This window comes from Excalfactoria chinensis, chromosome 7, assembly GCF_039878825.1.
Source record: "Excalfactoria chinensis isolate bCotChi1 chromosome 7, bCotChi1.hap2, whole genome shotgun sequence".
Taxonomy (NCBI): Eukaryota; Metazoa; Chordata; class Aves; order Galliformes; family Phasianidae; genus Excalfactoria; species Excalfactoria chinensis.
Genome location: NC_092831.1, coordinates 25,930,857 through 26,067,173, shown reverse-complemented (window position 1 = coordinate 26,067,173; position 136,317 = coordinate 25,930,857). Strand labels below are relative to the sequence as shown.

General features: G+C 44.8%; 3 protein-coding genes and 2 long non-coding RNA genes across 8 annotated transcripts; 4 read left to right on the top strand and 1 right to left on the bottom strand.

Moving 5' to 3' along the window:
* The first annotated feature begins 17,186 nt into the window (after positions 1-17,186).
* On the top strand, positions 17,187-73,941 carry LOC140255118 (uncharacterized). The gene is made up of 3 exons (XR_011904391.1): positions 17,187-17,239; positions 17,693-17,805; positions 73,836-73,941. It is a non-coding gene; the product is annotated as an uncharacterized lncRNA (long non-coding RNA).
* A 17,261-nt stretch (positions 73,942-91,202) lies between these two features.
* LOC140255139 (uncharacterized) lies at positions 91,203-92,075 on the top strand. The gene is made up of 3 exons (XR_011904411.1): positions 91,203-91,346; positions 91,466-91,505; positions 91,771-92,075. It is a non-coding gene; the product is annotated as an uncharacterized lncRNA (long non-coding RNA).
* A 20,517-nt stretch (positions 92,076-112,592) lies between these two features.
* Positions 112,593-120,240, bottom strand: MREG (melanoregulin). Its single transcript, XM_072342292.1, has 5 exons — positions 119,935-120,240; positions 117,359-117,518; positions 114,809-114,899; positions 113,886-114,049; positions 112,593-113,743 (listed from the first exon to the last, which is right to left on the bottom strand). Exons 1-5 carry the CDS (start codon positions 120,024-120,026, stop codon positions 113,624-113,626), a joined length of 627 nt encoding a protein of 208 aa, XP_072198393.1. The 5' UTR covers positions 120,027-120,240; the 3' UTR covers positions 112,593-113,623.
* On the top strand, positions 119,655-124,183 carry LOC140255027 (putative methyltransferase DDB_G0268948). Of its 4 annotated transcripts, none has more exons than XM_072342289.1 (7): positions 119,655-119,816; positions 122,281-122,412; positions 122,573-122,733; positions 122,838-123,051; positions 123,149-123,249; positions 123,444-123,581; positions 123,827-124,183. In XM_072342289.1, the coding sequence occupies exons 2-7, from the start codon at positions 122,302-122,304 to the stop codon at positions 123,915-123,917; spliced, it is 816 nt and encodes a 271-aa protein (XP_072198390.1). In that variant the 5' UTR covers positions 119,655-119,816; positions 122,281-122,301; the 3' UTR covers positions 123,918-124,183. The 4 variants fall into 4 exon arrangements, with proteins under 4 accessions (XP_072198390.1, XP_072198391.1, XP_072198388.1 ...); XM_072342290.1 differs by lacking the exon at positions 119,655-119,816 and adding an exon at positions 121,358-121,386; XM_072342287.1 differs by lacking the exon at positions 119,655-119,816 and adding an exon at positions 121,620-121,915.
* Positions 124,184-127,315: 3,132 nt separating this feature from the next.
* LOC140255106 (interferon lambda-3) lies at positions 127,316-128,781 on the top strand. Its single transcript, XM_072342429.1, has 5 exons — positions 127,316-127,477; positions 127,817-127,894; positions 128,000-128,143; positions 128,243-128,323; positions 128,686-128,781. Exons 1-5 carry the CDS (start codon positions 127,316-127,318, stop codon positions 128,779-128,781), a joined length of 561 nt encoding a protein of 186 aa, XP_072198530.1.
* Positions 128,782-136,317: the final 7,536 nt, after the last annotated feature.

Below are 136,317 nucleotides of genomic sequence, written 5' to 3'. Positions count from 1 at the left end.
GCATGCTGTTAGACTTTCTGAGATGTCTCTTAAGTTATTTTGGGAAGTGGATGTGACTCCTTTGTCTGTCCTTCTGCTTGCTGAGCTAACAGGAATGAAAGATTCACCTGAAGTCTTTCTTAGGATGAGATCACTCTGAATTTATAACAACCTTTCCATGGTTTTTGCATCCCAGTAAGGAGTAAGGATGTTCTAAACCCTCTGCTTTAGCCATGGATATTCTGATTCAGTTCTGATTCATGTTCTTGGTCTTTTTTTTCCTTCCCATACTGAAATCCTAACTTTTCACTCTTGGCTAGAAAAGGTATATGTCCTTATAAGGTCCTCCTGACTTCTCTTGTTCCGTGCATTGCCCTGCAGATAAGCCTCTCCAGTGGGCTGGCTTAATTTCATCTACTGCACACACTGCTTGGAGGCTGTGGATATGCCTGGGAGGATGGTCTGGCCCTGAAAGCATTCTCCTGCAAGTCCTGATAGCACAGAAAGCACCAAGCCAGGTCACTTCTTATTCTTTTTGCAACCTTAGAAGAATAACCACATGGGCTTAATTATCTCCTTCTAAAATTATCACTCATAAGAACAGGAATCATAAAGACAACAGGTCAGGATTCCTTTCTTTCACATAGGGAGACCATTAAACGCTTCCTGCAGTTTCCAAATATTTTGCAAGAACTCCTGGTGTGAGCTGAAAATTTCTGAATCATCAGAATTTCAAGTCTGTGGTTTGCATTAGGTCAGAGCAGAATTCATTTCAAGGCTTGCTGAGGTTCTGCTGCACAGTGCTTCATTCACTCCTGAGCGCAGCCATCCTGAGAGTCTCATCCAGGAATCTGGAACATCACTCCTTAAATGAAATTCATTCCTTCTGCTTCTTACCAGCAAATTCAGCAGTATGTAACTTTATGCCGGCTCTCAGCGTAGGAATGAATTTCATCGTGTATAAATGGTCCCTAACATGGCATTCATTACATCTTGGCACTCTTGATGGAAATTCCCTGCTCTTCTCCCTCCTCCCCAGTCTTTCATAACTAAACATTCGGTGTCATCAACACAAAAAACGCAGTTCCTTTCTGTAGCTGTCTTCAGATTATGTTACTCTGCTTGGTCACCTGAACTACTGTAGTTTACCAGTAGTGAGAAGTCCATAGCTGCAGCTCTTGCTTTGCAGTTGGCTCTGCAGAACAGTCAGTCCCAGGCATTTAACCATTCATGAATCTGTCCCTGGAAAATCAGGTGAGGAGCCTGGGGGCAGGATTAGAGATTTTCATTCTCTTCCAGGTACAAGGCTTCTTTTGGAGTTTCATTTTGTTTTTTTCTGACTCTGCAAAGAGGATTTACATCACATATGAAGCAATACAAGTATGGTAGCCGGGACTCTGATGTGCTTCCCACATTTAGATACTGAAAGGCCGCTCTCAGGTCTCCATGAGCAGCTCCAGCTCTCAGCCTGTCCTTGTAGGGAAGGTGTATCACCCCTAGCATCATCTTAATGGCCCTCCTCTGGACACTATCCAACAGGTCCTTGTCTCTCCTGAGGACTCCATATCTAGACACAGCACTCCAGTAAGGTTCTTGATAACACTTTCAGATGGTAAGATGTTCTCAAAGATACTAAAATCCTATTCAAGCTGCCTAAATCTTTGAAAATCCCTGTGTCATGACCTGCTGAGGATTTTCTGGGGAACTTCTCAGAGCATCTCAGGAAATATGACTGCACTTTCAGGATGAGCCATGAGTACTGCTGAATGTGGCTTGAGGCAGCAAGTGTGGTATTGCCAGCTCTTGAAAGAGGTTTTATTTTAGGCAGCGTTGGAACTGTCTTGTTTTAATGAGGGATGTTCCATCTCCCCAGCTGATGTCTTCTCCACTTAAAGGAAATCCTCCTCTAACTGGTTGCTTGTGACACTTATTTTCCTGCTTTTAGAGGGTAAGAAGCCCCTAAAGACTGCTGTAGGGTATGAACAACACTCCTCTTATCTTCCTCCGACTTGTCATGCTCCTCACACGGGAGGAAGTGGGATGTTGCAGCTTCTCCCCAAAGCAAAGATGAGAGAACTTGAAAAGACTTAGAAGTGGGGCTACTGGGACAAAATGCACCAAAGAGAGGACTGCTGAGAGACCATGATCTTATGCAAACCTGTACATGTGAGGCATGGATGAAGGAGGGAAAGAAGTTACAACAGCTGGAAAAGCATAGTTTCTTATGGCTGTTATTTTCTCTGTAACTTTTGTGTTTTGGCCCAAATCCCACTTGGTGCTGGCAGTGGGGGAAGGCTCCTAATTACGGTGTCTGCCTTTATTTTGTCATTACAGAATTCTAACAACAATTTCACTTTTGAATAACAGAGGTTTTTCTCTGTTAATGAAAGGACAACGTTATTGGAATAACTTGAAAGTCTCCCTTAAAGCCCAGCAGAAGAATTGAAACCCTTCCTTTTTCCACAGCAGTCTTAAAAGTCCTAAAATAAAGTTAAGTAATGGTGATATCACCACCAACAGCATGAGGTGAACTTAGCCACAAATCCTGGGGTTTGAGTGCAATTGCTTTTATTCTTTCCCAACAAATATGGCAAATCACACCGCTTGTTTGGTTTTAGGCAAGCCTGGTCAAAACACAAAGAAATGCTGGTGCTGGCTTGAGCTTGGCCTGATGCAAGGAAGTTGAACACACTGAGCAAGCAAACAGCTATTTATTATGATGATTATGGGGGAGTGTGTAACGGGTTGAATTTGAGAGTCACAAAGGGCTGGGCTGAGCCAGCAGCATCCAGAAGGAAAATATTTTGGCTCCAAGCTGCACTTTGTCTCCTGTTTCCTTCTTACCCCTTCCACCCAGCCATACACGGAGCCAAGGAGCATGGATAGATCTCTGCTGCCAATTTTGAAGGGTTTTTTTTCTTTTTAAAATTTCTTCTCTTACTGTTGGTAACCTGTTTTTTTGGCTGCAGTCTAGGATGAGAAAAGCTCTCACATTCGTTTGTTTTTCAGCCCTAACCAGGAGTTCTTGTTGGCTGTTTTTTCTACTTTCCAGCTTCTGGGGAAGAACTTGGGTCTGTTCCCTGCCTTCATTGTCATTTTCTTTTTCCCTGCTCTTCCACCCTCTCCCTTCTGCTATTCCAGGTCTCCTGGGCAGCAAGATGCTCCCTGGTTCTGGTTTATTTGTTTTAACTTGGTTGTTTCTTGTGGCTCAGCAACAGTGTCACTTCTCCTGTGGGACTACCCAACTATTTCTCTTCTGTGGGTGGGAATCCAGCCCAGAGAGAGGCCCAGAATAAGGAAGAAGGGCTGTTTCTGAATTACTCAAACCCTTTTGGGAAGACAAAGCTGCATTATCTTGCTTCTAGCAAGAAATTAGTGAGGCAGGACTGGAGTGTCATTCTATGTCAGTCAGTTCCATTCACTCGCAGTGGATTGGTGTGTGGCTACCTCCAGGTCAGTGCAAGGAATTCAGAGCTCACTCAGAGCCAAGGAGTTTGAAAAATCTGCATCATTCAGTATCATAACTACATTCTTATTCAACATATCGTTTCTCTTACAGGTATGGTTCTTAAAATGGGAGGTCTGCTGGTGACAAGTGGTGGTCCTATATAGACATAGGCATTGTGAAGATTTTTTTTTCCTCCCAAGTCCCTTCCATTGATATTCTTTAGCTGCGTTGTCTGGCTGAGAATCAGCTGCCCCAGTCCTACATCTCACTGCTTAGCTGTTTCTGGTGCAGCTCTGTGTTAACATCTAAATGCGCTTGGATTATTTCTTATTTTACAACTGCCGATTTACTTGCACATAAAGTAAGGGAGCAGCCAGAAGGCTGTTCCTGCTCAATTTGATGTGACTTTTGCCTCATTAACCTATATATTCTGTTAGAGGCATGCTAACCTAAGCTTAACCTACCTTGTCTCAGAGGCTTTGCAAAACAAGTCTCCAAGCCAAGCTACTTCTCTGGCTTTCTTGAACATACACAGTGTCTTATGGTACTGAATCCAGTTTGTTTCTCCATTTTCTCTGCTTGAACGCTGGATCTCATGCATAGAACTTTCTGTACTGACTCACACAATTTCTGCTCTGTCATTAATCCTTTGAGTAACTCCTTACTTTCAAATGTTGATTATAGTGAGATGGACATTTTTTAAATTTTTTTTTATTTTTTTTATTTTTTTTATTTTTTTTATTTTTTTTCTGGCAATCAAAACCGTTAATGGTCTGCATATGTTTTTTGATTATAGTCCTTGTTCTGGTTTTGGGGTTGCTTTGCCTCTTTCACTGCCTTGGAATTCATTGGAATTCATATTTTTAGACTCTACTGAACTGTGTATCCATGAAGTCATACAGATTTGGAGCTGATGCTTTCCAACAGTCATCACTTACTTCTTTTACCTTTCTAACACTATGTGTGGAATTTAAAGTGTTCCTCATTCTTGAAATGATGAGTTATTGCAGTAACGGTAAGTAGATAATGAGCCATTTTACATAATATTTCTGCCATCTACATTGAGCCAAGCCACAAGTGTTTCTATATGCAAGCAAAAGTTTTGCTGCTGATAGCATTTAGCCACTGATATGTATACAGCTGGTTTAGCAGATGCATTACAAGAGGATTTCTGCTAGGATGTCACAAGTGAAAATGAATTGCTTTGCCCAGAACAAGGAGTGACACCCATTGCTCCAGAAACTCCTCTCACCTCCTTCAAGTGCTTAGATACCACTTCAAAGCTTCAGTGTGTGTTCCAGGTTGTCCATCGCAGCTCAGAAAGCCAGCAATTCTGACATATCCTTTGTCTTGCAGAAGTCTTTCCCAAGGCCAGCAAGCACCTCTGACTGGTGTGTTGAGATGTGATGGCCTCATAATTTAACCCACACATTCCTGCCTCCACAGCTCCTGGGCAGGCACAGGAGCAGTCACTGTGTAGGCACTTAGACAGGTAGTGGATGGAACACTATATCCCTGATGTGATTACATGGAGGTGGTTTTAGTCCAGCCTTTTGAACTGGACAGTATAATTCCTGCTTTCCTTAAAAGGAGTAGAATCTGGGTGTGTTAGCATGTTGATCTAAGGATGTTCCAAATGGGATAATTTTTAACAGAAACTGAAGGAAAAGGGGGGTTTCAAAGGAAAGAAAACCTGAAGTAGCTTGATACAAGTCTGGGGAGGAAAGTTTCCCATTATGCTGTTCAGAATGGCTTCTTTCAACACTAAAAGAGCTGAGCATAATTGTTGAGTGAAATAGGAAGTTTTGCTAAGATGCATCACATCTTGTGGTCATATGCTAAAAACAAATATCCCAAAGCTCTTGATGATGCATCTGGCATTTGTTCTCACTGAATATGTCCCAAGCCAGCCATACTTATTGAAGGCACATTCTTCCATAGCCAGATCATGCAGAAATTAAAACAAACATCACCTAAATATGCATCATCTAATTGGGGTATTAATCTGGCTAAATTAGTTTAAGCCCACTTACTGTCTGTAGCTGAACTGAGAGATTTGTAGAAGCAGGTAGAAGCTTCAGAGTCTGGAGATATACGTTACTTCTGCACTTGATTATACTCCCTAAATTTACTCACAATTTGGAGAGAGATCATAACTTACTTTCCAGGAACAGCATTCATATTTTCCATACAGTGCATTAGTATAAAATGCAGATTATATCCACATTAAATAAAGGGCAAGTTTTTGACAAAATGCCTCTTTAGTTAGTTTATAATCAGAAATGTCACGTGTAACACTGAAAGTAAATCCTACATGGAGTACTTCTCTCCTGACTGACACTTCCGTTTCTCTCTTTTCATGTTGTTTCATAGGTGTTTAGGGATGTGGAAATGTGAGACTGTAAAGGATGTATATACGTCTGCTGTCCTTGGATAATGTTTTAGACAGTCTCTTCTGGAATGTAGCTTCTAAAAATTACTCTTTTTTCCTCTGGCAAATATATCAGCCTGAGACATTTCTCATATGGAAAGAGCTGAAGGAGAAAACAAGAAGGTAAAGAGGGGAACATAATTTTGATAGGATATTTTTTTCAGAAGATGGAGCATCTGTGCACGGCAAGGAAATATTTAAGACAAAGAAATTCTAATCCTGATCCTTCAAAGACCGATTAAAGCCTCTTGCTTTACTCATTGCCATAATTCCACCAGTTGATGAATCTTAGCTGTCACCCATATAGAGCTAGGACTGTGCATTGTCCCTCCAGAGCCCATTCCCCACAGTGCTGCTGTGAGCAGCACTTCAGTATGTCGGTATCCTCAGCCTGGCCACTGGGAAAGTGTGGATGAATAAGCTGCACGACAGGGTCATAAATAACATGGAGAGCAGAACAAATCTTGGCAGCAGATCACAGCTGCTGGGGAGACGAGAGCTATGGTAGACACATGAGAAGAAAAGGAAAGGAAGAGTAATATTTAAGAGGAAAGTAGAAATTTTACTGCTAGACTCTGTTCCATTGAAATTAGACCATTTCTGACCTTGGTTTCTTTGTTAGCAGGCTTGGTTTCTTGAATTCTTAAATGCTTTTCTTTTTATCTAACCTCTCAGGGCGGGACTGATGCTTTAAAACCATTAGGAAATCTGCTTTCCTTATGGAAAGTCAAATTCGAAACTATAAAAGGCTGTCAGCTTTTAAGGAGATCACATCAATCCCCCAAAAAACATGTATACTGTACATGCATATCTATAAATGCATGGAGTGCATTTCTATCCTTATGTCTGTGTGACCTTTCATGGAATGCAGGCCTAAGTAATTTTTCAATCTCCTGTGTCCATCACGAAGTCCAATCACCATTATTGCACAACATTCTTTTTTTTTTTTTTTTCTCTTTTAAATTTCATAACCAAAATCTCTTCAAACTGTGTTTTAAAACTGTAGCGAGACTTTAAGACACGTTTGGAAAACCTTCAAACAATTACAAATATGCACACACAAAAATATGTGCTCAGATGAGGTAATCCACAAGAGGGTTTCCAAGTGGCCTTTTGAAAACCAACTATTTTATATATAAATGTCAGAAATAATTAAAAATCAACAAAAAACAAGAAGTGAAAGCCACATTGCTGTATTCATTGTGAATATACTGATTAAGCTCTCTCCTTTTAGTAAGAGTTTATCACTGTCCTTGCAGTCAATGAAGCCTTTTGAAAGAAAGGAACAGATATGGACCCACTGGAGGATGCAGCCCATCCGATGTTTTCATATAGAAACCAACACCAAGAGGACAGTTTTCAAGGACACTGTGGGTCCTTCTGTGATGCCTGATTAATGATGAAAATGGTCTTAAAGCTTTTGGCAGCTATGGAAATCACTCCCATGATCTAAACATGTTGTCCAAAGTCCCATCTCTGGAGAGCTACAGTTGTCTGCGTGGGTTTATACCAAGAATCAGTGAGACATCATGAGTTAATATTTGTTTGTTTATGCTCAGAGCTGGTTTTTACAAGTGTTGCTAAATGGCTTTTTTAGATCTGGTTCTTGAGTACCAAAAATGTGCCTGCCAACACTGCTGTGTGTATCCAAGCTGGTGGAGAGAATGGCCTGAGCTTAATCATCCTCACTATGATCTTAAGTGATTAATTTGCAGTTTTCCGTGAGTGCCACGCAGCAGGTTTCAATACTAATTTGTTTTTCCAGGATTCTACTTACTTATTACTGCTTTGTGCATTACTGCATTTTTTAAGGATGGAAGTATATGCCAGTGCATTCATGACACACTTTGGTGCCTCGCTAATGTTGTTTGCACTTGATAAAGTTCCCAAATAAGAACTTTTGAAACCAGAAAGTATACGAAGATAAAATGAATGTCCCATACTTACTGAGGGAGAACTCAATTCCCTCATCCAAATCATCAATAAGGATACTGAATGAGACAGGTGCCAATACTGACCTCTGCGGAGAACCATTCACGACTGGTAGCCAGCAGGATGTAACTCCATTCACCACCGTTCTCTGGGCATGGCCCTCAGCCAGTTCTTTACCCAGCAATGAGTGTACCTGTCCAAACCATAAGCTGGCAGCTTCTCCGAGAGAATACTATGGGAGATAGTGGCAAAGGCTTTGGTGAAGTCTAGGTAGACTGTGTCAACAGTCTTTCTCTGTTAAGATAACACCTTCACATCCTACTGAGCACACTTGTTTGACACCAGCTGATCTGACTCTAACTCTTCTCCTATGTGACCAACTTTGTCACCCGTGCAAACACTGTCACTATGACTGCCACCAGGTACTTCTTAGATAAGCATATTCTTGTTTACATATATAATTCCAGCCAGGTCTTCTTTATTAAGAAGAATATAATCTAGGTGCTTAAAGAAAAGATTCATCTCTGGGGTGGTGACGCTTTTTGACATTCAGATGCCACAGATGACTTCAGACATTGGCTTGAAAGAGACACAACTTTGTTAAAGTGCTGGTAGAGCCAACAAGAGTGACAGCTTCACAAGCATGCAAGTGAAAGCTTCCCAAAAGAAAGATTTTTCTAGAGAGAAGGCTTCACTGATTCCCATAACTGCATGGGAATGACTAGAAATCAGTCTTCAAGTCTCTCGTGCTGAGAGGGAATCTGAGCGAGGCTGCAAACAAATACTCGATCCCACAAAGAAGAAAGGAAGCTTTTCACCTGTCACCATTTGCAAGTTTCCAGAGGCAATGAAAATATAAATACAATAACTCACTGCGGTAGCAATAGCTTTGCAGTGAACTGCAGAGTCACCCTAAGCCCCCTTGCTATATTAGAAGGGTGTGCTGAGCATGATGAATGCTTCTGGTTTGAAATATTCCAAAGAGAGCATTTTTTATCTCTCTTCTACCAACTGTGCTTGCATGTAATAAAATCCAGATGCCTCTCCAAATAAAATTGCTGCTATATTGGATTGCAAAACTTAGAATTAAGGCTGTGACATTTTTAGCAAATGCTCCCTTTTGCTGTAGCAGACACTGAATGGGAAGCAGTGGATTTAATGGCAGCAAAATACAGAAAGAAGGTGTTTGTTCTTATCTGCTAACACAGGTATTATTGTTCCATGTTGCTTTTGTGGGCAGTTTCTAACAGAGCTTGTGTTTAATATTTGTAGACAGTTTGATCTTGGGAAAACTGTTACCTGAGAACAAGTCTGATTTCTTCTAACAGAGAGTGTGCTTACCTATGTGCAGGTATGTGGCATCTGAAAAATGCTATCTGGGGAATTAAAAAGAGAAATATAAGCAATTTGAAAACGTACTTCCATAGCAAGGCATTTTTTGATATTGGGTCAAGGAGGACTTTGAAACTTATGATTGTTTGCAACATATTATGGCATAAGACCAAGCTGGAGGAAAAAGTGCATTTGAATAGCTCTGTCATAATGCAGTAACAGCCATTTTTTAATGCTGATATCACAGTCTATTTCCATTTTGTTTAGAAGAGCAAAGATGCAAGCTTTGTCTTGCACCTCTTTGTATTCAATTGTCTCCACTGCTGCTGCAGTAAAATATTTCAACTCCTCGTCTCGTGTATTTTGCTTTGTCTGGGATCCCTGTGCACAAATACTCACCTCTTGCAGGATCCTCAGGCTGAGCATCTCCCTTAGCCATTTCTCTGAGAGGCACAGAGCATAAATCAATGTGATATCCACAAATGTTTCTATTATCCCAATACTGACTTGAAAAACAATATTGAGGGAACTTGAGAAGGAAATCTGTTAATGCGAAGATAATTTCCTGCAAGGTCTATTAAGGAACCATCAAAACAGCTGTCTGCTTTGGATGTTGTAAGTGGGAATGACATAAGGTACAATAAATGAAAGAAAAGATGGAGGAGATGTCAGCTCTGCAGATCTTTAAGTCAGCTGCTTAGTCTGCTAATGTGACAGTATGCAAATACATGCTAGTTTGCTTTTAATAGATTACTGTATGGGAATTGTCCTGAGTGTTGCCGACAATATAATAAGCGTTTCCATACTAATATAGCTTAAAATGAGACTTTTTTTTTTGTTTGTTTGTTTGTTTTCAACAGCAGTTGATTGTTTTTAATCTGAATTTTCCATTACCCCTTAGTTCTTTGCTAGAGTTACTGCTGCCAAACCACACAGGCTCCCTTTATCCTGGGGCAACTACTGCTTGTCTCTATCAGGTTTCAGATCTAACGTCAAAGTTACTGTAGATTCTGACACCGCCCTTGAAATTCTTGGAAGTTTTTGTGACTTTTGGCCAGAAACATTTTCTAATTAGGTTCATCTTATTCTTGACATCTGTACTTGGGAACCATGTTTTAATTGGAATAATTTGAATACTCAGCCTAAAGTCAGTCCCTGAAAAAGGAACATTTAGGATTGGAGAAATTCTGAATGTACTCTTGTTTAAAACAATCCTTACCTACCTTATCTATTCCTTCTCTTGAATTTCGAAAGAGATTAGAGAAGTGATTTGTTTACAGCCTTTGTAAATGAAGAAGGGCATTTATGTTGGACGTACTGATAATGTGCAGTGGCTTAAGAGAAGTGGAAACTAGATTATGTGGCAAGCGCTGCTTTTTTTTTTCCATACATTCTGATTACTGTGGATGTAACATCTCCGTAAATATGCAAAGTTTACATACAGAGTAACAGATGGAACAACATCCAACAAGAATTCCTTTCTTTCTGGAGTTTTGTACAAAAGAAGCAATTCTGCTTCTAGTGCAAGCTGCCCTTTAAGTGCCTTGTGTACATGTGTTTGTGTATATACGCGCTTTGAAAACAAACTGCAGTGAATCATGTTGGAAGAGCTTCACAGACACATGTTGGCAGCCCCTAGAACCACAGCCTCATGGAAAAATCCATTGCCGTCAGGCAGGTAGAGAAGGCAATTGTTTTCTCACTTGTGTAAATCAGGTTTTTTCATTCACTCTATGTTCCTAACCTGTTGTGTCTGTTTCTGCCTTCCTGTCAGTATACTGAGGGCTGATGTTGTTCTTCCATCAACAGCCTTTAAAGCATAGATCCAGAAGCGCTGCTGGTTTGGCTGCACTCCATATTGCAGCCATGAAGAGAAAGGGACTGGTTGGCAGATCCACCGTGGGATGACAGCTTTCACTAGCAAGAACACTCAGGTTGGATATGAGGAAAATGTTCTTCTCCAAAAGAGTGGTGAGGTATAGGAACAGGATGTCCAGGGTGGTGGTGGAATCACCAACCCTGGAAGTGTTCAGGAAAAGGGCAGATGTTGTATTGACATGGTTAGAAGGTGTGGTGGGGATGGTTGGGCTTGGTGATCTTAGTGGTCTTTTCCTGCCTGAAGGATTCTGTGATTCTATGAACTTCTGCTAGTGTTCTCCACTGTAGAGACCAGAATTCCAGAATTAGACTAGGAATCCTGTGGGGTTGTTTTGTACCAAGATATCTGTGGGGATAAATCCTCCATCGTCTGTCTCACCCCAGCCACCCCTGGCCATGAGATCATGCTTTGTTCAATCTCTAGAGCCACACTCTAGAGCCTGTAGCATCATTCCCTGCTCCCTTTGAATTGTGTACCCTAACTTTCAGTTTTGGAGGATGTACCAGAGGTTATACTGGGCTGTGAGGGACAGAGTGAGCATGTCTCAGTCCTACAGCTGGCTGAAGGACTTGCAAAAGTTTAAAGTGACAGACAGCATTTTGAGCCGTGCAGAGGTGCCAGTGGAAGAGTCACAGCAAGCAGAGTGATGCAACATTAAACCCCTAGGTATTTAGTGGATTTATTGTCCTTTACAGTTATTTGTTTGTTTGTAATTGCTCGGGGGGAGTGAAGCAGTGTATCTGCACAACATCCAGACACACAGCACTTACGGGAACAAGAAGGAAACAGCAGCTTTCCTGGTTGAAACCACAAGTGCAATTATAAGTAGGTGAAATCCCGTTTGAAACTGAGCCAGGGCTGTGGGCTATCACTCCTACCCTTGTGGCACGTGTGATGGGGTTTTTAATGGTGCGATACAGTCAATGGTTTGGAATGATGCCTTCTGCAAGAAGGAATGGGATTCCTTTTCATCGGCATGCACTACATCACCAGTAGATTTCATTCTGTGTCGCTGTCATTAGGTGACAGTCATCAAAGGTGCTGTGCAATGGCTTGGATGCCTTCTAAGAATATGTTTGTCTCTCTTTTCAGATACTGATGTGAAAGACAGACTGTAGGACTATTAGCTCAAGCACAGGTCTGTACTATGCCCCAAACTTCATCTCTCTGCACAGCTATATCCCTGATGCCTGTTAATTGCTTCTTCTGTGTCTTGGGGGAGAACACCAGGTGAAAACAAACACCAATCCTTTTTTTTTTTTTTTCCAGGGTCTTTGGTTCTCTGTAATTCCACAGTATATTAGACACGAGTTTTAACATGCAGGATAGGGCTGCTTCCCTCTGAACTTCTGACTGTAAATACCTGCATGGGGTATATCAGCTCCTGTTGCATTTTGTGCGTGGTCAGATGCCTGGCCAGGTTACTTGCTAAACCTGCTGTATTCCCTGCTCCGGGAAGCAGCTGGCAGGTCAAATCAGTGGGCTGATTTGAAAAATAAGGGTGGAATGTGCTGTGAGCTGGGGTGGTGGTAATGTTGGTTTGGATTGGAGGGAGAAAAAATTTAACTTCTTAATCATCCCATACTTGCTTAATTATCCCAAAGTATGTCTTTCATTCCCCTGCCCCCTTTGAGAATGTGACACAGGCTTGTTTTAAATATTAGGAAGTATGAAAGGTGAATATCTCCTTAATGTCACTTATTTCCAAGTTGTGCACTCTCCCCCCAGAACACAGCTGCTTTGACTGCTGTTTTTTTGTTTGCTTTTCTTCCAGCAGTCTTGCCTTTATTTGACCTGTTTTTCCATCTTCTCCTCCTCCTCTTCTGAGTCATGTGTTGACACAACCCTGGATTGGCCATAGTTGTTATACTGGAGGATTGTTGTTGCGTATAGGTACAAAGAAGGATTTCTTTCATGCTAGACATATGAACACCAAAACTCCCTACAATTCTTTTTCTTTGAAACCAGGTATTTAGTGTCAAGATGTTCAGCTGGTGTGAGTTTGCTTGCACAGAGCTGATTCAGTGTGCACACATTGGTCTTGACGGAGATGATGGCCATGGAATTAATTCATTTTCCTTGTTTTCAGCTGGGACATCTCTTCTCTGTAGTGATCTTTGTTCACCCCCCAGACTGGACTGGTGCAAATTAGCATCCTAGCTGTGAAAGGTTCCTTTTACAGAGGTGTCTGATTGCCCAGTACAACAGTATGACGCAGTGCTGTGGCCACTGATTATTTTTAACTTCTGGTTGGTGTTGCGGGAAGAGGACCATTTGTGTATCCTATGTTGGGGCACATACAGTGCCCTGGAGCAATGTGCCCTGGAGCAACCTGAAGTTTGATTTATTCTTTTCCAAAATGTCCTCACTCTACTCTGTAGCCCTTTATTTTCTTCTTATTCTTGGACTTGATCATCTAGTATGACTTTAATCCCTTTGAGCTCAGGAATACAACTAGATCAGGCCACTCCTTTGTATCAGGATATCCTCTCCTTACCTCCTTCCTGCTGCCTAATTGATAAGAAGGTATTACTAGCAAGAAACTGGGCTGATGGGTTTACAAAACAGCCCTTAAGACTTCACAGTTACCAACAGTTCTTCAGTGACACAGAGATATTATGCACCAGGAAAATAAGAGATGGGGGAGCTGTTGCACCTGTACCTTTTGCAACAACTCTTTGGTGCTTCTGTGCCTTCCTGTGTTGAAGCAGTAAATACTTCAAGGCAAAGGCTTTCGTGTGGCTTGTTATGAATTACTCTACATTACAGCTCTCATCCACCATTTCAAGCCTTGTGATGCTACAAAAAGACCAAAGTGATCACTGCTGCCTCTGATATTAGATAATGTATATTTAATAGAATGTTTTTCTCATTTTGTTTTGCTTTGTTTTCCCTTTAGTGATGTCCTTTGCTTTTAGGAAGCTTTCTGGGCTTTCTGTTCTAGTGCTTTTCTCTGTAATCTCCCTTCCCTCGCTGCCAGTTTGCTGTTGCACAGCTATGCTGGCCTTCACTCTGCTCAAAAGACAGCGTGCAACAAATACTGTTTGTAACTCTCTGATAAAGATTGATGAATCTCTGTTTATTCTCTAAAGGAAATCGTGAACCACTTCTCCAGCTCAAAGCAGGGCTGATTTTGTTTCAATGGGTTTTATGACCATTTTTCTTTGTTTTCTGCAAACATCTGTCCGGCCACATTTTTTAAAAATATATTCATGGAAAAGAGCAGGTGTCAAATATAGAAAGGAAAAAGTGTGGCACTCTCTGAAAGCATTTACTTGGCTGTTTTGGAAGTTTTTTTGTGGGTGTTGGAGTGTTTTAATCATTCAGTAAAAACAATGCCATGTAATTTAGCAGGTCCGAATCTGTTTACACAGCCTACTCGCTATTCTGTGGCTGGAATCCATTCATTTACTTTGAAACACCAAGTCCTACTAAATGGCTTTATGAAGTTGGGTACTTTCATTAACAAGATTTCTAAGTGGAGCCTTTGCAGAATAGCAGAAGCTCATTTAGAAATAGAATCATAGAATCATAGAATCATAGAATCATAGAATCATAGAATCATAGAATCATAGAATCATAGAATCATAGAATCATAGAATCATAGAATCATAGATAGTCACAATACCTTTTTTAGATAGACATAGATAGTCACAAAACCTTTTTTTTCCCCTGCTATGGGTCTTCTTGATCACATGTTTTAAAATGTTTTACCATCACTTCTCACAAAGACTAAAAAAAAAAGAGTTTCTTACAGAGGAAGTGATTCAATAACAGCAAATATCATCCCAAAGAAATGTACCCACACCAATGAAATAGCAATCCTCCAACAGCATGAATGAGGGAGAGAAGTACCAATGAGAGTAATCAGATGAGTCTCTGGGGGACTAAGTTAATATGAGATCAGAGCAGTAGGATGAGATGAACACTCTAGAGAACACTAAAATCCAGGGAGGAACTCTTAATGGGATTAAATGCTGGATGAATATTTAAGAGTATAAAACCAGTCAATGCGTCAGAAAATAAGAGAGTTGTGCTCCCATTTCTTGCAGCATGGGATCACTCTGTTCATGGATCTGGGATTGTCACAAGTTTCTGAAAGCAGGGATTTGAGAACTTGCTACGAAGCAAGGTAAAGGTAAGGTCAAATGCTAAACACTTTCAGATGGACAGAATTGCTGGAAGGAAAAAGAATAATCAATAGCCAATCCCAGGTAACAATGCCTTACTTTCCAACCACAGGAGATTAAATAGAGAGCTTAATTGGCTGGTGCTCAACAGAAGCAAGTAGGGTCTTATCCAAAAAAGAGTAAGGTGAACAGAGGAAAGACTGGCTATGTCACTCCTCGGACTGAGACATCATTCAGACACAAAGGGCAGTAGCAGCAGAGAGAAAAGAGGAGCGTTTCTGCTGAGACAAATAGATGGTGAGCCCAGTGGAGCTGCAAAAAGTCTTGTTTTAAAACGTGACACAGCAGCTAGACTGAGATAGCTGCTTACGAAATGCTACTTCCTTGGAAAGCTGGGGACAAGAATCTCTTTAGCAACAGGAAACCATTGTATAAATCGCCATAATATTTATTTTTTAATTCAGTAGTCCATGGAAAAGTCTGCTTTTATGGCATGTCTGTACTTAGTATATTAAATAAGTAGTCATGCTCTCAGCAGCTGTTTTCTGTGTCTTCCACTTTGTAGTGCAGAACTTGACATTATCTCTGTATATATACAGGCCATAATGTTAAACTGTAATATATTTCATGTTTGACACTCTGTGTGATAAAATTTGCTCGCAGTTTTAGCCTTGCAACCTCACAAGGACAGATACTTAGAAGTCAGGACTCTGGGACCAATGAGCATAGTTTACAAATGGTAAAGTCATTTTAGCTGCGTTGCCTAAAATTTGTTCCCTTACATGACCGTACTCCTCTCCCCTCAACTTCTGAACCCACTGACTAATGCCAACCAACTTCACCAGCAGGGGAGAAATGTCAGAGATAATTATGTTCCTGTAAGCATCTTGGCAATAAGTTGTTGAGTAGGAGAGAGAGATCTTGTGACTGAAAGGAAAGATTGAAGTGTGAGTTCAGGCGTGAGTGGGTCTGAATGTGCCCAGGAGAGATGTTATGAAAGCTTTGCTAATGGGGAAATGATTGAGAATCCACACATCCGATGTGGCTCGGTAGAAGACAGATTTCACTGCATGTCGAAAGGGTAAAATTAATGGGGGGTGCTCTTGACTCGTGGCCTTTGAATTTGTAAGGGTCTCTGTTCTGCTCTTCTGTACAGTCTAGCAGAGCTTTTTTACTGCAAAAGTCGACATTGTCTTACAGCTCTGTGTCTCTAGAAGCCGAGCTGTTAAGAAAACTGCCAAATACATTGAGATGAATGGTGAAATTAGAAGTGTTGATAGCACAGAAAAGATCTTTGGAGATTCTCACATTATATAAGTGTGGGGACCCAGAGCTGACGTGCCACAGGAACTCCACAAATCTATGAACTGTCAAAAAACTATTTCATGACCATTATGCTGGGTAGGAGTGATAGAATAAGATTTGCCTTCATATATATTCTTCATTTCCCTCTGCCTTCCCATCAACCAATTTAATCTGCTGATTTCCTAGATTAACTCGGAGGTTTCTTTGTGTTTCTTGGAATAACACAAGAGGCTTCGGATACATTCATAACTCGCCCAGACAAGGCTGTGAACAGCCTGACCAAAGCTGGCTGCTGTCAGAAGAGGGGACAGGCTGCACCAGATGACCTCCCGAAATCCCCTCCTACACATTTTGATCTGTGAGTGTGATGCTACAACTCCTCAGCCTAAATCTGTCTGCTGATTTAATGTGATATTACTGGATCATCATGGAACACACTTTCAAGACATTTGCATACTATGCAGTTATCAAGAAGAAAGTCAGCTACTTCTGGCAAAGCAGTCCAATGCTGAAAATTCTGATTTTTATGCTTTATATCACTCTGTTCCAAAGCAGGTGTAGGGAAACTGTTAGCTCAGGGCTTGAAGTGCTGATGGAGCACCTGGTGAAGGGCTGTGGCTGCCCAGGGGGGCACAGGCAAAGTGTCTGCACCTGTGCTCCCCAGCTGGCCAGAAGGGGTGGACCCAGGGGGCAGCCACCCTCATATAAGGGCCAGCCATGGAAGGAAGAGTGTTTTTTGGGTGTTTGTTGCTTCTTGTGAAGAAGCTTCTTGTTCTTAACCAGGAGGCCCTTTTTCCAGTTGGGTGAGTTAAGCTCTTCCTTCTGAGATGGTATACAGCAGCTGGAGTTTTAAGGAAAATGAAATGTTATAAGATACATTAAGAATGATAAGTGTTAGTCACTTCCTTTTTTTAGAGGCTTTTTTTTATTTTCCTGGTCTATAAGATGTGTGACAAAGGGGGTTCTGAAATGTTTTTTTTGTGTGTGTGTGGGTTTTTTTTGTTTTTTTTTTTTTTTTTTTTTTTTGTTTTGTTTTTTTTTGTTTTTTTTGTTTTTTTCTTTTCTGACCAGGGCCTGTGATGGTTTAATTATAATAGAGAGGAAATGTGTATTTCTACCATAAATTTAAAGTCTCTTCCTTGGGATAATGGGAGTGTTGTTAAAATAGACCCTTCCATGGGGTGTGGAGGAGCAGGCAGGCTCTTGGTGGCCTTCAGGGGAGTTAATAGATTTTTCTGTGCTCTCTTGTTAGACAGAATGCACCAGCTTCTGCAAGGCTCCACTGCATATTGCACCAGATGAGTCACTGGCTTCAATTCTCTTGCTGTGTGGTATCCTATGGTTATCCTGGAAACAACTATTGTAGCAGGTATGTGGATTAATTTTTCTTTCAGTGCCCTTCCATAAGTGCTGTCTTCCTTTGACTGTTCTTGCAACAAACTCTGTCTGTAGGTATCATTCTTGTCTGAAGAGTAAAGGCAAACAAACTTTCACAATTTCCATGATCCACAGACCTTGGGGATTCTACAAATACTTAAGACTTCCGTTCTCCCTTTCCTTGTAGCAGTCAGGTACTGTAGTGGCACTTGACCCATGCCTGAATACATGTATGTAAGTGATAGGATGCTCCTGGGCTGGTAACTTAGAGGAGCTGACTGTTTTGCTGTTTTCTTTCATAAATGAGGGGTGTTGGTTCCAAAATTACAACTTGGTTTGGCAATGTGCTTCCTGTAACTGAGCAGTAATTGAAATCAGATTAAAAATGTGTTGAGATAGTAATAGGAGAAAACGTGTTTATAATCTAGCTCTTTGGAAAGATAAATAATCTGGATGGAAAACAAATAGGTTGGTTTGTTAAACATAACTGTTGAATATGATGAGGTGAAATGGAAAGCTTCTTCACATTATGATCATTTAAATGTAAAAAGTGTGGGATAATGGAGAGGTGGCTGGAGATTTCTGGCCAAAGCAGTATTTTAATGAAAAATGCCAAATTTCTTCGAGCCAAGCCCACGTTGTTTTACAGGGTAGGTGTCTATCTTGGTGCTGGTGTACAAACAAGTTGCAAGATGTAGCAGTAGGAATTCAGGCTTTCTGAAAGAGCTCTCCATGTTGTGATATGGAGAAAAAGAAGGCCATTAATAGCATAGATACCCCATGGCAGCATCTTCACAGTGGTGGGAAATGAGGTAATGGATGGTAAACAATCTTGGGGAAGAGATGCTGATACAAATGCTGATAGGTCTGGGATATGGCCCATAATAGCCTTGTTAAACAGCACCACAAATGCTGTTTTTTCTCTCTTTTTGCATGGCTGGAAGAGTATATCTTTCTGTGCTCATTAGACAGGTATACAGTGTTGGAAATCTTCCTATTAGAAACAAAGGGGAAAAGAATCTACTTTCATGTAAAAGATGACTTTGTTTCAGTTTCACAGCCCTTAGGAGAAGGAGGCAAACTCCAGTTAAGAAAACATGTAGGCAGTGAGTAAGTGGTTTATTCTGCCAGTTACCCTAATTTCTGTGCTCTTTTTAAATAGTTTCTTCATTCTTATATGGGGGGGGGGGGAAGGGTATGACTTGTTTTCTTACTTGGAGAAGTGCAAATATTCCTGTAGAGAATACTGAAGGCCTTTTGTAAGGGGGTCTAGACAGTGATACTTCCCTTCTCGTTGAATGTTGCATGGCAATGCAGCCAGAGACAAAGCCTGGCTTGTTTATGGTGTACAGTACAGATAGCAGCTGCAAGCAGTTAAGTGTTAAAGAAATCCCTTTCCTAGCTGCTCTCTTCCCCATACAGGCCCACCTTCTTCTTACATTCCTTATCCCCAGGAGACAGGCAGGGGAAGGTGTTCTCAAACACCATTTCTTATTTCTTTTATTATGAACCAGAGTCTGTTTCAGGAGCAGTGTATGCTAAACTGAAATAGATAATGGTTTGGGAGAACAGTACTCCTGGAGGATTTCCTCACAATGTGGGAGATGCTGGTACTGCTAATTCCATCCCCCTCTTCCCAGAAGACCTTAAAATTTAAGTTATTTTGGTGTCCTATAACCAACCTGAGTGGGGGGGCTTTCTGGTCTGGTGCTCTTGGTTGTGTCTGTTACAAAGTGTGTTCTTTCATGTATGCTAGTTCCTAAAAGCCAGGTACTGCTTTGATGCTGGGAGCTCCTGGTTATGTCAACCAGGTTCTTTGCTGCTTCCGCTGATAACTTGGGGCAAGTCTGTTCTTTAGCCTTCTGCTGATGCTTCAGCAACAAATGATTCTCACTCAATTGTCAGAGCCATTCTTTAAGAGTAGGAGAAAAGGATGCTGTCAAGAGCTCAAGCAGTGATGAATGTAACAAATGAACCCTGCTGGGTTTCACCTATTTAAGCTGAAATATCAAGGGCTGTTACTTTTATTACATGCAAATCCAAACGCTTGCCTTTAAGTCAACTGTGACTGTGAGTGCCTTAGGGCTTCAGCCTGTTCTCTGCTGTGCTGAAAGGAACCCGCTGTCAGGATGGTGGTGGAGGATTATCAGGTTTATGCTATCCAAACAACCTCTTGGCCCACGATTTAGGGAGATTGTAGCTTGATAGGAGCAGATATTAGTAACTATTAACTAGCTGAGAGCTTGGTCTGATTTGAGAGACTGCGTAGAGGTTCTTCAGCACAGATGGAAGCTGGTTGGATTATCATCCAATTGATTTGGAGCTTGCACAATTTCTGTACTGATGGAAAGTTGTAAGAGCATGATACGAAGTCAGGAAGAGTGGGGTGCATGTATGTAAATAGGGGAAGCCCACCTGTGACTTTACAGTGGAGGAAAGCAAAGCATCATTTTCTAAATATATTCTCATTAGAACGCAGAATAGGACACAGTAGGAAAGACAAGGAACTTTGTCATGTGTATTTAAAGCCTTCAGTTTGTTTAGCTATTTTTAATTAGTTTCTTAGGAAATTATTTGAGCCTTCTCCCAGGGTGTGGGTTTTGTATGTCTCATAGATTGTTCCTTCTTACCTGGTTGAAACACATTATGGGAAATGCTCATGGTTTCAGTGGATGTTGGCCAGATAATTAACATCCCAGAGTATGAGTGTTAGAAACTGGGATTTCCACTTTAGAAATGGCATGTTATAGATTTAAGTTTTGGGAGTTTTTTTGTTTTTTTTTTTGTTTGTTTGTTTGGTTTTTTTTTGTTGCCTGTGCATGTGAAAATATGATGAGGTGGGGTAGCTGCCCAGAAATGGGGTTAAGTGAAAGTCAAGGAAGAGAAGCTGGGATGACTTTCAAGGGATATAAAGCTGAAAACTTGCAGGTGTAAGCAATGCACTCTTAGCAATGCTGAGATGCCCACTGCTAGTAGAAAAGTCTGTAATCAGACTCCTCCTCAGCACAGGCTTTCAGTAACAACTGGATCTTGAGGACAGATGCGGTAGGATGTCTGCTGACAGATTTCACACAAAGAGAATGCTTTAATAAACTTAACCTTTCTTGGCAAAATGCTGACATCACCATAGATTTGTCACTCTAAGCAACTGGAAACAAAGGATTTTCTTTCAGTAGAACCTTTTCACTGGTAATGTTTTTAGTTATAGTATTGTGTATGTGTATTTGAAAACACGGTTTGAAAAGCCTTCTCTTTTGTTAAAGGAGAATTATGTTTTTACTCCAATAAACTTGGAGAGGATAATTTAATTGTTGAAACAAAACTTTTCTAATTCAGGATCAGAACTGACTTGAAGGCTTTCAGTAGTTTTGAAGTGTCCATCTGTATGTCTTAAATTGGGAATTGTGTGTCCAACACATACAAGGCAACTCTGAATGACGGAGTGAAGGAGATGGTAAATCTTCCTACAAATATGTACCTCCAAGAATGACCTTCACAAAAGCATTCCTGTGTGGCTGGTGACTGTAGACCATAATGCTAGGGAAAATTCACAGGAACCCATTAGAAGTTGGTGATGGAAGAGAAGCTGTAGATTGCTTCTCTTGGTAGTCTTCTCCAGTAGCATCTGGTGGAGTCCAGTTTTATCTTGGTGTTATACCTGGCTGCAGGATGAAGGCTCTGGCTGTCACATCATCCCAGAGCAGCTGCTTCTGTTCTGAGGCATCATGGTGGGGCAAGAGAGAGCAAACATTTCAGCTGTGTTGAATGGGAAATCTTGAGTGCTGGCACTTCTGGTAAGTATGGAGGAGACAGGATCCTGACTTTGCAAAACAGACTCCTGGCGTCATACAGCCATTGTGAGTCACTGCTGAGGATGTGATTTTTTTTGTTGGCTTAAAATATTCTGTAGGGTGTATCTGTCTCTTTGGCCAAGAAATGTGCTGTTTTCTGCTTGGCATTAGTGGAAAGGTTTCTCCCACTGTGGATAGCTTTCTCTAAGGGTTGCATGTAGAGTTTGATAAAGTAAATGCCTCTGCTGGCTCCCAAATGACTTGATCCCAAAAGTGATTTGATTGGAAGAAATAAATAAGAGATCACTGTGTTCCTCCTTGTGTTTGAGGCATTAGTGCATGAGGTAGCCTTGTTACTAACACAAATAGGAGCAGTTTGGGGCTGGTCTTGTTTTCCCTTGCAGTCCCCAGAAAGCCAAGTTAAGATCCCAGTTCTGGACTGGGAACAGCCTATTGAGGAGGATTCTTAACCAGGGAAGTTTATCACCTAAAGCAATATTCATCACCTGTTTTCTTGCTGATGCCAAGCTTTTCAAACAACTGAAAAACAGCTCTAATGCATCTCACGGATGTCTTGTTGGTCAGTGTGTGAGGGTAAATCCTCTAGCTCTGGGTCACATGAATAAATCATGAGATGTATTCCCCCCTCCCCTGCCCCTGGCTTTTCCAAGGGAGCTTGAAATAGATAAGAGATACTGAAGCAGGGGGAGAAGTTTCTTTTCTTCTTAATTAACAATGTGAGTTGCAAACTCAGAGCTAGGCTCAAAATCTTGCTTTACAAGCCAGTGTCCTGTGTCTGCTATAGAATCTTGCCTTATGAAAATAAGGTTTGAGTGCCCTCTAATATTCAACACCCCTAATGATACTTGTATAGAATCATAGTATCCTTCATCTGTGTTTGCCCTGAACTGAATATTGGATGGTAACTCAGGGTGGGATAACTAATGATAATCTTAAGTACTTCCCCATGTTCAAGGGACTGGCAGTTGCCTGGCTTGAATGGGTTCCAGAAATGGCACCAAGTCTTATAGGGACTGGACTTGCAAGAGTGGATGCAAGTGTGTGAGTGTATGGAATGGAGTCATAAATGGCCAAAACCTGTTTAGATCAAACCCTAAATGGTCACATCACCCACAGTCTGCTCCATGCCAGGCTAGTTCCTCATTCATCAGCTCTTGGTAAGAGCAAAACTCTCACACAAATTCTTTGTAGATAAAGATGTGTATTTAAGCATTTTGACTCTATAATTTAGTACCTTTTCAAACTGTTCAGAACGAGTGACTTTGCAGCAGACAGAACTTCAGTAGATAAATATTATTTCTAAGTGGTGTAATGGTGGTTTGTTATCTTAACATTCATGCAATGCATGCTGGTCTACTCATCTGACAAGCCACTTCTTCCCACTGTAAGTCTTTGAAACTTAAGACTGTTTTCTCAAGCATATGTGTAGCCAGTTACTTGAAGCGTGAAGTAATTCTTTGGGCAAAATACAATTGGACTCATGATTGTGAATGTACCCATTTCAGAAGGCAGGTTGGTTCTGCTTGTATAAGAGCTGATGCTGAACTGGTTTGGCAGCCTCTTCACAATCTTATTGTGTTCTGGAAATGTTGTTTTGTTATTGTTTTTTTGTTTTTTTTTTATATGAAGATTTTTTTTTTCTTCTATTTCTTTCTTTTTCTTGGAAAGACTTTGAAATTCTGTTTTCAAGCTAAAACAAGTCTTGCCCCATTCCAAACAAGGAAATGAGGGGATGTTCAGTTTCAGTGTCTCTGAACCTCCAAAAAGTTTGACTCCGTTCTGCTCTAGAAATTGATGATACCTGAGGTGAAGAAGCTCATCTGAGAGTTCAGATGGTTATATTTATGTAACTGGTATAAGTGTGTTCTTGTTGTCACTGCTATATGCAACCTAAAGTGACTTGTCTTTACCACTTCTGGGGAAAGCGTTGTAGCTGTAAATTAATCATCATTGTGAAAGCACAGTTAGCTGTGTAACCCACAGTGGGCTCAGCGGTGGAAATAAATGGTAGGTACATCAGCAGGCAGGAGTGCTCCGAAGGGGTTAAACAGCACTGGAGAATGTCCAATAGGATGAGTATGAAAAGTTTCAGTGCATCTTACCTGGAGCTTCTGGAAGTGAAAATCAGAACACTTATTTCTTTGGTGAGGATGCTGCTTAGAATTGAGTACCATGTTGCACGCTGCTCAGATTTTGTCTTGTAGATATTAGACTTGAACATAATCTGATGCTGGATTTGATACTCAGGCTTGAAACCATAACAAAATGTCTGATCCAAATGAATGAGAGACTTCCTATTAGGGTGGAGTGCTTACTTTTGGTCTGTGAATTCTTTTTATAGGGCTTTCTTTCCTTTGAATCTCCATGCAATCACTTAAAGAAACCAAAATGTTGTCAGCCTTGTCAAATGTAAGTCCTGGAAGCATTTTTCAAACAACTTCTGATTCATCCGGCTGGTTCTCTTTCAGCAATCTAATTGAGATATGTAAACAGTTTATTTTTAAAACTTTGTGTTCTCTTCTTAAAAGGCTGTTCCTACACATACTAACAGCTCACATTTTATGATAAAGAGGCTTAATCAACACCAGAGAGAGTGTGTGTGTGTGTGTGTGTATATATATATATATAGGTGTTTTCTGTCTGTCCAAACATAATACTTTCTGTTGAACTTTCCCTTAAAATGCTTTTGGCTTTGCTGTGCAAGGACCTCAGGCTATGTAACTAAAGGATTGAATTAGCTATATTCTGGTTGACACCAAGATTTGTACATTTAGTCCTATGGCAGGCAGAGCCTTAATTGGCAGGAGCCTTGCCCCCATGAGGCTCCTTTGTATGGCTTTCCATGATAACCCAAGGTGATTCTTTCACAGAGCATCTAGGTGCTGTACTGGGTATTAGGTGCTAGCACAGCTGCCCATAGAGCTGTGGATGCCTTGTCCCTGGAGGTATTTAAGACTAGGTTGTATGGGGCCCTGTGCTGCCTGATTCAGTGGCTGGCAGTCCTTCCCACAGCAGGTTGCTGGTTTCTGAGGTCCCTTTCCATTACCAAATCCCTCAGCCTGAACTCAAAGACTGGCTGTAGAGTACAGAGCTTGTTTTTGTGCTGCCTGTTCTTTGCCTCCCTGTCTCAAATTCTTCCCTGACCAGGTCACTTGCAGGATGCATTAGAAGGGATGAGGTATAGCTGCTTACCAGACTGACCATACCCAGCTGTTGCAGCTGCTTTGAGGAAGTGTAACATGGGGATGGGCATGTTTGGAGGGAGCTTATCTTTCTATGAACCTGACTTCAACCTTAACTTTTTTACATTCCCCCAGTGAATGTATGCTTCAGTGTTCTGGGTAGGCTGTTCTGTCTGCTTGTGTCCACTTGTTCTTGTCAAGTGGCATTGATGCTGGGCTCACGTATACATAGGTCAGGCCTACTAGAGGTGGTTTGAACTGGCGAGGCTTGGTTTCAAAGTCACTTGGTTGTGACAAGACCTAAAGAGAATGTGGTTGTTCTATATGTTCAAAGCGATGCCAGCCTTTCAGTGCCTGCTGGTTCCCATAAGTATGTACAGTTCAAATCAACAAAGTTGTATTGTGGATTTGAGCCCATTGAGCTCCCAGAATCTCTGGGTCAGATTATCAGTTATCCATTGAGTGTTAGCTATGTGGACAAAGCCAGTGTGTGGTACAATACACAGATACTTAAACACATCTGAGTGCTAAGCCTGGGGCAGCACAGAGGCACCTGCTTATCTCAGCAGGGCTTTATGAAGGCAGAGAGGTTACGTGTCTTAAAATACCAGCAAACTGGTCTCACGCAGCTCAATACAAAGTGTACACATTGATACCTGATGTTACACAAAGATGGGAAGGGCTATCCTGACAGTCAGCAGAATCACTTAGCATATGGTCAGATCTGTTAGAGCCTTGCTGACCTTCCAAAAAGTTGCAGTAAATAAAATCTGCATTCCCCATCTCGTTTTAAGATCATAATCTCATGCCTTTTTTTGTTCCCGGAGCTGCAGGGGAGCTTGGATCTTACTTGTGGGCAATATTCAAGTTAAGATTAGCATACAGATGGTGGAGGGAAGAAAATTGGAGGGAGGCTTAAGCAGTGCTGAGCTCTTACTCTGACCCTTGACATGCTCCACCTGATAAGAGCCAGCTTCCCCCTCCCACAGAAAACTCAAACAGCAGCTAGTTATACAGTAATGGAGATTAAGGAGAAGGAATTTGAAGAGCTCAGTGCTCTGAGAAGCCTCTTGTTTGTTTCCCACCTTGCTATAAGAGTTCACTGAAGTCACCCCCAAACCAATGAAGGTGCACTGCCAGCTCACACACCTGACTTCCCTATTGTGCTGAGAAGTGTGAAGTTGCTCGTATTTTCTTAATTCTTCACTATTAATGAGTATGATTGGTATATTTGAGATCAGGGCTGCTCGTTGGCCTTGAGCAGCTGGTGACTGCTGATTGCACCAGTCTGTTGTGAGGTACTCAGAGGACCTGGAGGCTGCATGAGATGCATTTGACAGGCCATAAATCAGATTCACCTTTGTAGTGTAAGACTGAGGCTTTTTCCTCCAGCTGTAAGGTAATATCTCATCTTCAGTAAACACTTGCCCCCTCCAGGTTATTCAGTACCACTTCTTATTCAGAGGTGATGTCTTTATTTATTCTTTTTCAGTGGGGAAGAGTTGCCAACCTTTATCTCGTCTTCATTTTAGCAGTATATAGGAAATCTTTTTAACACAGGCTCACTTCTGCAAGTAAGTGACTAATTTAAAATAAATGAATAATCTCACTGAGTTGGGAATATTTCTATGAGCAACAATCCCCGGGAGTGTCTTGGGGTTTGAATCTGCTCCATGTGTAAAGCTTTTTAGGAGGAAAGTTTCTATAGAAATCACAACTCTGGATGCTTGTTTGTGTTCACACAACTACATTCTTTCAAAGATATGCCTTCAGTTTTTAGCTCAATGCAAATGATTTGTTTGGGGTACTTTCAGATATTCTACTCTCTAATCCAGTTTTGATTGTACGGTTGCATTTGCCTATAGTTAAAAAGCACTATGTGTTTTGTTTTGTTTTTCCTCTTGTTGCTAAGAGAGAAACATACAAACAGCAAAGCAAACTAAATGCCATTAGGCAAACTATTAAGCAGAAAGCAGCACTGCATGTCAAGCTAAATTGAAGCCTGTCTCAATTCTCCCTCTGTGCTATGCTTAGATATTTCAGAAAGCCATTGTAGGTAAGGTTTTTTGGATGGGAGAGAAATTAAAGCAATGCACTTAAAGGCAATGATAGATGGGGTTTGTATAGCTGTGCATAATGCATGCCTCAAAATATTGTGACTGGAGGGCTGAGCAGCTTTAAGTCGTCTCTCAAGAGACTTCTTCCACTTGATCTTAGATACTCTTCCTGTGATAAGTGTTGTCCAAACAGTGTAGTTCTCATGAGTTTCATAAGCAAACATGGACAGAAATTTTATATCTGGAATGCATGATCCACCCCAGTGTCTGTGGTTACACTTCAAGCTGCAGTTTTGCAAGGGGCAGTTCTAAAGGCTCAGGGAATCCTGTGTTAACCTGCACGGTGACTTTTATCTGATGTGTGGCCTACAGTGTTCGATCTTAGTAGGCAGTAGTGAGTTCTTCACATTTGGGATGTCCTGGTGTTTTGAAATTCTTTTCTAATTAAAGACTTACTAATAGAAAACCTTGGAAACTGCAAGTCTCGAGAGAATTGCATAAAAGGGAAATTGTTACTTTAGTAAAAGGGAACTCAGATGAAAGACTGTGTGTACATGTGTGGACTTGTTTGTGCAAGCAGCACTAGGAGTGCTTTCAAAAAGGGTGTCATGCATTGGGTTGGGATGAGTTTAGAAGCAGTGTGTGAGCATGCTGCTGCACAGTGCCCAGATATCCTCAGGAGGAAGAAGAAATCTCCCTCTGGAGACAGAGAGCCTGTATATTGAAATCTTATTAATAGGATGCTTGGAGAAGTGAAAACAGTTTCTTCTTGAGTATTTCTGAAACCAAACTATGTGATACTGCAGTGTATGTTCATGTAACAAAATTTATCAAGATGAGCTAAATGCAGAATTGTGAAGTGTTTATGACTGCCAGAGACTGGAGGGTGCAGAAGTATTCTCCCTTTAGCCTAACTACGCTTCATGCCTCCAGAGCTGCTGTTGGCCGTGGTCAGATGGCAGACTGTTAGACCTAGCATGATATTTTACTCAATGCATCTAAGTGGCAACAAATATGAATTACCTCAGAAGCTTATCGAATATGTATCGGTGTGTGATTGACGATGTGGAATGCTAATGTACAGGAGTTGTGGAACAGCTGTAAATCAAACAGAAGGAAATGAGGAGGGAGGCCTACTTACACTTAATGTCTTCAGCTCAGAAAGCATGTGGTCCTCACTGGGGTGGGAATAGTTGCACAGTGACCCCAAATGTGGGGATGATACTTTAGAGAATGTATGCAGTTTCTTCTAAATGAAGCAAATACACACAAGCAAAATCATATACATTCACAATATTATTTCCCCATGTATCCCATGATGGACTCATGCATCTCTGACTCTACATTGCAAAGTAGAATTTCTGTTTCACTGGGATTTTGTTACAGTCTTCAGTATTGTTTTATGTTGATTACAATGAAGAATTTGAGTTTCCTAGATATTCTCAAGAAATGGTTCATCTCACACTCTGTGTGGAAATGAGTTTCCTGCAGGAAAAGAATGCTTTGGCTTTTTTGAAGTACTGTTTCCAAGATAACCCCTGAAATTCCTGATGAGGAAACACAGTGTACCCTAAGGTACAGCAAGAGTAACTGTACAGTTATCAATTCTTCTTACTGCCCCAAAGTAGAGGTAAAATTTTAATATGGGGGGGAAAAGTAGGTATTTGGATTTGTATGATTGGGCGGTCATCTGATTTCTACAGATGAGAATTCATGCTCTGCACTTAAGTTCTTTTGCTCCTTGGTGACCATCAGTGTTGATTTAATCCTTTAATTCCTTCTGTCCTGCTTGACCAGCCTTTGAGTCACCCTTGCCTAAGATCTTGTGTTGTAGCTGCATATCACCTGAATGTCTTTCTCCTGTTTTATATTGATATTCGTTCTCAAGTCAGTCATTAAATACTGAGTTTAGAGTCTTTCTATGGCTCTGGGTGTTTCAGAGAACAATCCATGCTTTCAATAAGTAGTCCAGAGATGATGTTCTTTTTAAGGTGAACTTATGGATGAGTGAAATAGGAAAGTAGCAAAAGCTAAGTTGTCTTGCTTTTTTTTTTTTTTAATAACTTTTTTTAGAGTGTGTTCCTTAAGATTTTCATTTATATGCAGCTGTGGTCAAGTAATTCCTTGTCCCAGTGGATGAACAGTGTATTTCCAGTAGGGATGCTGTTGGGAGATGGTTAATCCAAGTTTAATCTCTCCTAGTCGCTTCTCTTTGCTCTCTCCCAACCACTGCTTCTCTTGTTTTTACATTTGCTCTATAAATCCCTTCTTGTCCTATTTCAGAGTTTCTTGCTTTTCTTCCCCAATCTCCAAATATTCTTCCTCATTAACCTATGTGTAAATTACACTTTTTTAATCAGGTCTTTAATGACTGCAGAATCTCAGTTCTAAAATCCTTTATAATCAATGTACGTAGTGTGTGCTAGTACTTTAAAGCTTTGACTATTACTCAATATACATGGAGCAACTGAGCTGTAACTGTAACATCTTACTCAGAATATTTGGGAGTTCCCACCAAGAATTTCCCTGCAAGTGGTCTAAGATGAGCAAAAGCTGAAGTTTGCACTTTCCCTTTTAGATTCCAAAGCTAATCAGGCATGAGGATGCTCCCACTCTCATGTGGGGATAGTAGGTAAAACTGTACTTTATCTAAGAGTATTCAAAAAACAGTGAAGCCAAAATCCAGCTCTGTAGTGATATATCCCTATTTGACACTCAACTCTTAATTAAGAAAAAAAATAGCATGTTCTTTCAGTAAGTGCTGTCAGAGTTGCTGCCTTGATATACTACTTGCAAAGCAAACTCTGGCAGCGGGTGGGCTAAATAGCTGTGTATGGCTTTTCCACACATCCAGTTTTCTGCTGCCTGGGCTGTTTAAAAGGAGCTGTGCTGCTTAGTTTGCTGCAGGGCAGCATTCTGTGCCAGCATGGTCCTACAGCAAGCTGCATTAGATCTTGATGAAACAAGGTGAGCATGGCAGTGATTGCTGTACCATTCTGACAGCTGGGCCATGAGTGCTGCTGAATGCACTGGCAAATGCCTTTTTTTTTCTGACTGGTGGATTAAGCCATCTGCCACAGCTCCAAAATGTTTGGATTTCCAGTGATGCCATCCAGCTGTTACATCCCTCTTGCAGGGCAGTGTCTCCCCTCACCACGTCCTTTTCTAGCAGGATATCAGCAGTCTATGTGCAAGGGCAGCATAAACTTTCCATATCTCCATGTTTTTGAGAAGTACTGTTGTGGCAGTACACTTGTATACTATGAGTACATCTGGAATCTAGAAGTTGTTATCTGTCAGCTGTTTTCTAATTGCTGCGTCTGAGAGGATGAGAGCTCGCAGGTGACATAGGGTGCTGTCATTGCTCTCTAACATGTTGGTTTGCAAATCCTTTGGATGAGGATTATTTTAAGTAAACAAACAAACCTTGAGGTGTGGTCAGGCTTTGCATGTGAGATACAGTTAAAAGTCATTGGATGATACAATGCTGGAGCCTCAAATCACTTGAGTTTTGTTGTGGCAGACTTCCAGATTAGCATCAGCTTAACTGATTTTGATTTCAGTTGTGATAAGATGTGGCTGTAAAGTCAGAGTTCAGCTTGACAGTTTTTAGTGTGCTCAAATGCCATTGTCAAATGGGCATACCCACTGAACGCAGTATCAGATTAAAGATAAGCCTTGACTTCAGCCTCTGTTACTTTTCACTCCTTAAGCTGAATTTCTGATGTGGGGAGCAAACAGAAGAGCTGCTGAAACCTTGTTTAGCTAGGCTTGGAAGACCTGAGTGAAATGGCTCTGCAGGAAAGCCTTGTAATTGTTTCACTTTGTAGGAGGTTTTTCAAAATAGAAAATTCTTCTGTCTAGGAGAACAGGGAGTGAATTAACTTGTTCAGTGTTCAGTTCTACTGTCCTCTTAGATTGAGGGCAGCTCTATGAGAGTCATAGAATGGCCTGGGTTGGGAAGGACCACAATGATCATCTAGTTTTAACCCCCTCCCTCCACCCCCCGCTGTTTGCAGGGTCATCAACCACCAGACCAGGCTGTCCAGAGCCACAATATGGTATAGCAGAAAGCAATCTACCCATGTGATTGAGGTTACAGGAGAGGTTTTGAATCTGGCCAAATACGTAACTTCATCAGAAGAGCTTTACTCTGAACTGAGAAATGCATCTCATCTTGCTTAGCCTCTGTTCAACTACATGAAACTGTTCCCAGCTTTGAGGTGGTGAAGATGAGGTTAGATGCACTGCAGAGGGGTAGGTATTGTAGGCTGAAAGACCTGATATCTGGGCTGATGTGAAGCAAAAGAAGCTTTTGGGAAGTGATGTCTTAGCATGAATTTGACTTTGTAGTGCTGGAAATTCACTGCTTGCTGGAAGAAGGAAACTTGGTTTGTCTACCAGAATGTGGATGAAAACATATAGCAGTTAGAGTCTTAATGCTTGGTTTATCTTCCCTCATCTCAAATATGGAGAACTACTTTTTGTTCTCAATTCCAGCAGATTAGCTTGCCCTTCCTGCACATCACAATTATCTCTTGAAAAATGATACTGAGTTTCTACTGACATAGAAGTTATTTAATTCATTTTATGGTGATGTTCTACTTCCAGTTACATCTTTGTAGCCTCTTCCTTGTGAAAGACAGTGCAGATTCAAGGAACAAACTGTCATAATCCATAGGTCTTTACTGAATCCTTGAGGCTACAGGGCTGTGGATGGCTACAGCCTGAATCTATTCTGCATTTGAACTGAGGTCTCAGGATGAATCAGTCCTCACATATGTTTTTTGCTGGAATACTTATTGGTTCTCACCTGGCAAGTTGACTTTTAGATGCTATGAATGGTCTCTCCTGCGGCCTGGAATGAGACTTGAATAGTTCAGAGGCGGGGGGATTCTACCTGAATATCATGCAATTTAATTGCAGAAGGGTTGATTAACTACAATGTTGTGTTATCAGTCATTCAATGCCTGGCTCATACCTTGAAAATAATTGTTAGAACTGGGAATATCCTGTTCTGTCTGGAAATGACACAGTTCTCTGCTGGAGCCAGGGAGGTGAATTCAGCTCACACCATTTCATTTCTTACCAGGGACCAGCAGAACTGACTTGATCAGTTGTTGAGCTTTGACTAAGAGGGCATTGTGTGCTAATTGGCAGCGCTAATTTTAAAGCCATTTTGTTTCTCGCAATTATCTGGTCATGCCAATTTGGTTGTTTTAGCAATTTCTTAATGGAACATCACTGTTAAAAATCCTTTTATCTGGTGCCTCATTTGCTTAAGCTGAGTGAAACAATGATCACTTTGTTCTCCTAAAAAATATTAGCTTTGAGGAAAGCAAACTTTCCCCCTTAAGAGCACCTCCCATCCCTTTCTGTTTCTTTTTCTCTTTCTTAGTTCTCTAAAGTTCAGAGATTGAAATGCTGATCATTTGGCAAAGCTCTCTCTCTTTCTCCCTATATATGAGAACTAGGTGGCTGAAGGTTATTCTCTGACCAGATAACCCCTTCTAATTAGTTGTTAATCAGAATGTTTTTCTTTTTCCCCTCTGGAAGAGACTTCTGAGCAGTCATGCTCTAGGAATGTGTGGCTGCAGTATCTTCTGGGCTCTGGCCCCAGTGGAGTGGGGCCAGCAGAGATACTTTGGCCCCCTGTTTCTCAGAAATGCTTTCTTGAGTAGATTCTCATTGTTTCCCAGAAGAAGGCAACTCCACTTGAAGTATTAACCAAGGAGCGTTCTTAAATACAAGAACTACATTGCAAAGTATATATGTAATTGAAGGCTACCTCTCATGCCTAGTTGCCTTGATGTGTTTTATAGTGCATGAAACAGCGAATAGCATTCCTAAATTCACCCAGCTACAAGAAACTGTTGGTTACTACCTGGACCTGATTATACCTCTTTACCCCCATTGACTTTTAAGTATGTAAAACAACTTGTGTTTCACAACACCAAATTGAGAGGTCAGAGGGCTTCCTGCTTTGGTACTGAGAGGACATGCAAAGGAAAAAACGGGTTCTCATTGTGCAGTAGTTTACTTCAGCTTAGCTGTTGTATACTAAATCTATTACAAGGGTCATGTCATGTCAGGTAGGGTCAACTTTAGAATTCACAGGCTTGTCCTTTTGTCTGATGCCTATTATGTTAATGTAAGTGATTTCGGAGGTGGTGTGTTGGAGAAGTATCCTTTTTTCTATTGTCAGTTTAAGACCTCTTTAAGGGTGAGGGGCTTGCCTGATGGTGTGGCAGCTGCTTGCAAAGCAGGGGAGCCTTGTCATGCTTGTAGTTTTAATCCACAATATATCTGTGATATAAACGTTTGTGGGTCTCTATTGTAAATTGTACTTGTGATTTACCAAGCTGGGAGCATTTAGCCAAGTCTGAAGAGCCAACCTGTGAAGCCAAGCCCATGTACTGGACTTGAACCAATGTTCCTTCTTGGGGAAACTTCTGTGGCTTCTTCCAGGGAGCTTTTCAGTGATGTCCCTCTTGAACTGAACTGCACTGAAGCAAATCATCCTTGGAGTGATGAAGGTAGGAAGCAAGCTTGCATCCTTACACCAAAATGAGTGGGACATGAGGCGTTAGTGCCAGTGAACACAATGGATATCTGACTTTCTGAAGTTCCTCTTTCACAGAGGCTTTTTTAGAAACCATGAGCAAGATCCTGGTATGAACATGGAATGCTGCCTAACTGGATCCCTCTTTTCCTGCTGCTTCCCGTTGCTTTCTGTGGCAGGCAGACCTAAGGACAGCATAGTGACTGCAGAGCTAGAGGAAAATTCTCCAAATGCATAAGAAACCACACAGAATTCCTGCCCAATGGGCTATTCTGAAGCAAGGTCGACATAGGGCACAAGCTCCTGCACCTGTGCTAATTGAAAAGGAATAGATTGGCCCCACCAGATCTGTCTGTCTCCAGGATACTGTTATCATTACTGTGGAACACCAACTAAGAGAGCTTCCATTAAACACTCCAAATAAACACTTTTTTTTTTTTCTCCTTCCACTATTTCTGTAAAAGTGGTCTTTGAAAATATCATTAGTATGCTTGAAAAAAACATCTAAGTAGTTATTTACTGAGACTTTAAATACACGGGCTGAAGAATGGGCTCCTGTGAAAGCACTGCTGTGGCCCAGGCAAAAAGGCTGATGTGTCAACCCAGAGGCTCCAGTCATTTCCTCCCTGTGCTGCAGACAGGGATGTGGATGCCTGGGGAGCTTCTGCCACTCCCTGTCTGACTGCTGGTGCAGAACGACCAGCTGCTTGGATTTTGCCCTTTTCCATCCTGGGTATTGTGGGTGTGTGGGGAACGGGGTCCTGAAAGGCAAGTGCTATGATGAAGTCTGCTGAAGATGTTGAGGTAGGCTAGGAGATCTCAATGTCACACCTATCTGGTAGTATATAAGTGTGGAGTTGCTGTAGGCTAATAAAAGACCAGCTATCAGTAAACAAAAAGACAGTGTTCAATGGCTTCAGTGGGACAAAGGAAAGATCTTTGAAGGCATATAAAAATAGCTATGAAGTTAAGAGGCTAGTGATGAAAGATAACTGTATAAGTTTCTGATAAATCCTTGACCACTTTAACATCTTGCTGAGCTTTTTATAAATCAGGGAGCCATAAATACAGCTGTGAATCCTGATGACCAGCAATATTTCAGATGTGATGAATAGCCAGAGGTCAGTAAATGGGAAATGGTTGTGGTTTCTTTTGCTTGTAGGTGCTAGGGATGTTGTTTCTGCTTATTGTCTGCATCTGCTGTAATGCACTTATGGTGCTGTAAAATATGGTTGCGAGCGGCTGCCAGGTCTGCTTATTTGAGTTGATAGTTTTTGCTGTTTCTCCTTGCATAGGAATTGATGCAGCTGCATGCATGGAAGTATATGGGTGTTTCTGCATTGCTGGTGGGGAAGAGGGTATGCTGTAGCCTTTCCAGCTCTAATCTCTGTAGCATCTCACCATGTCTGTGTGCAGCCAGTTCTCTTCACAAAGGGTTAGTTCTTTCCCCCAGCTTGTCCCTAGGGCTTTTTTTGAGTGCCAGTATGCTAAATTCTGATAGGACTCTGTTTTTAGGTGGAGTTACGTTGTTTTTCTTTTTTGTTTGTTTGTTTGAGTTGTGGATCATGCTTAGATTTTATTTTTATCTGTGAATATGCCCAACATTCACTGACCTTTAAACTAGATTACACATAGAACTCTTAATTACGTTCTTTGGAAGAAGGTTCCAAAGTGCTGATGAGCAGAGTGAACTAAGTTTTCTCCAAGCATTCATGCATCACAGCAAAACTAGAACTGCAGATGTATTAAGAATTAACTAGTCTTCGAAGCTGTGGAGAGCTTTGAAAAATTGCATGTATTGTTCAGAATGGTAGCCCTGATACGAAACAGTAAAACTGAAGTGTTGCTTTAAGGACTTGGAATGGCTCTTGGAGAAGAGGAGGCTCTGGGGTGACCTCTTAGTGGCCCTTCAGTACTTAAAGGGATCTTACAAGCAGGAGGGGAGTTCACTTTTTACATAGTCTGATAGTAGTAAGTCTAGGGAGAATGTCTTCAAAAGAGGGGAGATTTAGATTAGATGGTAAGAAGAAATTCTTTACTTAGTAGGTGGTGAGGTACTGCTATAGCTGCCCAGAGAACTGTGGATACCCCATCCCAAGAGACATTCGTGGTCAGCTTGGATGGGATCCTGGGCAGCTGGCAGGGTGGCAACCAGCTTATTGACGGGGGAGAGGAGGGCTTGGAGCTTAGTGTTTCTTAATGTCCTTTCGAACCCAAGCCATTCTAAAGCTATTAACTTGCTCTTTTGTTCCAGTTTCTAAGGTCATTAGGTGTTTGCCACTGCCTACAGGTGCCTAATTTCATTGGCAGCTGCTCAGCCAATAATTTCCAGCAATTATTCTTTTCCATCAGAGAGAAACTTGCAGTGCTGATAAACCAGTAGCTCAGTCCTGTAGCTGATTTGATTTAATTTTTTTTTTGGCTGCTTTTTTCTATTAATCATGAACATTTTTGTTATCCAGTTTCCATTTTGTGTGTGTGTGTGTGCTACATAATCTTAGCAAGCCCAACAGTGTATTTTGGCATTTTCTCACTGTTAACAAAAAGGTGTTAAGAGCACTGCTGTAACACTTGTACAGTGCCAGAGCAGTGCAAGGTCACCAGAGCCTACCAGTGAGCCTTGCTCTGCATGTTAAGTGTAGGCAAAAACATCAGTTGTTGACTGTGCTGTTGAAAAGAGGGTGGGGAGATCTTGTCAGCTGTAATCACTTCCATGGTGTATTTATGGGGAAAGCTGAAATACTTGGTAGATGTCTCAATATATCAATATAATGCACGTGTTGAAACTGGAAACCTTGAGGTGTTATGGTGAATCTTTTCTTTCTGTATGCTTCTAGGAGGGGTCATTGCACAGGTTCCTCTTATGCTACCTATACTATGTAAAGAGCTGGGAGTCTAACCAAGCAGCTAGCTTTTCAACTTTAAACTCAAGGAGTTTGAACTTCAACTCTTTGTATGAATACTGCCTTGCTTTTGCACAAGCCTCAGTTCATTTAGATGCATAAACTTAGTGGACCAAACAGGAATCCTAGTTCCAGTTTTCCCTGTGTATTCTACTCATCCAACTCTGGAGCTAGATTTGCATAGGTATGGACTGCCTATTTTTAACTCTCACTTTGAAATGTGTGGTTAAGTTTTGGAGACTGCGCCTCTGTGCAGTGTTATTCATTTCCCTTGCTTCCCAGACTAGTTTCTGATTGAAATATTGATTGTGCTTATATTCAGAAAGTCAAGATGTAGCTGACTTTAGTGTACTTATTGCCCCAGGTTACCTTCAGACTACAGCAATGGTCCAGAATTGGCCACATGGCACTATTGCCCTAATGCTACATGTGGGTGCCTCAGTGCCCTTAGTAAGGTAGCTCTTCATCCATGCTGTCATGTAGGCATCACTCCAGGTCCACTTTCTTAGTATTTCAGTGTGTATTACTGTTTCCATATGTATGTTTCTGCTCCTTAGAGCTTGATGTGCTCAGTGAAGCTGGTGTGTCCCATTCCCAACATGGGCTCTTGTAATTCTCCCTAGTTACCTTGAATTTTTCTCTTGCATCAATGTGGCTGTTGGCCTCACAGCTTGTGGTCATGGAATACCACAGATCAGACACTGGTAGCAGCAGAGGTATCAATCTCATCTATTTCTGACAGTAGGCATGATATCAGGTGGCCTTTAATGTAATGTACTGAAATGGCATGAAAAGCTACTGGAAAAAATTGAAACCATAAATGAGGTGATGCTTGTCAAGCCTCTTGCTCTGAGTGGTAAGGAATAAGCTGCTTCTTGCATTGACCACAGTTTTATTTTTGAAGAGGGCCTCCCTAAAGGAAGCTGTATGATGTCTGTATGTACGGAGAAGATACAGAAACAGTATGGGATGTAGCAATGGTTCTTAAAGTGCAACAACTGAAGTATCTGGATCAATGGTTAAAATGGCATCATTTGCATGGGAAGGCATCATGAGTGTAGTGGGCAGTCTGTGTAGGGTAATATATGCTGTAGGTTTGTTTGTTTTGGTGGGAGCCACTGACTGATGAAGATAATAGCTGAATGTTGGTGCTGGCTTTCACACATGAGCTTGTGACATCTTTTACATCTTAGAGGTATTCTCCTTGCCAAAAGTTGGTGTATAAGTGTACGTTTTGAGCTGTCATTTATCAGACAAAAGTAAACCGGACTGGATGCTATATTTAAAGCAGAAATGATAGCAGTACTTGCTATAGTTATAGGCTTCCCACAGCGCTAAGGGAAACATATGACAAATCCAAGCCAGCTATTTTTCCAGATTTTGTGCCAGGGTTCAGTCTGCATAGGTGGCAGTATTGGAAACTCTCCAGAGAAAGCTTTTTATCTGACCATTCATTTCTGCTAGCTATTCTCATCTTGAATCCTACTCAAGTAGAGCTTTAAACAGTCCTGGCTAAAAAAAAACACAACACCTTTGCTATACAAAACAACTCACTGGCTTCAAACTACCACAGAAGCCTCAGATAAAGGCAGAGATGAGCTTTTTCACTGTTTCCTCTGTTTATCAGACCCAAAATCCTTTTCAAAGAGCAAACTGAACTCATCCAAAGGAGCTAAAAGGAGAATGTGGATTACTGTGAAGAAAGCAACCAGCCAAACTTGTGTGTTTCCACTATTGGCAAGTGCAATATTATCCCACAGTGTGCTGAAGCCCACCAGGTAGATAGGTGGGCAAATATGAATTTGCTTATGGGTTAGTCATGCTTGCCTTCAGGCAGTTTGAATGTGAGAGAGGCAAGGGAGCGGCAATTAGTCACCTCTGCCCTTGGTTACTGTTCCTACACCTTGGCTGAGTGACTGGCACTGCTGAGCAAGAGTGTTACGTACAATTAACCATCAACTTGGTAATGAATTCTCAGACAAAGGCTTCACTGTACTGAGAACTTGGGGAACTGGGATGCTGCCCAAATATCTGCAGATACCGAGTAGTCTGATTCCACAAATAATAGGGGAAAAGTGTTGGAACTTGTAGAATCATATGATCATTTAGGTTGGAAAAGACCCTTTGAAGATCATCTTACATAAGAGGTCCTGTGTTATGTAATATATGCATGTAGATATATTTCCATGAAGAGAATTGCAAGGGTTTCATTTTCTGAGTAGTTCTACCAAGTGACCACCCACTCTGAGACAGTCCCTTTCTGGGAACCAAAGCTGTTGGAAGCTGCTGAGCCTTTTGATCTGGGGAGGTGCTTTAGCAGTCCTGGAAGCACTGCCTACTTGATTCAGACCAATGTTTTCTGTCTGTAGCTGGAGCAAGCCAACAAAGATGGCCTCAAATGGGGTGACTTAGGTGAAATTTGGAAACAGTGTCCAGCAGATTAAAATCTCTTGTGTGCTGCATGTCGTGAGACTAGTGGTTAAATTACTTAAAAAAGAAATACTGAGTTTTCACTTGAGTGTTTTCAAGCTGAGACTCCCTTTGCCCATAGAGGATGTTATTACATTCTGTTGAGCTATAAAGAATTAGAGCACGCTGCTTCCAAATGAAGAGCAGTTAATGACTTTGGGTGATCTAGCTAATCTCAGATGTGAGATCTTATGTGTAGAAGCAGCTCCCACAGACTGAAGTGTGGCACAGGGTTCTTGACTGCAGTGGTAAAATTAGTCCAAGGAATTCAGTAACTACTTAAAATTCTCATTTTCTGTACAAAGAGCAATTCATGCTTTACACTCATTTGGTTCCTTGTTTTTGCTCAGTCTGTTTCTGTTACATTTAATGGCTGTCATGCTGAGAGCCCTAACAACTTAATCTGAACTAGTGAGGAAGAGCACAGTTATAGAGCATGACCCTCATCTGATGTGGCTAAATCTGACAACAGTAGTTTTCCTTTGCCTTATCCATTGAGAATATGGACTTCAGGTTATAATGCATGCTTTGCGTATATATACCAATTAGTGTTCAATGTGAATGGACTTGTAAAATAGAAAAGACCTTGATAATGCATTGCTGTCAGTTGAAAACCCTTCCTTCAGTAGCCTGGGACCTCTAAGCACCAGTGATTCAGAGAAGAGCCTAATCTGCTGTTTCAGCCAAGTCTCATCAATTGACTAATCTTAAACTCATTAGTTATTTCTACTACCACAGCTCTCCCCAGCACTGGTAGGTGGCGGTTAAACGTCACTACTTGTTCTTTTTAAGTATCATTTGTGGCTACCTTGGATTTGTAATTACACAAAGTGTTTAAATACATGGACCTATTCTTGTGATGGCCCTATTGACTTTTCTAGGATTACTTTTACACAAGGTATGTGTTTAGGTAGATCATCAGATTGGAGTTTAACTATTTATAAGAGTTTTCTCTGTTCTCCGGCCCAGCAGAAATGGAAGCTGTGCAAAGCTGGAAGGCATTACCAGTTGGAAGTGACAACACCTCTCATAAGGGGTCTCATAAGCCTGAGGTTAGAAAATTAAGCTGAATAATAGGAGTATCAGCAGTGAGGTAGGACTTGCCAGTAAGAAGTGGGATTCTGGCTAAAACAAATACCCTTACAAACCTGTGCAGCTGGATTGATTGGAGAGCTTGATTACTCATCCTTTCCTGTCTAGACAGACCCAGTTTTTAGATTTTATTAAAGTTAATATTTATTGTGCTTGATGGCTGTCTTGGTGCTAGGGTGAAGTTTCAGGAATTCCTGTCAATAAGACTGGAAATGGAGTTTGGGAAGATATTATTAGTAAAACAGCCTAACTTGCTGCTGTAGTTTAGTGAAAGAAATGGGCTCTTCTCCCTGTGGGTGCAAGAGAGTAACCCCCTCCTTTTCTGTGGTCTCATAGGTCTGTAATTACAAGCTAAGCTGAAGCAGCAGTGTTCAGTTACATTGAATGCATTCAGTGTATTGTATATGAGCTGTGGAAGAGCTAACCTGAAGCTGAGTATCTGCAGTTGGTTTGCAGGATGTTGGTCCCTCCTGTGTCAGGAGTAAGGCTGGTGGAAACTGCCTCCCTTCTCCATCCTCGTGCCTTGCAGGGAACTCAGGCAGAGTCTTTCCCAAAGAGACTGAACACCAGTCAGAGACAAAGCAATCTGTACAGCTGAACCAAGCATGCTTTGTGGTGCTTCTCATGAATGAAAACTGAGGGGGCAGTCAGGGAAGCCAATGTGTTAAAAAGCACTGAGTTAAGAGGACCATGCTCAACACTTAGCAAATGAATCCTTTTCAGCGCACTTTACAAATCAGATATTTTTTGGGGGGGAGGCTGAGCCCTTTGGGGAAATTTTAGACCTGTTAACTATGACCTAAAAAGCATTGCATTGCTTGAGGTCCTGACGGAACTAGAGATACAAGCAAGATGGTTCAAAGGTAACAGATGAATGAAGTAAGCAAAGTACCTTAATTGGTATCTGAAAGATTTTTATGACTTGGGTGCTGTGCAGCTTTTTAGAGCAGTGAAGGCTGGCAGTGACCTGGTCCACAGGCTTTACAATGTCAGACAAGGGAGAATTGGTGTACTTACATGTAGCATGCCCAGGGAAGCCAAAGGATTTATTTTCCCCTTCCATCTGTTGTTCTGGTTGCAGCAGGTTTTGGTTTTTTTCCTCATTTGCTGGGGTTAAAGAGTGAGAATGAAGAACCACAGAGCTGGTTGTGTGCTCAGCAGTCTTTAAAGGCATCCATTTGGCACTGGTTCAGCCACTTATGCACGGGCTGTCAGAACTGAAGGCACTGACATCGCACTGATCCAGTTTATTCTGATAGGGAAAAGGAAATGAGAAATAGGTACTGACTGGAAGCGGAAGATAGTCACTGTCGAAAAATAGGTGCTATCAGCACTTGTGTTGGAAAAGGGAGCCCACTGTTCTGGGGTTCTTGTTTTCCTTTCTTTGACAATTTCTAGTCAAAATGGTAATGATTTTTCCTTTCAAATTCACATTGTGGAGTCTTTCCTTAATAAACTGTTCTTGATCTGAATTTTTCACTTGCTGAATTGTCTATTTATCAGTTGAGCAGGATGTAAAGAATCAAAACATACTGAAAATACTTAGGCATTGTGCTTCGACTGTAGTGTTGAATAGGAAGGAGTGATGGGTTTTGGCATTCACTAAATGAATGCTTAGGAAAATAACTGGCAATAAGAAACAGCGACAAATGGGCTAAATAACAGAGTGGATTTCAGAGCTTTCAAAAAAGGAACAAGAATGGTTTGTTTACTTAGAACATTATGTTTTATCTTGACTATCTGTGCTAGTTTAAGTTAATACTTTATGTTAAAGCAATTTGCTGCGTTCTGAACATATTGGTGATTTCTTTTTTGGTAGCTGAGCCAATATGGAAATCTGAGTTTAAGACTTGAGTATACTTCCCACTTGGGAAGTTTTGCTCTAAACAGGCCAAGGTCAAGAGAGAGGTGGAGGAGAATAAGAGAAATTGGGTCCATTTTACAGTAGGGAAACCCCAGGCAAAACTAAGATCCACACTTGTAGAGTCTATCTCAAACGTGAAGAGACAAAGGTGTGCAAAATAGCTTTGGAGATCAGTGCCCAAAGGGTATGTCTACAGCAGAGCTGAGAGCTAAGCAAGGACCTCAGCCCAGTACTAAACTAGCTGCTCTATCTAGGCAGACCATACTACTTAAGTCTGGTATGAAGATTGTGAGACATTATGTGAGAAACCCTGCAGAGTATTAGAGATGATGCTGAGCTGTACCAATGTGAGCAGACCTCATTAAGGGTCTGGTTCTGATCCCTCCTTACCACCCACAAAGTTAGTGCCTCCCTTCTGCCAGGCTCAGATACATTAGTTCCTAGTGTGTTGGATCCTGAACGTGATCTTGGAGAGATGCTTTAAAAGGTATTTTAACTCTCCTTTCATCTTTTATGAACAGTGTTGCGTTAAGTGCTCTTTGGCTGCTGTTTCAGGGAGCTGGCACAGCAGAGTGGTACGGAGTTCACTGTAATAGAGCTGGACTCATTAGCATTTCACATACTGAAAATGTGCACAGCTGGATCCTAGCCAAAGGACAGGTCTTCTCATCTGTGGCTGTCCGCTGCCCTAAAAATAAAGCTCAAATCAACTTCAGTATAAAAAAAGTATTCATATATATATATAAATGTATACATTATACATATATAAACATACATTACTGCCAAGCTGATGTTTGCTCATTGCCTGCTTAAAGGGTTGAGGTACTGCACTGTCCTTTGGATGGTGTCTGACTGCTATGATTTTTTTCACATCCAGGTTTTGAGATAATAGTTTGCTCTGTTGGATCCTGACCTGGAGCAGAAACCATCATTTTAGAGCACCATACTGCCTTGGTTGATACGGACGTTTTCCCTCCGTGACCTTTTATTTCAGCACACGTGCAAGTCTTGCTTTTAATGAGTGGGGATGTTTTGAAAGCCATTTTCTTAAGTGAAATAGATCACAGAATCACTAAGGTTGGAAAAGGCCTCTAAGATCATCTAGTCCAACTATCCACCTGCCACTGATAATGCTTTTATCCAATGCTTTTATCAGCTGTGGGAGCACAGGTGAGAGTGATGTAGCTGTGCTCCCGGAAGGGATGGAGCTTGACTCCATCCCCTCTGAGACCTCATTTAAGGGCTGACTCCCACTGAGGCAGCATCTCTTGGAGATTGCTCTCCAGTGAGGACTGCCCCAGCTTCTTCAGCCAAGGCACCACCACTGGTGAGTTTTCCTTTGCTTATTCCTTCTGTGCATTTGCTACCATCTGTATATTAACAACCAATACATCCTGGAAGTTGAATTAAGCACCACTCTAAATGATGGCAGCTTACTGGAGCGTACCGCACCACTGTGGACCTTTCAAGGGTGTCTGAGATGGGAAATATCCTTCTAATGTTTGTTTACCTATACGTGGAGATTCCGAGTATGTTTACAAACGATCCCAGTTTCCAATAAGGCAGTGGTGTTAGATGTAACCACTATTTTTCCCCATCATAGTCTAGTTCAAAGTTGGCCTTGTGGGTAGATGGCTGTCTAGGTCCTTCTCAACTCTGGTACATGGGCTCATTTTTAATTTAACACCCATAATTTAAGGAACTAAAAACAGTCCAAAAAAGTTTTGTTGACCGAAGCCTGAAAATATGAAATGTTCTTTGGGGGGTTTTGGGTGTGGATCATAAAGCACATTTTCGTAATATTTACTATGTCATCTTCAAGCAATGTTTTTAAACCTCAAAACTCCAGGGAAGTTCTGTAGGCTTTAGCAAACAGATGTTAGCAGTCAGAGAAGAATTATGATTCCTGCCCAAAAATATTCCCTCTTGCCTATCAAGATAGCCTGACGTGCAATGCTTTCAGGATATGTCTCTTATGGAATTGAGGACGTAGTGTTTCTGTAGGTCTGTGAATCAAAGAGAGGCTGAGTGCCTTTTATTAGTCATCAAGGTAACATATCATTTAGAATGTCCTGATTAACGGGCTGTGTGTTCAATAGAGCATGCTTTCTCTATAAGCAGCTTATAGATTGACTGCTTGCATTGAGATCCTGCATATCTTGAGTTGTGTAAATTGCTGCTTGGACTGAAGGGAGCTGACTGCAAATCCAGACCCTTTCTTTTATAAAATGTGGGAAGGATTGACCTTGGAGGACAAAATGGTATCTGATCCATGGGTGAAGTTTAGTTGTACCTCAGTGGGATTATATCACCTTTCTAGCATTTTCTATTTAAGTTTTTATAATAAATTTTCCTAAGGCACATCAAGATGACAGCATAGTACACCGATCCAATGAGACCAGGAGCTTCTGCTATCCTACAGATAGTCTGACTAGGTCAGAGTTCTCACGCTTTAAGACTTAATGGAAGCATTCAACATCTCGCTCTAGCTGTACTTGTAGCAGCCCTCTGAGAAATCTGTAGACAGCTTGCTTGTGCAGTAGACCCTTGGCCTGTGGTCTTCAGTTCCCTTTTCTACTTTTCACCTGCTTTTCTGCATCTTCATTTCTTTGGCAATCCAGATTACAGCCTTAATCTGAACTGATGCATTGCTTGCTTCTTGCTATCTGACCAACAGATCAAGGGACAAACCTCCTCTTCTGTCTTTCTATTTGCTTACACTCAGGAGTGCCATTTAAATGGAGGTGAGAATCCCACTTTAAGTATTTGGGGAGCTATCAGCATTATTAGCTTCTGATGGGATTTTTTTTTATGAGGATTTGAAATGGAGAAAAATCACTTTTTGAAGTAGATCCGCTTAATGCTAATAATAAATTTAGGATCACGTTCTGCCAGTATTCACATGAACAGGCATGGCCTATTACAGTAAGGTGAAATAGGCTACTTGTGAAAAGTAAATGCATCTGTTATTAATACATGCTAATTATCAGCTGTGCTGTGTATGACCTCTCTGTACGTCTTCACATCAACTTTACTGCGTTCACACTGCAGTGTCTCATTTTGCAAAGAGATTGATCTTTGTGTTTATGGAGAATGGTTATAGGGGAGTCCTGATGAAAACTCTGTCTTAGCCATAACTTCAGCATGTTTGTCATTAATGGGAAATACTCTGTTGCGCATGGATCACCTCTTTGGATGGCAGCTCAGACTCTCCTGGGTGTGTAACATGAATCCCCCTTGATTTGGGGGCTGTGATGGAACTGTTGCTTTGTGAAAGACATTAATTATACTTCATAGCATTATGGTTTCCTAGTTATATTTCATTGCCACTGGTGTAGAAGGAAACAGGAAGGAAGGTGGTGATGAACCTTCAGCTAGAGTGCTGTGGATGGGCCAACTAACTGTTTCTCTGTGATTGATATTATGGAAATGAGATGTTCCAAGAACAACTTTAATGGCAGTGGTTTTCTCGTGTGCTTGAAGCTGAACTCAGAATCCATGTAGTCCTTGGAAAGACTCCTTTCCAAGCTTCACCAGGCTCACAGGCTCTATGTAAATACATGACATGGACATGCTGCTTTCACTGTGAACGCAGACAAGTGCTGGCAGCTTTCCTGCCTTAATAAAGTGAAATCCCCTGCAAATAGCTTAGTCAACCTAATAAAAATCAGAGCTGTGATCTATCAGTTGAGGGAAGTATATCATAATTGTGATTATAGCCTTCTGCTGTCTGAACCACTTAAAAGTGAATAACATGCTGAAGCGAAATAAAATTTGCAGATCTATTTATTTATGGTGCTTATTTTTTTTGCATCTGGATGTAGAGATAAGTTATATGAATGCAAGCCCTAGAAAGGCACACGTTGGAACAATTCTGAAAGCTTCCAGAAATAGAGCATAAGGCTGATGAGCTTGGATCCAGAAGTGCAAAATTCCTCACACAGAAGCTCCCAAGTCCTGTTAGGAGCAAAGAAAGCTTATATTTGTAGCTGCTTCAGTCCTGATCCAACTGTTGCTGGTGTCAATGGAAAGCCCTCAAGCAACGTTCCGAGCCCTGACAGAAGTGGGGTTTATAGTGAAAGCTGCAAATAGGCGGTATAGGACTTTCACCCTGTTCAGCAGAAAACTGACCTGCAACAGTTTCACTGGGGAGGTGTTGCAAACCATCAGAAGTAATGATGCTGGCAGGCTGTGGTCAGGTGTTGTTATCTGTAGCTCCTCCTGGATTTTCAGAGCCTAAGGAATGACTCAAGTGGTTGACTTGGGGATGTAGTCTGACTTGATATGCCAGGAATAGTAATGTGGATTTTTTTTCAGAAGAGTGAAGTATGACAGTATCACCAGTGGGTCCCTGGAGGCAGGCCAGGCATACATCTTTGGTTGAAGAAAAGCAACTTTCTGTCTAGAAGATGCAAATGCAAAGTTTTAAGTTTGTCTTGACTCTTCTGGGACAGAAAGGAAGCCTTGTCTGTTGAGCTATTCTGCTTCTCTGTTCAAAGCAATTAACTCAGACTGTTGAAAAGGAGCAGTTTTAAGGATTGTTTTTTGTGTTTTTTTTTTTTTTTTTTTTTTTTTGTTTCTTTTACTGTATTTTTCCAGAAGATGACTTTCATGTAGGTCTCTTCTGACTCATAAAGGGAGAAATCATCTGGGAGGAAGGAAATCTCTGATGGCTGCTCAGAAGAGAAAAGCAGCCAGTGAGTATGGGTGATCTAATATTAATAAACACTGCAGCGCATTGAATAATCTCCTAGTTGCTTGCGTTATGCTATTAGGAAGTTTAACTTAGGCTTCCAAGAACCACAGGCACATTTACTTCTATGGTGTGTGTTGCTGTGAGACTTGATTAGATTTTCAGTTAAAGAAGTGAAGTATATCCCAGTGTGCATCACAATGATGGCAAGATCACCCTGTCATATTTGGCCGAAGTGGAAACCCGATTGCAAACTCATCCTCACATCCCTTCAGCTCCGTAGACTTTAGGCTTGGAACTCCTGCTGACATTGCAAACCAGGATAACTCCTGCTTGAAGGATGACTGAGCTGCTGTCTGGAGTCACAGCTTGTCTCCTGACACAGAGGGCCTCTTTCAGTTGAGCTTATCCTCCATCTTGTTCCTTCTGCTTCTCTAATACATCACATTTACATCTCCAAGCTAAATGTAGGGGATGATATGGCTCTGTAAGCAGCGCTGGAATATCAGCAAGGAAAAGAAGCGTGTGCTAGGAGTACAAACATAGCCAGGTCTGGGTCTGAGGCCATTCAATACAGCGCATTGACTCCTGCTGACTGCATGTCACTGTTGGACCGGCTTGCTTCCTCCACCCCCTGATCTGAGCCTGGAGCGTGGCTCTGCATTGAGTCACTCCCAAATGGAGTCAAACATTAATGCATCTGGAACAGCGAGAGCTTGGCCAAGCGCCTGGTCTGATTTGGTGAAATATTCTTGGCAACAGCCAAGCATTTTTAAACCAGACTTCCATTAGGCACAGCTTTGCTTTGCCAGAGTGTGCCAGTTTCACGTGATAGGAAGTCTATTTTAAGGAGACTTATATGTTATATGCAGCCTATTATTTGGGATAATGGCAGTGCCCAGGGAAGGGAAGTGATTTTTGCAGTGTGAGGCAATGCAAAGTGCTTGTTCTCATTCTCTCATCTTTCACCTGTCCTGTCTAGCCCTGATCCTTCCCCAGGTTCTTACTTACAAGGTCTCTCACTGGCTTCTGTGATCCAAGCTCTGTTTAGCCAAGGAGAAAGGTGCTATCGCTGCAATTAGGAACTCTGTCTGTGGATGGAGCGCTTCTAGCAGCAGGAGAGTAATTCCACATGAGAAGGTGAGAAGTGTGTTCTCACCTCATCCCAGCTCTTACATTCCAGAAGGCACTGAAGCCAACATTTTCACTCTGATTCATTCTGGAAGGTGCCATCCACTTTCACGCTGTTTTGCAAGCCCTTCAGATGAAGCTGTTTTGCTTTTGTCGCTATCTTTTAGTGTTGCTGGCTAAAACTGTACACTGAAAATAGTATTTTATCTTTTTGGGCTGAATACAATGTTTTGTTCGACCCCAGACAGGGAGTGGATCAATCCTGTTTTTTTGGTGTACTCAAATTTAATGCATTTTGGATAGATCTGAAACAAAATAGCATTTTTTTTCATGTTCGGCCAGCAAACCAAAATGTAATTATTTGCACAGCTGCAAGCCTACTTCAAAGGAGATATGGCTGCTCCAGGAGTCTCAGGTGCATGGAGAGGGCATTAGCTCCTGCCATGAGCTCTGCATCTATGGAAGTGCAGGTCCCCCATCTTGCTTTCTTGACGACTTCTATAGCATCTCAGCCCACATTTTCACAGTGGGAAGCCAGGGTTATCCTAAATCAGCATACAGATTAACAGAAATATGTGGGTCCCGTAACAAATTTCCATGCCAGTGTTCATGGAACAAACATGTGTTGTTAAAACGCAAGTAGGGCAATGGATGGAAGAAGAATAAGCTTGTCTATACTTAAAATTTCCCTCTACTTGAGTTCAAAGCAAATACAATGTGTTGGCGTTCCTTCATGGGCAATAGTTGAGGCTGACTCTTTGCTTTGCCCTAGCATCTGTTGATAGATGACTTGGTGAATCTGGTAGTGTGAGGGAGGTTTAATATAAGGGGAAGAAAAAGAACAGGAGGAATCATACCACTGTACATCCACACCTTTTTTGTTAGTAAACAACTCCTTTGCTAGTCTAGTTTGTCTTATTCTAATTGTCCTCAGTGATGTAATGACGCAGCCATATGAGGGGCTGAAGGCAAGGCTGAGGTTGTATTGCACATGTACACCTGCACAGGCCATCCCAGGAGAGCAAGTGGCTAGTGGAAATCTGTTTGCTACTGTCTAGATCTCTGGACTTCTATTTGGTGACAAGACCTCAAGTGCATCTAAGCACTCTTGGAGATTTGCTATTTATTTATATTTATTATTTACCCTAATGAGTTGGGTGGGGTTTTTTGTGTGTGTGGTTGTTGTTTTGTTTGTTTTGTTTTTTAGCCATGCTGTGATAGATGGTGTTTTGAGGTTGTGTGTGAGGACTGGTTCACATTCTGTTTCTTTCACAATGAGAAATGCAGGGGCTGGGAGGAAATAAGGGAAATGAGGCGGGGGCTAAAGGCCCAGCTAACCTGGCAAGAAGCCACAGGGCTCACTAGTGTTGGAGAGCTTGGCCTGTCCAGCTCTTAGGTAAGTCTGCAGCCAGGTTTTAGTAGGGATGGGACCTCCCAAAAGCACTGCAAGGCACTGCACAGCGAGACGGCTCTGTGGGGTCTGGGAATGCAAAAGGGGAAGGTTTACCATGTTCATCTCGTTGTTTGTTTTTACTTCGATATTGAGTTCTGTATCTGATTTTAGTGCGCCTGTATTCCCAGCTTGTTTCATAAAGTGATTATTAAAAAGTGGCCTCTTAAATATATATATATTAAAAATTGTTTCCTTTGGCAGGGGAACGTTTTCACAAACAAGCTGTGTAATTACTTTAACTAGCAAGAGACCTTCCATTTCCTTTGGTCACTGACGCAGCATTGCCTCTTTCAAATGGCTGTGTGTGGAGCCTTTTATTATTACTAAAGCATTTGGGAAGGCTCAGGACTTAACAGTAAGTTTAAAAAAAGTTGACCAGAGACTTCTGGGATGCTCACTTCTCCAGCAGTGCTGTTTGAACAGCTCTGTGGGCCAGGCAGATGTCCAGCAGGGTGGATGGATGCTTTGCTGGAATGATCCAGAAAGGGTTTGCTGTGAAGTTGTATCTTGATGGGTAAATCCTAAGCTAAGCAGTGGTTTGAGATCTGCTCAGCCTGAGCTTTCAGTGTTGTGTGAGACCATCTGTCCTGCTTGAATGCGGGACAAGAATGAAAGATGCTCTTCTGTTGCAGCCTAACTGCAAACTCCTTTTTCTCTGTGATCATAAAGCCTCAAATAACTCAAGCTGGTGTGAATTCCTTTGGGTAATCTAATGCTGCTGGATGTAGCCAGCCATCTGACCTGCTGTGCTCTGTCTGCCTCTGTGCTATTTCTTCTGTTGAATTCCCAACAAGGAAGTGAAGTTGCAATGAGTTAAGTATCCATAGATTTTTCCTTTGAGTAAACAAGACAGAACTTAAGCCTAAATTGCGTTAATCTCTACATTATCTGTTACAGCTAGGTCTCTGGTAAAATGGGTTCATTGGTACATGCCTGTGTTGCTGCATTTCTAAGCATGATAGTGAATAGCAAATGGTATGCAGGCTTATGGCAGGATGTGGCCTCAAGCAAGACCAGGGAGAAGTAAACTGCCAAGTAAAATCCCCCCGAGGCTGTCTGGCATCAGTCAGACAACGGAAAGCCCAGACAGGTGCTGTAGAACACTGCTCCCTTTGCTGTCTTCTGCTGCCACCCACGTTCTTCTTGTACATGTGTTCATTCCACCTGCCCCACTTGGATGTATGTCTAGACAGAGGTCTCTGTGTCCACCTGACAGCTCAAATTCAGGAGGTGTACCTGTGCTCCAGATGAGTGAGTGGTGATTGTATGCTTATGCTATTAACTATAGGAATGGCCTTCAGCTGTGCTCATGGCTGCTGCCAGTTGTGGGATTGATCCTCCTGCTCCAGAGAGGTCTTTCTGATCTTGGTATGTCTTTATGGCTTCTTGAAATTTGGTGCTGAAAACCACACTGAGATTCACAAATAGCTTGCAGCAAACAGTGGTGACCTTAGTAATAAGCTAGGTGTTGAAATGAGAGGATCTTGGCGTTAAAAAACATATTAAGAGAAATGAGTGACTTCTTAGGTTTGGCACTGATCTTTAACTCTGATAACTGGTTATTGTTATCTATAGCATCCAAAATATCTGTCTGGTCTATTTTCTAGGTTTAACTTGAGCAGGCACCTAAAGGCTCTGGTCTGCTTTGCCGTTATGTTGGCAAGGAAGGAGATTGTATGGAGTAACTTGGCTTGGGTCCTGTTTACTGTGAGGTATTCAAGGTGCTTTAAGTGTATATGCCTTGCTGGGAGCTCGTCTAGTTGAGCGGGGGGATTCTGTTTTTTGATGGAGCTGTAGATAGGGAAGAAGCTGCTAATGAAAACAGTAGGCTGTGGACAAAGGAATTAATGATTTTCAGATTTGCTTGACTTAAATACCTGTTTATTTAGAAGTTAAGTTCTCTGTAAGTTGTTTGCTGGACTGGGACAACCATACAAATTTCTTGACACTCTAATGGCCTTATTTCATAAATATTTAATAGAAGCGTTGCTGTCTTAGACCTCCTTGGGATATCTTGAAACAAGGCCTGAATAAGGCTTAAAAAAAACTTTAGAAATGAACAAAAGAGTGCACAGAGCCAATCCCTGCTTGGCAAAGATCCACTGGCACCACCATGTTTGGCACATGGTATATGGGTAAATCCCTTTAGCCAAGAGGGGAACAATAACAAATCCACATGCTGAGAAGCGTAACTCCAGTCTGTAGGGCTCTTTGAATGCTTTTAGTTTCACTGAGAGCCCAAGCAGCTGAAAGATGGCAGAGAAAAGGTTTGGTGGAGATGGTGAGTCTCCCCAGCTTTGCTTGCACATTGGCAAAAAGCCACCAAAAGCTCCTGAAACCAGAAGCATTTTACAGGAGAGGAAATTGTTTTTGGTCGTTTTCATTCTGTTCTCCTTGTTCCCTTATCTCCACGTGATAAGGAAGGTTCTTTGGATGGGAGATGTGTGAGGTAATTAGTGACTCCCAGGGGGTGGAAGCAGAGCTGAACCACTATCTGGGATATGCTTACCAAAAGAGGTCCTCTGCACTAAGACCAGTGCTCAGATGTGATTCATGTTTTAAAGCCATGGATTGCATCTGGCTTTTTTGAACTTGGAATCATCTCTGGGTGAGAAAAATGCCTCCCTGTGTCTCAAGCTTTAAACGAAGGGTAGCACACATTCCTCTTTCCTTACGTAACCTCTCCCTCCCCCCTAGACTGTGGAGCTGCTCAGCCCTTCTCCCCTTTGCCAGCCTTTGGAGAGGGTAATGCTCTCACATCACTGCTGGCCCCTCCTCGCCTGCCTGGGCAGATGTATCTCCCGAGCACAGCAAGCTGTTCAGAGGAAATAAATTTCATGTCAAAGGCCCAACAGAAATTCAGGCTTATGCCACAGCTGCAAGCTTGCTATGTGAGCACCACATTCACACCTACATCAGCCCTGAGCTCACCTGTGCTGCAGATGTCAGGTTTCTCTTCTTGCCAAGCAGTGTGCCCTGCTTCCAGCCCCTCTCCCCCATCCTCAGGCTGGGCATTGGCTTGCCCTCAAGGGTGTGGATCTGCTGGAAAGCTGGCCAGCCAGCCAAACCTTCAGAGATGTTTTTCCAGGAGCTGGGAGCTGTGCCCTACCTGCTCCACCCTGAAAGAACTGCAGCTAGATGGCTGCTGGGGGGGTGAGACCTGGGTAGCAATGGGGTACAACACCTGAGTTTGTGCCATCCTTTTTGCTTTAAGGCCAATAAGAGGAGGCTGGAGAGAAGAAGAATGTAGCAGTGGGAGTAATTTTCCTCTTTTATTTTATTTTTTACATTGCAGAAGAGGCTGACCCCCACCTCACAACACCCTCCTTTCAGGGAGCTGTACAGAGCCATAAGGTCTCCCCTCAGCTGCTGCTTCTTCAGACTAAACAATCCCTGTTCCCTCAGTTTCTCCTTACAAGGCTTGTGCTCCATGCTGCTTGATGAAGTTTGAGAAAGAAACCTGACCAGACCATCTTCCCTTCTTTCCAACGCAAAACATTTGTGTATCATCCAGAGTCTTCCTTTGGTAGGGTTGGTTTTGCATTCTTGTGTTCAGTGGCAAATCTTGCAGGATAAACCCACCTTCCCTTTGACCCCTGCTCCTCACCACCCCACCCCCAGTGCCCTGGGAGAGGACAGGAACCCAGTGTGCTCACACCACACATCTGCTTGCCAGGCATTTTGCTTCATTGACGGAATCCTCCAGCACTTCTTACTGAAGACGGGAAGTGTTTTGCAGGCTGGAGGTGAGTTTAGGTCTGTTCGCCTCCAGCTTGCCAGTGACTCATCTGTCTGCAGCTGATAGGACGTTGTCTGATATTTGTTCTGGAAACTGCAGACAGTGTTACGTGCTGATGTACTGAAAGGCTGATTTCTGTTTTGACTGTTGTCATGTTGGTCTGTAGGGCGTACGGTATGTGTCACTTTTTGGGGTTAACCATTCTCATTCAGCAAATTTTATTAATAGCTCTGGTGCTTATGAATGAAAAAAAAAAAGCTCTTTGTTGAAGTTGGAAGGAGTAAGAGGGAACTTCTTGTTTTTTTTCCATCCGCTGTAGAGTTTGAAGGCTTTCCATAGAAAGAGACTATCACGAGAAGTCTCCATGTAGTGTGAATGGAGCCTCAGCTGTTTGCACCAGATCTGAATCTGGCCCTGTTATGCTACAGAATGCACTGAGGCCTGTGAATGAAGCCAGCTGCACATTACCATGTGAAGCATCCAGCAGCAATGTCTGGAGCTCAGTAGCAGGAACTTAAAGGCTAGGAGTTTCTACTTTTTATTAATGCTAAAATAAATAACTAAATAAAAAAAATAAAAATCAGGGGCTTGCATTAAAACCAAAAAGAAAGATGAGTAGAGAGATAAAGGTAGCATTGAAATTAGGCATCGAATCAATCTGAGACAACTGCAAATAAATTTCTGGCCGCATCTAACACAAGATATACCTGATTTATCTAACAAAATTAATGTTTATCCTTAAGTGCATCTGCAGGTCTTTTGCTTTTAACTAAATTTCTTTACGTAGGCTGGCCTGCCTGTGGTATTCTTCCTTTGCTTTTGGAACAGAACTAAGCTGCAGGGGAGTTAATTTAGCTGGCATTTCCAAAAGGAGCCACAAGTTCAAGAACTATGCATCTTTCAGATGAATCTTTTATCTTGTCTTTCCAAGTTGGCCGTGTCTTGTGTCCCCCCATTGCTGATTTGGGGTGTTTTACCCAAAGTAGGGCATCTCTTAAGAAATGAGGGGATTGGAAGGGAGAAGATCTGAATGGGACTGATTTGTCCCTGTCTCTAAGGAAACTTGGAAAAGAGGTGATGTGCCAGGCAGTTTGGAGGGACTTGCAATAGGCATTAGATCTCCAGTTGTTGTTTGTACTTGGGGACACTGGGTGTATAACAACAGCTGGAGACTGACTACCTGTGCTGTTATGTTGGGTTTTTCCTACCTCTTCCTTTGTTGACCTGTATGAAAATGTATGTGGGCGATTCATCTCCCAGTGTTCACTTGGTGGTTATGAAGCACATTGCAAACAGTATGCATGTATGACATAACTGGTCGTGTGTGTGTTGAGATGGTTATCAAAGCACAGGTGGACAAACTGCAGTGACAGGCTTGCTTTACCCTGTTTTCATCTGTGGCAGCAAACTAGCAGTAATGACAAGGACACAGACTTACAGGTTGCAGGAAAAGGAGCGCCCATGATTCGTAACGACAACTTGTTGAAGGGAAGTCTCTGAATATGTAGAATAGAAAAGCAATTATTTCTCAGTGGGACTTTCAAAACGCATTTCACTGAGGTGCAGTTAACAGTGCTCTGAAAGTGCTTGGTTTCTTTGAAAATACAGCTACTAGAGCAGGCTTATGAACAATATCAAAGAGCACACATTCTGACAGAGCAGCATAACTCCATTCCTTTCAGCAGTGATTTTGGTTTAAAGACACTGTATCGTTAGCCACATTTTTCTTGACCTAAGTAAGAGCAGCCAAAAATTCCAAAGCTTCATCGAACCATCTGTGCACAGCCTTGTAGATCAGCACGTATATCTTGGATGCTATATTTGTACCCTGTGTTATTTGGTAGGAAATAGTTTGTAGATCTATAAGAGGAGCTGATGTGACTCCCTGAATGCAGGTGTGTTGCTTGCCATGTGCTATAGCAGGTAGCCCTGTGGCTTTTTCTGCTAGTCTTCCTTGCATATCCATCTGCCTTCCATTAACTGTTAGTGACTTGCTACCCAAAGCAGCACACTGTAAGATTTATCTCTAGGTGAGAGCTAGGAAATTGAAGTTGGAATGTAAACAAGCTTAAAAAATTGCATTTATTTTTCACATTTGTAATCAGTGTAATGAGTTACACCTGCTGAAGTCTCCAAAGGTTTCCAGATAGCACTGTGATGTGTAGCACAAAGTTAAAGCATGCACATAGTCTTTACTATGGCCTTCGCACATTGTTAAAGGTTGAGCAACACTGTGGAGCATCAGATCTACAGGGTGCTGTACTGCGCAGGGCTGTTTCCCAAGCAAAGTGGAGGCAACAGAGAAGAGTACCAAAGGCTCATCAGGCATATGTCCCACTAACTCTACTCATCACTGGGGTTTGCCCTAGCGTGGGGTTTGGAGGAGTGGGTGGAGAGGGGGCTTGTTTGGCTAATGTTGATCTCTGGTTAATGGTTACTGAAAGACAAACTTCCTCCTACTCAGTGGGACTCAGTGGCTCTGTCTTCCACTTGTGCTGGAAATGAGGTGACCTTTTACTTTTCGGCAGCTTCCAGCTTTCTGCAAGCACAGATCCCAGTCCTTTAGAATTCCTCAACTCCTGTACTAATGTGATGTTCCAGAAGGCCCCAAGGTGAGGAATTTCCACACTAGCAGAGTGTGCGGATGTTAAAGTTTAAGCTTCATTTCACATCCTGGCACTTCTGCACAAGCAGCAGTTTCCTGCTCTGTAGCACAGTGGTTTTACATTAATTATAACTTCTGATATTAGAAAAATTATCTATAAAAGCAGAGTAAAAACCCCATCCAGTGAATGGTCTCAGTTAAACAATTTCATTGTAAGCCCTGTGAACTACTGAGGAACATCTACTAGGGCCCATAAATGTGCTGGCTTCCAGTTAGAGCCTTGATTACCTTTATGCTGTTTTACTGTGTACTTTCAACCCACGCAAAGAAAATACATCAGTGCTTGATATCACAGCAGCTCATGTGGTACAAAGCTCTGTCCTTTTGGAGAGCTGGGCTGTTGGAAAAATGCATCCATTTGCCATTCCTGTATAGGTAGGCTTGGATTTATAGTAGGCTTCCATTTATGCAGGAGGACCCTATAATTCCTGCGGAGCAAATCTGAAATGCAGCAAAGTATGAACGCTTCTATAGAAATATGTGCAGTGCTACTAACTCCTGATTACTCCTACCTCTCGCTTGGATGTCAACTCTTCATAGTAGAATAGGAAGTAGTGCTAGTTCACCATAAACCCTAGAAGTAGCCTAAAAACTTTTTTATTTAGGGTGTCAGATAGTTGAAAGTTTGTTTTCATTTCCTTGTCTATTTCTTGGTGGTTTGTATCTTCAATATCAACTTTTCAGGTTTTATTGCGTTTCCTCACACCTTCCTCTCTGGAGGTTTAAAAATCTGAGATGTTTATGGCCTTCAATACTCTGGTTTTATTGGACATTCAAGAGCTCCACAAATGGCTCAGCCTTAGTTGGCTATTCTTCTTCTTCTTGGTTTAAACAAGGCTGTTAAAGAAACAAAGCCCCTAAGGAAAAAGACCCCCCAAAGGTCATTTGTCAGACATTCAGCAAAATGAATAGGAGCTCTGCTGGGCTGAAGGAAAGATCCTTTTTCTGTAGCAAATGTGGGCAAATCTGGATCTATTCCTCCTAGCGACCAATAATTTGACATAAATTACACAGCAACTACTTAGCAGGGTTTGGAGGTGTTTTCTTTCCTTTGCCCTGAAGATGAACTTCGTTTGCAGCCGGGCTGCCAAATACTTTTCATTGTAAAGAAATTTGCTTTCTAAACTAGACACCCCCAGGGACTGAAATTGTGTGGAAGCAGAGCCAAGTCCGATTGCTTGGCTATCTGCGTTGGTTAGCTGCACCTGAATGATCGCTATCGTTCCTTGCATCTTGTGTTTACTCAGCTATTTATCTGCTGGCTTGGGGCCACGTTCCTGTGAGCGTGGTATTCCATCTGCTTCTGGGTGCACACTGGAGCCCTTGGGGGCTGCTCATGGTCTTTGCAAGTCTGGTGCTAAGGAGTATCTAGAAGTTGGTTTCTACTGTTCTGTACTTGACTGTAATCATAGAATGACAGAATGGTTTGAGTTGGAAGGGACTTTGCAGATCATCCAGTTCCACCCCCTGCCATGGGCTGGTTGCTCCACACCAGCTCAGGTTGCCCATGGCCCCATCCAACCAGGCCTTAGTCACCTCCAGGGATGAGGCACCCACAGCTCTCTGGGCAGTACTGTAATGATGGCTGATAGAGTTCCCTGTCTAGCCTTAAGGAAATCTCACAACAACACAATGTTGTGGTGCTGAGTGCTGTCTGATTTACTTGCAACTTAAGCATACTAAAAATGGTTGCTATAGTGCTCAAATCCATGAAAAAATACAGCCTAAAATGGGGGGGAAAAAAAGTTCTCTCAGCCAATCCAAGTGTGAACTGAGGAATGAGTCATGTTTGATGTATTTAAAAATATATGGTCTGTTCCTGTACCTGTAATGTAAAACATTGCTGCAGTTCACTCTACTAATATAGTGGAAATTCCAAGTGCATTTCTCATGAAGCCTATCTGTTATGTTATCCAGTTGAGTTACTTAGAAACAGCAGTCAGTGCAGTGTTTTAACAGGGGACCATAACCACGATTTCCTTTGTGATTTCAGTGTAGGCTTGTCTTGACAATCCATGAAGGTGACGTAACCAGAAAACAGACCATTAATCTCATCCGAAGCTTTACATTCCAGCGTGCCATAAATCAAGTTTTAAACGAGTTTCCACTGAACAAAAGGGCTTTGCAAAAACTTTCGTTTTCTGGGAGGCTCTCTTTTGCTGCAAGTTATTATATAATCCTTTAAGTAGCAGCTAGTTACGCCCAAGCGATGAATTTCTGTTTTTGCATCTCCATAAAATACTTTGTTTAACAGATGCAGAAACTGGGCAAAAGAAAAAGAAGGGGCAATTTTGATGTTGTGTTCTTAGGGGGAAAAAAAAAAAAAGCATTTATTTTTTCATAGCCTACGGACGTGGCTGATTATAGGTTGAAACTGTGCAGAACTACCTACTGGAATGAACTGGGGCAGGCGGAATGCTTAGTAGTTGGTCTGATCCTCCGAGCTCATTTTTGTGCTCCGGTGCCTCTGAAGTGGTACAAATACAAAGTCAGCTGTGCTTGCAGGCTTTGTTTTTAAAAGCAGTTTCCAGCCCTGAGTCTTGCTGTGTTCCCTTGGCACATAAAGCTTGGAAATGCTGAGTGCATGTAGCAGGATGTAGCAGAGATGTGTGAGAACACAGGTTTATGCACCCTTGTTGAATAGAGATGTTCAAGAAGGCAATATATAGTACACAAGCAGGAGCTCTGACATGTAGCAGTGCTTCTTTACATCCTTTCGGTACCTGCCTGTGGTAGGATGCAGAGGCTCTAGGGTTACTAATGCCTGCACCAGACCTGTTGTGCTCTGCAAAGCCTCCGGGTAGAATCCTAACAGCCCTTCAAGGCTCTGCAAAAGGAACGGGAGGCCCTGAAAGGGGAACTGAAGCAGGGAGCCATAGCCACATGTGAGTGTTTCAGCTCCTTTTTCAATGATGATGGCCCAGGGTAGGAGGGTAAAGCTTGATAGGAGCAATTTGACCTATTAATAAACAGCAGTGTTAGCAGTAGAGCTGCAGACGCACCCGGCTGTGATGTTGGGGTGCTGTCAAGGCTATCTGGGGTGGTGACCTTTTCCCCCAGGCCAGCTCTAAGCAGTGCAAAGAAAAGAGGAAGGAAGCCCTTCTGCGTAAGTGGCTGGACTGGGACGTGCAAAACTCTTCAGTGACCTTTCTCCTCCTGGTTTCTCATGTTCAGAAAGTACAGACAGAAGTGTTTTACCACCTCACAGGTGGGAAATTAACACAGCCGGAGAGATGCCCAGACAGCACCGCAGCCCAGGCAAGTGTTTTCCACTGGAACCACTGCCCAGCCCCAGTCCCATCATGGGTTTGGCACGAGAATGGGACCTTGGCATGGCCAAAACCACTCTGTAGTTGAACAATTTGTGAATTTTGCGTGGCTCAGGACACTGAATCTGTTTTATTGGAAGTACTGGCAAGGTCACGTTGTTTTGCCTTGAAAACAAAGAGATGGAGCAGAAGAGGTTGCAGAGGAAATGCGTGTTAATGTGTAACTGTTTCCATCAGGGTTCCTTCATTCAAGAATGTGATCTTGAAAAATATGTCCCAGGTCAGTCCCAAGGTGTTGGTCTTGTTGGTGGCTTAAGTGGAAAGGAAGGGTATTTCCCACCCACAGGACCTCACTGGCCTGGTGATGGACAAGGTGAGGGTGTAGAAGCAAAGGAGCCCCCTCTGGCCTTAGCAAAACATATAAGCATGCCATTTTCCTCTGAGTGGAGCAAAGTCCCTGCTGAGCTGAGAAACTGAAGCATGTGAAAGTTGGCTGTGATATCTTTTACAGGATGGAAATGAAAGGAAATTGGTTTCAGGATTAGGTACGATCTGGGCTTGTAGATCTCTCCAGCACAGGATCAGTTCAGCTGGTCAGCAGACCAGATTTGCTGTCTACCTTGTATATTTTATACGTATTGTCTTATATATATTATATATATTGCTGTGGAATTATCTCAGGAAGCCTAGATTCACAGTACAAAACTCACCTTCTTTGCAAGCTCTAAGACTTACAAGACTTAGACTACCTTTTGGCATTCCCTTTCCTCTGTTTGCCCCGTTACTTTTCATTTAGTGGAATAATGCTTTCTAAGAACAGGCACCTAGGAGAAGCAAACATTCACAAACATTACATCTGTTTGTTTGTTGAGTCCTTATCAGAGCTTTCCTACTAAGGTGTTTTCCCATGTAACTTCAGCTTTCCTTTTTCTAAACACTTTCCTGCTTTATTAACTACACACTGTCCATCTCATAGGGCCAGTAGCCAGCTCCTATTCTCTCTCAGGCACTGTGCAGATCAGACAATTTATGATATTCATCCCTCTAAGCTTCCTCCCTGAAGTCTGGACACCAAGAAATTGCATTCTTTGTGCTTCTCTAGAAGCCATCCCTTTCCTAGCTTTCTTTGTCCCGTACTCTTGCAGCAAGAAGAGGGCAGACAGGGCAGTGTAGCTGTGTCACATGTAGCTGGTCTTGCCCCATCAGAGGTAGGAAGGTTGACAAGGCAGCGCTGAGTCACAACCACCCAGCAGTCATCTGGCTCATGAGGCCTTTGCATCTGGCTTCTGGGTGGGATGAATCTGCATAGGCTTGAGGAAGTATCTAGGCTTCTAGGAGCACCAAGTTACCCTGGAGTGAAGGCTGGAAACTCTCTTCCAACTCTGCACTCAGGGAAATCATCAGTTTCAGGTAAAGGAGATGAGAAAAGAAGCTCCTTTATCTCTTTTGAACATAATTATGAAGTCTGGGGCATATGTAGGAAGACTTGGCATTTTTTAATCTTCAATTCAGGTTTCTTGAGGGATTTGATGTCTCCTGAGGATCTTCTTTGATTGCTTCAAGGACTCAGAGGCTGTTGCAGCCTACCAGCGATTGGAAAAGGTCAACTAGGGCAGCGTAATGAATGAAGGGAGATACTGTCACACTGAATTTAGGAACTCAGACTGATGGAGTTTGAAGGGACCTCTGGAGAAGGACTTCATCAAGTCCTACCACCCCTCTAGGGCAGGGTCAGCTAGAACAGGTGATCCATTACCACGTTCCTCATGCGAATGTGCGTTGGAGGGTCACCAGGCCTTTGGCATATTGTAAATCCGCATAGGGAGGTGGATCGCTGTCTGTCTTGTTCCAATGAGAAAAATTCATAAAGTTTGGTGTAGTGGAAAACTACCCAGGATAAACACAAATGTCAAAAGGAACAGCCATCTCTTCTGATGCACAGCCAGGAAACCTCAAGGTTTGCAGGAAGCTCTGTCGGTGATTCAGGAGGTGGTATTCTTCCCTTTGAGTCAGTCCTGAACCCATGCCTAGGTATGACCACATCTGAAACGTGGCTCCTCGGACAACACCGTGCCCATGAACTGTGCTGGAGGGCTGGCTCCTCACTGCATTTTTCTTGGAAAACTCTCATCCAGGAAGAGTCCAGTCTTGACCAATGTAGCCAGTGAAAGCTGGCAGAATCACAGCTAAGGCTTTGTAGCTTTGCTTGAGCAAGCAAAGGAATTTGGAGCTATTAAATCCTTAGTGAAAAATCAGCATAGCTCTGGTTGAGTTGCAACTGCAAACCCTTGGTATAACACCACTGATAGCATAATTTGCTGAATAAATAGGAGGAGAGAGAAGCTGATGACATGTTTGCTTGTCACAGTTACAAAAAGGTCATCATTAGGCCCAGAATCCAAGGTAAATGCAATAAATAAGTTAAAGACAATGTGACAAAGCATGCAGCATATTGATAACAGTCACTGCCAGAATGAGCTTCAGCTCTGTTTCCTGATGGGGCTGAAATACATGAGGTGCTTTATGCACACAGAAGTTGATTGAATCTCCCATCTTTAGTTAAGCCAGTGATCTTGCAGGAGCTTATTTGTATATCTGTGCAAAGAAAGTTGTTTTGCTGCAACACTGTGGACAGGATGTAGGACTGGAAATCACTTTGTTTAACAGGAATTCACACCCTGGCTGGAGGGATCATGTAGGAATGACTGGCTTGTAGGCTAAAATGCTTTCTTACACCCTCGCATGCTCCCCATAGATCTGTCTTGCTCGTTCGTGACTGAAATGTGCCTGGGTTTGTGCTGCTGCTTCTCAGTAGCAGTAGCTGTGCTGATACAATATTTTTTGTAGATCAGCCTGTGCTTGTGCTTTAGGGAAAAGCAAATATTTTAGCTGAAGAACCAATGCTTTGGAAAAACAGCAAATGACTGAAAACAAGACTGTGCTTGCAGTAAGACTTCAGTGTTTCCATACAATGAACCCATTAAAAAGGCATCTGACTACGAGGGTGATAAGACCTGAGGAAGCATTGAATAGTCAAGTTCCATCACTTGGTACTACAATGGTAAAATGGCAAACAGCTGGGAGTAATTTTCCATAAAAGCTAATACACTGAAAAACATCAGGCTTTCTACTGGTTAATGCTTTATAAAGCTATGTGTTGATGCAGATGTAGACCAATGGATGACAGTGGTGTGAAAGTTAAATTTGTGATTGTTTTCCTGGATTGATTTGAGATTGCAGGAGCCTTAATAAATTCTGTGGCAATAACTTCACTTAGAATGGTCTTACTCCACATTAACTGGATACTTATAGGTCTCCTAAAATACAGGGGCTCATATGCATGTCAGGTCATGTAGATGTGGCTCAAACAACACCATTGAGCTCAGTAGTGTTATCTTCTGGTACAACTTGGTAGTGCTTTGCTCAGACACTCATTTACAGGCAGACTTGTATAGATGTGAGTAGGAGGGAGGAAAGGAGACAGGAGTTAACACCTCTGCTAAATCCTCTTTCTGTCATCTTAGAATCAGAGAAACACAGACCTTGGAAAAGACCTCTAAGATCATCCAGTCCAACCATCCATCTATCACCAATATTTCCCAGCTGAGTAGGGAGGTGACTTGAACCTGCATGATCAAAGCCCTTTTTTCACACCTGAACAGGTTTTCCTGTAAACAGTATTTGTTGGCCCCAGGCCACTCTGCAGATACATTATAGAGCTGATGATTGCAAGCTGAGGAGCAGGTGCATCTTCTGCAGTGTCACACTCTGAATGCAGAGGGGATAATCCAGCACAGACTGATTTAGGCATTTAATTTCCAAACCAGTGGTGACATGTGATGATGGTCAGAGCTGGTTCAGTTATACAAATGTGAGTGCATGCTGAAATGGATAATAGTTTGCTCCTTTTCTGCCGACAGCTCTTAACAGAAACCATTTCTCCGATCCCCAGATCCACCCATGAATATTATGAGCTCAGAAATAAGGCCTGAAGCCAAACCATTCTTGGTACTGGTTTTGCAGAAGCAAACAAAAAACAAGTAATGAGGTCTGTCCAGATGTTTTTAACCCATTTCTAATTATAGTGTGTTTTCTTAATATGATGGATTTCTCCTGCTGCCCTGGTAGCATCGCTTAGGTGGTCATCAGGAGCTGATGGTTCTGGATGAGACAAACAGCAAGGAACCCGTATTTCTCCCTATGTTACAAAGCAGTGCTTGTATGGCAGAGTGGTTTCAAGCTACGTGCTGTTCAGGTGCTCAAACCAGTTCCTTTGGCATTTGTGTAATGGGGTCAGTATTCTCTCTGCAATGGGTCTGCATGACAAATGGGTTGTGTCTAGACCAGTCTTAAGCCCACTTGGGATTCTTTATCTGCACCTGTGCAGCAGAGGGATGTGCAGCAATAGCACCCCAGAACAGATACCTTAGGGAATAATACCTGTGATTTGGAGTCCAGAGCTGCACACCAACCTCCTATGCTTCATGGAGTGTGACTACACCATATACACACTGTGAATTTCCCACATCAGCCTACACAAAGAGCCCTGCCAGCCATAGTCCTTCTGTTTCTATTTCAATAAATCAAGCAGGCTTGTTGTCTGGCCCTAAATTTTGGCAAAGAAAGAGAAGGAAGGATTTAAGGAGCTTGTGGGTAGAGCTTATGTTAAGAATCAATTTCAGTTAGAATATATTCTCATTAGGTCCAGTCAAAACACCAAAACATTAATAATAATAATAAAATCATTCACAGATTGCACAAATGCTTTATTGCTTTTTTAGCTAAATGATTTTTGGCTAAAAACTTCTGGTTTCCTAGGGTTGAATGGAATTAAAAAGCAAGCTAACCCAAGCATCCATTGAATCTGTCATTTTATGCCACACAGGATATTCCAAGAAAAAGTTCTGACCGTGTTTATTTTATGTTAACGATCTCTGCAGCAGACAGTAGTTAGGGTTTTCTTTGCTCACCCTTTAATTAAAAACGAGCTTCTGGTATAATCTTTCTTTTGAGGACACAAAGTACCTGGGCCCTGTGATGAGTTTCAGCAGCAAAGCCAATTCCTCCATAAATAATTTGCAGAAATAGATGAAGTTTATCAGCAGTGATAGTGCTGTGGAGTGATTTTGTGTTTGGTGTGTTTTGGTGTTTTGCCTTTTTTTTTTAAAGTAGCCATTTTCCCATTAACAATTCTACTATAAGCATTTAACTGGGCCAGCAGTGCCAAGGAAAACCCTTCTCTCATATAATTTTTCATGGCCATCCTGCTGGCAGAACTGAAACCTCATGACTCATGTGGATCTCAGTTCGTCTCTCCCAGTGGGAGCTAATAAATCCTAATAGAGGCTGATGTTTTATGTCTCCAGTAGAGGTAGAGGGAAGAAGTTCCTTGGTTGAGGATGCCACAGTTAGAAGAGAAAAATAAGCTGTGCACGGAACATGTGGTGATTCTTCAGTTGTTCTACCCTTCTGTAGCTGCAGCAATCCCTGCTTTACCACATCAGTGTCCCAAGACACTGAAATTCCCCTGCTTCTTAGAGAAATGATAATCATGGAGAAAGTGTGTCAACATCTAATGTTTATAGTCCTGAGTTGTGTAAGACTACTGTGTAGGTTGCTACACAGCATGTCTGCATCTCTCAAGCTCTCGGTGATCCCAAAAACTTGTGTTTGTGAAGTGCTCAGTTCTGCCCAGTGACATTTGCAGGCTCCAGGAAGAACAAGCTGATGTTGTCAAGACTGTTGTTGAGGTTATTTTAGGTGTTTCTTCTTGGAGACCCTTGTTACCTGGAGCTCAGCAGTAATCTATGGTGCCTTGTAGTTGTTATTGCTCAGCAACTCAAGAACTAATTCTTCCTGAAACGTGCCGCAGCCTTTTTCTGTGATCATGCTAATGATGTATAATGATACCCCCTGCACTCATCTGATTGTTCGCCTTGCCCTCACTGCATCTTTTCTGATCGTGATTATTTTGGCACTGAAGTAACCTGTCCATCCTATGACCTCGATCCAGGAAATTGCATGGAGTCCCACCAGCATGTTGGTGTTGGAAGGCTGGGTGCTCTGCTTCCATCGTTATTCTTGTCATCTGCTTACTGCAGCACAGAAATTCTCCTTCTCTCTTCTCCTGTCAATATTTGTTTCTGGAGCTCGTTTTTCATGCAGTTGTTTCAGAGCAAACCTCTGAAAACCTCATCTTTCCCTATCTGCGATGAGCGTTATGTTCTGCAGGAGAGTGGCACTAAGAGACAAGGGTTAGTGATGGGTTCTGTAGGTCAGGCTAATGATCTTGAAGCTCTTTTCTAATCTAGATGACACTGTGCTTTTGTGATCTGTGCTATCTACAGGGTTTTCCTGTGCTGCTACTCACCTGCTGTCTCCATACATAATAGATTGCAAGTGGGAAGCTTCTTGGTTTGATCCCTCAGTGCTTATGCTTAAGCTCATCACCAGCTCAGAAGCCTAGGGAACAATTTGCTGTGTCAATCTGGTATGGATCATTGCCCTTGTTTCCTTTTTCTGCAGCATGAGCTGTAGTCTTCAGGACATACCAGCTGTCCACTAGGACACCAAAATTCCTGAGGTCTCACTCCCTTCCCATAACACAGCAGAGTTTTGGGGGGTTTTGTCTTTTCTGCTCACAGGCTTGTTTTCTTAGATCTGTCTCATGGCTGTGGTGAGTGTGGAATGGATGTTCTGTGGGTTCTAGCTGGGCTAAGCACCTCTGGGACTTGTGGGGAGTGATCTCAGTGCCCCAGCAGGGAATCAGTGATAATATCCATATCCCATTCTCTAAGCTCTATGAAGGGGATGAATGACTGTGCACAGCTTCTTCCATGATCAATGGCATCTGCACAAAGTAACAGTGAGAAGCTCAAATTGGGGTTTGGGGTCCCAGTTTGCTAACCACAGGGTTTTGCTGTGCAAGACGGTGGCTTATGTTTTCAGTGAGTTACAAGGACCAGCAGATGAAGCCAGACAGACACAGAAGCCTAAATAACAGCAGGATGACTAACGTGTCTGTAATCAGCAGGCACCGCAGTGCACTGCCATGGTTTGCTGCTGTCAGAGCTAAGGCAGCTGTATGGATGAAGTTACATCATCCCTCATGATGTCATGCCCTGCTCCATGCAAGGCTGCTCCAGAGAGGGGACTAAAAATGCAGGAGGTGTGAAGGAACCTTTTTGTGACAAAGGCCCATAGGAAAACCAAGCACTTGGGTGTCTTCTAGGCATAGGATGGCCTCAGGAGCATTGCAGAGCACAGGTGCATCTGCATGGCATTTGCTTGCACAGGCAAGGACAAGGCAGTGCTGCTCTGCAGCTCTCCTCAATCCACAGCATATGGGATGTGTATTTCTCCAAGTGTGCTTGGAGAGAGCTGAAAAGATAAAAATCCCTGGAATTGGCTAGGTAAGCTGAGAGCATATCTTACTGGTGGATGCTGAGTAGGAGTGGTCTGGGGTGAGATTCTAATGCAGGTACTGTAGAGCCCTGTCCCAGTGAAAGTTATTTTCAGAAAACACCTTCAACTCCTGTAGTGACCAACCTCAGTCAGTACAGTTATTCTCTTTTCTATCTACAGCGTGCCTGGCCTCTGCCTACTATTTATCCACTACGCCTCAATTGAATTCTCATTTCAAAAAGAACGAGCTCTTTCTCCCTTCCTCCCCCAATAAGTCCCCAGAGAGAAGTTAAATGAGTTATTCTTTCTTTAATATGAGACATCTGGTCTCTGGGATCTACAGCAAAAGCAAAGCATTGAAGACAAAAAAAAAGAAGGGGTGGAAAAACTTCCCAGCTCTCATTACCACGTCTCACAGAAATGCCTCCCACGGAGCTGCATGAGAAAAGTGAGAGCAGGGCTGATAAACAGCCCACGGGTCAGCAACTCATCCCCTCTACCTTCTTTTTTGCTTCGCAGTGTGCCGTGCACCTTCCCAAAACACCTTTTGCTTGGCTGAGGTGGAACACCTGTTTGCATCTGCTACTGGGTGTCCTTTAATGGTAGCTGAGATAGTTTTGTACTAGGAGGTACAAAATCCATAGGAGATACTGGGAAGTGACAGCTGTTGACACAACTAGAGGTTCTGCACTGTAGTATTTTTCCAGGATGCAATGATTTTTGTTTTAGTGGGAGTCAAGTTCAGAGATTTCTGCCCCAAAAGGCAAGTAGTCACCAGGCATGTGGTAGAAAGCACAAGTTGAATTCGGGCACATCACAGGATGATTTCACTTTCTGCTGGCTTTCTAAAGGATTCATTTTGTAGCTCAGGTCTGCAGGAATGGATTTATCCTTTTGAGAACAAAGGAGAGAGTATGACTCCCAGCCACTTGTTGATTCTACTGCATCCTGAATTGGCTTGGCATTCATCCCGACCCAGTGTAAGTGAGAGCAGCCTGAGCTTTGGTTTGAATTGGTACCAAAGATGGCCAGGGATCAACTCCAGGACTTAAACCAGAAGTGTATACCCCAGCCAGGTGTGAGGCCACTGAGTGTCACAACCAATTTTTTCCTATCCTAAGAGGGAACACCCAGCCCTCCTGGGTGAGAATTATTGTCACTAAGGCAAATCTGTTTTCAGCCTGGAAGTCCAAGTACAGAGTGCTGAATTTGTCTTGGAAATGTTGTTGCACGTCTCAGTGCTTAAAGGGGTGTGAGTTTGTCCACAGGACTTGGTTGTGAGTGGTACAGTGCTAAAAATCTCAGCTGGGGCTCTTCTGGAAAATCTGAGGGTTGCAACAGTTGGGGAATTAAATATAGCAGAGTTAAGACTGAAAAGAGGTCTGAATTTCATGTTCCAGTCCTAACAAATTAAAATGAGGCTGAAAACAGATACTCATGCCTTGGATCAACTAATTAAAGACAAGAAAGGGATAACTCAGGAATGCCTTCTTCGCTGATTTCAGGAGGTAGGATGATGAGTATTCAGCTCAAGATTGTGGAGCTGAGTGAAGAAGGTTTCTGATGCAGACATCCTCTGCTGGACTCTAAGGACCAAGATAAGCCTCTTAAGGCCAGAAAGGTTAAGGATTGCTGTGAAGCAGTCAGGCAATATGAGCAGTCAGAGCATGGACAGCACAATGGGTTTGCCTGTCTGAGTGCAAGGCAAGTTGTTAACACAATCAGAAGACATGGAAAGGGTTGTTTTGGTAATGTGTTATTATGACATTATGACCCAGGCCCTCCAGCTCTTTCCAGCAGTTACAGTAGCTCAGAGGCTGAGGTAGGCTGTTGGTGAAAGAGTAACCCCACGGAGCTTTTGGGTGGAGTTTTGTGGCTTTGCAACATGTGCTTATTCATTCTTTCCACTTACACAGTGATTCCAGATCTTTGAAGATTACTGGCTGCCTGCTAGGCCCTGTAGAGTGACCTTCAAGCCACCATCCTTCACTTGCAGATCTGTTGAAAAATGAGCAATGCTGAGGGCTGGGAGAGGTTCCTTTACTCAGGGATGTTTGGAAACCATTCAGCTGGAGCTGGCAACCAGCAGATACCAAAGAAGGGTGTACTTGCTCTTGGTTAATGACATGGTATGGAGAACTGAGATGAAGAACTATCTAGAAATCTCAGAGACAGAAAGTCATGGTAGCAGAGGATTTCTGAACTCTGAATTTCAGAATTTCTCAGATAATCAGGATATCTCACAAAATGTTTATATCGGTGGATTGGAAATAACTAGAGACCATTCTTGCTATGGCTGTTTGGTGGATCTCTGTTGACTGTAATGCAATTCCTGGTATTTAATAATAGAAACAAGAAAACCTTATCTATTACCCAAACCTGAAAGCCCAGCCTGTCTGGAGGGATGCCACGCTTTCCATCACATATCCAGGAGAGGGCAGAAGTAGACACGAGCTCTTCTTGCTACTGCTTTGTGCAGGGCTGCCAGCAGCTGGGAGCTGATGCCCTTCTGCCATGCTTGGTGCAGGTTATGGCTCTCAGCAGAAGGGGCTGGGATGCTCCCTCATAGCGTGGCTCTTTTCTTTGTGATTTAAGAGGGAAAAGGGGTTGTGACTCACTGTATCTTGAAATCCTGAGGGACTTTCCGCTGATTTCAGCACCCAAAGTTGGAGGCAGGGCTCACCCTGCTCAGGGAGGTCATTCCATAGAACCATTTGCTTCCTTCTCCGTGACTCTAAATGCAGTCTTTCTGCTGTCTCAGAAACCCCTGGAGAAGCTGCTTTTCTTTGCTCTCATGAGCTAACTGCTCCACTCCATAGGATAACAACTAAGATTGGAGGAAACAGTGGTTGTTTTTCCATGTGTTGTTTTTAGAAAGCCATTATTTTTTTTTTCTTCCATGCTTCCAGCACAGATAAGAATCTGGAGCACAACCAAAATTTGGTTGGTGTTTTTCCCCCCAATTTATAACTCCTTCCCATGAACTGGGAGCTGTTTAAGCTTCTTTCAGGAACCTCTCAGATAGTAATGGTTCATCATATGGGCTCGACACAAAATGTTGTTTGCAGTTGTTCCTGGGTTGCTGTAATGGAAAAATTTGGACATGACCATGAAGTGCTCTTCATATGAGAACATTTCCACAAAGTAGTTGGTGTCTTTCCACACAAATGGGAAAGGCAGAAAGTAAGGGGACCAGGATCATGGCAACCACAAGGATATGCCCAAAGCAAAATGTTTCTGGTAAGTGTGACTCACAAGAGTCAAAACACTTCTTTTCAACCACTGGCCAGCAGGACAAGAAGAGGAAAAGATAAACAGGTCAGGACAACAGAACAGCATCTCTACAAAGTTTCCAGTTCTCTTGCCCAGTCTCTGAACACAAATTTCCAGATGTCTTTTCCCTCCTTTATAGCTCGTTGGCAAGCACAGCGGGTGCTTCAAAAGGGTCCTTCCGTATTATATTTTCCAGGAAGGTATACTTTACGGGATTCTTAAGGATTACAGCAAAATCCAAATAAAACTGAGGATGATGGTAGCAGCTAAGCTTGAGTACAGCTCTGGTAATGTTATCCTGATTGCCTTCAAGTCTTAAGAAGCATCTACCCTTCATTTTCTGTGCTGAACTGCACGTGTAAACATATGTATGTGTATATGCACATATCCATTCCCATGTGAAACCTTTGAGAATCAGGTGTTTCAAGCCAGGATTAAAACAGCAGTTGATGGAGCTGGTTCCTTCTTAACAAGAGCAGACATGAGTTGGTGCTTCAGTGGAAAGCAAAGAAAGCCCTTCATGAACCACTTATCAGGGTATTCTGTTTCAACATTCCAAAGTACTTTTATTGGTTTTGGTGACTCTGGATATGGCTGTTACCCGTAACTTGTGTTCCTGCTGAGGACTCATGTCCTTCAATGGCAAGGACTAGCCATGCACAGCATGGGAAAAATGAGGCAGGGGCTGATCCGTAGGTCAGTGGTGAATAGCTGCTGGAAATGGAAGTTTTAGTATGTATTCTGTTTGCAGGCAGATTGTGACCAGTTCACTTAACCCACACTATTCCTCTGTGGGGTGTTATCAGTGCGGAAATGTGTGTGTGGGACGATGAGACTCATACTTCAACCTAGAACTCTCAGATTGAAGTAGGATGCTGTTTTCAGGTAACTAACCCACTGAACCTAACACCCTGCTCTGCTTCTTGGGACAGCCATGATCTCCTTCTGAGTGGGAGCCCAATTCCCTGTCAAAGATTGAAGGAAGAATGACAAAAGAAAACAACTTCCCCATGAAAACCAATGCAAATGTCCCAATGAACCCCATCGTGGGTATAACCAGAGAAATGTAGACTGCATTCACTTTTAATGGGTTAGCATCAGAAAAGAGAATGTATCAGCGGGTACAGTATCAGATGTAGTATCACAGAAGCAAGTTGTTAATTTGGTTGAGTGGTGGTTAATAGTGAATGGTATGGCAGGAGGGCAGCTCAGGTCTTCCATGGCCCCTAGGCCACAAAAAATAAAGGGCAAAAAGACGTTAAGGAGCAAACTCTTCTTCATGAGGGATCTACCATTCTCACCTCAGGCATATGTAAATTTTCATCAGTTCGAGAGAAAAGATGATTCTGACATGAAATTGTTGGCATAGGATAAGGAAATGTAGGATCACCTGGGTCTGTGTGACTTCTATAGACAGCAGTGGGTAGGTCCTTCTGTCTCTCAGTGCCCACATCACCATCTAAGTTACATTTTTCCTAATTTGCCTGTTTATATTTTCACAAGTTTACAGGGATTGGAAGGGACCGCTAGAAATCAAGTTCAGCCCTCTTCTAAAGCAGGTTCCCTACAGCAGGTCACACAGATAGGCATCCAGATGGGTCCTGAATATATTCAGAGAAAGAGAAGACCCAGCCTCTCATGGCAGCCTGATTATATTCTGTTCCAAGCAGTCCTTTTGCCTCTTCATAGTTATTTTTTTCCCTTTTTGGGTATAAATGTGACTCCATACTCGATAGTGTTGCACCACCCTTTTCTCATTAATGTCTAGTCAGCTGATGTAGTGATGATAAAATTTGTAAATAACCAGCAATTTCTACTAGAAACATTTTTAATGATCAGTACAATAATAATAATAAGTTTTTCCTTGCTGGTAGGACTTTCAAAACTGATAACTCACATTTAATTTCCTTTTGGAGGAATATCTCCCAGCATCCCACGCAGTGTGGCAAGTTTCAGATCTTTCTATATCTTTCAGGGCTGGGAAGATTAAAATACACCATGCTTGTTGCTCATTGCTTGTGGCAATGTGAAAAACTTGAAGTTAAGGCGAAATGTGCAAATTCATCCTTAATGCCACAGCCCTGAAAATGTTGAAACCATCCTTCACTGCTGCTGTAATGTTGTGCTGTTGATCCACCAGGAAACTCTTGTTTACAACCTCAGCAATTTATATTGCACTTACGCAAGAGTGGTGCATCATATTGTCTCATTCCTGCCTCGGCTATCTCATTTGTTGTTCTTAACTCACATTGCTCAAGCTTCAAGCCCATTTGCTTCAGCAATGAAAGTTGCATAGATGAAGAAATACCAGGAACAATACAATCAAACTACAGCTCGTTCCTGGAAAAGAAAAAAAAGCAACGCACCAAAACATCAAGAAAAAGACCCACAATGTGAAGGAAAAGGGAAGTGGGGGACATCCAGAGCAACTCTGTGACCCTTAAAATGGAGAAAGCAGAATCATCACATTCTCTGTAGAGAAAATGAAAGTTATAAAGAAAGAATTCTTTCTGCGTTCAGAGATTACAGGAGATTATGGTGTTATCAGTAGGAGATAACTGGTATCATCAAGGGATTTGTAGGAATTAATTGAGTTTAAGCAAGTTATTACTATGAGGAGTTGCAGGGATCATCACTCATTCTTGGGAGACATTCCCACCATGAGTCTTGGTATGCTTGGTTTACATTTCCCTGCTAACAGTTTGGGTGTCACCATGTTGGACTCAGCCTAGACGGCGTCTCTACTGCTGCCCAAGTATATCTATAAGCAGACTTTAAAGGAGCTAGTTTCAAACTGAGAGCTGTAGTATCAGTCCCATCGCTGCAATGCTGAGCTTCAAAGTAAGTTTCCTGGACCACAACTGGCTGAAGCGTAGCGAGCTTTCAAAGTAAACTTGATGCAGGAGGTTGTGGATGCTCCATCCCTGGAGGCATCCAAGGCCAGGCTGGATATGGCTCTGGGCAGCTTGGTCTGGTGGTTGGTAATCCTGAACATAGCAGGGGGATTGAAACTGGATGAGCATTGTGGTCCTTTTGAACCCAGGCCATTCTATGATGCAGCTCAGACATTGCACAGTGAGTGTCTGTTTTTCCGTATCAAAAAGCTTCCGCTTTCACTGTTTGAAGCAGGAGATGCACACCATGCTTTTTCCCTACTCTGGTGTTTCCTTGACTAAGTTCAGAAAGGACAATAAGGAAGAATATCAGGTTTTCTTTCAGAGGGAGATTACGTCTTGATGTGTGTTCACGGATGGTGTCCGCAGTAAGCATCAAAATGTGGCTTTTGGGTTGTGGGATTGTTTTCCTTGGGGGACTGCTTACTCAGTGCATCTGATAACATGAAACGCAACTTGAAAGAGAACAGCATGTAAAGAACAGCATGCTACCCCATTTCTAGCTTTGGCCTGAAATATGCATACATAGAGACATTTTTTTCCAGTGAACTGTGACATCCTGACTTCATCCCAACTCCTGCTCTTGGTACAGAACACTGAATTGCTGCCCTAAACAAAGCCCGCCTTGCAAAAGAAGGAGACACCAAAGCTCTCAGTTGCATCTGAATTATGAAGTGTTAGAACTCTTTCCCAAAGCAAGCCTTCAAAGCCTTGAGCTGATCAGATAAACATTTCACTAACATTTCTGCTGGGGTTGCAAAATCCTTTCTCTCCGGAGGGCCTCAGCCTAGGGGAACGAATAAGGACAGCAGATGATGCTGAGATGTGTCTGCTGCATTTCCTGGTTGTGGGTGACAAAAAAGAAAGGATTCCCTCCTTTCTTCTCTTGAAATTAATGCTGATTTGACACACTGTTTTCTTTTTCCTTCCCCCAAATCTACTTAGATACAGCTGGAAATCTGGAGAGCCTATAAAAGCAGAAGCCTCCATTATCTCCCAGCAAGCGTAGCTATGGACACAGGGGAATGAAAGCTTCCTTTGAGAGGAAATGTGTACTATAAAAAGAAGAAATAATAACCAAAAAGTCTGTTATGTTTAGGGAAAAAAAAAAAAAATGAGGTAGATAAAAATATTATTCTCTTGCAAAATCATTTCCACATCAAGTATCAATCCAAGAAAAAGAGCCATCTGACTGCTGTAAAATCACACTCACAGGTATGTACATAGCAGAGGGCTTGCCCAAAAGTTACTTTACAACCTGGCACATCACCAGGCCTTGCAAGAGGGCATCACAGTGTCATAAAATGGTTTGAGCTGGAAGGGACCCTCAAAGGCCATCTTTCCAACTCCCCTGCAATGAACATGGACACCCAAAGGTCTATCAGGTGCTTGGGCTGCTCTTTTCCATGCTATGATTGGACTTGATGAGCTTAGAGGTCTTTTCTCACCTTTACAGTACCATGATTCTATGATTCTAAGGTGCTGTAGCTGTTATTTGGTGCAGGGCTGATACACAATGTGTGCTTATTCTTGTTTTTTCACTCCTCTTTCCTTATGCAGATATGACACACAAGCTTTTCCCTGGAATAGCCTTAGAACCAGCCAAAGCATCTGCAAATTCCTGTCCTGCAAAGTGCCAGTATGCATACCTGCATATTTCCATTTTCATGCTCTGTTTGCAGTGTATGTTTATCATAGGCCAGTGGTGTGTGATGCTGTGCTCTGGCAAGCAAAAACTGAGCAGCCTGTGTGGTTAGCTCAGTCCTGTAAGCATCTCGAAGCACAGACACTTCCTCTGGGTTTTTGGTAATGCCCCAGGACTGACACTAATAAACAACATGCTATCAGGGATCAATGCTGTTCTCTAGATTAGGGATCTACGTCTGAAAACATTTACTCAAACATTTATCCCTAAGCACATGGCCAGGCCCATGTGTTTTAAGATACTTGACTTGAAACACCGGGCAGCTGTGTTTGTTTCAGAGGGAGTCCTCAGTGAAACAGCACCAGGAGGTAGGAAAGGCAGAGGTAAAGTAGTTGTGAAATGTATGCAGCTCTCTAAGCCTCACTGGTTAATGTCATAGCAGGAGAAGATGCTCTGATGTGTCAAAACTGAGAGTCCCCATCCCTAGAGGTTGAAGAAGCATGGAGATGTGGCACTGAGGGACCTGGTTAGTGAGGATGGGTTGGGGTTGAACTTGGTGATCTTGGAGATCTTTTCCAGCCTTTATGATTCTATGAGCAGTGCAATCAACAGCGTGACTGTGAGCATGCACGGGTGGCAACTCAGCATCTCATCCCAAAGACATAACGTCCAACAGCATATGTAAAGAGTGCTCATTTTTAAGTTTCGTTTTGGTTCTGGATAGGTGAAAAATGATGCTTGTGAGAGATCTCTGCAGAAATGTGTGATGCAGCTTGTAGCCAAGTCACCAGGGCCTTCTAACCACTAATTTCTCTTGGCCAGGATCTCACCCACTGGCCTCACTTCAGCAAAGCAGTGGAGCCAGCACGTACGCTCACTTGGCCACAGGTCCCTATGACAAACAAGAACAATGTTAATAACAACTTATTAAGGAATTTTTATGACAAGCTGAAGTCATTATTGCAGATTTGAAGATGTGTTTTCTGTCTGCTTTGGTTAAATTATTTCTGATAAATCTATCAGGGCATCTCAGATATGCATTTACTTTCAATAGCACTAAGAGAAAAAAAGGGGACAATGCAAACTTCTCCAAATAACGAGAAAATGGTTTGCATGATATTTGGCCACCTTTCTTTTTTCAGCAGGCAGTACCATACAGAGGAGCACACAGTACTTGTAAATCAGATTGCTTGCCTCTGAGTCTGAAACAAGAGTGCCTGTTGGAAACATGTAAGTATGATTTCTGAAACAGGAAACAGATGTATTCAGCATTGTAACCCTCGGTGGTTTGGAGTGGGGTGGGATGTAGGGAGAGTACAATAGCTGGGGTCAGAGACACACAGTGGAGCAAAGGACTATTAACTCTGAGAGTAATAAGCAAAGTAACACTTTTCAATCAACACTGTGCTTTTCTCTGGGGGCTTCAGGGCACTCTGCATTCAGCAGCTAATTAGCCATTGACCCCTCTGCCTCTGATTCACCATCAGACCCGGAGGCAGTGGCTCAGTGGTGCGGTAAATCCTGCCGTAGGGTCCCAGACTAGATCAGGACATGATGGCTGTGTGATGCAAAATTAGACAGAAAGTCACTTTGCTGCCTCAAAAGCCTTCAGAAAAATGTGGTATTGGCAAATGTGACCCTGTGTTAGGTTCTGTCTGATTTCTGATCTTGTGCCAACCTAAATTCCATCTCGTATACTCTGATAATCTGTCAGAAGTGTGATGGTGTGAGCAGGGTGAGGATTATGTCCATGACATGGCATGGCATGGCATGTGGGGATGTAGATCTGGTTCCAATTACCAGGGACCTGAGGTCTGCAGGACCTGGAGCCACAGAACAGAGGTCACCACCTGCCATCCTCATCCAGGCATGCAGGCTCATAAAAAGAATCATTGCCACCCAAGGACAGCTGCTGAGCCACTGGCTTCCACATTGCCTAAGGCACCAAAGGCTTGTGGGTGGCCTTGGGCTTGCTTCCATCTGTGCTTTAAAGGTAAGCTGGGCTAATTGCACTCACGCGCCCTCCTGCTGAGGGCAGAATTTACACTGGCAAAAGATCTCTGGCCATAACAAGCGCTCAGGTGCACTACCCAATATTGCAGAGCTGATGAGGCTTAGTTTGGACCTGCCAGCTGCTCACTGCCTGCCCGTGTGCCCACCTAAATGGCAAACTGACAATTAAATTCATTAAACTGTTAAAAAATATGATTAAACTATAATGAAAAGGGTTGAAATTAATGCATCTTGCCTCAAAAGCGGGCCTGTTTAAAGATACAGGCACCTGGCTGCTTGCCTCACCTATCTGCCAGTGACTGAATATCCAGAGCAGCATTAGCAGGAGACAATAGGTGCTTAATTTTAGGATGGAAAGGCTGTGCCTGGGACAAGGATGTCTTCAGCTGGCACAGAGGTGGGCTGCACCAGTGCAAACCAGCAACAAAGGAAATTGGCACATCACGTTGCTTTCTTCCTCCATGCCAGCCGAGAGCAATTGGGGGAGTATCTTATTGCAATGTAGAAAAGCGGAAACAGATGCACTTTGCTTCATCGCAGCTTGAGGTTTGGGAAGGGTGTAGTAGGAGCTGCAAGGTGCCCAAGCATCAGAGCAGGGCAGCTGAGGTCACTGGGGTGGATTGCAGAGCGAGAGCTAGCTTCTGTTGAAACACCGTGTGATATTGCTGTGAGAACACAAAATAAAGCCATCACTGGAGCATTTGTTGGTCTGTTGCTAGGCAAGCAGTTCAGAAACAGTCATATTTTGCAAACTGATTCCTTCTTTTTTTGCTTTTTCTTTTTTTCCCTCAGGTCCTTGTTACGTTGACCAGGGTAAGCTGTGATTTCTATCATCATATCTGCCCTTTGCTGTGAGTGAAAACACTAACTGACTTCCCAAAACATCCAGTATTCGCTCCATTGGGTTGCTGTAAATACCTTCATCCATTGCATTTAATATTAGGCATCTGTCGGTGCAACTTGGTCGCCCCCAGCTCCTTCTCTGGGATGGTGGCCATGAATCAATCTCTGGAGAGACGCACAGATGACGACACAGCATGCTGCATCCAGAAGCCTCCTGGCACATCATCAGCCCCAGGCCTCTCCATCCAGCCTGTCTTCCCAGGAAAGCTCAGAAGTACCTTAGCGTGGCTTGCTGCAAGCTAGAGGTGAGATCAGTTCTGGCATAAACACTGGAGCAAAGATTTCCGGCCTTTCCCAGAGAGGGCTGGCCAGGAGAGCTGCTGCTTCAGTCTTCTAAATAATCCAGCCCTAAGTGGGAGCCTGAGCCACCTCTCCATGCTCCCTGCAGGACAGATATCTGGAGGTGGGATATCCATGTCACCCCAGGTTCTGAGCTGCTGGGCTCAGCAATGGCTAGGGGAATAGATGGGTTAGTTTTCAAGGCAAAGGAGGCATGAAACTTCCCGAAGTAGTGATCATCATTGCTGGAGCTGTCTTGAGAGCAGTCACACTGGTTAGCCACAAACATTAGCAGCCAACTTGTTGGTGTTGACTACTGCCCTGGGTTTCATTCAATGAGTATCAGCAGAGAAATTCAGCTCAGATTTATATCTGTCATTCGTTATCCATCCTCAGTGACTAATATCTTACAGTCTCTCCAATCAACCCAAGATGACAATCAGTTCATCCCCAAAAGAGCTCATAGGATGCACCTGAAATCACACCACTTCACTCTGCTTGCAGAGCACAACTTGTTTCTTCTCTAACTGCTCGCTCCTAGAACTTCAGTTTTCCCACAGCAGCTTGAGCACATTTTATGTCCTCCAGAGCCACAGAGAAATCCACACTGTCACACATGAAAAGAAAAAACACCCCAAAAAACAAAAAAGAAGTGCTCTTGAATGTATTAGTCTCTATAGCTCAGCTGGAAACTTATAATTTGAACCATTCCACTGGAGCAGTGATATAATGTGTGCAAAGTGCCGGAGAGGAGCCGTGCTTGGAGGCTCCTGGTGGAAAAAGAAAATTGGGATAGACAAAATCTGGCAGGAAGGAGAACATCATGAGATCAGCCCATAGAATATGCTGAGGAATACAGAAAGCGACTGAGTAAATCTGAATAACTCGGGCAGCAGTTTGCATTCATTAAGGTCCTGCTCATCGCATGTCTCCAGCTGGGAAAGTGCACGGGTGCCATGTTTATCATACCAAGCTGCTAACAAGCATCCCCTGTCCTACAGAGCAACACTGAAACATGCAGACAGGCAGGGGATGGCTGGGAGGTAATGAGGTGATGAGAGAAATTCCTTTTGAATTCATCACTTTGCTGGCTGGCCATCAAGCCATGAATCCCACAAGAAATTCCCAAACACCGTGCATGAAAGACAGGTTCCCTTACACCATGTTGTCTCCACCACGTGCTGTCTGCTGCCCCAGCTCCTGCTTCCAGAGAGGGCCCTGCTGAAGTTTAGGATCCCTGGGGTGCAGGATTTGCTGGTGATGGGAACCTGCCTTTGCCTTCTTGTGCGCACACTTGCTTCCTGCACTGAATATGTGTTCTGCAAGGGCTTTGTTGATCCCCCATCCTTCTCCTCTAGCTGGATTTCTAAGAAGCCACAGGTTGTGCAAGTTGGTGACAGCCTCTTTCCTCTTCTCCTTTATAAACCTGTGTCTCAGTCAATATCCTCCTCCCAGTCCCCGCTTTCCAGCTGTATTCCTCCCACTGAGTATCTGCATTTTGGATCACTCTCCCTCCCTGGCACTCACTATCCTACACTGAGGCTCCTTTCATTGCTTCCTCCTCAAATTTCCAAGGGCTTGATGCAACACAGGTATTGGCTTCGTGTTTCAAAGTCCATTCAGACACAAATGTGCTCACTCTTTATTTATTTATTTCTTTATTTATTTATTCTCAGGTAATTAATGAGGATGTTAAACAAAACCAGACACCAACTTTAACCTGTCCACCGCTTCCACCAGTACCTCTGCTTACCAGTGTGGAACAGCTACTATTTCTTCTCGTCCTATGGTTCTTCAGTCAGTTTGCTGTCTGGATGAAGGCTTCCACATCTTCTCCACTCTAAATGCCTCATGGACACCATGTGGAAAGGCCGATTCTTTTCCCTGCAGTGTTTCCTCTCCTTCATCTGAGGCTGTTTGTCTGTACACGTTGAAGGCAGGGCTGCCACTGATTCAGTGGGATGAGTCGTCCTCCTAAGTAAGTGTGAATAAGCAAATTCTAAAAATGAACCTACAGGCTCAGCACCCCTGCTGCTTCTTGCTCACACTACTGCTTGTATCCTGAGCTATAATTTGCCCTCAGGACGCAGCTCGTGAGGGTTCCTTCTTCCCACATAACCTCCTCTCTGTTTTATGGAGACAACAGGAGACATGGGCTGCCCTGCTGAGTTACATCCCCATCCATGGGAACAGGGCAGGTTGATCTCGGCACGTAGCAGATCTCACAGCTAGGCTTCGCATTTGGCTCCTGGCCTCTTGTTTGCTCACTTCACGCCCTTCATCCAGGTGCCACATCCTGTTTTCTCACCTTTGAATTTGTCAGATGCCTTCGGCACCTCTGGAACAAGCTGTCCCAGGGCTGTGTATCCAGCATCCATTTAGGAAAGCTGTTGAGTGCTCTCACATAGGTCAGCCTGCTGCTGGCCTCAGGACACCACTCAGTGTCACATCTCTCTGGGCCACCCACCCATAAGAGTTCCAATCACATTTGGATTGGAAGGAACCTCAGAAAAGAACTACTGCCCTGATGTTTATGTGAACCTGCTGGCAGTATGTTTTCAGACTATTAGCTGATGCTGTGGGTTGAGGTACTCGTAAATATGCCCAGCCCAGTCTGTATGTCATTATATCCAAGTGTAACTAATTAGGGCTTGTATTTAAAGTCAACAACCCCAGTTCAGGTTTCTCTTTCCCAGATGTTCCTTCAAGGATAGTGGTCCTTATGAGGGAGTTTCCTTTCTTTGAGCCTTTAGGTTTCCCATCTCTTCTTGTTTGTGAGCCCGTGGTGTTCTCCAAAGCCTGCTCTTCAAACCAGTTCAGAGAAGGCATTTATTCTGCAGTTGTTACAGCCCAAACACTTGTATTTGTGGAGTGACAGTGGGCATGTACTTAAGAGGTGGCATCTCTACCCCTGATGTTTCTGCCCCTACCAGACAGATTTCTGAGATCAGCCAATGAAGATGAATGGAATCTCTTTGGGGTATAAATTCTATTCCTGTGAAAGCAAATGGGAATTTTTCCTTTGGCTTTCATGGAATCCAGACGCGGCAAGCCATAAATATACATCTGTCACATTTCTTTCTTCATCAGGTTACTGCAGCCTTGTCCTGGGAATCAGCTTAGTGAATTCTCATTTAACCCAACGCATCCGCGAGGTACCTCAGCGAGACGGGAACGTTTCCTGTGGCTGCCGTATCCGCTTCAATATCCTTCAGAGTGAACATCACAGCCTTTAACTGTTGAAACAGGCTTTTCTTTCATGGCAGCAAACCCGCCTGGATAAGATGAGAGGGACACCATAAATATTACATAGGGTCTGAGGCATTTACTGTAAATTCAGTGGGAATTTTTCCAGCTTCCCACTGGGAGAGATTTCTTGGGAATAGAGAACTCTCTAGAGCCTGTAACAACTTCTTAAGCGATAGCAGGATTTTTGACATTCCGTATTATAGAACAGGAAGCAGAATCTTAATAGAAATACTGCACACAGTCGCCTTTAATAGGAAACAGCCTATGCAGGGCTGGAGGAATATTTAAAATATTCTTTTATTTTTAAATGAATGGATTTGAGAATGTTTTTAATGAGCTGAAGGCTCTGTGATGCTAGATACAAGGGAAAGCATGCAGGGTGATGTGTGACAGTCAACAAGAGCAACCTGCTGTGCCCTCTGCACTGGAACAGGCTGCCCATGAATGCTGTGGATGCCCCATCCCTGCAGGCATTCAAGGCCAGGCTGGATGTGGCTCTGGGCAGCCTGGTCTGCTGGCTGGCGACCCTGCACATAGCAGGGGGGGGGTGAAACTGGATGATCATTGTGGTCCTTTTCAACCCAGGCCATTCTGTGATTCTATAGGCAGAGCTGGGACATGAGGCCCAGAGAAATGCTCTGTTTGATGTGTGTTGATGAGCCTTGTGCTTGCAGATGTGCACCTCTCTTACAGCCGTGGCTTCTAGCTGTATGTAGATCCAGGCATTTTTGCCCCTTTGTGAGGGGCTGCCATGGGGCCTCCCTCAGCCTCCTCTTCTCTGGGCCGAATAAAACCAGAGGACCTCCGTCATTCTTCGTATGTTTTTCCTGACTTTCAACTGAGAGAAATTCCTTCCAACTGATGTTGCTTTTTTTAATACAAACCACAGGGTAGATGGGCTGGAATCAAACCCAGCTTTAAGGTAATTTGTGGCTGCTTTTTGGAGTCTGAGTGAAGAACAGGGCTTGGACTTCTCCTTCCCCGCAAGCAAGCGGCTGGTGAGTAAGGCTTGTGAGTAAACCTCATCAGATGTCTGTGCAAAACAACCTTTCCTCCGCCCCGTCTGAAAGCAGACAGCGTGATCCACAGAAAGCAGAGGGCTCTGCAGAGCAGGGCAGCCCCATGCAGCCCTTGGCACTGCACTCACCTCCAGGCACTGACCGGAATCCCCGCTCCTTGCCTCACCCTTGTTCCACTTCCAGATTTAAATGGGGAATCGTGATTCCAGCAAATGAAAGTCACCTCTGTGCCCGGAAGGTACTGTTTACAATTGGGGTTGCACTGGAAAGTGCACTCGCTTGCTGAAAAGGCAACTAAAAGGGGCCAGATATGGACGGACAGAAATGTTGTCCTGGAAGTTTGCTCCTGTGGTCATCCCCAAAGTCCCTGGGACTGACAGATTGGGTTTGTAGCCATTTCCAGGCAGAGCAGTTGGGGATAATAACTAAACTGAAACTGAGATATGGATGTGAGCTATTGAAAGAATTTTTTATTTTTTTTTTTAATATATATTTTTTTTCTTTTTGGTGCTCAGAATTCAGGTTCAGACAAACCTCATTCCCAGAGCTGCAGTGGAGGGACTCACAGAATCTATCACAGAATGGCCTGGGTTGAAAAGGACCACAATGATCATCTGGTTTCAACCCCCTGCTATGTGCAGGGTCACCAACCAACAGACCGGGCAGCCCAGAGCCACATCCAGCCTGGCCTTGAATGCCTGCAGGGATGGGGCATCCACAGCCTCCTTGGGCAACCTGTGCCAGTGCGTCACCACTCTCTGAGTGAAAAACTTCTTCCTAAGATCCAACTTAAACCTCCCCTGCCTCAGTTTAAAACCATTCCCTGTTGTGCTATCACTATCCACCCTTGTAAACAGCTGTTGCCCCTCCTGCTTATACGCTCCCTTGAACGTATTAGACTGACTCCAGCTGAAAACATTGCTATGAAAGTGATGCTATGCCATTTCCTACAGGCCACCTTTAACCACAGCTCTAGGATGTCCCTGGGCTTGGGACCCAGCAGACACAGCTTTCATCCCCAGTTCTGCTCCTGGCTTTGTGTGTGGCTGTGAGAAGCCATTTCCCAGCTGCCTGCCTCAGTTTCCCCCGTGTAATAAGTATTTCAGGCTTTGTTGTCTTGTGCCTATTTCTCACCCCTCACTTTGCATTGCAGACTGTGCAGAGACCAAGGTAGCTGTAAAGCAGAGCAGAGGAAAGCCTATTTAACCTTAATAACGCTTTGTGGCCTCTATCCTGAGGCATATTTAAAAGGCTAGGTTTTCATAAGGTGAGTAACAAGGTGAAAATTGTCTCCTATTACACTCTGCCAAGCCCAGCCCTCCCCACATAGTACCAGAAGGATCCCCCCCTTTAAATTTCAGCATTAAATTCAACTCATTAAAAACTCTTGGTTAAGCTTCCTGCTTCAAGCTGTAATTTTAGACCCTCTGTGGGTATAAATAGACACAAACACACAATGCAGTTATGCTGACTGACACGTACCGGGAATGGGGCCCAAACGTTTATTTCTTCTCTTCACCTCCACTGTCTGCCTTTGGAACACAGACACACTTGTACAGACTGAGACACAGCAGACGGTTGGGGAACTTAATCCCCTGCAAAACCTTCAGGTTTCAGGCTAACGTGGAAACTGATCTGCAGGTTTACTGCTTAAATCTAGATAGGAAATAAAACGCCCATAACAGAGCTGTTGTGCAGACCTTCAGCAGCATTACCAGAGTCTGAATATTAGCGTGGTGACCCACCAGAAACACTGCGAGTTTATCATTCCTTCTCCGTGACTGTGTATACAGTGTTTGGAGGAGGGGAGCTTTTTCCATTTTCTTTTCTTTTTTTTTCCCTTTTAAAAAGAAGAATAATTATAACCAGGCAGACTAAAGGGGAACTCATCTCCCTCCAGTCCATCTCGAATGACTCAGCTCTGCAGTGGGGATCTGAGACCAGGGATGAGGACATGAATGCATTTCTCAGCCATTTCTCAAGGGACAGCCCTGCTGCTCCTTGCTCCCAGCCCGCAGCTCTGCACCCCAGACAGGGCCATGCTAAGCTTTCCTTTCCCCTTCCCCCAAGAAAAATGACTGTTAGACAAACAGCTTCTTGTGGAGAAGCTTCCTTTTTCATGGACATTCCTGGAGGAGGAGGGATACCCCAAAAGCTACGTTGGATGCAAATATTTGACAGTGCTTTAATAGAGGGGAAAACACACAAACACATCCATTTTCACTGGATTTGAGTGCTTGAGCATGTTTTCTCACAGCAATAATCTAAGATTAACTATAGGTGATTTCCACAACTGGTAAGGCTTTTCCTAAGGCTTGTCCTGAACTCACAGTGTGAATTCTTAGCATAGTCACCCCCCTTCCCAAGCCTTAAATCTCTCTCCAAGAAGTGTGTCCGAGGGAATCATCCCCACAAGGCAGCAAGAGAAAAAGGAGGGGGAATTTTCTCACATTCCTTTGAAATCTATGTTGGAACATTTCCATAGGAAAGAAAAGTGCTTACGCAGCATTAGTGACTGTACATGTGCTTTGGATTGTGTGAAACACTATCTGCTTTTTCTCAGCAGGGTCCTGATCCGCCACGAGGGAGGCAGACAGATCGACAGAGGCAGACAGTGATGGTGATGTGCTGCAGAGCCCCTCCAAGAGCCCTTTCCCAGGGCTCCCCACAAGAGATGTCCCCACAACCTGCATTTGTTGGTTCAGGTGGGCAGGGGGAGGAGGAGATGCTCCTCCTGGGGCTCAGAGGACTTGTGAAAGCAAAGTGTTTGGGGTATAAAGTCTTTGCTGAGAAGATGGAAGTGGCTTCATGCTGCTCAGTCTGGTTTAGAGCTTTGGATCTCCAGTCCTGCCCTGCCTTCCAGGAGTTAAATTCTCAGACAGCTCCGTGCCTTTCCTGGAAAGGAAGAAATTCTCTCCTCTTCTGTGCACGTGTGTAAGTTGAGAAAGAGACTGGGTAAAGGCAGCCACACTACTGCTGTACACACCAGCCCACATATCACCTTGTCATTGCTCCTGGCAGGATCTGAGCCTGAAGGCACCAGATAGAGGACGCAAAAGCTCCCTCATGCTCTAGAGGAAATGAATTGCTATGTGGAGCAAGGGGTGGTTTCCAGAAGACAACAGGGCGAGCACCAGGCTGGCACTGGGCTTCATCCCCCCCGTTGCCCACAGAAATGAGTGGACCTATGTGAGTGAGGAGGCCGCTTGCTGAGAGCAGGGTAAGGCAGGGTAAGCGCTGGGAACATGTATTAGGGTTAATGTTAATCATTACAGCCCAGCAGCGCTGCTGACAGCTGCTGCATTTCAAGCTGGATCCTCACCCTAGGCTGATATCTCAAGTACCCCTGAACTCATCTTGGCTGAAAACTAGCCAGGGTCTGGTAAAACAGCAATCTAGAGACAGCTTCCAGTCTCCTGAATCAGCATTCTGAAGGCTTGACACGCTGAGTTACTCGCCTTCCTTCTCCTGAGGCATCTGTGTATACATACAGATATAAAATGCACACACAGATATGTGTTAGTACACACACCCGCCTCTATGAAATGTCAGCCAAAACATAATTCAAAGATTTCTCGGCCTGGTTCAAATGCTGTTAAGCTTCAGAAATTACAGCTCCCTTCAGGAGTGGGTAAGAGCTGACACAAAGCAGCAATAACCCAAAATTTCCCAGCTGTTGTGTCTGGCCTTTTGAAAAGAGGAATTCCTTGCCTCGGAGACCGAAACCTTACTCTTTCCATTCAGCATTGCCTGAGGGCGCTAGCATTAAAAGTATGTGTGAAAAAGGATTTATGGTGAGCAAGGTCCTTGTAGCAACAACATTATTTTTTCGGAGACTTGAGTAGGTGGATGCTAGAGAGAAAGGGAGTAACCATTGCTACCTCTGTTTTCCTTCCCAGGGCTTGCAAAGAAACACCTTTTGTTCCAGAGCCCACAGGCCCTATAATATTAGCAGAGATGGCTCATGGCTCTTCCTGTGTTGGCCAGGTTGGCTGCAGTCAGGGCTAAAAGGATTACGAAGCAGAAGAAGGTCATCGCAGCAGAGCTCTATGGGATGACAAGGTATGGTGTTGGCCTTGGCCTGTTTTACCTGAGTTCTCATGGGCTGGTGCCAGCGGGGGTGGGAAACTCATATCACCAAAGCTGGATCAAGAGTGGAAGCTATTCCTTCCACAGGACCTAAGACAGGTAATGTCCTATGGGGAGCATCCCCAGCCAGGACCACAGGAGGTGCTTAGCAGCATGAAGTACCTACAAAATGTTCCACTAAGCCCCAGTCTGCCTTCCATACATCCTCGGGGGAGACTCTCAAGCTGCCTCCACAAACAGGACGTGCTTGTAGGTTTTAGCACTCCACTTGAAGAATACACATTTTTCCTGTATCATTCTTGTAGCCCGATTGGAAATGCATGGTTTGAACTGAAGCTTCAAGTAAAAAGCCAAAAAGCACACGGTGCTGCTGCAGGGGTTGATTACATGTCATATCTCATCTGGAGGATATAGAAGCTGAGATCTTTTAAGACAGCATGAGTTTCCTCTAGTTTATAACTCCACTGCAGCTATTCCCAGGGCAGCCTGAACCTGCGTAGCTTTTTGACCTAGAAGTGTTGCCTACATGGCTTGTGATATTGTCTGTAGCTCAGAAGGTTGTTTGTAATTTGCCTTCAGTTGCACAAAGGATGCTGCACAGATTTACACAAAAGCAAGTCTGCAGGAGCGTGGAGCTCCCCTCCTGTCAGTCTCCCCCACAGCAATCCACATCTTCCCTCCATCTGAGGAGGGAACACGCAGCTATTTTGAAGTCATCTCCTATTGTTCACAGAGCGCTTTGATGGCAGAAATCAAACTATGTACTTGTAGCGCTTAACTGCTGCAAATGTGAAATGTTGGTGTCTATTCTGGCTCTAAGAAACCACTTAACAGTGCAACTTTAATCATTTGGCATAAGCTATTAGCAACTCCATCAGGGTGTCTGTAAGCAAACCTTATGATCATCTCCATTGCTTGCCATCATTTTCTTTTGACCATTAGTAATTCATATCTACAGCATGTGTACAATGTCCAGCACCCATTTCTTGTTTGAACCACCCAGAGATTCATCATGCAGATAGGAAGAAAGATTCCCTAGTGTATCCTATACCAAGAGCAGCTTGGATTTTTCAGTTGATAACTATTTCCAGTAACTGGTAAGGCAGTGTAAGTGGAGACACAGCTGGCAATATTGTAATTATAGTTATATTCCATGATGTTTAATTTAAATTAACTTATTTTCTTTTCCAGCCTGAGTAATGTTGCCATGTTATTTTTATCATGCAGTCCTGTGGCTTCTAAACTAAGACCCACAGAACCCCACAGGCTGACTGTCCCAGAGCTTTACCAGGCTACATACTCAAAGAGGCTAGCTGGTGGGATGCTGGTGGGATTCTCAGTAACCCACTGCCATGGGGTTTGGCATGCTAGATGTGTACCCTGGTGTGATGGCTCTTGCTGCATGGTAGTCCCGTGTACACAACAATTAAAAAGCATTTTGGAGCTGCTTACCTACTTCATCCTTGCGCTCAAAGGCACAAGGCTTTGTCAATAATGTACATAAAATTAACCCTAAAGCATGGCCCTGGAGAAATAAGTGTTTAAATGGACTGGAAAGAGCTAAACCCTGCTCTCACAGTAAGTAAAGGCAGTCTTGCCATTGTTTTATGACGCTGGAAAAGGTTCAGAGCATCCTATGATGGCTTCTCTGGGTTGTGGGAGTCATAATTAGGGTTTCTATTGCTGTTCTTTGAGTCACAGCTTGCTCCAGGTGTGTAAAATTCAAGCACAAGTTCCCCTAATTTCCAATACTTTGCCCATCACAACATGCTTGGGATGTTTTTTTAGGGGAAAGCAAGGCTAAGTTCTGTACCTACTGCTGAGAAAAGAAATCTGGCTGTGAAGTTTTTCCTCTTTCTTTCTTCAAGCTGACAGTCATCACTGCTGCTGTCCAGACCCACACAAAGGAAAGGGCAAAAGATTCCCTTTGAGACCAGCTCGCCTGCCATGTGGGGGCTTGTTAATCAGGCTGCAGATTAACAATCAGGCATTTAAAAGCACTATCATATTTCTCCCCACGTCCCAGTTCTAGGAGCCTGGTAGTGGTAATGATAGTCTGAAGCCCTGGCTTCAGTTCCTTTCTAATTTAAAGATTAGATACCAGCTGTACTGCAAACCTTTTCCTGTTTCCTCTGGCCAAATCTTGAAGAAAAACCCAGAGTCGTGACCTCAAATGAAATCCCCAGCCCCTGACAAGTTGATGGCATCTTCCTCTGCTTCAGGGAAACTGTTACATGGGTGATTTCCCAGGTTTTCTTTTAGGCCATCATAATGCCGTTAATCAGAGGACCTGTCTTTAAGGATCTGTCCCATGAAAAGTTTCATGTTTTTCAGAAGAAAAAAATACTATTTTAATTCAGAAAGAGTTCGGGCAGCTTGAGACATCACTGTTTCAGCACTTATAAAGTCACCTCTCCTTGCCTCCAGAGCTGCAAATGACACGTTTACAGCTAAAGCCCCAGCAGTAAGGGGCTTGTGGCTCAGGTCGAGTCATTTAACACTTCTTAGGCTCTGTGCAAGCTGAGCCTTCACTTCATTCAACACTTTAATGCTGCTGAAACCACCAGGTCTCTCTGCAATAGATTTCCTATCAAAACTATTTACTTTACTGGATCACTCTGTTCCCAAATATACACTCATTTAAAATTGCTGGAAGAAGTTTGGCTAGGCTTGCTCTGAGCTGGACCTTTGCTCCCCCACAGGGTTCATGAACCTTCACAGCTCTCTAGGTGAACTCAGCCTGACTTTCCCATATATAACCAAATCCCAGCCCAGGTCCTTCTCATTCGGTTTCATGTTTCACCCCAGGCATTTTTTCACAGCTCTGGTTTTAAAGACCTGAGCACAGGATGGATGCGGGGCTCCCACAGTCATAGCAATAGTCGTGATGGTCGTTGTGTGTCTCATTTGTTGTATCTGAGACGTATTTCCCTGTAGCCAAATCTGGGAGTCCTTGGGATGTGAATTAGTAGCACGGCAGGAGTGTTTATGGTTCATATGCTAAAATAATTCCTCTAAGATTTGATTTACTCCAAACCTCACACTCTTTCTGTTTGGTCTGAGGCACTGCAAGTTAGCAGAAGTACCCAAAAATGATGAGGGAGGAAGCTCAGTTTGTTCTGCAATGACCACAAAAGGGCAAAGACTTTGGCTAGAAATGTACACTATAATGCATAGTGTCTGAAGTCTGCCAGAAAGTCTGAATTAGACGATTCTCTCATGCTGTTTCCTTATAAGAGGCCAAAGAGGCGGTGCTTTATGTCAAGAAGCATGACTCAATCCTCAGAGGAGGGCACTCAAATGGAAAACAGATCGAAGGAGGGCTCTGAAGGCTGTGCTGCTGCAGGTCCTGTCCCTTGAAGTGAAAAGCAGAGGAAGGGAGGAAAAATGGGATCGGTAACAAACGATGTGATGGCAGAGTGTCAATCACAGTGGAAATTCATCCTGGCCCTGTATTACAGTGGAGCTGGGAGTGCTTTGCAGTGAAGGCTGCGTCAGCACTTGGTTTAACTTATATACTGATTCATTCACTGCCCTTTGGGCTGAGGCTGATTTTTCTAGGAGTTAACCTGGCAACAGTTCTCATTGTGTATTCTTAGCTAGCGTGTAGCTTGCAAGTTGTTTAACCTCTCACCCCTGCAGCATCAGTCCCGGCTTATCCAACCACAGCACGGCTCTCCTGGCGTGGCCGGGGATGTGAGCCTGGAATGCAGGCTCGGCAGCAAAGGTGAGGGTTTGCACAAAGCTCTCCATCCTCTGAAATCACCTGCATCACATCCCCATCATGTCGTCAGCCTGCAAGAAACAGTGGGTGTTCTGAGGGAGTTCCCAGCCCTTCTGACCTCGAGCATCATTTGGGCTAAAGGGAGTGGTGGGGCAGAGAGTCACGACTACAAGCAGTGAAATTGTCCTGGCTAATTAGTTACTGCCTGCCAGAAAAGCAGGCATAAATGCATCTTTTTCATCCAATTCTATAGCAGAGTAAAATGTGAAAGCTTAAAATCCCCGTCTTTGTAATGGGACATGAATGCAGCCAGCATGCCTGGTGGGTGATGGCTCATAAAGCCATGATAACTTGATCAGACCATGCTGAGAGAACGGAGGGCAATAAATTGCTCAAATGAGATGCTGTTCTCCCAGGAGCTCTAACACAGCTCAGCTAGAAAACTATGGCATCACTTGCCATGGTGTAAGGTCTCCTGCTTGCAGCAGTCTCTGTGCCTAACATTTGGAGTGTGGTAAATATGCCACCAGTTCTGAAAACGTCTCCTGGGACCGATATAGAAGGGAGAGAAGGACTTTTCATCAATTACAAACTTGTGATAATAACCAACAAAGCTCAGGATTAAATGTTCGGCTTGTACAGTGCAGGCCCTGGGCGTATAGCAGGGAAAGTGGTAATGCTTGCTAAGAATACATCATTATTTGGAACCTAAAGCTGACTGCAAGGACGTGCAGGAGGATCTTCTGGCACTCCAGGGATACTCAAGATGACAGCAGAAGATATTTGATTTTAACAAATGCAGAGCGAAGCACCAAGGAGAAAGCAGCCCAGCCACAAGCACACACAGTTATCACTGCTCTGGGAAGTTGGTTGGATCTGACTTCTGCAAACACCGGCTTAGTGCTCAATAGAGAACAAAAGGCAGGACTTACTGCAAGCAAACAGCACAGAAAACACTCTGTAAATCCCTGGTGTAGGGATTTTATGTGCAGGCCCACTCATTCATCTTTCCTCGTGAAGGATGCAGTAAAAAGGAAGGGATGGAGGAGGAAAACATGTAAAGGAATAAGCACCTTGAAGGGACGTGAGAGAGAAAAGAATATGTGATCGCGCGGGAGAGACAGGAAGAGAAATGAGAAACATAATGCAGTGCCATTGATATCCCCTTGGTCTGACATCCCAGCATGCTATCCTATGCACAAGCAGTGAGGTCACACGTTTGGGCTCACAGGTTTGAAAGCAGTGAGCTCAAAGCACATTTCAGTCAGGGGGAAGAGAGGAGGAAAACGTTTGGCCCTGCTCAGAGACAAGGGGGAGGAGAGGATGAGCTGGGCAGGAGCCCACATGTGCTCAAATGAGAGTGTCTGATATTTCCCAGACGTTTCTCTGCAAGGAGTAAGGCCTGGCTAAGGCTGGCTGAGCTGCTGCAGCTCTCATTTCAGAATAAAAGCCCAGCTCTCCCCAAAATCTACATGCTTGGCATAGGAGACAGGGAAGCAAGCTTGCATGAGCAAGTACTGAGTATGGGAACACTGTTGCTTAGCCTGGGCAGAAGGATCTGTGACCTTGTGCTGGAGGGAAGCCAGCTCAGAGATGCTCTTGGCATGAGGCAGGCAGCTTCTACTGTTGCTCCAGGGCAACAACCAACCAAATGGGACAGCACCCATGTTATCAGGAGTGTCACAACTTGGAGTCACTGTACTGAAAGCCTGGTTGCATGCAAGGAGCTGTAATTATCCCTCCCAGCAAAGGGAAGGAGCAGCAGGCTGCCAGCAGCACGTAGGGAGCATGGGGTTGCTCTGACCCATGTATGAGTCAGGCTGCCCTAAAAAGGCCTGTCTACAGACAGCAAGCTTGAGACTGCCCTGGGTGACCCTAACAGCAAATGGGGGCTGTGGCATTCCTGGAGAGGCAGATGGTTCAAAAGCTGTGCTCCTGAGGCTCTTTGGGCTGACAACACCTGCCATAGCTGCTAAATTGCAGTTGATGCAGCTGCGTTAAATCTCACTCTGCCCCACACTCCTTCTCCACCACCCAGTTAAATAGCTCATTTGAGGAGAGCAGGTCTCTAGGCTTGCATGCTGCCTGTTCCCAGGAACAAAATGAAGAAATCAGTGTCCCCAGCAGTGTGGCCTTTCATCATTACAGAGGTACTGTAAGAGCTGTAATTTATTACAGTTATTTATCATTTTACAGTTGTTTTCCTTGTGTTGGGGCTCAGCAGCTGCTGTGCAAGTATTATTTTTGTTTTGTGCTGCTCTTCTTGCAGGGGGTTGTCCATTGCTCTTCGGACTGATGGGGAACTGTTGGTAATGAAGTGGCAAATACCTTCATCAGGCAGCTGGGTGGTATAAGGAGGATGCCCAGGGGACTGTGTGGTGGAATTTATTGCATAGTAATGCACAGTATATGTATATATATGTATTTCTGGTGGGTTGTATGAGGGTTCAGAGTGAGAGACTAAAGCATATTGGAGCACCTGCTTATCTTTGGTCTGACTCCACAAAGGTTTCAGCTGTGGAGTCCTGGGGTGTACAGGTATGTGTGACTGCTTTTGTATTTTTTTTTTCTCAGTTGCTGTCACTTTGGGTCTGTACCATGAGAGGAACAAGGTGTGTGACTTTGTGTGACTCAGCTTTCCCACGTTCTCCATGCAGAGGTGTGTCAGTGCCAACAAGGTGGAAAAAGACCCCAGAGAAAGGGGCTGACTGGTGTGGGTGTCAGCGAGAACCAGCCACCAAGAGAGGGGAGTATCTTCTGGAAGAGGAAGTTTTCAGCAGGATTTAAGAGGAAATAAAAGGAACCCTTGAGAACTCCTACATCATATAAAGCTGTAAGTCTGGTAGGAGAGAGAAATGAGCTCAAAGATACTGAGGTGATGAATCACATTAAGGAGATGGAAAAAGTTGCTTGGAGTGGCAAGCCCTTCAAGATTGTGTAGATTGCCTGACTTCTCTTAACAAATAAATAAATAACATAAAGTATATTTAGGAATAATAAAAAAGCATCACAGCTGCTTTTTGCAGGGAGTTCCTATGTCAGGAAGTAATGAGACCTTGCTGCCTGATTGATAAAACACACACAGGGTTGGAGTAAAGAGGTTTCTTCTGTTGTAGTCTTCAGGGCATCACTGCACTCTGTAATATAGATGTATATATATACAAAAACCTCACTCTGCTGACTCACGCTCTGCTCTCTGGAAAGTGCAGCCCTCTTGGCAGCCCCCCTTCCTTCCCACCCTCTGTCCCTGGCATTTTTGCCTTTGACAGCACTTTCCCAGTTCCTCCCCCCGACTCCTTCCTTCTCCACTCAAACTGCATCCTAAAGAGTACAGCTTGTTGAAGGCAGCGTTTTGTCTCCACTGATACTATTGGGAACAGATGGAAGATTGCAGAAAAGCATGCCAGCAAGGCTGGGGAAAACGTTAAAGTATCTATAGCTGACCATGCACGGTTGTCTTGCACACATCTATCCATATGCAAAGCAGACCTGGCTGCTATTTCCCAAATTACTCCTGGAAGGCAACTGCAAAAAGAGTTAGGTTTAGAACAGTGGATGCTGCAGACTTTAATTTCAGAGCTTAACAATGCAACTTAGAACATATGGTTCTACATTTCCTAAACAATACTATTTTCTTTTTCCTATTGAGCTCATTATGCCCCATCCCTGGAGGTGTTCAAGGCCAGGTTGGATGGGGCCCTGGGCAGTCTGGTCTGGTGGTATTACATGTGGAGGTTGGTGGTCCTGTGTGCAGCAGGGAGGTTGGAGCTTGGTGATCCTTGAGGTCCCTTCCAACTCAAGCCATTCTGTGATTCATATTTTTACTTGAGTTATGTTAGTAAGGCTAAGGCTAACCTGTCCTAATGGTTGATAAATCCAGACCTCTGAGAGTTTTCCACTTTCAAAGCTTGGTTTGTTTTGGTGTTGCATCCTTGAAACGTCATTTGCTCAGGGCAGGCAAGAATGTCAGAACCAAGTTGTGTTTCTTCCCATCCATCATCTGTCTGGGCTTCATTGTCTATTCCAGGCTATGATTGCTGTTTCCAAAACAGCAAGCCCCTCGCCGGGCAGGAATTCCCAGTGCCTCAAACATTTCTGCTGGGAAACAATGGGATGGATAAGTGGCTAAGGGGGGACCCTTATATATGTGGTGTTATTAATACAGGGCTTTGCTTAAAAAATTAAAACTAAAAATGCCGCAATAACGCTTCCCTTTATAATTTTACCATGCATTCTTTGTTTTATGATACATTGTTCCTGCTCATAACCCTTAGCATCCAGTATTTATGCTGACAGCTTCAGATATGATTCAGATATATGGGTACACCCCATGAGTCTGTCCCCTCGTGCTTGGATGCAAGTGTTGAGGACAGGCACCATTTTGTTTTGCTCTGCTTCATACAATGCTTGGCAGAAGGAAAGGGAAGGGCATATTGGCTCTCCACCAGGCCTCCAAAGTGCTAAAATAACACAAAACTCACAATAAATCTAAAGTTTTTATTATTGTCTGACACTCCACAGCTTATTTTGGCTCTGGGCACCTGCAAATTTGGACAAAAAAGTGAAAACTTGTCAATGGAAGCACCCAACTTCAGTCTGTTTAGCAAGACAGTGACTATGAATCATTGCGCCTTGTAGAGAAGGACACAGGATTTCCTGGAAATGAGTCCAGGAGCTGTTTGATCTTCAATTGCTGTTCTGTTTTTGTTTTCTAAGCAGCAGTAACATCATTTTAGGATACAAACAGACCATATTTTGCCTCGTCCTTGAAGTGATTCATTAATTGCTTCTGACATGAATTAATTACTGCTTGTGTGTAGTTACAGGGGTAGTGCCATCTCTGTTTTACCTACTACGTTCTTTCTAGTCGTGCATTTGTGTTACTGGTCTCTTGATAATGGGATGTCCAAATGGATGCAATGGAACACAACCATCAAGTTTCTACAGGGCTGAGAAATGCAAAATAATTACTCTTTCATGACTAAGAGAAGCCCCAAGGGCTGGCTTCAAAAAAGGGTGCCTTGTTTTTCTTGAGGACTGGATCCCTGCTTGCCCTATACACCGTAAGCCATGTTGTAATGTTAGGATAGGACTTGCAGGGCTGAGTTTATGGCCTAAAGCTTAAGACAGTTTTGTTTTGTTGTAGCTTATGGAGAAATAAACGGCCTGTCCACTTGATTACTGAGATCTCACTGATGGAGCTGTGGGTGGTTTAATCTGAAAGGTTTGTGTAGGTTTCAGGTTGCTACAGCATGACATGTCTCTGTCCCCAACCTCCCCATTCTTTAACTAGAGGTGCTTCTGGTGTATCTGATGGCGTGTTTTGTACCTTGAGCTAGGTACCCACCTTTGGGTCCCAAGCACACCTCTGGTCCATATGCAGCCCTATCTGTGTGACTGGCTATGTAGGACTGGAGAGAGCTGCTTTGCTGTGGGTGGGTTGTATGTAGGGCAGTGAAGAAGAAAGTGAGCAGCGAGGAAGGGGTAACCTGGCTCCCATCTGGAACTCATTTTAGAGCCTTGCTTCAAACTCTCTACCTGGCTCCTCTAGTCTGTCCTATACCCTCATGTCCTTTTATCAGATTGTTGTGCTTAATGATGTGTGCATCTGTGGGATTATTCGTTTATTCATATTCATTCCCCCTCACTGCATGACTGAGTACAATCTGATTTTAGTGCTGGGTGATGAGCTCAAGCTGAGCTTGCTACCAAACAGTGTCTGAAGTGTTTCTTACACCCAGGTAAACTGCATGTCAGACAAATGCATCCACTGTGAATAGTAAAACCCCTCCTCCCTTCTACTCCTTGCAGATCTCCTTTGGCCCTCTACATCCACAGTTCTTTTGATGCTTTCTCTCGATGAATGTGGTGAGTGCTCCACACCAACATGGGGCTGAACTGAGCTCTTTGCATGTACGAACACCCACGCATCTTTTTTTGGTTTGGATTTGTTGGTTTGTGTTTTGTTTTGTTTTTTTAATACGATCTGAGAACTGATATGCAGAAAGAAGCAAGGCATGGCTGTTTGCCACTGTGGGTGATTTGTGTGATCCTCCATGGGACCGCAGGGAGATCCAGGAGAGATGTGCAGCTTGTGCTGGACACCCAGCCATGGGGCTAGGCCAATGCTATCAGTACAAGCCTTGCTGATCAGTGCCTATCAGCCCATCCTCCTTGCTGTGTCCAGAGAGAGCTGACTTCAGCTTGCCCTTTAGGCAAGATGATTATGCAGCATCAGCTGATGTCATGATCTCATTCCCAAATGCTTTTCCACATGCTGGAGATGGGTTTAGCAGGTAAGGGAGAGCTGGCAACTGTCATGGTTTGCACAACAAAAAGACGCCTCTGCTCTATTGAGCTGCTTCTGGCTCCTTTGACTCAGATCTCCCATGGGCTTAGCGAGTGATGCTGATATTTTTACATCCTCTTCCTGGCTTTAAACCCACTGTGTGGATTATTAACGCTGGCTTCGCTACCTGAGCGTGGGATAAAGCTAGCCAAAAGGGTCACAGAACTGAAAGCATTACAGAATTTCACAGCCCCTTAGGTCCAAAGGTTGCTAACTCTCCTCCGTGTGTGGGATGGAAGAGTATCTGAAGGAGTCAAAGAGCTGTGTGTTTGGGTTTGACCCTGCTGCTGTCTCACAGGTCTCTTGGCAGAGGGCCTGAGCCTTGCTAATAGAGGCTGTGACCCAGCTGTCCTCCACAAGAGGTGTGCGTGTTGCCAGCAGTCAATGCAGTGTCAGCCTCTGGTTGTGAGCCCTTGAATGCTGAAGTCCTGGGAGCTGCATAGCAGATAGCAGTGGCCTTTCTGTGCTGCCCTTTCCTCCTCTCCATCACTCCTCCTCTGCTTTGCAAAACTGGCCTCGGGTCATGGACCGGCTGTGCGTATTAACACAGCAATGGGAGTCCATGGCCAAACACTGAGGTGATCCCTGTGTGACACTGGGGTCTATTGCCCAGTTCAGGATGTCATCCTTGTATCTATCCTGACCTCCCAGTAGCACATACAGAATGTGAGGAGTCTCTTGGAGCATCCCAGGTGGCATTTGGCACTTCGTGCTGCTGTCCCAGATGGGCAGCACTAATTCAGCCAGCTGCAGTCCTCCCAGGCTGTGCGTGGGGTGTGTGTGCATTGTGGGGCTGGGGGTCGGTCCGGTGTTTGCTTGGGAAGAGCCTCTCCCATTCATCACTCTGGAAAAAATGCAGTTTGCTTCCTGAAGCAGCATTATTGCTGCTCTCTAGGGAAGGCTGAGCATGAAGGGCTGTCGACAAGTAGGAATGCTGATATGATCCTCCTCTTCTTCCTCCTGGGGAAAAACGTGGCCATGGGCAAGGGCCTGGCTTTGGGTGAGGACATTCTGCTGAGCTGGCTTGTTGTGTGGTTGGGAAGGGATGGGATGATCCCTCTGTATCCAGCTGCCAAACTTTATGGCCTCGGCCCACCTTCATAGGCAATGCTGTGCTCTAAGAGCTCTGCTCTTAGCCCAGCACAGCTGGAGGCACGTGAGCAACCACTGGCTGATCCCACAGCTGTTCCTAATAACGTCCTCTTAAGAGAGTCCACTTTTAAGTGATTCTTGTCCAAGCGTGCACGCTAAACCCAGGCTACAGCTGCTCTGGAGATGCTGGCTGTGCTTACTGCTGCTTTCCCTGTAGATGCAGAGGCATTGGAGACAAAAGGCTTGCAATTCAGCTTGCAGAAGTTGATAGGTAAAGCTTTGAGTTTCCTCATGTGTTACTGCAATGTGTAAAATCAGGTGAAGAAATAGCTTATGTAACCCTTGTTAATAGTTTATTTGCGTGTAAACTCCTTTCTAGGAACCTGGCCCCCCTGCAGCATTTCTAGGTTTGACTGCTGGTTTAGGGGCAGCAGAAAATGGGGAGATAATGTTTAATTCCTCTTCATGGCAGTTTTCCTGGGTTAACCTACTCAATTATCCTTCCCTTACAAAATATGAAGGGTAATAAAAGCTTTGTACTGCTTCAGAGGCTGTTAGGGTCTGTGCCAGTAGATGCTACTGTGAATGACAGGCTGTATGCGTGCCTGCAGTAGCCATCTGACAGGTCCCTTTAAGGACCTGATTCCAGTCCTGACCTAGTGGAACCAATCAGTCTGATGAGAGTGCCATCAAGGGGTTATGATGTGAATCAATAAACTGTTAATATTGACTTATCAGGCTTTGGTGAGACTGGAAATGCAGATGAAGGTACCGTGTGAATCACAGGAGCCCAGGCTTAAAGTACAGTATTGCAGAACAGCGCTTCCATTGGGAGTGCAACCAAGAAACAACAAGGAACTCATCTCTTGACAAATAGCTGCCTGGGTGTTCTTGTTTCTATACACAGATTTCCGTATGCAAGAGATGTGGGCAGTTCCCACTTCATCTGTCTTTGCAGTTGAATTCGTGTACAAACAATATAAATTCCGGATGTGTTATTGCATGGCAATAAAATGAGTGGGATTTTGCAATGCGTTAGGATCCTTGAAACTAAGATAAGCAATCCTTACACTTTGAGGAGCATGTTCTGTGCTGATGGAGATAGAAATTAACGTCATTTCTCCTGACTTTTGCTGTCTGCATCTTAATTTATCTACAGCAGTTTCAATAGGGCTGTGTGTGCTTCTAGAATATCTTGCTGCCCCTCCTTTTTCTTTCAGTTTCTTTAAAGAAAGTGAATGTCCCGCGTTTCAGTAACAAAACGTTGAGAAGCACCTCGAGTTCAGGGAGAATCAGTGTGTTATAGAATCCACACCTCGCCAGCACACCCACGGACCCCTTGTGATAAGGGTGGCTGGCAGTGTGTGTTTTGAGTCACCAAAACTCACATTGGTGGGCTTCAGTCTTGAGAATACTGTGGGCTTTCTATGGGGCATGTCTGCCTAGAGCCAAGCTTCTACGTGTCCATTGTGAAACTAAAGATGTTGGTGGGAGGGAAACAATATGAGCCTTGCTTTTCATACGTTTGGGCAAGATGTGCGAAGTGAGAAACGTTATTGTTGTTCTTGGCCGATTCTTCTGTTCTATTTCCAGTGTGTAATTCTTGCTCTGTATTTTTCTCCTCTGTCTATGCTATGCAGATGATATCATGTCAGATTAAATGAGAATATGAGGAAAAAATTAGTCAGCTGAGTAGGAAATCGTACATCTCCCCCTTAGTAACCTTTTGGGTCAAATTCCTTCACGATCATCAAGGTTGAAACTGGCTTTCAGCAATATGCACTCTTAACACTATTCTGAAGATGATTAGGTTGTGCTGTTGTTAATACTGGGAAGAGATGCAGTGGGAAAACTGGCTGAAGAGCATCATTTTAGATGCTGTATTGAGGGATGTGGTTTAGCGAGAACTCTTGTTGATAGGTGGACGGTTGGACTGGATGATCTTGTAGGTCTTTTCCAACCTTGGCAAAGGCTTTTTAAAAAAAAAAAAAGGAAAAAAAGAAAAAAGATCCAGGAATGAGAAACTTCAGGCTTTTCCCCTGCTTTCAAAACTGAAATTAAGCCAAGCGATGCATTTTTTTCCCCTTGTGTTTCTTTTTATTTTCAGCTGATCTGTCTCCTGAAGCAATTCCATGTCTTGAGGTCATCCTAAGGGTGCAGATCCTTGTGCTCTCTCTCCTCCAGTGACCTCTCTGGCCTGGTGGGCCTGCATCTGAAAAGTGTTAGGAAGAGCAAGGAGCAGGGATAGCTTGTCCCTGTGCCAGGCTGTGCTTTTCTCATCACTGCCAGCATCTCCAGCTGTGCTTTGGAGCTTGCAGACATGTATCGTGCTGCTGATTCTCCGCTGAAGTCAGAGGCTTTGGAAGCTTGACCTCGTATGTCAGGTTCCAGATTTCAATTCTGAGAGACTTTATATGATATCTCGGGGATTTTGGAGCACCTGACGAGATGGCATTCATGCTCTGATTGAAGGCTTTTCTCAATGGAAGCTGAGTTCATAGTTTCTCGGCTAGGCTGGGAGGTGGAACCACCTCCTACAAGTGCCAGCCTCCATGTAGAGTGCCAGACAGTGGCTGGACTGCCTTAAAGGACTGTGGTTTACGTTGATCCTTTGCCATTGAGAGAGGCCAGTGTTGGGGATGGATCATTTCATTTTACAGGGGTGCTTGGCTGGCTGTGTTCAATGCTCGTTTTTGTTCCTGACTGACCCTCATCTCACTTGTGTTCTCCTTTGTTCTCTAAATCAAGCAAGTCCAAAACAAAGACTGAAAAACAAGGATTGAGGCAGGGAGAAAAACTGAGAGCCTGGGTCTGATTGGAATGAGAGAAATCAATGGCCCTTTGTACCCTCAAGACAAACAGAACAAGGGGATAAGAGTTCATGGGTACTACATGGTGGAAGTTTGTAAGTTCACACATGTTATCTGCTCTGAGGAAAAGCAAATATTTGATCCATCATACTGAATGGAAACTTTGAGAGGAGGGAAAAACTTTTGTGCAGGCTTGAATTCATGCTGTCATCATTCAGACGTGGTCAGCAATGGCTTGAATTGATGTAAGAAGGGTCTAGTCAACAGGATGTGAAATCTGTGTTACACAGAAGAGGTTCAGAATCAACAAAGAAAACAATCGCCTGCTTTTCCCAAAGGAGAAGCCCAGAGATTCTATTTTCCACAGTGGTCTTCTGATGTAGGTGGTCACGAGAGTGTAGGTTTGTTGGCAGGGGAAGGGCAGAAGATAGGGAAGTTCATAGGGTAAAGTTTGGCTTCCTGCAGTACTCCCATGGGCTGGGAAATGCTCATGGTTTGTCTCAAGGACAGCTTGGAGTAGGAGAGGCATGTAGGTTGTGGAAGGGAAGAATGCAGAATGGTGGAGTGCCCATTCATTGCCCATCCAGCATCAGCCAGTCCAGACTAGGGACCTCTGGCTCCCAAAGGCTCTATCTGCATAGGTAGGTTGGTTTGCTCTCTTGTGTATTCTGAGATGGCTGCCAGATGCACTCAAGTGTATTCCTTTACCAAATTTTGCATACAGGGAATTCTTTCAGCAATCCCTACGTGTAAGGCTAAATATATTTAGACATTAATAACACTGAGATGAATTTCTTGTCCATATATTTTCTTCAGAAGGTACTGGTATGAACTGCATATTTGTTTTATTACAGATCTTAAAGGCCAGATTGCTCATGGCTTGGAATCCAGGTATTTCCAGTCAGAACCAAGCTGTTCCTTCCCAGTTATCTTGATGTACCAGGTACCTGTACACAAGTAGTTGCAGGCTGGTTTCATTCTTAAGTATTTGCAATGAGCTTGTTTTCAAGGGAGATCTTCTGCTGGATGTGAGCTGCCTTCTTGTTGAAGCAGAACCAGACTGGACTTCTCAGCCTATGGTTTGAGCAAAACAAGGCTATTTGTGCTTTAGTTTTTGTCTTAGTCCAGGTATTAGGCTGCTGTATGGTATTTCACAGCGCCCACTGCAGGGCACGAGGAGTTAGGCTGTTCTGCTTAAAATCTAACCAGGAGAAACACACAACAAAATGAGTTCTGCTATACCTGAACTCCTGGTAGGTCTGATGACAGGTGGTACTGTGCTGTGCAGCCCTTCAGTGTTCATCCAGCCTGGTGTCTGCCTACATTTTGAATTATTTGCATTAAGTACAAGCATGTGCAGTGCATTTCATGGCTTTTTAGTGTAGTATTTGAGTTACATTTCTTTTTTTTTCTGCCCTTTAATAGACCTTCCCCTTCTTTCCCTTCTCTGCCATCCTGAGAATCAGGCCCTTTTTGGCATGGCTGTGCTTTTTGGGTCTTTCTCTGCTCTACTGAAGGCACGCTCTTGCAGAGTGGCTTCATCTCACACTGCTACAAGCAGAGGCAAAAGTTTTCTTAGGAAAGAATAGCAGGGATTCAGCCTGAAAGGTGCTCTGCTTCTTTGAGTGCATGTCCCTTTGCAATTACAAGAGCGGAACGCAAAAGTTTTCCCTTTGGCAGCATCTCCAGCTCTTGCAGTTCTTGTGTTATATTGTGCTTGAGTTAAAACTGAGGAGATGAAGAAAATCTAATAAAACATTAGCCGTCGCAGTTGTAGATTCAAAGCCTGAAAATATGACCCTGCCCTCTGACAAGCTGAGATGAAAGGAACCCAAATATTGCCGATCGTTAAGACACTTGTCTTGCTTCTCTGAGCTTGCTCTGTGAGTACTTGTCATGCTGTGCAGTTGGCAGATGGTGTTCAGTAAAACAGCAGGTCCTGCTGTGTATCCTTCAGGTGCACAGTCCCATCCTTAGGCTGACTATCAGCCTGGGGGTGAGGATGAGCCATCCTGAAAAGCGTACCACATTGTGTGAGTGACAGAAGTGACTGTGATGTCCAGAGATGCAGCAGTGCCTGCGTGTGGCTGTGCTTGTGAAGAGGCTGTTGTGGGGATGTGTTCTTTTTTGTTCTACTCAAATAAACACTGTGGTCCTGTTCTTTGATGGGCTGAAGGACATGGGAGCCTCTTTTTCCCAGACACTTTTTGTGGGAATCTGCATCCTCTCTCTAAAATGCAGAATAAACAAACTAGAAGTTTTGGGTTTTTTAAATCAAAATAAATAACTGTTGTTCTGCTTTTCCCTCCATGGCCTCCTTCTCTTCCCACCAGCTCCCAGGCAGCCTTCCCTCAACCCGAGCATCCCTGGGGACCTCCTCCATCCCTACCACGCCATCTGTCCTGAGGTATCATAGAATCATAGCATGGCCTGGGTTCAAAAGGACCACAATGATCATCCAGTTTCAACCCCCTGCTATGTGCAGGGTTGCCAACCACCCGACCAGACTGCCCAGAGCCACATCCAGCCTGGCCTTGAATGCCTCCAGGGATGGGGCATCCACAACGTCCTTGGGCAACCTGTTCCAGTGCATCACCACCTTCTGTGTGAAAACACATTGCATCCTTCCAGCTTGGATCACTGGCTACTCCCTCATCTATGTGTCTGGGGCTCCAAAAACCAAAATTATCTGCATTGAAGAAATCTGAAGGTAATTTATAGAGCCGATGCTTTGAGTTGGTCCATTTTTTGAATACTGTTTCGGTCACAGAGAGAGTGAGGTGTCCCTAAACTGGGCTTAAGATGCTGTTAATGTGCTGCAGGGCTTCAAGCAGACTCTCTGGGTGATGCTGGGGAAGAATGGTCATTGAAATCCTCAGTTACACACTTAAACAGCATCTCCTGAGCTCCCCCTGTGAAAGCTTTTTCTTCTCAGTGTGCTGCATCAGGAGCTATTTTTATGTTCTCAACTTTCTCAGGTCCAGGGCAAGATTTGTGTTCCTACACTGTTGTAACTAGTATCAGAAATGGGGAGGAGTGAAAGGGAAAAGCTTCCTTGTAATAAAGGAGAAGCAATCTTAAACCATGACATGGAGCCCTGCTTGCTGGAAGAGGAGGAAAAGGAAGCAGCAGGCTTTTCTGGTTTCTGAGTGATGCTAGTGTGGTACAGTAGAGTGTACCAGCCTGTATGTAGATGCAGTGATAGATACCAAAGTCATCAATCAGGCACTGGTGGTTGATTTAACCTGATGGTAAAACTAAGGCACATGGTGGCAGCTGGAACAATTTGCTGCAAGCATGTGCCAGTGCTGAGTTTAATTACAACTGCTAATTAGCTTCATTCTGTGAGCTGTGGGATAGGTGGAGATGGGGCATTCTCACCGAGCTTCTTTTATCCTAAATTAAACAGCTGCTGGAGCATGCCTCAATCCATGGCCTGTGACGGCAAGGGATGCTGTGTGTGATGAAACAGAGCTGGGAAATAAGTGGTTTCCTTTAATTACTGCGGGCAGGAGGGTTGTACAGAGCAGGACAGGTTAGTGAGTGAGGGCTGCACTAGTTCTATCAAAATATGTTATAAAAATGAGCCTGTTGACCCCCGCAAGAAGTAAATCAACGTAGATTTATTTTTTATGTCACGTCTTAAAATAAATAAACAAATAAAAGATCCAGGGATGAAGAAGCTGTAGGCAGACTTGGAGAGCATACATAGGAAAGTGTTGCTTAACTTGTAACCAAAATCATCCCTGATGCATTTTAAGCCCATTGCAACTCTGACTGTCTACCGTGACGGCTGAGAAAGGATTAATCCATTCTTTTTTGTCCTGTGTGTAGCTGAAGGTCAGAATCATCCATCTTCTAGACTAAACAACCTTCATTCTTTTGCTCTTTCCTCATAAATTATGTCTCCTGGCCCTTCTTAATGTTCCCTTTTGGACTTTCTCCAGTTAATTCACATCTTTGAGAACTCTGTACCCAGGACCAGTCACTACTTTCCAGCAACAGCTTTCCCAGCTTTGCGATTGTTGAATGGCAGTCTGTGTTTGTGAATCTGCCTGGCAAAATGGAGGGTCTGTGGTTGCCCTTGTTCTTATGGGAGACATTATTGCTCTCTCTGAAAGGAGGTGGTGATGAAGCGGCTTCTTTTCACAGGTAATAATGATAGGACTGGAGGTAATGGTTTTAAGTTGCACAACAGGAAGTTCAGAAGGTGGGTAGATAGTTGGACTGGATGATCTTATCAGTCTTTTCCGACCTTAATCATTCTGTCCTTTTATTATTAACACAATTTCTGCTCAAAAGGAGCTTGCGCTCAATGCAGATCATCTTTTGAAATCCAGATCTGTTTTATTTCTGATCCTAGGGGCATGGCCAAAAAAAACTGGCATTGTACTCTTCAGTGGTGCTTTCTTCTTCCTTCCTCCTCCCAGCCTTACTAGTCCATCAAGCCTTGGGATGTGTCTACGTTAAAATCTATGTATTTTTGGTTTGATCTTTCAATGATCTCTCATGGTAGTGATCTAAAATCTGGCTTGCAAGCACTTCAGCACAAGCTTGATGCACTCCTGCTAAGAGCCTGGCTTCAGCAAGACCAGCAACACAAGGGACTGAAACTTTACAGGCCCGGGAACTCCAGGGACATACATTAGAATGCTTGGGGTTTTGTATTCCAACAGAGCCTTTTTCCTTGTCCTAGTGCTGGGATCTTCTTGCTGCAGCATCCTCCTGGTGTGGACAAAGCCCAGCTGTTGTTAAGGTCAGGAAAAGTGCAGATAGGATGTATTTTCTTTGTGTGGACATCTTTACCTGGTAGCTACGTGAATTCTCCAATGAGCGACTAGAGGAGAGCACTGAGAATGGCTGGAATCAAAGTGGGATGACCACACGGCATGCTGAGCTGAATGCTTTGCATAGCTACACTGTCAGTGAGCCAGAGGGCAAGGAACCAGCCGTGAGCATGGCTTCTCCTTATTCTTATTTACCTTCCCATTTGTTATCTTGGACATGAAGAAGTCTGTAAGCCAGGGATTTGGGCAGTTAACCTCAAATAAACCCTAAAAGACCTACTTCAGTGAAGTGTAACAGCGGCTGTTGAATTTAATGGAGCTGGGCTTGCTCTCACCGAGGGTGATTTGGACTCTGAAAGCTTGTTGTTTCCTGGAAGCTGCTGGCATTTTTCTGGTCCTTCCTCTTGCCTTGTGTGCAGCTCTGATTTTATGTTGGCTTTATGCAGGTCTCCTCTGCAAAACTGCGTATGTGTGAGAGAGAGGAGCCTGAAGTGGAGGGATGCACAGCTGTAAAGGCAGGCATTTGTTTCTGCTGTGAAATATCCTTTCTGTACTCAGACAGACAGCAAATATTTGACAAGGAGCAAGAAAATCAGGTATGCAGCTTGACAAAGCGGTGTCGTGACTCACCAGCACATCATTTCACAGCTTCACCCAGCCCCAAACACTGTTCAGGATCAAAGCATCTTGCAACCAGCCAGGTTTGTTTCCTTAAACAAAACATAAGGTCAGCAAGCTCCCAAAGGGTCAATTACAGGAATACAGCAGCAGATGGGTAGCTGTGGCATGAAATGAAACCGCTCAGTGAGCGAGGTGAAGGAGCTCTTCGTTCTCCATTTTACAGGTTGGTAATTCACTGATGTGTAAAGGCAATTCAGCAATTGGAGGTCCTGGTCTCGACTCATGGTGTGCAGGTTAACATAGATATCTAACAGCTCTGTTTGCTGACTTCTCAAGGTGCAGTCTGGAAAATAAACCCTATCGTGGATTGTTGAAAAGGAGCCAGGAATTTAAATCCAGGCTTTAACCAAATATAAGTTGTCCAAATGTATCTTGCTCAGTTTGTCAAGGTCTCTCTGGATGACATCTCATCCCTTGGGCACACTGACCACAACTCATGGCTTGGTGTCATCTGCAGACTTGGTGACGGTGCACTTGATCCCACTGTCAGTGTCAATGATGAAGATACCAAAGAGCACCAGTGTCAGTGCTGACCCCAGAGGGAGATGGCTCTGACCTCCATCTGGGCACTGAGCCATTGACCACTGCTCTCTGGGTACAATCTCACAACTAGTTCCTCATCTATTGAACAATCCATTAATCAAATCCATATCTTTCCAATTTGGAGAGAAGGATGTTGTGGGAATCCAAATAAATGACATCACTGGTCTTCCCTTGTCCATTGATGCAGTTGTGCCATCACAGAGGCCATGAGGTTGGTCAAACAGAGCTTGTCCTTGGTGAAGCCATGCTGGTTATGCCATATCATCTACTTCTCTTCCATATGCTTAAGGAGGATCTGCTCCATGGTCTTCCTTGGCACGGAGGTGAGGCTGACAGGTCAGTAGTTCCCTATCTACCCTTCTGAAAATTAGTGCATCATTGCCTTTTTTCATGTTTCAAATATCATTGAGAGTGGAGCGGGATTACTGTATTATGCTGTGTCCCAAGCCCCAGAAACCTCAGTGGTGCCTGAGAATGAGAAATGTGCGATAGCTGTCCCTCTTGCCCCCCATCCCATCTGTTTCAAGCCTCTGCTGCCCCGCAGGGAGGAGTTCTGGGTGCCTGTGCCCTTGGTTTAGACAGAGCATGTGGGGTAGTGGTTTCTCTCTCCTGAGGCAGGCAGGATGTTTACATGCTGCTCATCTCAAGGTACCCGCAGCCTGAAAGCCTCTTACTCAGTTCTGCCTGGTAATTGGGATGTCTCATTGGCATGCCCAATATCAGCAGATCCAGCTGAAGCCTGATGTTCCCAAACAAACCCTGCCTTCAAAGCCCAGCTTGCAACATCCTCTTGGAGGTTTCTTGCTTGACGTCACCCTGCTCAGAGCTGCTTTCAAACAGTCCCTTGTTAGCCCGGGAACAGGGTACACTGCTTTTACCCTCCACCAGCGTACAGGAGCCAAACAGCAAAGGGATTTATGAGACACGGTGAGGAAAACACTGAGTAATGAGAGCAGTGGCCTTGAGGAGCCAGGCAGCTGTTTATCTCATCCCCTGTCTCCCCAAGGAAGCAGCTGCACTGAGTCACATCGCTGCCCAGAGCTCTGCCCTGCCCCATTCATAAAATCCCACACCATCTTTGTGTTTGCAGAGGGAGCCCTGGTGCTGGGGAGAAGCAAAGTCCTAATTCACCTGGGTGAGATAAAGAGGTGGGGCTGTGTAGTTATCTCTTGGTGTGTATTTAATGCCATCACCCAGAGGCTGGTGGGGTTTTCCTGTCCTGGAGAGCAGCAAGCTCACAATGGGGTTAGGATGCCTGCTGGCCACCTGGCTGCCTTGCTAACAGGATTATCCCCTCACAGGCAGCTGCCTCTTTATGGCTGCAGTCTGGTTTTCCAACATAATTCTTCCTTTCCCCTGTCTCAGACTCTCTGTTGAGTCTGGCCCCTCGCTCTCTGTAATTGAAACATAAGCATTGCTGTGCATCAGACAGGCAGGGGCTTTCTTTCTGTGTTGGTTGGTTGTTGCTGTTTTTTTTCTTCTTCCCTAATTTCTTTCATGGAAACCCATGGGAGCATGGCTGTAACTTTAAATACCTTCCAGCACCACCAACTGAAATGAGGTTGGGGAATGGAGAGAATTAAAACATCTTTCAAAGAACAGGAGGAATACAAATAGGGAGAGAGAGCCTGAATTCAATCTTTTTTTAGGGTCTTTCAAGGAGAATAAAATAATCTTGGGAGAGTGCCTGTAAGGGTAGCAGCTTAGTTCTTTCTCCTTCCCAAAGACCTACGTGGAGGCGTAGGCCTGAGTTTCCTTCAGATCCTCCATCCACCATTGTTGTCTAAAACTCCTTCTTGATTTCAGCAAAGAGGAAAGGAGTCCAATGGGATACAATCCTGGAAACCCCGTTGCATGAGGAGTTGGGCATCCCTGCACGCTGCTGCTGCAGCACAGAGCTGAGGATGCTGGGTCTGCCCACGGACCACATCCCAGAGGCTGAACCATCATCCTTTATGGCTCAGAAAGGAAGTGAGTGCAAAACGGCACTGGGTGTGCTGAAGTGAAGAGAGAAACTACTGCAGCCAGGTATGTTTACAGCTCAGTCACAGACAGCTGTGCTGACCACTGCTTTACCCTCAGCTCGCTGTCACCTGCGTGTAAAACCCCCTTCCTATGGAAGGCTGTAAGGCAACTGGATGTGATATGTCATGTGAGGGGTGATGGAGGAGGGGCATGGTGGGGATGCAGGAGATGATGTGGTGAAGGCAGTGGGGATGAAGGGGATGTGGTGGGGATGGGGATGATGAAAGGGACTTTGATTGGATGGCTGGAACTTGATGATCCTCAGGGTCCCTTCCAACCCAAGCCATTCTATGATTCTGTGTCGCTGTGTGCATCTGCAGGAGGTGACCCTGTGGGGCTGGTTCTCCTAGCTGCAGCTTAGCAAGGGAAAACCCACTGTGAAGCTGCTCCTCAGGTTTGCAGGTGTCCCTCTCTGACTTGCTCGTTTTCATTTCTTCCCCTTCCTTGCAGGCTTTAAGCAGTGCAGCCAGTCTTTAACGTAAAAGAAATGGGGGAAAAAACAACTGAGAATAATGTTTCTAAAAGAGGCTGCAAGCACAGGAATGCAAAGCTGCATAGTGTGGATTGCTCTCCTCTTCTGGACGATCCTTATTCAGCACTGAGAAATGTGTTTATTTGCAGTCCTCCCAGACTTGAGCCTTGAGCTCTCCCTGCTGAGCTCAGTGCTTGCACTTGTATGAAACCTTGAGCAAGGGAAGAGATCTTTTTGCCTGCAGCAAGTTGTTCTGCTTGGTGTGCTGGTGGGATCCAGCCCTGCCTACTGGGTTCATGCTGCACTGGTGGGATAAGGCTGGTCATTGCTGACATCAGGAAGGAGTTTTCCATCAGGAAAATAAAGCATGTGGCTGCCCTGAGTCTGTAGCTGTTCTGCATAGTAGAGTGAAGTCTGTGCACTACCACTGCACTTCCTGAGATCTTAAATAGTGAAGAATTTAAAGAGAAATTAACGTTAGAAAATTAACCAGCTGGTTGTCTGTCTGTCTGTAGGATTTGTGCTGGCTTATAAGCAAGGGGCTGGCTGTGTGCTACTGGTTCTGTTGCACTACAGCCTTTTATACTGGTGTTTGTAGAGTCACTGCTGCACGAGGAATGGCAAATAGTGGGAGGGTGCTGCATTTGTGAACATATTTGATCCTTAATGTGTGTTCAGGCTGGATGATGCTCATAGGAGATCCGATGGCCGCAGCCGTGGGGGCACGAGTCTTGTTTTCTCCTGGTTTGCAATGTCACAGGTACGTAGGCATGCTTGTTTCATCAGTGATACCTTGGTGGGAACCAGGCTGCACTCTGTGCAGCTGGCATGTTTGTCAGGAAGCCAGCCAGCATGAGAATGGTGGTGTGCAGATCCCATGCCACCTCAGCCAACTGAGCAAGGGGCAGAACTCTGTTGGGCTTCCTGAAATGCTCATTGATCCCAATGTGTTTGTATGTCCCTTGGGAAGCTCCATCACTTCTGGAAAGCAGAACTGGGGCATGAGCCAGTGTATTTCCCCTCTTCTGATACCAACTGCATGAGTACCCAAACTTGATCATTTCTGTGGTGCATCCAAGGAGGTAGGGAGGAAAAGTGAAAATATTTTCCAATGCAATTGGGCAAGCAAAAGCCGAATAACACCATCAAATTCTGATTAGCTCAGGACTGGTGAGCAGATCCACAAAAGATGATGGAAGCACAGGGCTGCATCTGTCTTTGACTGGGACAGATGTACCCAGGCAAGCCACATTCCTCAGCATGCCTGCACGCGTCTTGCACAGGACTGAGAGCTGTGGGATCTTCCTTAAACACAGCCTCGGGGGTTGAAAGGTGCCTTCTCTTCTGTTATGAAACAGTTTTCACTGGATAAATAATCAGAATGTCGCCAGCTGCCATGTCTGTAGAGCCCTAAACAAAGCTAAACTGACCAATTCTGTCTGGCAAAGCTGATGTATCAGAACTGAAACTATCCGCAGGAACAGGCATCGTCCCCAGATTAAAAAAGCAAATGCTTTAGCACTGCTTTAAAAGGCACTGCTGTCATCTAAAGCTGAAGTTTTAGTTTCTGGGTGGAAACAGTGCTTTATCCGCCTTGTACCAAAAAGCTGGAGAGCATTACAAAAAATTGAAGGAAAACATCTTGAAGTTATTATAGCAGAGTGTTTTGGATGATAGGCTTGTGGACGGTTTTGATATCCAAAGTTTAGCTTGAAGACAGATGCAGGAATAGCAGGACCTCTTTGCCATCAGCCCCTGGAGGTCCCACCTCTCCATCCCAGCCCTGGATGGGCAGATGGAGGTGGGCAGCCCTTGGAACGGAAACTGAGTTTCCAAACCCCTGGCCATCTTCCCACCAACAAACAGTGCTGTTTCCTTCCTTCCCCATCCGTTCACGTTCTCCATACAAGTTGTTTACAGCATTCTCAAAAGGGTAGATGCTGCTTTACAGAAGGATGTTGGCCAAGATAACCTCCTCGGGTCTCTCCAACCTGTGATCCCTATGGCACGAGGCATGCTTTGGGCTTTGTTTTCTTCCTGCAGGCACACAGAGATGCTCTCCCCACTCATGGAATTCTCTCCAGGAGCCCTAGCTGTTATTTCTGAGACTTTGATGCAGAAGAGGCATGGATGGCTGATTGGCAGAAGGTTTGTTTTTGACTTGGGAAACATCTGGGCTTGCCCTGTGTTTACGTCTCTGCAGTCTGACTCAAGCCCTGCTAAGCCAGCAGGAAGAATCCCAGAAGCTCCACAGGTATAAAGCTGCCACTCTCAAAGGGATGATCTTTTGGTAGCACATCCCTTCCCAAACATTTCTTCTTTCCGATCTGCTGGTGAGAGCTCGCATCAGACAGCTTTTATTTTGATGTCGGTAATTCAGGCATACACAAACACAGCTCATCCTGCTGGCAGTGCCCAGCTAACGCACCCTGCAGCACCATCACAGCATATTTTGGCACCCATTGCACACAGCCTTCTCCACCTGCCAAACTGCCTTTCCTTGGGCTGTGCCTTTTTGCCTCTGTTTGCTGCCTTGTTTTGATATGTCTACCTTTATCTGTTTATTTTAGGGCAGCTGGGATCCCACAACATCAGCCTGCGCGATGTCTCCCTCCACTCATCCCAATAAGATAAAGCAGTCACCTGAATGTATCACCGCTTTGAGAAGCTGACTTTTCTCCTTAAAGGATGAGGATAAAGCTCATAGGTAGAGGTAGTACTTTTCATGAGTCAACTGATAGTAAAACCAGAAAGCTTTTGGCTGTGCTAGGCTTTGCTTAGGGCATTAAGCAGAGCCCAGGGGTTGGATTGTTCCATGGATTCCCTGTGCAAAGGCACTATGAATACATCCATGACATTTGCAGTCTGTAAGATAAGGGAATGCTTTAACTAAGCCGTAGCTTGCATAAGAGGGACTCCCCAAGCAAAAGTGGTTGCTTGTCTTCAAAGGGATTCTACTGGAGAGCTGTTTTGTGGCAAGTCAATCAACATTAGTGATCCTCATTAGGTTAGAAAAATACAGGTTTTCCCTCCAGGAAAAGTTTGTAAGTGCTGGTATTTCTAATGTTAGAAACGATTGAAACGGGGTGGTTTGAAATGGCGATTTTTCCTACAGCTGGAATTCAGTCGATGATGGTTTTCTCTCCCATGTCCATTCCTATTACTTATCAGAGCTCACGGTGTGATTTACGGCGCTCCCTCCCACCTCCTTTGCCCGCTGCTGCTCAGCCTTTACCAAACACCCGCACTGCCACCTTCTGCCCGGATTGCAGCTCACAGCCCAACTTCCATCCTCAGCTTTCTTCTTAGCCTGCCGAACTCATGTTGCGTGTCTCAGGTAAGTTCAGAGTGCAAAGAAGAAACCAGGTGTGCACAGTCACGATGGTCTATCCACTGAGTCTGTTTATAGCTGCTCTCTCCTAGGGCTGGTGACTGCACTGTATGTAATTCCTAGCTTTGATGTAGAGGATGAGAATCCTACGGTGCTGCTCCTTTGAGCCACAAAGCTAAAATACTTTGCTCAGCTGCTGTGAAGCCAACATCGGCCAGCAATTAGCCACAAGCATTTGCCCAGGTTTGCTTGATGGCCTGATGATGCAGGCGGTGTCTGAAATAAGCGCTAGGGGAAGGATTCAAAGCTTATGCTTAATTCTTTGTTGTCATTAAGTCAGGGTCTCACTTCCAAGAAGCCACCCTGATTTGTTCCCATTGGCTGTTCCTTGTTATCATATGAACTGGATGGTTCTCATAGAGCTGGGAGACTGGAGGCGATGTGTACACATGAAAGGGCTGGCAATGTTTCACCGCCTTCTGAAAGTGATTCCTCACAGCATGGCTAAGGGAAGAGTGGCCTCTGCTGCTCACCGAGCTGCCTTACAGCCGTGCTCCAAGCTGGGTGCTCACTGGGGTCAATGGGCATCGGCAGGGTCTGGTGGCTTTGCTCCATCTTTCTCGATGGAGAGGGACTTGCTGCTTAACATTGTGTCCTGGACCACTTTGTGAAGCAGCTTGTCCATCCCAAAGCCCCTGTTAAAACCTAAATTAAAGCCTAAATATGTTGAGAACAATACATTATTAGAAGCATGAGCCCTCAGCCTGGTTACTCCTCCGTGCCCCACAGAAGAGATTTAGGAACTCATCAGGCAGCTTTGCATAACATGAGAAGTATAAGGTGATGATATCCCATGGGCTGGCTTTTGTGGGGCCGTGTGTGCTTTGGCACCGTGTCCCTCGGACCGCCGGATCTCCCTGTTCTGCAACAGCTTGTTCAAACCAAACCAAACCCTCGAGCACGTGAGTTGCCTCACACTAAGGTTTATTTTCTCTAAAAGCATGGCAGCCTTTCCAAAGTGCAGCTGAACTGCAGCTTAAAAAAAGTAAATAAAAGTCAATGGGGGGAAATGGGTACCAAACTCCAAATCCCATTGAAATTCAATTCAGTCCCCATCACCTTGCATGAAGGCTTTGGTCTTATAAAGTGGCCTTTCACTTGCAAGTCAACCAGCAAGCTGTGTAAGGGTATGGAGAACAGGTTGCAGAAGCCCATGATCTGGAAATAGCTCAGCCCCTTTGCTATCAGCAGCTGAGATAAATGTTGTTGCCCCAGTGTGGTCGCAGAGAGTAAGAAGCCTCGGTTTTGTGCTAGGTTTTGTTTATTAAATTCAGGTTTCACTGATGTCCAGAGATGACAAAAAATATTTCCCAAGAAGACAGACAAACAGTAACGTTTCATAAATATATATATATATGTATATGAAACTCTGTAGGTATAAACAGATAAAAACTCTATTTTGCTCTTTTGGGAAGTCCGTTGTAACCAGGATTTTCAGCTGGTCCATTAGCAGCAAATGTGTTAACCAGTGATGTCAAATGATCAAATCCAGTGTTTAAAGATTATTGCTCGCTATCAGACACATACACACACATAGACACAAAAGAAAGTACAAAGGGTGCTCATTAAAAATCTTCATTAACAGCACTGACCATATACATGGTCCACCAACTTTGTGTGCTTTTTATTATTGCAGTTATGACTCGGACATTCAGAAATGAAGGAAGACATTGGTGTGACCAATCCGAGGGCGCTGCAGGAGGAATATTTCTCAGCAGGTCCAACCGTGGAGCCTTGCTAAAATCCACCTCTGTTCACTGTGCTGGGCTGAGCATCCCTTGATGTGAGTTCCTCCAGATGCCCATCGCTGGGGACCCAGCACCCAACAGTTCCAGGATGCTGGTGTCAGTCCTGTCCTGAGCTGCTGGGCCAATCCACTGGGGATAAAGAATGGGACTGTTGCACTGAGAAATGTCATGAGGTTGCAGGTGAGCGAGGTATTTCTCCTTCCTGGCTGCGAGGGAGGTAAAGGTCCCATGGGAGGTGACAAGGTGGGCATCCTCACAATATGCTGTCATTAGGGACACTGTTTGCAGCTACTGGTGCAGTGGTTCCCCTGTGCTTATCTGCATACCCCACACAGCTGGTGGACTCCCACCAGGGCTATGCTACAGCAGTTCTCGCTCCTGTCTGCTGGGAGCCCCTTCCCATGCCTTCCCTGTAGGGCATCGCTAGCCTACTCCTGGGCAGGGAAACAGGGAACAGCACTATTCATGCTGCAGTCCCTTGGCACAGGAGCGTTTCCAAGGGAAGGTAAACCCACTGTCCCCATGCTCCTCAGGGCGTCATGGCAGGGGCGTACTTCTCATCCACTCTTTCCATGCTGGCTCTTTTTGGGTACACCACGCTGGCCAGCTTGAAGAACTCATCTGCAGCATCCAGAGCGATCAGCCGGTCCTGCCAAAGCAATGGGATTGTACAGTCACTGCCACCACATCTTTGAGCGTCCTCTGGCATGGGTCATCTGTCTGCTCCCTGCACCTGAGCTCACTTGCAGAGCCAGAGCAAGAAGGAGGGATGCACGTAAGGAGCTACTCACCACCACAAAGAGGTAACGCTCAGACAGTTCCCAGCTGGTTGGGAAGATGTTTGTCTCTTCAGAGAGCTTTAGCAGGATGTCCCGGGCTTTGCTCATGTTCTGAGAGTCGCTGACAATGCTGAGTTTGGTCACTGACAGGAGGGAGTCTGCTTCCTTCTGGAAACCTGGGGAGAAGATGTGTTAGAGAGAGGAGCCAAACGTGCAGAGAGCAGTGGGTGTCCCTTTGCAGCAATGAGTGCATGCGCGTTTGTTGATATATAGCAGTCACCATCTCTTATAGCAAGGGTGCCAAAGGAAAGAAAGGGAGAGGGAAATGAATTAGTGTGGTGATCGTGAGATCTTTAAATGTAATTGCCACCACTGACTCTGCACTTATCACTAGGGAGCCGGTGGTGATGCACAAGCTGAATGAATGAATGAATTCCCAGCATTCCCTCCCATCTAAGTGCCAGAACAGCAGGTAGGGCAGGAGTGGCTGAGCTCCCCACCTCTTTTGCTCCCAGTGACAATGCCCTGGAGCAGCTCTAAGCCCTCCTCTCATTAGCCACCAGCCACCTGGAGCAGGAGGGCCGCTGCTGAGCAATTTCATTTGCTGAAAGAACATTTCAAATTCACTTTGGAGCAAAAAGAGTGGATGATTTGGCTCCAATCAGCTGGTAGGAGCTGGGGAGGAAAACTAGGTGTGTCTGTCTTCACATCTGGGAGGAATATTCATTTCTCCACACTTATCTTGTTTATAAGAACACAGGGTGAGGTATTCTTGCAAAAGGAAACCCTGAGATGGATGACTGTGTGCCCAAGCTGTCGTGGGTTTGAAGGGCTCTCCTTGACCCTCACACCACTGGCCCTCCTGCTGCTGGTGGCTCCTGGACTTCTTCTCATTCAGCACCATAGGAAAGACATTGTTTTGTCCTTCATCTTACCTAAATCCTCCAAAATGTGCTTCCACCTGCTTCTCACTTCTTTCCTTGTTTGCCGTAAGGTGTAAATATCATAGTTGAGCTTTTGCCATTCCTGCAAAGCAAAAAAGGTATCGTAGTTATTTGCATTTGAGGAGGCCTCTACTGCTTTTCTGGGCATATCTAGAAATGGAGCCAGAGCTCGTAATTACATTCCATGGACTGCAGCAACACCTTGTTTGCATAGCCTTGTGGTTAAACTGGCACTGCACCTTTTCTAATAGTTGTTCATAGCCTATAGAAAGGTAAAAGTTGCTGCTGTACAAAGGTCACGCACACAGTGTCTTCTCCAAACTGATCTGGCATCTAACTGGAGTTGGTAGGTCTTCATAAGCACTTGGGGACAATAAAACTAGGCTCTTTTAAAGGTTGTGTTAGCATTTTTTAAATCATAGACTTATCAGGGTTGGAAAAGACCTCCAATATCATCCAATCCAACCGTCCACCTACTACCAGTATTTCCCCTCTAGACCACATCCCTCAGTACGTAGCAAACTAATGCTTTATCCTAATATGGCTCAAATCCACAGACTTGACCTCAAGCTCTGTATCTGCATAATGGGGCGCTGCGTGAAGGAGAAGGGCTTGAGGTTTTTATTGCAGTTGTATCAGTGCCATTAGAGATGCCTGTTTGTGGAAAAAGACATTCCTGCACTGGAACACAACCAGGAGTATTTCTTCTACATGGATTTAACACACGTTCACACCGAAAAGGATGCATCGACAGAAGCGCCAGCACAGTGGGGTTGTAGCATCACTCGGATTATTTCCTCTCACTAACAGCCTTGATTAATGCCATTGCTGAGCAGCAGGTGACACAGACGTACTCCTGCAGAATGAACAGGTGCACCTCTGTGCCGTCCCTCTGGGATCCTGCTCTGTGAGTTTGTGATGCTGATGAACACCCATAGGGAAAGGCTAAGACTGCCAGCAAAAAGAGGCTGAGCACCATTTCAGCCCTTAGCTAAGGAAACAGAGGAGACAGAAGCAGGAGGGCTTGTTCTGGGTGGGAGAGGCCTGGTCCTGCCCTCCCTGAAAGTCACTAATCCGAGTGGCCAGCACGTAGCGAAGCTGCTCCTGCTGCTCTCTGGATTAAGAGCAGTGTGATTTCCCATCTATTTTTGTTTTGAGGGAATCTAGGTTACAGCTTTCTCATGCATCCTGCTTACTGAGTCTCTCCACGGAGGCGAATCCAGTCTCAGAGGACCTCTAACATTGTGTTGTCCAGGAAGAATTTGGGGAGTGTGTGAAGGAGCAGCCTCAGTGCAGAAAATGATGCTTTACAGGAGTGGACAAGCAGCGTGGGAGCAGCACGTCACCCATCTCCTGTTATTTGTCACCTCCCTGTGCTGCAGGGTTTTATTTTACACCACAGGTTTGATGATGCTGCAGGGCCATCCTACAGGAAAATACATTTTGCAATGTTGACCCAAAGCTTTGTTGAGCTTGGATGGCAGCTTTGATCTCAAGGGCTGCATTAGTGTTGGCAGCCCCTTACCAGGAGGAAGATGTATTCTTTTCATTGATTCCTCGGTGCCCATAAGTTTACACTATTGGCATCAGTGTCAGAAAGGCTCATGATTCAGAATACAGAAGAAGAAATGGATTAACTTGAGGTAAATGAGACACTGGTTTGATGGTCATGGTGGTGCCACATGGAGATGTGGGGTGACAGCTCTTTGTCTCCTTCCAGCATCCCAAATCCCCACGGTGCAGGTAGGGAAGGATGCAGTGAGCATACAGACATGCAGGGGGGCAGCTCTCCCATTTTCTCCTGTTTTAACTGAGATGTACAAAAAAAGGTGCTGTTTGTCTCGTGTTTGCTGTTGACCATTCCCTGCCCTGTGGTGTCTGCCTGCTCCCAGGGCCAGCAGCAGCTCCCAAAGCAGATTATGCCCTTGGCGCTGTTCTTCAATTAGACTTTTCTCCCTCCCTCATTAGGGGAAGCGGGCAACGCAAGCTGGCCTAGTTTTCCAATGCTCACTGGAGGATAGAGAGATTTGGGGCTGAGGGCAGGAATGTTGGCTCTCCAGGCCAAATTCCTCCTACTGCCACTCAGAAAGGGTGCAGCTGGAGGCTGTGGCAGCTTGCGTGTCCTCAGCAATTCTCTTGGCACAAATAACGGGGCCTGGTGGGACATAGGAGAGCTGGGAACACCCCATAACAGCATGCGTTGCTCACCCTGTGTGCCTCCAATTCCCCAGCTGTAACAGCAGTGGGGCTGAGCATGAATGAAGAGGTCCTAATCGGGCTGCTGAAATCTCCCGTGCACAGAGTACTTTGGAGAAAGAAATTAGGGCTTCAAAACAGTGCTTATGTAACAGGGATGATTTTGTTTTTCCTCTTCTGTGCCAGTTCCTCAATAATCACCCATTAGAGGAGCACTTAATGCTGCGCTGGAGCTGCACTATCCAGGATGCGGTGGGCATCCCCAACACCCAAATAGGGAAATACCAGCCCAAACTGATAAATGAATGGAGCTGATGATCCCAGAGCATATTGTGATCTCCTCACCTCAGAGTCCTTGTCCAGTTGGCTCCGACCCACAATCATGTTGTACAGCACCCGGTCATCATCTGCCTCTGTGTGGGTAACATCGTGCGGGGTGCTCCACAGGTTCTGCTCCTCATCCCGTGCCAGCGTGGCCCCAAAGGAAGCATATGGGTTGTTGTTGCTGCAGAGAGGGGACATGAGGTTGTGTTAACACCCAGTGTCACCTCGGCCTTCCCAAAAGTCCTTCTGCTAGCTAAAATCTGGTACGGCCATGGGACGAAGCACACGATGCTGCTGGGGATGGGTAAGGCTGGAAATGGGGTGGCTTGGGAAAATCTTAGCCACGTGATGGACCTAAATAGCTGGCCTCATCCATTTAACATGGGAGGGGACAGACGGAGCCAGCGCTTCCCCAGTGCTGTCCCACAATGGGATGGAAATTGAAATGCAGGAAACTGAATCTATAAGTGTGCTACAGAAAGCTTGGTTGAACACTGTCATGGGTTTCCCGGAGAGGTTGTGGGGTCTCCAACCATGGAGATGCTCAAACCTCATTGGGACCTCTCCTTGGCACCTTGCTCCTGGTCTGACCTGGGCAGGGGCTGAATTCAGATGGAAACACCCAGACAGGAACACTTGGAGCCCTTAAGGAAAGCCTGGGTTTGTCTGCTCAGTGTCTAAAGGGGCTTCAGCATCCAAAGGAGGGCTGTAAGAAAGAAGGGCACAGACTCTTTAGCAGCGCCTGTGATAGGACAAGGGGAAATGGTTTCAGAGTAGAAGTGCAAGGCTTTTATGGGGTAGTTTGTTTCTGCAGGGAGAACTTGCTGTATCGCTTTATCCCCAATGTCATGGCATTACAAAGGGTGCTAAGGGGAGCTTCAGCATGTGGATAAACCCCTAAAAGTGGCTCCCTAAATAGATTTCCCACAAACCAAAAACCTGAGTGACAGGTAACAAGGGGAAGATCATCTCTCCCAATCTCTCATTAAAGCCAAGGGAACAGGTAGGTTGCAGGGTGCAGATGGCACTGCTCAGCTCTCCCAACACATCTCCAGGCGTCCCAACCAAGCACGTAACACCTGGGGCACCTGAGATCCCTGTACCAAGGGGTTCTCTGTGGGGTTCTCACCCTGCACAGCCTATGGGGCGTTGTTCCATGTGAGCTCATCAGCATCCTCCTGCTTCCTCCCACTCACTGACCCACCCTGCTCACTGTAAGATCTTTTGGCACTGACACTAACACACCTTGGCTTTGTGAGCCACTCCCTTGTGTCTTGCAAGATGATTCCCAAGGAAGGGGCCCCAGATGTACTCGGGAGCCAGCAAACCCCAGCAAACGTGTGGAGCAAATGTGGGAAGTGTGGGCACGAAGCTGACAGCAGGGCTGAGCATCACTAAAGTGAGGAAATACGAGGAAAAACAGCACGGGAAGGGATGCCTTCCCATCTTGTGTCACTTGCAGCAGTTTCCATGGGACCAAAGGGGGTTGGAGCAGCTTCAATTTGCTCTTTATCCAGAAGCATCCGCACTTCATCAACAGACTTCTGCTCTGGGCTGCTTTTAGCCCAGTTTAATGCATCCCAAGACTCAGAGCCCAAATGCTCCGTTTGTTTGCATTGTTCCTTTTAAACAAGGCTGCTGCAAGACCCCCACTTTGCAATATAAAACCACAGTAGCCTCCCATCTGGGGACAAGCCAGCAATTAGGCCATCAGGTTAATTATGCTGCCGCACTTGCGCAACAGCAGGTGCCTCTGCTTTCCTGCTTATGACATTAATTGGATCGGTGCACAGAGGCACGTTGCTAAAGAAAGGTGCACGGCAGCACCCGCACATCTCTGCCCGTGTGCTGGGCTCTCAGAAGGTTAATGCGAATTTCCTGGCCCGCCAGCCCCATCCTCGAGATTATCTGCTTATTATTTAGGGAGCCGCTTTTAACAGCACCAAATCAGGGTGCTTCAATCCCTGCCACCAGTCCCTGCTATCTAAATAGGTCACCACATGTGTCTCAGGAACGCTGTGGTGCTGTGGGAGGGTTTGGGTGCTGCTGCAGACCCCCTCCCATGCAGACTGGCTTAGTGATCTGTCATCTTTCAACCTCATGCTGCATTCGGACAAAGGCTCAATGCGGTGCCCCGTGCTGCAGACCTCCAGCTCCCCTCCCTGGGTATCTCCAGCAGCCCCAGTGGGACCCCATCCATTGCTTCTCATTCCAACCTCCCCGATGAAAGCCCCGAACCCTTGCAATGGGAAGACAAAAGCCGGGCGGTTTCTATGGTGAAAGACACGGTTTGCTCTCCAAAACTTCATTCGATTGTGGGAAAATTGAGAGCAGCACTCCGACACGCATTGTGCCACGGGGAGTGAGACCCAAACAAGGCAGAAAGCGAGCTGGGGGCTGGGAGAAAATCCCTCTGGGGCCTCGGAATCTCTGAGCAGCGGCTGCGGAATGACAGCTGGGGAAAAGGGAGAAGCGTAAGGTGGGAGAGCGCTGCGGGCAAAGCGGGGCCATGCTTGGAGCATCGCCGCAGTGCGAGCGGAGCGGGAACGGGATGGGATCGACCGGAGCAGGGATGGGATGGGGACGGGGGCACTCACCTGAGCAGCGGCTCTTTCTCAGGGGCTGCCGCTTCCCCGCCGCAGCAGCCGCAGCAGCCGCCAAGCGAGCGCAGCCAGGCCCCCAGCCCCATGGGCGCAGCAGTGCTGGGCTCTGCCCGTCCCCGTGCCCCTCCCTGGCTCCCCCCGCGGCTCCCCCCTGGCTCCCCCGTGCCTTCAGCCGCCGCAGGGCATTGCGCTCGCCCTCCGGGGCCCCGCACAGCGCGAGCACGCAGGGCACGGGCAGAAGAAGGCAGGGCACGCTCATATTTCTCCCCCTCTTCTTCGTTCCGGGGCGACGCTGATTCATTACCATCCCCTTCCGGGGAATTATGGCCACTCGGATGCTCGAGAGCGCTGGGGAGTGAAGCTGTGCGTCCGCACGGCGCAGCTGCAGTGCCATACCCCTACGGGGACACGCTCAGGTTGGGGGGTCTGTGCCCAGCCCTGGGGGGGCCAAGGGTTATTTCCAACAGGGATCGGGGACAGAGGGGATTATCCGGGTTCTGGTTTCCAGCACTCATGCTCAGGGTCCCTTTCGTCATGCTCAGGGACCGATGGCTTTGTGCTGCTCACTGCACACATCTCCACCATCCCACCTGACCTCAGCACTCCTACAGCAATTTCCCCCATCCCATACAATGATGGGCACTCAGAAATCAGCAGCAGGCGATGGTCCTCCCCTTGGACACAATGACAGCATTTTGGGGATCACAAGCAGCACGCAGCCTGGGGTGTGAGCAGCTCCCACCAGCTCACCTGTGGCCATCTCCCTTCCCTGCCTGGAGCCTTCATCCCACACACCACTGCAGCAATTAGTCATTCAGCTCCTGAGCCCTGCGGGTTCAGAAGGAGCCTTGCAGAACCCCTGAGTGTTTTCACATCACTTTACTCCTCTCTGTGATGATAAACGTTGTTCCCTTTCCATCAGAGCATTGGCACAGCTGCCCAGGGTGTGCTGGGGTCACCATCCCCGCAGGCGTTGCAGAACCATGGGGATGTGGCACTGAGGGCTGTGGGCAGTGGACGTGGTGGGGTGGGCTGGGGTTGGGCTTGGGGGATCTTAGCTGTCTTTTTTAACCTGAATGATTCCATGACGTAAGCAAAGGAAAGTCTCCCAAAAGCCAAAGCCTCTCTGGGGTCTTAAAAGCAAATCACCGCCTCCAAAAAGTAAGTGCAATATTACCAGGTACCCCTGGCACGCACAGATGGGGCTCGTGGCCCTGTTTTGCCCATTCCCTGCGGTTCAGTCACTAATAGATACAGAAGCAGGGGCTCTAGTGGGCTCAGCTATGCGCAACGAGCATTACTGCCCTGAACACACGCAAAATGCCAACAGGCTGCCTTGGCCCAGGTGTGGGGCTTTGCTCCTAATGCTGGCAGCAGGGTTATAAAAGCACCCTGTGAGCCTTTCTCCTTTGGCAGAGTACAAGGAGAGGACTTCAGCACAGTCAAGTAAGTACGGGTTGGGGTTCCCACAGGCTTTGGTTCTTGCTCTCCTTTGGTATCTGCAGCTGCTGGGGCTGCTGTTCATCCCCTTATTTGTGTGCGTTCTGAAATTACACTATGCCACAGTCCCTGGACCAAGGGGAAGCCCGGCTCTCAGGCTGCAGCACGCTCCGTTAAGGCTTTAGGGACCTCACAGCAGAGACCTTAGGATGCTGTTACTTGCAGCTCAGCTGCACGGCGCTACGGAGCTGCCGCAGCTCTAGAGGGAGCAGTCGGCCCTGCAGCCCGGATGCAGCGCCGTCAGGCCCGCCGCTGCTCTTTCACCCCAGCTACGCAGGGAGGGCTGGGAATGTTTTCCTGGAAAGCGTGGCCCCACCCGTGGTGTTTGCGTGCAATGAGCCTCGCACGGCCCCGTTCTGCCCCACGGCTGGCCCGTCGCTGCTGGCCGTAGGGCGGGTGGCCTTGTCCCTTCATCCCGACACGGCAGGAGAGCCTGGGAGCGGTGACTGGGGTGCTGCTGGGAACTGCTGGTGTCGTGAGTAGCCGGGGGTGCTGGGGCAGCGGCAGGGAGCGGATGGAAGCATTGCAGTGCGAGCAGCCCGTGCGTGCTCCCTGCTGAAAGCAGCCGGAACAGAGAGCGGCGGCTCTTCCTGCGTTACAAGCTGTAACCCTTCCCTGCCTGGTGTGCCCAAACGTCACGGGCTGTGCTGTTCTGCCGAGCTCTTTGCGTGCAAATGCTGTCCCTGTGGGAGCTGCACCTCCCGTCACACTCCTTGCTTCCGTCTTTCTTACCCAGCGCCTGCCACAAACGGGACATGGCTGCTGAGGCTTCTGGCTTCTGAGCACAGCCTGGGCAAAGTCCTGGTGCTGGGTGCAGGCTGAGCACCGCTGTCCCGACAGGACAGGCCCTGTGCTCCCGCTATGGCTGCACAGATGTTTGAGGGCACGCAGCATGCAGCCGTCTACCTGAAGTACCGCTTTGCCCCCGGCAAGGAGCTGAAGGACACCATCCTCACCTACCTGCAGGAGAAGGTGAGCGGGGCACAGCCGTGCTCTGTTTATATCCTTACCCCTTTACTTGGGGTGGGATGACTACCAGGGTTCAGCGGGGATGCCCAGGAGCCTGCACCCAGCTGTGAGCAGGGCTAGGAGTTGGGGTGCTATGCTGAGATGTGCCCCCCTGTCCCTGCAGGCTCCCAGCTGCACCCAGCTGGCTGTGGATGTGGGCTGCGGCTCAGGGCAAGGCACAGCCTTCTTGGCCGAGCGCTTCGTCAAGGTGGTGGGCACCGACATCAGCCACGCACAGATCCAGGAGGCCAAGGCTGCCCCCTCTCCTCCCAACATCTCCTACCTGTGAGTGCTGCAGGCAAAACCCTGCTCCTTGCGTGCCCTTTAGCTTCGTGCCTTGCTCTACTATTTCCAGCATGATACACTGTTATTTTTCCCCCTGTCCACAGGGTGTGCCCGGCAGAGGAGCTGCCCTTTGAGGATGCTTCGGTCGATCTCCTGGCCTCGTTCACGGCTGCACACTGGTTTGATATTGGGAAGTTCATGAACGAGGCGAAGCGTGTGCTGCGGCCGGGCGGCTGCGTGGCCATCAGCACCTACACCACTGATATGAGCCTGCACTACGGGGACTGCTCTGAAAAACTGACCCAAATCTTCCGGGAGGTCAGGGAGGGCACCGAGCTTTGGGCTCACCTGTGCTGGGCAGGGGGAAATGCACAGTGGAGAGCTCAGCATGGTTGTTTATCTGCTGTCATTATAGGCCTGGGACCAGCTCTTAAAATACTCTCACAGTAGAGTAAAACATGTCCTGGAAGACTACAAGGAGATCTTCGAGGCTTTGCCATTTGCAGACAAGAAGAGGTGAGCAAGAGCGCCTTGGTGCATGACCGTGAGTGGGTGAGAACGCTGCTCCTGACCCACCAGCTGCCATGAGGAGATGCTTGGACTATGGATAATGTCATGGGCTTTATTCATCACCTCGCTCTGTAGTCACCCTTGTTCCTCTGCTTGTATTTAATGTCCCAGTGCTCCTTTATTCTCCATTGCCTTTCTAGAATCACCAACATCTATGATAAAATACCCATGACGGTTGCTGGGGTAGTTGGTTACTTAGAGTCTGTCTCTCCATACCAAGTCTTCTTAAAGACTGACCCCGAGGCTGCAAAAACCCTCCTCCCAGGGATGGAAAAGAGGTAATAATAATAAAGGCCTTTATGAAAATAAGCAGGGCGTGAAAGATGCCCTCATAGGGTGGACCAAGAGTGGGGTTGAGGGGAAGGAGGGGTGCACTGCTTTGTGAAAGGGTTCCTGCCAGTTGCTAATCCGAGCTTTGAAGTGCTTTAGAGGAAAGAATCTCATCCATGGTTGCGGTTATCTCCCCACACCTGGTGCTACTTGGCTGGATGGGAGCAGAGGACCCTTACTGTGCTTCTTGCAGGCTGCTGGAGACAATGGGAGCTCCCTCACGTGACACCCCGCTGGAGTTCTGGGTGAGGCACGTCTGCGTCCTGGGGCACAAGGAAGCGTGAGATGGGCCTCCTCCTGACCTGGTGCTGGGAGAAGCAGGACTCCTAACACCCTGCTCCTCCTCGGGGAGATGGGTGTTGATTCCAGTGATCAAAGCCTTAATCTTTGTAAGCAGACATAGGGCTTAATGCAGGGCCGTGTCTGTGCCACGCTCCCGGTCTGCCCAACACCCTCCTGCTGGAGGGACTAGTGTAGTTGTGATTCTTGTCCCCACATCCAATACTGTAACAGCTGAATTTCTTTAACAATAAATAAGTTGCAGAGTGGAGTTGTTTGGCTTTTCTAACAGAGACTCGATTGACCTGGCTGCTCTGGCCCCTGTGGAATTCCTTGGCTTGGAGCTCTTACAGCTTGAGCCACCCTGGACTTGCTCCTGCAGAGGGATGTTTTCATATCCCTTGGATCCAGCCTCGTTTTTTTTTACCTGCTCTGTGCACTGAAGGTAATTGTGTGCCACTCCCTGAAATGCAGAGGTGAAGTGAGGTCTCAGGTCTCAGCAGGTGCTGGTCACCTGTGCTGTTTGCTTTCTGGAAGCACTGAGCTTCAATGTGGATGGCTCCAGTTCCTGTAATCCCTGCCCTGGGCAGGAAAACTTCCCTAGAGCTGCGCTCTGTGTGGGATCAGGGTCCCCTTTCCCACAAAAAGGGATTTTGTGCATCAGTCCCATGAGGTTTTTCTCCCATGGAAGAACTGTGGGGAGGATCTGGTCAGCCAATCCCTGTGGGGTACCACAGCTGAGGCAACGTTCCCCAGGCTATCCCCTGTGTTAAACCCCAGAGGGCTGGAGAGGCCACGTCCCTACAGCACTGGCACGAGAGCTTTCAAAAAAAGGCGGGTTTATATTCACAGCTACTTGTTTTAACAGCTCTCCTTACATCAGCCTCCGGTGCAGAGGTGATGTAACAGCATGGATTGCATCACTGCAGCAGGCTTGGGCTGGCTGCTGGCAGTGGCACCAGCAGGTGGGATGGCTGCAGTGACAGATGCTGTGTAGTGGCTGCCTGTTGGATTTGGGGCACTATTTTGTCTTGCCTCATCTTTTTTTCCCCCCTAGGCTTAGTACAACCAGCTCCAATAGTGTGGGGAAGAAGAAGCTCCTGGGCCCTCCGTACCTCCTTACTGCATAGTATGGCTGGTGGCCAATGTTCCTTGTGCCAGCCTCCTGGTGAGTCACAGGGCGATTGCCTCACCTGGCTCTGGTGACTACTTGGTACAGCCATGCCTGTTTTGCTTTCCTTTCCACACCTAGGGATCTCCTGCTTGTTGGGGATTTTTTGCTCTGGAAAAGCAGAGCGAACCTCCCCAGTGCTTTGCTTCCACTCTGTAGCACTGGGGGACCTGTAATTGTTTGCGACACCTGATGTATTAACAGCATAGTCAATAGATGTGGAATGCAATTAACATTTTCTTCACGTAGTGAGGCCAAATAGCTGCTTGTTTTCTTGTAGGCAGAAACAGAAGGAGGGTTGCATCATCGCCTGTGCTTCCCTGCTGGGCTGGCTGTGGTGTCTCAAGCCTGTGGTGGCTTTTAGGGGATGTGGTGGGTGACAGCTGTTGCAGTGGCAGAGCCAGCAGAAGCGTGGTTCAAAGGAGCTGTGCCAAATGCAGTCAGAATAGGCTGAAGTACATCCCATTGCTGTGAAAGCAGATCTTGCAGCTCCTTATGCAGGAGTCTGGGTTTTCCAGCCAGCTGCTCAGAGCTCAGAGCCCCCAGTGGAACCATGCAGTGTGTCATGCTCCAGTGCTCTGCGCTTACAGCTCTGGTTTCCCTGCTCTGCTTTCACTTTACCTTTGGCACCTTGGGATTTCCTGCTTGCCTGTGTAAAGAAATGACGTCTCATTACGCTTTGCCAACCAGAAACGATGCATGGGGAAATAAACACTGCAGTGACGGAGGAGACAAACCAAAGGAGCCAAGTGATGCTGCTATGACACCCAATGGGCCACCCCAGAGCATCTTTATGGTTGCTCTGAGTGCAGCCAGCAGCAATGGGCACAGGTTTTGGGGGTAAATCCCCTGGATTATGGTGTAGATGGGACTGCAAGAGCTGGACCGAAGGGGAGGGTGAGCTGGCATTGTCTGTGAGCATGTTGCCCCTTCTCCCCAGTAGGGCATAGTGCTCCAGCTGCATCGAGGGTGCTGTGCCCAGCTTTAACACCTCATGGGATTTTTCTGTTATGGATGTTCTGCATCTAGCTTGGGTAGCTTCTGTGAAGTTATTTAAGCTGCTTCTGGCTTATATTTCATGGCTGTACCAAGTGTGAGCAAGTTGCATTAAATAAAATGCATTTATCTCAATGTGTGTGTTTCTTTAAGCAGATAGAAAGAGGAGCTTCCCATCTTGGAGCACACAAGCTAATGAAGCCATGACTGAGGCTCGGGCTTTTAATTATTGAGCTTAGCTGTATTAATGAGTCACATAGACCAGTGCTGGTGGGACCCTGGTCCTGCAGTGCTGTCCATGACTTGGCATGAGCAGGAAGCCCACATCTCCAGTGCGTTCAGGCTTTACACCTGCATCTGGCTATCCTGGCTCTGCTCCAAGCTCTAATTCCATCCAGTCTGAGCAAAGTGAGTGCTGCTGCATCCTGGTTGTCCAGTCCCACAATACACTGAGCACCTGATCAGCTGTAGGTGTCCCTGTTCATCGCAGGGGAGTTGGACCAGATGGCCTTTTAAAGGTCCCTTCCAACTCAAGCGGTTCTACAATAACCTGCTCCAGCTGCCCCTGCTTTTCATACACACGGGATCATATTTTTTTACATTTAATGATTGATTAATGCACAAAACAAAATGCAGATGTAGTTTCACAGCTCAGGTTACCTTCAGGAAACGGCAGATTTTGGATGCACGGTGAGTGCTGTGGCTGCCTTACTCAGTGCTGCACTACTGCACAGTCACTCCTTACACACGTGGGTATATTTTGCTATACTTCATGATTGATTGGTGCACGACATTCAAAGCACAGTTATAATTTCATGGCTCAGGTTACCTTAGGGAAAGGGCAGGTTTCTTGTAGTGCAGGCATGTTTTTACAGCTGCCAAGGCAGTGCTGTGAAGATGCTGTATTGGCACTTTCCATGAATGCTGAACAGGGAGGAAGAGCCACACGTAGTTCTGTGGGGTTCCACCTCGTCCCAAGCCCCGTCCCGGTCGCCGTATCCCCACAGCGCCCTCACCTGTGGCCGCACCTGTGGCCTCGGGGTTTCCTCTCCACTGCTTTCACTTTCCTGTCGCAAAGCTCCCCTGCCAAGGATTTTCCTGTCAAGCTGAAAGTGCAATCCTGTCCTGCTTAAAAGCCAGGGAGATGGGGCAGAGCAGGGGCAGAAGCGACTTGAGAATCACCTCCGCCTCACCTGATTCTATTTCTTCTTATACTTACTTGATTTTGCTTCGAAGATGGTACGCTACGGATTCACGATCATATTGATGGGGACCCTGGGGTCCCTCCTGGTGGGTGCCTTCCCCCGGCTCACCCCAAAGAAGAGCTGCAGCCTCTCCAAGTACCAGTTCCCTGCACCTTCAGAGCTGAAGGCAGTGCAGAGAATGAAGGAGCAGTTTGTGAGTATCAAGAGCAACAAGCTGTGGGCTTGGGGGCATCGTCTGGCGGGGAGTGAAGCAGAGGGGCAGCTGAATTTCAGGCCCTGAGCAGCAAGGTGGATGTTTTCTGGGGTGTTTTTGGACAAGATGGATGTTTTCTGGAGTATGTGGGGACAAGTTAAATGTGTAGTTTGGGGACAGCATTTCCCAGCACGGTGAGCAGCAGCACTTACCTGCCCTTGGATACCAAGAGGCAGTTTGGTTTCACACTTCTTGAGGGTGAAGCAGGTTGTGAAACATAGCTCCAAATCCAAGTGCAGCTTTTCAATCTGTCCCCACTCTCCCATGTTTCACCTCCAGGAAGACATCATGCTGTTAACCAACCGAAAATGCAACACCAGACTCTTCCATCGGAAGTGGAACACGGCCGAGCTGTCGGTAAGGATGTTACTATGGAAGGGAAACCCTTCCTCCAGGCAGGACCCCCTTCTTCTGTACCCTGAGGCAGCTTCAGATCTGTAACCACGATGTTCTCGCCTGCAGGTACCTGACCGAATCACGCTGGTGGAGGCGGAGCTGGACCTCACCATCACCATGCTGACAAACCCCACAACCCAGAGGCTGGCTGAGACGTGCCAACAGCCCCTGGCCTTCCTTACCCAAGTCCAGGAGGACCTGCGAGACTGCGTGAGTGTCCCCCCAGCCCTCCAGCCCCAGCTCGGTGGCAACTGGTGTTGGTGACAGCACCATGGGCATCACTGGTCCTTACAGTCACTCTCCTTGCAGTTGGCCCTCGAGGCACCTTCACATCAGCCCTCTGGGAGACTGAGGCACTGGCTGCAGAAGCTGGAGACAGCCAAAAAGAAGGTATGTCAGGATGTTGGGCAAGAAGGCTGATGTGGTTCCAGGGCCCCCTTAGCAGACAGCTCATCACTTTGTATTCAAAAGCTCTAAATTCCACTCCAGAGTGCACAAATCAATGCCAAGACAGAGCCTTTTTAGCATTCTTCTGTTAAGAAGCAGTCAAAAAGGCATTCCTCAGCACCTCCAACCATGGCTAGAGTTTTGCCCACCCATATAAAGCTACTTGACTTCCCAACCCCAAGCAATGCAGGAAAGCCTGCATTACAACCTGCAGTGCTCAGCAGGGAGAGGCCAAGGATCCAGTATACCCACAGGTCATGTTTGTGCTCCATCCCTGTTGCTCACTTCCCCTTCTGCCATTGTAGGAGACTGCTGGCTGCCTGGAGGCCTCGGCCATCCTCCACATCTTCCAAGTACTGAACGACCTGCGTTGCACAGCCCAGCGTGAGGACTGCACTTAACCCCACTGCTCTGCATCCGACCGGGAGCACCGCCTGCTCTCACGCTGCTTTATGGAAGCTCGGCTATATTTTCTTATTTAAGCTTTTGTCTTATTGATGTGAGCTCAGGGAGCAATTTTGTAACAGCCTTTTAAATTATTGTGGGTTTTGTGGGGGGGTTTTGTACCGTGTATTTATAAATATTTAAGGGAGACATAAAGGAAAGCACTTCTTGAAAGGTACTGCTCAATGAGGATGAGCATATTTATTGTATATCTTTGTTTTGCTGGTTTTCAAAACACTGTTTTTATGGAGATCTATTTTCTGTACTTGCTATTTATTACGTACTTTGTTACATGTATTTAGTTGTATAGATAATTTATTTTTACATACTATTTAACATGAGAGAGAAAATAAATACCTTAAACTGACAAGCTGTGTTTGCACAATGTTTTGCTATAGTAGCATCCCATCAGAATCATCTAGGGAGGATACCAATATGGATGTTGGGCATTTGAAGCCAGCTTAACATCACCCATGTGCTGATGCCACCTGAGGGTGCACCCTGACACCTCCTCTAGGGCTCACTTGTGGGATTAATGGACATCATGGTGGCTGGGGTGGTCACTGCTTGTTGGTCCAGGATGGGTAGCACCAAACATGGGAAGTCTGAAGCCTAAAGCATCCCAGTCCTGAGTGGGAAAGGCTCCACACTTGGCCATTCCAGGAGCTCTCAGAAGATCCCTGTATGATTTAATTATCAACTACATGGTGAGGACAAGTGAGGAGTGCTGGGGAAGGAAGGCACCCTGCAGGGAAAGGAGAAAAAGGATGGATGAGCAGTGCTGAACCTCATTCAGTTTGTATCGCTTTGGGCCCAGATGCTTCTTTGGAGATGGGTCACTGGGGAGGGGAGCTGGTGGCTACATGCAGCTGTAAAGGTCATACATGGTGTTACCAGGGCAAAAAGTCTCCTCAGACCACAGCAAGGGGATCTAAAACACACAGGTGAGATTTTCTGCACATTGAGAAAGTCAGCAGCTGAGCTCCATCACTGGATCACCTAATAAACAACTTCTGCCCCCAGCTCCGCCATCAGAACCCAGGTTCATGTTAGCCACAGACTCTGCGCGCTGCTGGTGGCACAAGGGCAATGCTTCCTTCAGTAATCTCCAGCTTTGGACCTGATTTGTAGCACTGCACCAAACAGAAGAGATCTCCCAGCTTCTGGTTGCCGGGCCTTGATATACCATAGAGAATTATGCACAACTGTAAGCAATTTGCTGATTCATCTGATACTGTTACAAGAAAGGGTGATTAAAAGGCTGCTGTGATAGAGGAGGATCTGCCAGAAGGTGAATTTCTCTTGAAATTAAAGTAAAATATCAGTAATGTGTTGGTCTGCAGTGACTTTTAGGGTATTTTTCATGGCGAATGATCAAAATTAAACCTTTTTTTTTTCTTCCTTTTCTGAGGATACGAGGCTTTGGCTTGTTCAAGTCAGGAGAAACCTAAAGAGCATCCAGCCTAACTCTGGAGTCAAGGCAAGCTGTGCAGGGTCACACACAGGAGAGTCCTGGATGGTTCTAGGAAGAGAGATTTCACAACACAGGTAAGGCTTTTTCTTGGGTGATCTTGGTGAAGCAGTTCTGTGCCAGAGCCAGCTGCAGAGTGAGGGAATATGCTGGAGAGGGCTAAGATGGCAAGCAGGGGCTGTAATAGGAACAATGCTTTTCCAGCTCTCTGTAAAATCTCTGGATGCTGTGGGCTGAGGCCCAAAGCCCACTTAAATCAACATCCCCCCGTGTCTATTAGGAAAGGTTTTGAAGTGGTAGAAGTTCTCAGCTCTCCATCCCTGCTCTGAAGCAAAATGCTCTGGCTGCTCTTATCTTACTGATGTACAGTGTGGGCATTTTTTTTCTGGTCCTGATTTCTTAAGGTGACTGGCTTAAAGTCAGCTGGCACAGCTTCTTGTACCTTCTTCTGCTCTGTCTGGTTGTGACTTTTCAGTTTACTTTGTTCTTAAAAGTAATGGAAAATTCCTTCTTTAGATTCTTGATATCAAACAGCAGTATGAGTTCATAGTGGTAGCCCAAGCCACTGTTTGTTTTAAGTTTCATCACTACTAAATGTCCCTGTTTTTTAATGTGCTAGATACCAGTGCTCTTGATACTGTAATTTCTACCCCCATTCAGTGCTGTTTATAGTTCACACTAATTCCTGTATACGTTATACTGGGAACCATCAGGAATCATTTTGTGACGTTACTGCTTTGCCTTCAGAGGAGGTGGTGTTCATTGAGATCTGTTTGCTTTTAATTTGCTCTGACAAAAAAGAGTTTGTTGATAGGTTACCTTCACTTCTATCTGCAGGTGAGTTCTGCACATGCGTGAGTGGTTGGTGGATTGCTCATTCTGATGCAAAACTTCAGCTTTTTTTGGATTAGAAGGACAGGCTGAAGGATAGATAGCTGTTGAAGGCTCCTGGGACTCCAGGCTGCCCATGTGAGTAGGTGATATTTTTCTTCTTGTTTCCTTTGCATTCCAGATGTCTCACTTAAGGTCTTACCTTATAGCCCCAACCCAATTCTGTTTCTCTGTTTCCAGAGAAGTCCCCCCAGCAGTGCACATCCCCTGATTCTCCTTCTGCATTCACACTAACAGAGGTGTCTGAAGAACACGCTGGGATCACTTCTTCTTTCTCATTACAAAAACTAGTTTGATTTCTGTACTCATTTCGGAATGGAAGCTTCTTACTGCCCTGAGACAGCCAAGAAAGGGCAGCTGACACATGGTTCACCATGTACTATCACTCCTTCACTCAGATAAATGCCCCAGTATCTGCAGTCGTAGCACCCACAGACTGAACAGATAAATGGAATAACCTTTGAGGAGGAAATTGAGGTGGTAGGTTTCCAGAACAGAAGGCTGTGTTTTATGCCAAAATTAGAGGAAATGGAAAACTATCCATCAGGAAGATATAATAACTGAATATTTTAGTGCAGACACTTAAAGGCTCAGGTTTTAAGAAATGGCCTCTTGCATCCAGACTACAGCTGTGTGCCATCAAGAGCCACAAGGGAATTCCAGCTGTATTAATGGGCCTTATTACTGGTATGAAAAAGATGAAGAAAAGCTCAGATCTGCTTCATAAATGCTTTTCCACGCTATTTCTTGTTTCTAGTTTACTCTGTGGTCTCTTGTCTGGAAGAATATATCTGAGTTGATGTGATGCTGCTTCAAGCATTGTCCTAGCAAGGGATCACTTTAGATAGCAAAACAGAGGTCATTGGAGGGAAGGGACTTATAGTCCATGTCAATTCTACAGGCAGGCAAATCCTGCCAACAGCAAGCCAGGAGGAAAAAGGGTGCTGGGTTAATCATTGTGAAAGCCAAAAGCTGAAAATTGAACACCCTGTCATGGTCTAGTTCTGGCTTCTATATAGTTTAACCTTGGCTCCAAAGTCCAGGTTACCAGTGGGGGCTGTGACCACCGCTGTCCCACGGACACAAAGCCCTGCAATTGGTCTATATTTCAGGAGATGAAAAGATAAGATTGCACAGTTCATATATAGATAGATAAAAGGAAACTCTAAAATGGTCAAAATAAGGGCTGACCATGGCAAGAATCTCAAACCTGTGAAACAAGTGATTTTACAGCCTTGTAATGTGATTCAGAGCATTGCTCTGCTGCTTGCTTACCTGTTTTTAGCAGTGCCCGGAGGAAGCAGCAGCTAAACTCCAGGTCACGGATAGGCAGCAGCAACAGGCAAACATACACTGATCATAATCAGAGGTTTGCATTGCTGTGTGTTATAAGATATACATCAAATCTCAGCTGCACGAGATGTAGCCCACAGTGCTGTTTCCCTTGTTTGGGGTGGTTCTCCCAAAGTGGTTTGCTCAGAAGCAGTGATGTACTCAGAACAGCTGGCTACATATTAGTCAGTATTGCAAATATTCCTAAGATTCCCTTTTAAAAGGACCTCATTAAAGCTGCATGTGGATAAATGGTCTGAAATTGCCATCATAACCACCACAATCAAGTTAAAGCAATCTGCTTTCTTTCCAAATGGTTCACAGCAGATTCAAGTTGAAGTGTGCAGGAGGCAAAGCATTGCATATGGCAATGGCCTCATTTATCTTGCATCACAGTTTAGAATTATTTACTTTTTCTCAGCTACATGACCCTGAATTAGCAACTACAGTGGCACAAGGACCATTGCTATAGTTACTGTTGCATAATATCATCTCCTTTCTGGGGCTCCAAAGCTACTTATAGGTGTGAGAGATCAGTCAGTAATGATTTCAGTATAGGAGTGCGATACTCTTGTCTGAGAAAGGGTGGTGAAAAAGGCAGCAGGGGCTAAACACAAACAAGCAAACAAAGTGGTGGAAAGCAAAGACTGGCAACGAGTACATTTCCTGCCACACCAGAAGATATCAATCCTGCATGTCCAACGGTTACCTTCACTCTTCAAACACCGCACATTGTGTTATATCGCATTGCTTTTAACTTTGTACTTTAAATCAGAAGTCTTAGCTTAAAAAGAGTTGAACACGAACAAGATATATCCTCCACCTGCCTCTGTATCAAGGCCTAAAAACGTGCAGCCTGACAGGGTTTAATCTCTTTCTCTTCCGTAGGGCAAATGTGTGATCTCCATTCTCCTGGCTTGCTGAGCACTTCTGAGTACAAATGCAGAACCAGCATCCCTCAGGAGACTGAAAACTTTTCAGGTAACTCCAAATGTAAGTTGAATGGGTTTGTCTTTGTATTCCAACAGAGAAATGGAAAAGAAACAGAGGAGCTATTTGTTTTCAGTGGAAGCTTCCTACTAAACTGTCTCCTGTTCTCACACCCTGTTCTCAGAAAGGGTTTGGTGCGTGGAGGTTGAGACATACTCAATCAGAGCTCTTCTAACCCTGGAAAGTGCCTTGATCTTGCAGAAAGGACCTTCACTTTCCACTTCTGAGGAAGACTCGTTAAACTGTGGTAAAATTCTCTATGGTTGAGTCATGATTTTGCCTCAAGTTTGAGATGGGCAGCAGCTGGTGTACTTCCTAGGGGGTACCTTAGGGGTGTGACTAATGCTACTTCGTTATTAACAGTAACCTGTGAGGAATTCTGTGTCCTTCTTGCTGAACCTTGACTTGGACCAGGTTCAAGCAGATGCACCAGGAGGACTGGCCCAACAAGTCCATGAGCAGTTGAGCAGCTGGCAGCCAGTGTGAGATGAGACTCACAGACTGGGGCCAAATTTCTTTCTTATACATGGGACGTTGTCTCCTTTAGTGCCATTGTTTCCCACGCTCCCTTTCCCCTAAGCAAGCGCCCCCAGGTGTTGGAAAAGAGAATGGAGTTGATCAGATTTTGCTTCACTTCCCAGAAAGCCAGTTTAGGCTTTGCTGAGGGGTTTTCTGTGAGTGAAGATCTTTATTTCTCTTTCTTGCTTCTCCTTTTTGTGCTTATTTGCTTCGAGTTTCTGTGCAACCACTAAAAGACAGCCTACTAAGGTTTGGATTTGCCCATGAAATGAGAGAGGATGGTGAATGCTTTATCTCCTTCCTGACTTCAAGTCACTGAGCTGAGGGAGTACAGCAACATTTTGCTGTCTGAATCAACAGACACTGTTTTGCAAAGGTTCATTCCGAGTGGAGCAATAGCAAGAGCTTGGGTATCACGTTATTTGCAAGGCAGGGTTCTTTTGTTTGTTTGTTTTTGCCTGTTCACAACTCGTGCCTCAAGGTTCACAAGTCTCCTGGGCTGGCTCTTTCATAGGAATATTCAGTAGAATCAGTAATGTTTCCTTCTTTGCCTCTTTTTTTCCTTCTCAAAAGGTAGTTTTGGTTTAACTGGTTTAGCTGCCTTTGTTTTTTGAGCAGAACTGAATTTGCTTTATTGCAATTGCGTGTACAAAGCTCTTAAGGGAACCCTAAAGGTCCAGAGAAGCCATGTTCCTCTTTAGAAAACAAGCTGACTCCTGAAAGCTATTATCAGGAATACCAGAAGGCCAACATTGGTGGGTGAGTGTGCTTAAAAAAAGAAGTTAAACCACCAAGGCACTGTATTCTCCAGTTCTTTTTCATCTGCTGTCTGACATCCAAACAAACTTGCTTTTCCATCTACTTGTACTCTGTGGTGTGGATGGGGAAAGGATTGCAGTTCCACAGTTAATGGGGATGGCCTGGAAGCTGTAGACAAACAGGAAGACAAAGAGTGTTCAAGTAGATAAAATAGCAGCTTTATGTCAAGAAGCAATCGTGCTGCAGTCATGCTAAAACACAGTTCTCAAGGTAAAACCCTTAAGAAGAGGTGTTTGATTTTTCACTTGCCCCCCAAGATAGCTTGGTTTCAGTTTTGTTAGCCTTGTCCAATATACTGAGTAACACCAATGCTGAGAAAATGCCAGTAAAACACAGATCATGTCCTTAGCTCTGCCTGAACCTGCTGCTGTCCCAGGACTGATGACTGATCTCTGATGTGCATCTGTGGCAGGGACTTCATTTTCCAGTAGATGGAATGTGTTTGGATATAGAGCTAGCGTAAGAGCACAGAAAAGCTGCATTTAGGGGAGTCACAAGGGAGTTTTAGGATACTGGCTAGTTTTATTTGTTCCTGACTTCATACAAGAACCCATGCAATTGCCCACTAAGGAAGGAACCTATACTTTTATTAAAAAACAGACTTTGTTCCAACAGAGAGATGTACGAGTTAAATAAAAGCTTAAAAACAGACCAAAAAGGACGTAAGGAACCACAAAGACTTTTGGTGGGATAGTTTATATGTAAGATGTTGGTTTCATTTCTTTAGCTTTGGGAACAGTCACTGCTGGGCAATGGCGAATGATGTCTGGAGCTGCTCAGGTTTTTGCTGTGTGGAGCGTGAAATACTTTCCAGGTTAAAGAAACTGTGATGGGAATATGAAATATGCATCACTGTGTTCTATTTGTTAACAGCTTTCAGCTAGTCATTAGCGTTTTGAAGTAATACTTGATACAAATATATAAATATAGCTTTAATGTCAGGAAATTGCTTAATAAACTGCAATTATTTCCTTAGCTGCTGAGCAATTTGCAATTCTCATCTCTTCAGCACCTCTGAAAATAGCTATCTGTGATTGCTCAAATATGCAATGTCGTACCTGATGTGGTTTACTCACTGGGAAGGTTTTGATGCTCAGTTTTGCTCTTCACAACTAAGAGGAATTGGCAGAAGGTGCAAGGAGACCTATCATCATCACAGACTGTGATGGACAATACTGGCTTGCCTTTAATTCGTTGTTAGCGGAGGCAGCAGTTTGTTGACAGCACCTTTATGGGTTGGCTCATAAAGTTATTTTATTAATCCTAGAACCGGTCATAACCATCAGACATTAACTGAACTGCTGTACAGTAGAAAAGGGGTAGGCAGCTATAAAATAAAGAAAATAGAAAGCCACCCTGCCTTTGGCATTGATGGATAAAAGAAGGACAACTGATGTAATTTACCTGTACTTGTGCAAGACCTCTGATATGGTCTCACACCGCATCCTTATCTCTAAATTGGAGATATATG

Excerpts from the sequence above, each read along its gene's own strand:
- LOC140255027 (XM_072342289.1), top strand. The coding sequence starts at position 122,302 with ATGGCTGCACAGATGTTTGAGGGCACGCAGCATGCAGCCGTCTACCTG. Across the intron at positions 122,413-122,572 it reads TCACCTACCTGCAGGAGAAG|GCTCCCAGCTGCACCCAGCT; the intron begins GTGAGCGGGGCA and ends CTGTCCCTGCAG. Across the intron at positions 123,052-123,148 it reads TGACCCAAATCTTCCGGGAG|GCCTGGGACCAGCTCTTAAA; the intron begins GTCAGGGAGGGC and ends CTGTCATTATAG.
- MREG (XM_072342292.1), bottom strand. The coding sequence starts at position 120,026 with ATGGGGCTGGGGGCCTGGCTGCGCTCGCTTGGCGGCTGCTGCGGCTGC. Across the intron at positions 114,900-117,358 it reads AACTGGACAAGGACTCTGAG|GAATGGCAAAAGCTCAACTA; the intron begins GTGAGGAGATCA and ends TTTGCTTTGCAG. Across the intron at positions 113,744-113,885 it reads AGCGTTACCTCTTTGTGGTG|GACCGGCTGATCGCTCTGGA; the intron begins GTGAGTAGCTCC and ends TTGCTTTGGCAG.
- LOC140255106 (XM_072342429.1), top strand. The coding sequence starts at position 127,316 with ATGGTACGCTACGGATTCACGATCATATTGATGGGGACCCTGGGGTCC. Across the intron at positions 128,144-128,242 it reads AGGAGGACCTGCGAGACTGC|TTGGCCCTCGAGGCACCTTC; the intron begins GTGAGTGTCCCC and ends CTCTCCTTGCAG. Across the intron at positions 128,324-128,685 it reads TGGAGACAGCCAAAAAGAAG|GAGACTGCTGGCTGCCTGGA; the intron begins GTATGTCAGGAT and ends CTGCCATTGTAG.